At 43.2% G+C, this 143,511-nt stretch overlaps 7 protein-coding genes across 10 annotated transcripts in view; 5 read left to right on the plus strand and 2 right to left on the minus strand.

Moving 5' to 3' along the window:
- The first annotated feature begins 7,649 nt into the window (after window positions 1-7,649).
- On the plus strand, window positions 7,650-43,120 carry ctbp2a (C-terminal binding protein 2a). Of its 2 annotated transcripts, XM_047602373.1 has the most exons (10): window positions 7,650-10,624; window positions 30,205-30,359; window positions 34,528-34,672; window positions 35,237-35,443; window positions 36,554-36,768; window positions 38,750-38,880; window positions 38,995-39,122; window positions 39,209-39,332; window positions 39,586-39,663; window positions 41,281-41,427. In XM_047602373.1, the coding sequence occupies exons 1-9, from the start codon at window positions 8,305-8,307 to the stop codon at window positions 39,650-39,652; spliced, it is 3,492 nt and encodes a 1,163-aa protein (XP_047458329.1). In that variant the 5' UTR covers window positions 7,650-8,304; the 3' UTR covers window positions 39,653-39,663; window positions 41,281-41,427. The 2 variants fall into 2 exon arrangements, with proteins under 2 accessions (XP_047458329.1, XP_047458328.1); XM_047602372.1 differs by lacking the exon at window positions 39,586-39,663 and having other exon boundaries at window positions 7,652-10,624; window positions 41,281-43,120.
- A 2,046-nt stretch (window positions 43,121-45,166) lies between these two features.
- On the minus strand, window positions 45,167-66,291 carry zranb1b (zinc finger, RAN-binding domain containing 1b). Its single transcript, XM_047602376.1, has 10 exons — window positions 65,911-66,291; window positions 62,980-64,046; window positions 56,644-56,831; window positions 54,645-54,798; window positions 53,760-53,831; window positions 52,483-52,681; window positions 50,828-50,948; window positions 50,302-50,431; window positions 47,164-47,393; window positions 45,167-47,040 (listed from the first exon to the last, which is right to left on the minus strand). Exons 2-10 carry the CDS (start codon window positions 63,950-63,952, stop codon window positions 46,822-46,824), a joined length of 2,286 nt encoding a protein of 761 aa, XP_047458332.1. The 5' UTR covers window positions 63,953-64,046; window positions 65,911-66,291; the 3' UTR covers window positions 45,167-46,821.
- A 747-nt stretch (window positions 66,292-67,038) lies between these two features.
- Window positions 67,039-76,321, minus strand: abraxas2 (abraxas 2, BRISC complex subunit). 2 transcript variants are annotated; one of them, XM_047602381.1, is made up of 9 exons: window positions 76,118-76,321; window positions 74,781-74,871; window positions 73,241-73,277; window positions 72,733-72,799; window positions 72,154-72,344; window positions 71,604-71,723; window positions 70,869-70,953; window positions 70,638-70,755; window positions 67,039-70,363 (listed from the first exon to the last, which is right to left on the minus strand). In XM_047602381.1, exons 1-9 carry the CDS (start codon window positions 76,187-76,189, stop codon window positions 69,795-69,797), a joined length of 1,350 nt encoding a protein of 449 aa, XP_047458337.1. In that variant the 5' UTR covers window positions 76,190-76,321; the 3' UTR covers window positions 67,039-69,794. The 2 variants fall into 2 exon arrangements, with proteins under 2 accessions (XP_047458337.1, XP_047458336.1); XM_047602380.1 differs by having other exon boundaries at window positions 71,604-71,726; window positions 76,118-76,319.
- Window positions 76,256-81,417, plus strand: eef1akmt2 (EEF1A lysine methyltransferase 2). The gene is made up of 6 exons (XM_047602384.1): window positions 76,256-76,434; window positions 76,875-76,940; window positions 77,100-77,214; window positions 77,461-77,568; window positions 79,295-79,511; window positions 80,991-81,417. The coding sequence occupies exons 1-6, from the start codon at window positions 76,325-76,327 to the stop codon at window positions 81,086-81,088; spliced, it is 714 nt and encodes a 237-aa protein (XP_047458340.1). The 5' UTR covers window positions 76,256-76,324; the 3' UTR covers window positions 81,089-81,417.
- Window positions 81,418-83,395: 1,978 nt separating this feature from the next.
- LOC125018890 (protein FAM53B-like) lies at window positions 83,396-104,688 on the plus strand. Of its 2 annotated transcripts, XM_047603304.1 has the most exons (5): window positions 83,396-83,578; window positions 92,989-93,225; window positions 95,109-95,163; window positions 96,846-97,741; window positions 103,484-104,688. In XM_047603304.1, the coding sequence occupies exons 2-5, from the start codon at window positions 93,145-93,147 to the stop codon at window positions 103,832-103,834; spliced, it is 1,383 nt and encodes a 460-aa protein (XP_047459260.1). In that variant the 5' UTR covers window positions 83,396-83,578; window positions 92,989-93,144; the 3' UTR covers window positions 103,835-104,688. The 2 variants fall into 2 exon arrangements, with proteins under 2 accessions (XP_047459260.1, XP_047459261.1); XM_047603305.1 differs by lacking the exon at window positions 95,109-95,163.
- Window positions 104,689-133,263: 28,575 nt separating this feature from the next.
- nkx1.2la (NK1 transcription factor related 2-like,a) lies at window positions 133,264-136,071 on the plus strand. The gene is made up of 2 exons (XM_047603635.1): window positions 133,264-133,637; window positions 134,994-136,071. Exons 1-2 carry the CDS (start codon window positions 133,451-133,453, stop codon window positions 135,605-135,607), a joined length of 801 nt encoding a protein of 266 aa, XP_047459591.1. The 5' UTR covers window positions 133,264-133,450; the 3' UTR covers window positions 135,608-136,071.
- Window positions 136,072-138,956: 2,885 nt separating this feature from the next.
- The window catches only part of LOC125019352 (carbohydrate sulfotransferase 15-like), a 21,902-nt gene continuing 17,347 nt past the window's right edge, over window positions 138,957-143,511 (plus strand). The window contains exon 1 of the mRNA XM_047604104.1: window positions 138,957-138,975. The gene's annotated coding sequence lies outside the window, so the exon portion shown is untranslated. The remainder of the gene's footprint in view (window positions 138,976-143,511) is intronic.

Here is a 143,511-nt window from a genome sequence, read left to right on the forward strand (position 1 = left end):
CCTCCCTCTTTATTCATTTCTTGAAAAAAAAAATAAAAAATCCCTTTGAGATTGAGAAACACAATTTAACAGATTCCTAAATGAAGCAGCGATGCTTTCTGTTTCCACCCCCAGAATGAGAGCCACATGTGGCATCTCAAACCTCTCCAAACCACAAACCCGTCCATGCTTGGAAACACATTTCCCCGCGTTTTTATTTATTTATTTATTTTTTTAAATTTTTTTTTTTCCTTTTCTCACAGAAGAAGAATGACTGTACTTTCTAAAGAGGCGATATGTTGAACACGATCTAACAATATTTTCTGATGTGCCTCATTTGTTCCTCAGACATCTTCGGCGGTGTCACATGTCTCGCCTGCTTATCAACAACGGTTCTGCCAAAAGACGAATGGGGGATTTTTTTTTTTTTCTATAGCAATTAGTCACCACAGCTGCTCTTAAAAAAAAAAAAAAATGTGTAGACGAGGGTGATTCACATCGGGGAAGTTAAAAGATCAGAGGGTGGTGAATCACGCCATTTTCACGGTGGCATTAAATCTACTCAGCCGTTTTTAAAAGGGTATTTCAAAACCAGAGGCATGGGGTGTGCTGCGCCATAATGTCAAAGCCACCCACTATTATCTATAAACAGAGTGTTGGGACTGAGGCGTGAAATAGAAATCAAAGTTCATATCATGTGTATTGACGAAAACAAGAGCGTTGCGCAGTGATTGCGTCGCCGTCGCGGCTTCGACGGGGAGAGAGCGGCCTCCCTAATCTCCATTTATCTTCTGAGGATAACTGTGTCAATCCAATACTTGTTTCACAGCGGAGCGCATTGATTACATCTTTACTCATTGTGATGAGTGGCTAACTGAGCTGCGCCCGTGGCCTAAATCTAATTCGAAATGGCGGAATGACGGCGTCTGTTGACTCCCATCAGAAGCAGTCACGGTGCTGGAATGTGGATTTTACCGGAACGGTTACCAGATCTGAAGTGAATCACTGTCCCTGCCTTTCATGTCGGATTTCTGTGGGTTTGAAATTAGCGCAAAAACAAAAATATCCAAATTGCAGCTACATGTCCTGTGTCTGTTAATGTATTATTATTTTTTTTTTTTTGATTCATTCATTAATCATTTAGTCTGGGAGCTGTGAGAAACGAGCTCATCACATTTTCCCAGAGTCCAAGGTGACCTCCTGAAGTCCACAGATATTCAAATTACACGATGAAAAAACAAGAAAAGATATGTACGATACTGGGAATGGAATGCCTGGCTTCTTCTTTTGCTGGATCTCTCTGGAAATATTTTAAGCTGAGCCACCCAGAGCTGCACACAATAGTGTCTTCTGATTTATTTTTCTTTAGGTGACAGCCTGGACCATAGGTCTTCAACAGGGGGGGGTTGATATATGTTTTCCCACAAATTTACATTTCTTTAAATACACATTAACCTGAATCCAACATATTTCAGTAAAGGGATAAGGGATAGCTTAACATTGAATGCAAAATGATAATAATAATAATGTATATGTATAAATAGCACAACACATATATTAGGTAGGGGGTCCCTTCTTAATCTCTCCATCAGTTTGGGGTCCTTGGCCTGAAAAACGTTGAAGACCTCTGTCCCAGACAACTCATTAGAAATGTGGCATTTGTTGTGTGAAATTGCTCCTCTTCTCTTCTCTTCTCTTCTCTTCTCTTCTCTTCTCTTCTCTTCTCTTCTCTTCTCTTCTCTTCTCTTCTCTTCTCCCCTAATCTTCTACTTGTTAGCGGTGAGACAATTAATAGACCAGCAGTCACTCTTCAACTATCTAACAGCATCTAATAAAATAAACAGTGAGAATATTCTAGTGAGTAAATGATTGGCAGATTGAAACAGAAAGAAGGACAGTTAATAATGAAACTGCCCCGCCTCTGCTCAGAATACGATTCAAGAGAAAATGTTTTATAATTAATCAGGTAATTGTTAAATTGCTGCTAACCCGAATCCATCGTTCAAGTCGGTCTTAATTGCTTTTACAAATTACCGCACTTATTTCTCTATTAAGCCCAGCAGCATTGTTTAGTTTAGATATCGGCTTCCAAAACGTACACGAGACAAATGCTCCTTCTGCTGCAGGTTTGATAAAGAGCCAAGAAGAGTGTAACTGCAATAAGGGAACTGTGGCAAACATCTGTTGTGAGCATCAGTTCCCATCCTCTCCCGTTCCCCCTTGTTTTCTCCAACTCTTTCCCTCCCTCTCCCCCTCTCTCTCTCTCCCTGTGTCTCCTTCTGTCCGCTCCATCTGTGTACCCAGCATGCATTGGCTCGGGCGGCAGCAGCGCGAGTCGTTGCCATTGCCATTTAGCCAGAGCTAAGTGACTGATCCAGGCAGAGACGGGATGTGAGCGGCGCTGCGTCGTGAACTGGGTCGCTGCGACAGCATGTTCCCCGGTGTTGATTTACAAGTTGCGGATCTGTGCTTGGATGCAAACACCACAAGGTGGGGTAGTGGAATTTGCCATGGCCGTCGCACCAGTTCCCGAGTGCGGCCTTTTTAAATAAATCTGCTAATGGCCCATAATGCATCGTGTTTTGTCGTGTCCACGATAGGAGGGAACGTTTTAACGGTGGACAATGTGGCGAGTCCGGTTAAAATCTACCCTGTGAATTATTCATATTCTCACATTTAACTCGCTTTTTTTTTAAATAACAAAACTCTTCACATTAAAGCCAGAGGACATCCAGGAGGTAGAGCAGGGGCTGATGTCATCCTCCCTATGGAGGATGAGGGGGGGGGCGGGTGGGTTGTGTGGACTCTGCAGCTTTTTAGCACAGGTTCAGAGCTCTGTGTGCTTTACGTCTCTGCTTTTATTCCTCTCTCTCGCTCCCCCACATCTACCCTCCCCGCTCTGGCATCCAGCTCCGGTATGAAGTCATTGGAGTGGTGTCTGGGTCTCACCCCCACCCTCCTCCCCCCGGCCGCCTTCGGGCTCGTTCCAGGCTCCTCACCAAAAACCCGCGACCCCCTTTATGGGCTCCCTGGAAAGGAAGGGGAGGGGGAAACGAGAACAGCGGGGGAGCAGATAGAAAAAGTGTTATTTTTGGAGGGAAGAGAAATGACATGTGCGACTGTGTTATTATTATCACTGGAGTGGGACTTTTCTCGTTCCTTTTTCTCGTGTCTACTGTGTACGTTTGCTCTGGAGCTGGCATCCAGCTTAGCGGCGGTTGAAAATGAGATCCTGGAAAAAAAAAAAAAAAAAATCTCATTTCAACATGAACTGCGGAGCCGCGACACTAAGTGTAATAATGACCTGTGGCTTCTTTGGACCAGGGAAGAGAGTGGATGAGTGGACGCGCTGGAGAGGCGGGGGTGACGAGATGCGCCCGAAAGAGATGGATTATGGGTAGAGGAATCATAGCTGACATAGAGGAAATTCTGGTGCATTTGTGGGCGTCTGCTGCCGCGCGTTTTCTAGGGAAACACTTCAGAATGTTACACTAACCCAGTATCTGATCGTCATTTAGATAAGTACTAGCGCTGCGTTGCCTTCGACCTCCGTTTTACAGACCATTTAATCCCTATGGAGATGCTTTCACAGACAAATAATCCCACCGGAATCACACACGAGGCAGCCGTGTACATAATGTCTGTTAAGTGTGCATTACAATTCATCTGACACCATTATTCTTTGCAGCCGCACTGGCGCTGTAATCTCATTTCCAGTTAGTGCCTCCTGCCCCGCGCTCATGCATAAGTCAATCTGTGTTTAACATTCAAATCATGCCTTCGGTACGTGTCGTGTCACACTGCGGGAGACAGTTGTTTTTATTTCTGTTGTGGAGCAGCGTTGGCTTCGAGTTGGCGTGTGATTTTTATTCATGTATGCGCGGCGGGACGAGGCCAAGGCTTCAGCGGCCGTTCGCGTGCGTGAATGAAAGGGGACGTTAACGAAGCGCCGCGGCCGCTGCAGCCTCCGCCGCACGTCAGGGGACGAAGCGGAGCGGGGGGTCAAAAGACTGAGTGGGGGATCCAGGATTGCGAAATCCGAATGTGGGTGTGTGCTGTGAAAGCGTGCCTAAGTGGGTCGGGTTAAATAGCGGACATCTAAATTTCAAACTTTCTAAAACGTCTGTGAACCCCCGGCTTCTGACATTTGGTGAAGTGCATTTTACAAGGCACAAACATGCGCACACACACGTGATTACTCACTCACACACACACACACACACACACACACACACACACACACACACACACACACACTACTGGTTCAGCTGCAATATTAATGTAGGGACTGAGAGGGCGAAGTGACAGAGAGATGGTTATTAAATAATGACACGCGTATTGTGTGACAGATTGACTGTGGAACACCGTGTCAGTCTCGCTGGTTGCTGCTTTATGCAATTCTCTTTGAAAGTACGCCCACAACAAACCGAGGAACTACCAGAAACCGAGGGCGACTGTGAAGCTGCCCCCTGTTGCTGCTGTTGCCTGAACCAAAAAGTTGTAAGTGAACCACACCGCAAAGACTATACAGCTAACAGCCAGCTGGCATATATGTCCTGTGTTAAACATGTGTTTATGTTACTTATTTAAAAGGGAAAACTGGAAAAGCTATTTTTAACCTTTTAAGACCTGAACATCTCCCTACAGATAAAAACAAAACAAAAAGGTTGTGGTATTTGAATTACCGTAACTCACCAATGGACAAAATTCAAAATGTGGCTGAACACCAAGAAGTTGTGCTGTCTGCTAAAAAAACAAACCTGCCATTACGGTAATGATGACGCACCGTTGTTGACAGCAGGTCGGGGGGCGACGCAAGACTTGGGAGAATCAGGAAGAGACAGTTGCTTGGAGAAATTTGTTTGTAGTTGGCTATACTCTTAAGGAAGGTCTCCCAGACCAAAGCACAGCCAACTTCCCAGCTTTCAGCCACACTTTTGAATTTTGTCAATAGCGCAAACCAATGTGAGTTACGGTAATTCAAACACAAAAAAACACGGACCACGAAGCTTTTTGAATCACGTTCGGATCTAAATGGTTAGTGTTCAGATTAGCTCAAGGTGTAAATTGAGAAGAACCTCCTGTGTTTGGTCTTTTAACATCAGTTTTGCGTAGTTTCGTCACTTCCATCAGCCAATCACAGGGACTCTCTCATACCGACTCTTTGACGTGCCGTATTGGCTGAAAAGCCACCGACGGCAGTCCGACCAGTGGCAGCGACACATTCCACAAATTTGGGTCACAGATGTTCACAGACGGCCCGACACCAGCGAACGGCCAACTGCTGGCTTGGTGCGTCACAGCATTAATACCGAGCGTATCCTGAAATCTATTAGGCTCCACAAGAACCCAGAATTGCGTAACTGCACATGCACTCGAGATTCATTCACCAAAGGTTTCTATATGTATTTGAAATGTTTCAAGTCTTGTTCAGTCATAAGCTTCTGCTGGGGTGGTTTTATATTTGTTCTAAAATCCCCGGCTTAATTCTTAAATCCTTCTGTTACTGTGAAATCTGGCCTTGTGTGCACAGTCTGGCATGTACGGCAAATGGGGGGGTGGGGGGGAGGCATTAGAATTTGAAAGTCAAACATGGTTTAGTTTGAGACAAACAGCACTCTGTGATTTACTCCCCTGTCAGGATTAGATCTGCAAACCCTAAGTACACACCTCTGCCCTCGTCTCTCTGTTTGAAGTTGACTTCATGGGGGATGTGTGATCTGCTCTGCTGTACGGAGAGTTTCTCGTTCTTGAGAGAGAGGCCAGAAGAAATGACGAGGAGTGGATGAGGTGGTGAAAAGAATTCCAGCCTATAGGCTGCCGCTCTGGATGCGTTCAACAATATTCTCAAAAAAGCTAGAAGCGTCATCTCTAATCAATGACTTTCAACTGCACTCAATAAGATCTACCATTATTTTTATACAGAAATGATTACCATGCATTCTGACTTTTAGAAATGTGTGATCATTTTTAATATTGACGAATGGAAACTAGGTTATGTGCAGAATTAAGGGCAGAAAAGACTGAGTGCCCTCAGGTGATGAATGACGCCCATATATGAAATAACTGTAAAACTTTATTGATTTTATAGCAGCTGAACTTAATAAAATCAAAATGGGATTCACAAGTGTTTTTTTTTCCTCCTCATCTCTCAGCTTTGATTCAATAATTCATCAGCTTTAGGTCTTTTGCCTCCTCTCCTTCCCATTTCAATTTCCTTTCTTGACACGAAGTGGCCTAATCGTCCCTCGACCTCACCAAAAAAGTTCTGTCGTGTGCGCGATTGGTTTTCAGAGCCGCTGTCATCAGCTGTTTCCTGTCGTCTCGTGAAAGCAGCAGAGCACCGAGCTCCCTCTCTGATCTCTTCCTGCTCTAATAACCCAACAGTGATTAAACCCCTGACGTGGCTGCACACTCAGGCACCTTTTCTCAAAACGCTGATATTAGGGGACAATTTATTCACAGGATAAAAGCACGTATTACAACCGCTCGCTAGTCACCTCTGCATTTCGATTCGGTTGGAAACGCTTCCTCACCTTACACGTGTTTTCATGCATTAATGAACAGGGATCCAGGAGGGATCAGGTTTCAGCCATAATGACATGAAGTCAGAGATGCAGGAAGCTACGGAGACGTCCTTTGAACGTCGCCTTGAAATGATAAATGTATGCGTTTAGTTGCACCTTGATGTATTGCTTCTCACATGATAAAACTATAAGTTATAATATTGGAAACAGTGGAGTAAAGTGATGTGGAGGGGCATTGCTCATCCTTGTCAGTGAGCATAGTATTATTGTAAGGCAAACGTTGTAGGTGCTTCGGCTTAACTCTTGTTACAAAATGAACCCTCCCCCTACACACACACACACACACACACACACACACACACAGATGCACCCACACGATGCTCCCCCGGTGTTTTACTTTTCTCTGCAAAGGGGCAAATCCAGATTACGGAGCCTCTCTACGCGAAGGAGATCAGAGGAGATTTGCGAAAGAGGGGGGAAGGTGCTGTATTTTACTGATGTACACGCCTAGAATTCATGTAGTCATATAAATGGCTAACTGCAACAATATTAGGATTGTAAGTTTCTGTATAAGTGACGCATTTAACAGATTCATCTTTCCGCTCGACAGAACACACAGTAATATTGATGATTGAGTGTTCATTTCAAGCAGTGGAATGACAGTCACTGGGAGGGCAAACAGGACGAATGCTGAGCGTATTCATAATTCATTCTGAAACCTCCATGCATTGTAATTTTTAGTGTCCTGTGGTTGACATATGGTCCTGCAGGTCTGAGCGATCCCAAATCAATGAGAGTCAGGCAGAGACAGTGGGTGCCCCGGAGTCATCAAGGACGTTCCAGTGAGCGAGATGGCAGCAGTTGCGTGGTAGCTCTGCTGCAAGCATGGGGCCTGGAGGATTAGTGTCCAATCAGAGTGGATTTGATGTTTACTGACAGCACATGGGACTTAGCTGAGAGAACTGTATTTCATTTGTTCTCAATGACGCTGTACGCGTTGCTATTCCTGCCCTCCCTGCGCTGTGAATCTGGTAAACTAAGATCTGAAACCTGTTGACGACGGCACATCAACAACAACTCCAGGTAGGTGCCTCTGGCGGACTGGGGACAGGGGGTTTGTGGGTGGAATCAAAATCATCGCCATCGCCATCACGATCATCACCGTCACCAGATATGCTTGTATCTGGTTCACATGACGTCACAGTAGGAAGTGGAATTAAACAGGCTTTATTTGGATGTAATCCTTCGTTGCAATCGGCAGAGCGAGTAAAATGTCCCAGAGAAGGGAGAGAGATAAACCCTATTGGATTAGTACAAGCCCCTGCCCATCCCAACCTATAACCCAACCTATCCCCTTCTTTGCTTTTTATTTTTTTTAATGAATGTTTGGTGGCCGTCTCAAGCATGCACCCTGTTCCTGCGTCTTCCATGGAATAACTGTGTTACGTCTGCAGCCTTTGTGTGGTATGGTGTGATGTGGATGTGTTTGTGTGTGGTCTCCTTTTTCCTCGCACACAACAAGCCAGCGTGACCAGAGATTAATTATTCAAGGACTGCCAGCCAAAGGGGGAGTCACCTGATAGCACGGACATACAATACAACCTGATATCAGGTGAAACGATAGACCTTGCTTCATCTTCTTTTCAGCTCGCTCTCCTCCGCCGTCTGTTTATTCTTTGATGCTAATGTTCACGGAGTCTTGAAGGAGAACTTTGAAACACACAGAAGAACAATTTTTCTTTTTATTCTTGTGTTTTTCCACTCTCTACACTTTTCTTGAATTTTTCCTTTGTTGCCAATGCTGGTCCCTAACAAACAGTTGAGTCTTGGACGCTCCCACAGTTGGGACACTTTAGGAGGGAATGAGGGTCAGTGGGAGAGGGCTGACAGCGGGTACGACCAGCAGGCAAGAGTAGCAGGCCGGCGGAGCTCTCTGTCGTACGGGGAGGCTGGAGGGTGGTACGAGGCTCCACCAGGAGTGCGTCCCCCTGATCTGGATCTGAAACGTGACCCGTATTCCTACCAAGACTCTGCGTACGGACAGGTTTACGGAGAGCGACACGACCCGAGGGGGCTGCGGAAGGGCTCTGTGCCTGATCTGAACCACTACGAACGACCACCCATGGCCCACAGAGGATCCATTCCACATCAGGATTACTATTCCCATGACCCGGCCATGACTCCACGGCCGCCTGAGGGATTTTACCGGACAGAACACCAGCCTCCGCCGCCTCACCCTCATCCCCTCAGTAGGTCAGGCTCTCATTTTGGGCTGACACCTGCGGCTCGTGCTGCGTGGGAACAAGGTCAGGCAGGGAGGACGGGACCCCAAGCCCCCTCCTCTCCTCTGCCGCCTCCTCCCCCTCCTCCAACCGCTCATGAGTTGAATCGAGCTTATAGGGAACCTGGTGTAACAGTTGCAAAGATGATGCAAGATGGCCAGCAGCGGAGACCATCCAGAGATCCATCTCCTGCTCATTTTGGTATGGAGCAGCCATCTCCTCGGTACGCCAGTGAACCTCCACCTCTGACTGGACAGTCTGTCTATACTGACGTTAATGGCCGCCCGTTGGATCCACAGCAACAAGCTGCTACCTGTCTAGTAGTGGATCCTTCCAGTCAAGGCTTGATTATGAGGCAAGACACAGCCTCACCCTACACCATCCAGCAACAACAGCAGCTGCAACAGCAGCAACTGCAACAGCAGCAACAGTTACAACAGCAACAGCAGTTACAACAGCAACAATTACAACAGCAGCAAATCCAACAGCAGCAGTTGCAGCAACAGCAACTTCAACAACAGCAAATACAGCAGCAGCAGTTACAACAGCAACAGATTCAGCAACAGCAGTTACAGCAACAGCAACTTCAGCAGGAACAGCTGCAGCAGCAGCATCTGCAGATGCAACAGCCGCTGCCACCTCCACCTACCATGCCAGTTTCTGATCCTAACCTTCCTATGGGAGCTTCACTCCCTGCTCCACCTGCTCCTGTGCAGGCTGCAGCAGTTGCCCAAGCTCCACCTGCACCTGTACAGGCTGCACCACCTCCAGTTCCTCTTGCCCCAACTACTCCACTTGCTGCTCCTCTTCCTGCTCCTCTTCCATCCCTTCCCCAAACCGTCCCGCAGACACCTTTGCCTGTGGACCCCAAGAAGACGGTTCATCCTGAGTTCCTTTCTCTGCTGCGAAATGAGGGCCTCTCAGAGAGCACCATCTCCTCTCTCATCCAGCAGGGATTTGACACCACTAGCATGCTCGCTGTCATGGAGGACAACGATGTCCGCACAGTCGCGCCCAACCTTGGCCAGGCTCGTGTACTGTCCCGCGTGGTTCACAACTGCAAGCGTCCCGCCGAGGCTATGCCAACCCACTCCCAACCTCAGACGCCCATGCGAGGCCGGTCTAATAGCTTTAGCCATCGCTCAGACATCTACCACCAGCAGCAGCAGCACCACCACCATCCACCGCAAACCCCTCAGGCTTTAGCTATGGATCCCCAACTAATGCACCCACAGACACCAGGGGCCATGCAGACCATCTCCCCAAGGATGGGAGAAGTAATGGGCAGGAGACCTAACAGTGCCCCCTCCCAGCAGCTCCTGGAAGCCTCTGGAGGCTACCCAGGCCAACCACCTCGCTCCCCTGGGCCATACGCTGGAGCCATCGTGCCTGTTCAGTCAAGACCCATGTCAGCATACTCTGCTGGGGCTACAATGCCCATGCAGGGTATGCAGATAATGCCGCAACAGATGACTGGCTCAATGCCGACCATACCAGGATCTATTCACTCCATTTCAGGTATGCCACAGCAGATGCCCATATCCATGCCAGCTTTGCAGCAGCCACCACAACAAGTACCAAAAGCATACTCTACCAATTACACAGTGCCCATGGAGCTGATGAAGAGGGACAGGAACTTACTGCCATTGTCGCCTATGCATAGCCCTCACCCTAGTCCTCAGCTGATGCGTAAGGGTGGGGGACCTGTGTCAGACAATGCCCTCGTCCCCGTCGGAGCTCCCGTTCAAGGCCAAGGCGCCCTGGTTGCTAACCAGAAGCTAAGTCGACGCACTGGTCCACCGGTCATCGTGTCAACAATGGCTTCTCCAGATATAAGTAAATCCCTTTTTTTGTTCTTTCCATGATCATCTACTGTTTCTCTCTGATCTCTCGATAGATGTGGTTTTGCTTTCTCTTGACTGTCTCGCTTGTTTTTAATAGCTGAGTAAGTTCATCTGTACTAGAACTCTTCATGCCTTGTATGACTAATTTAAGACACCATCCCCATTCCTCTAATTGCTTTCGGTACCTCTATGATTATACATGTTTTCACAATTTAGTTGACATTTTCAAGCTAAACAGTTCACTGAAAACAGCAGCAACTTGAATCCGAAGTTGCAGTCATTTCCTTGAAATTTCCATCCTTTGTTGTGATGAATCATGTGTATGTGAACACCACCTCTGTTGAGTACGTGTTTTGTGTATTTCTTTCTACCACCATTCTGCTCAGTGGGTATGTGAAATCTGTTTAACTGAGCGTGGCTGCTGGTATGCAGAGCACGTTTATTGACCTTAAGAAAATCCAAACACAATGAAAATGTTAATAGAAGACTTTTTGAGTCGCTTGATCTTTCTGGTCAGTACCATCATTTGTTTTCTGCCCTGAGTTGGGTCTCATTACATCAACAGAAGATAAATGTTTTTCTTTTTTCTTATCTAGGCCAATGGAGCACAATCTAAATGTTGCTGCCTATCTCTTGCTCTCTAAACTGTTGTTCACATTATGAATTAATACCATAAAAGGACAGCTTTAAACCTCCTGGCAATCCATCCCCTGTCCTACTTTTGCTTTCTTCATTTGTTATGATCTCAAAATGATATGTGCATCCCGCTTTCCTGTCTTCCTATCTCTGTGAGAGCCAGATTTGTCAGAATTCTGTATTGTATGTGAATTTCTTTATTATTCCAGTAGTCTTATGCAGATCTTTTGTCAAAAATGAGATATTGTGCCATTGCGCACAGCAAAAAATAGCACTGACAAGGCGCAACGTTGAGGATTTGGGAGGAACAGCTGTCAGCACCCTATCCAATACGTTTAAAATTTTACCAACTGTGCACTGTCTTTATGTTACAGTCTGTCAGCCTCTGCATTCATGTGTGAACACTTGACGTTAAGATTTCTCTGACTAGAAAAGATGGATGCCGTGTGGACTAGTGTTAACTGTTTGGGAACAGGCGGTATCCAGGCATGCATCTGTGACTGCCACCGTCTACTTGTTCAGATATACTTACATTTGACTCCCATATGCTGTCTTTAATGCCCTTGCTAAGTGCAGGAGTCAGTGTGGAGCAAAAGCAAAATAGTAGGCCATTTTGTCAAAACATTTATTTGGCTGCAACTATATAGAGTTCATGAATAGCTATCGCTACATTAGCTTTCTTTTCTGCTCTGACTCACACCATCTCCCCACAGCCCCCAAGCCCATGTTGTAGTAAACACAAATGCCTTCTTTCATTATCATAATAAGGGTGGATAAGAGTTGCCTCAAAAAGCTTTATAGCCTCTCGGGCCACCCAACATTCCTTCAGTGCTGTTGTTGTCAAGGTGTATCACCGACCTGCATGGAATAGCAATTAGCTTTCCCTTATTCCTCTTGAACAGACCTGCTCACGGCCTTTAGTCGGGAAACTTTTCTTTTGATTTTTCAGATCAGTTTAATCCACGTCCTAAATTAATGTGTCAATTCCAGATTATAATGAAATGAAATCAGTCGGCGTATCCTTATTGTAGAGTCACGCAGATTTATTTGGACACACATATCAGATTAAAGCTTAAATTCAGCACAGTACGCTCTGCTACCTAAATTGTGTTCTTTTCAATCCCATTGCCTGATAAAAGTCGATTTCAGCCATTTTGGGCAATACGGGCATCAACATCAGCTCACTAGAGGCTGACTAGCGGCATCAGTGGTCAGATAAAATCAAATTACAGTGCTGATGGCCGACGTGTGATTGTGTCATTTTCTCTGTGCAGGTCGTAATGAGAAGAGAGAGGGAGGTTTAATCCTCCAGATCCTCCATTTCCACTGCTGCACTAATCCATAGATACTCTCATTCTGCTCAACCCCCTGGTTTCCTGTGAGATGAACTACTGTACACAGCCAGCAGGTTGAAGCCGACTTGAAATGTCCAAAAGCAGATTGGCTACAAACTATTTAACTGAGGCAGTTCCCTGCACTTTTATGCAGACTGCTCAGCTGTCAAAACATGCTGCTGTTCCTAGGATTTCACGGACACACGCTTTTGCTAGCAGATTTCCTCAAGTCTGCCGTGTACACACGCATCACATTGTTAGTACACACACACAGTCAGCAGAGTAGACCCTATTTGCATGTGGCTGACATTTGTTGCTTTGGTAATTTCATCTGTTAATGGACACGTCCGCAAAGCTGCTCTGAAAGCATATTCCTAAATTGTATGTTGCTAGGCAACGTTGGTTTTGGTGGGCAGATTTGCTGCTGGCTAAGGGGTCGGCTCATTGTCAGAAAACACTGCAAATTTATTGCTTAGTTTTTTTTTGTTTTTTTTTTTCCCTTTCAGAAAATGGCTGGCTGGGCTAATATACGTAGAAAGAAACTGTTAATTCATCATATTCGTTGACTTCTTTTATGTGGGGTACATATTAATGTCTTATTTATTTAGGTTTTGCGATATATAATTCAGCTTCTGAGTTCAAAAGGATGATGCGTTGTCAGATAAATAAATTTTACTGTTTATAATGCATTTTGCATTCTGTTAAATATAATCACTTTTGAGCTCATAATACCTCCTGATTAGATAATTCATTAGGCTTATGTTGAATCCACAACCAGCAAGTATTTCCCTTTGAATTAATAGCCCATGTGTAAATACAGATGGCATGCTCCCTCCTACTTCAGTGCAGGATGCTTCGTGGAATACCCTTGAGCAGGACCCTGCCTTTCGCATGACTAACTAGGACGACCCCTTCCCCCACACTGGCATAATCATCAGATACGACTCTTTGGGGCTTCACCTTCTTTACTTACCACCGCTGCGGAGTGTATTGGCTCTCATTGCGTGGACTCTGGCCAGCGACCTCGGGTCAGTTCCGCCGTGCGTGACACACTGGCCTTGCGTAGACCTAGCGTGATGTTAGGGGGAGGGGTCGCGCCATATTAGTTCTGGAGATGGCAGATTATGTATTAACCGGGTCCAGGTCAGAGCTGCATGCAGTTGTTGCACTCAGCGTGGGATTAAAGAGGGGAGAGGAAGAGACACAGTCCTGCAAAAAGATAGACGACGACCGCTGGCCGCGCCGTGGGGCGTAGACAGCTGTCAGTCAACCCTGGACTCTCTGCGGAGATGAAGCTAACCGTCAAATCTTGCATCTTGACTTTTGCGGGTCAAACGTTGGCCTTAATCTGGGCTGACAGTCAAAGTTGTTTGTGTTATGTTGCCGGTCACTCTGTCCCCTTTTTTCAGAGGCAACCTTGAGCAAAATAGCCGTTGGATTAACTTGGGACGCTGTCCCAAACAACCAGCGGTCGGCGTTATGTAAGTGGTGCCTCAGCAGTTTCAGTTTGGGAAATCCAGATTTGTCCTTGCTTCGTGCGAGTGAAAGTACAATTAATTCAGCGTTGTTTGCACGAAAGATGAGCAACAGTGTTCAAACATATCAGCTGTACGAGCTCGAGCATATCAACATTGATCACTGAGTCGCTTTGTCTTTGCCTCTGTCTCTTTTTTTTTTTTAGTGGAAAAGAAGCAGAGGTAATGGGAGAAATATGCGTCGAAACAAACGTCATACTCAGCTCAGCACATTCATTCATGACTGTGGTTGTGGGTTACAGAGCCTGTCTGCAGGAAAATGAGGGAAAGGAGTAAAGTGAAGATGGGAGGCGACTGAAGCCGAGCAAAGACGGCTGAACAGAAGAGACGTTTGAGCTAGATAGATTCAGGGAAGGCTGCTTTAGATTAGATAGAGAGACTACTTTATAGGCAGCGATATACAGTCTCAGAAATTGGTGGAGGAGTGCAAATAGGACATAACATAAAACTCTGTGGTGCCATCTTGGAGCAAGTGAGGGGAGGTCCTGTGCGCCTTCTCAACCACACAGATCCATGTAAGATTTCCGCATACTTGCAAATTACACTTGAAAATTGATGCAAGCAATATGTTATAAGTATATGTCATAAGCAGCGCCCTTCAAGGCTGGAAAAATGATGCAAATGGCACAAGTGTAAAAAGCTGCAATTCCTTAGGTGGCCACTTGAGGCTGGCTTCAAACTGGCCGTAGCATATCAAATGTTTTTTAATAATCTCTATAGCTAATGTCCCGGTTCATAACAACAGTACAAACGGTTGCATTTGTATTTAAAAAATGTGCAGATAATTTGAAATAGATCTTATAATCATAAGATATAATTATATCAAGGCTTAAGCGTAGGCTCAGTAAGGAGCATGGGTGCGTTAAGTGGCATGTGGGTGCATTTATATGTCGTTAGCTTTCTGCTTTGGTGTCTCTCCTTAGCTCCGCTCGTGCTCCATCTCTTGGCTCATTTTTGGATCAGTCAGGATTCACTACCACCCTGCTGAACTTCAAAACCTCAGGGCTATAGAGCACAGCGCGGTATTTTTACTTTTACTTTTCTCGTTTAGCCTAAGAGCCGTGACACACCGAGCCATTTTTCCGGTCTGCAGCTTTTCAGCAGATTCATCTTGAATCAAAAGTGTAATGAGACGTCCAGAGGTATTTGTGGGTGTAGTCAGTGCTTTGGCGTGTTTTTAAGTGCGGCTTGACACAGGTGATGCAAGGTGATGTCACAGTTCGCCTTCGTTGCTAGCTCTTTCATGTCTGGAAATTGCCATATTAACAGATTAAAAAAAAAGGAAAACATCTCACATTTGAGGAGGTGTAGAGTAAATGTTTTTATATAAATTATAATCACTACATTATCAGAATTGCTGCCTTAAAATTGTCTTGTTTCATATCCAGTGTTGTTGTCGTTGTGCTGTAACTCCTTTCTCCTTTCCTTGTAGTTTTGCTAAAATCCTTCCAAACCTTTTAAGGTAATTTAACGCCCTCGGTGTGTGTTTGGTCGAGGATGTAGTAACATGGAAGCTTACAAATTGGACCTTGAAAGGCAAAGTCTGACCTTTTCCGGCTTTTTTTTTTTTTTTTTTTGCTGCATCATTTCAGGGAGACATGAAGTGATTAACTGCTTGTTTTGGGAGCAGAGGCAAAGGAAGGACGGACAGGCAGGCAGAGGAGCTTAGCTGCTGAACCGTGTGCTGCTCAAAGAAAGAAGAAAAATGAAAGCATTGAAACGAGAAGGTGAAAACTACTGACTCAGTCTTCACCAAAAGACCTGCTTCTCTTTCCCTCTCCTCTCCTCTCCTCTCCTCTCCTCTCCTCTCCAGGCCGGGGAGTCACCCTGAATTATTAATTTTGAGAAAATGAAATCTTAATGGGTGTTAAGCCACGGCGAAGAGGACGATGGGCTCTGTTTTACCAAGAGCGGAGATATGTTTATAGGTGCAGATGAATCTCATTTGCACCCAAGGAAAATGTTCTGCATATCTCAGTGGGCATGTGAGTCGTGTTCAGGATCGCAAGGGGGAGCTGCAAATGGGTTTGTGTTTCAAGGTGTTTATAGTTCCACACAGGGAAGAGGATATGTGTTTGTGTGTCTATGTGCGTATAAACGGCATCGTTTTTCATCTTATGGGTTTTAAATATTTCACCAAAAGGCTCATTATTCAGGAAGTAGAAGTCAATGCAGACGCTTGATATGTGTGTGTATGTGTTTTTTTTTTTTTCTTGGACACCTGTTCACACTGTATATGTGTAAGCCAAACCTTCCATGAGGGGTTTAATAAGCGGCGCCTTCCCCCCCATTCGTCCCCCGTCGTCACACTCTCGCTCGCTCGCGGCCCCTTTACGTCTCCCGACTCAGGCCAGTTGGCTCAAGTCGCAGAGAAATAAAAAGGTGGAGGAGGAGAGCGTGGAAGCGGAGTGCGAATGGGACGGCAAGAATTTATGGATATGGAAAAGAGGATAAAAACACAAACATCAACATCTGTTGTCCACCTGCAGCTGTTTTTTCCCCGCTGCCCCTCTTCTTCTCCCCAGATCGTCATTTGCGCTCCAGTCATTTGGCAGCGGCAGGACACGCACATCACTGGAGGCAGATGGGACGGTGGATTTTAGAGGTCAAATTATACAGTAGGCCTTTCTCACTCCGCCGCTCCCTTTTCATGAATGAGGCTTTTTTACTCCGGGCCTGGTTTGGCGGCTCTGGTTACATGTCGTAACCAAACCTCCTCAATGAAGCCCTTCAAACTCCACTAAGCTTCAAAACACACGCATAAAACTACAGCATGTACAGTACAGCAGCGCGCTGCAATACGTGGAGAGTATCGTCTTTGTCTTGTAGCTGTGTGTGCAAGTGATGCAACACATAAACAGTCGTAACTCAGAGATAGAGTCTATAACAAAGGCGTGAAACAGAGAAAAATTGCAAATGTTGTTACTAGAATTCTGTTGAGTAAATCATTGTGAGTGATTACTAGATCAGACTGTACAATTACTGTTAAAACCAATAACTAACTAATTAATCTGCTCATATCAGTATTAGTTAACGCTGACTAAATCTAAATAATAAAGTGTAAATGGTGGTTTATTGAGTCATAAAAGAGCGCAAATACACAATATAGACTGCAAATCTAAATTTGAATTTCTCTAAATACACATTAACATGAATCTAATATATATTAGTAAAGGGATAAGGGATAGCTTAGTACTGAATGCAAAATGATGATAATAATAATTTATATTTATAAATAGCACTAGGCTGAGTCTAATATAGAACACATATAGTAGGTAGGGGTCTCTACTAGAATGGGGGTCCTTGGCCTGAAAAAGGTTGAAGACCCCTGAACTAAAGTCTCCCTCAACTTAGCAAAGCGTCTTGTTTATTAGTGTTTATCTTGGATGCGCGACCATGTGCAGAATGGTCAAGGTTTGACAGTAGAAGGTTGTTTTCATGTCTCGCAACGGAAGTGGGAACATCTTAAAATGTTTCCTAATTGCATTTTTTCTTTTAAACAGACTTTTTAAGCAGCTGTAATCTGATTTTCCGGGGGCAAAAAATGTTATTGCCGGTTTTGTTATATATATAATTCATAAAACATATCTGCAGGAAATACAAAGCATGTATGTGCCAGTGATATGATATTGTTCATTGATGAATTGATATACTGATTACATTCTTGATTAATTAACGTTTCATTAACAATCAAAACTTCAACTCATTTGCAAAGCTTCATTCCTGAATTTAGTTTTTGTTGTGTTGACTTGTTGGTTTCTGCTCTGAAGAAGAAAATCGAATGTTCCTTTTACTGTAGCAGTGTTGTGTCTGCGACTGGCGACCTGTAAGCAGGAGTCTTAACCTTCATTATAAAAATCCTTTTAAGGAACAGCGGCTCAGTGTGGCTGCCTTCTCAGTAGTAAACATGCTAATCTTTTTCTCTTGGGTTTAACCTCATGAGACCCAAGCATTTGTTCAGAATGCATCTTCATTTCTTTAAGATAAGATTAAGATCTTTAGGTATTTGGGATTTGTAGGACCTAAAAAGTACAAAAACAATAATCGTCATCTTTGAACTGGAAGTAGTTTTTGGAAAAAAAAAATGTGGACACAGATTATTTCACTGTGTATTACAATTTAAGTCACCAATGTTTACCAAAAAACAAAACTGTTTATTTTAATGCAAAAGCAGAATTGGAAATCCCAATGTCCTCAAACGTGTACTTGTGAATTTGTTACATTTGCATGTCACATCAAACTATAAAAGTTAATAAGCATAAACAAACAAGTGAATTGATCCTTCGTTCTCGGTACATGGCAGACAAACGTGTCCCCATATCAGGACACCGGGTCTCATCTCTGGTACCAGTTAGTATGTTTTAAGTCTTTCCTAAGTATTACCGTCCCACATCACCATTATGTTGCGAGAGAAGCAGACCTGAGCAGGTGTGTGCAAACTTGCAGATATTTTTATATGTAGGAATTAATTTTGACATACTAGTGTTCACCTCAACGTTGTCCTTGTACACATGTCTCACATCTTTGTTCAAGCTTGACAAGCATTGGTGCTAACGCGCACCAGCACTGCTGTGTCGAAGCCTTGAAATGACACTTAAAGGCTCGTTGAGAGGCAAAACCAATCGACTCACTCTTGCCCATTTTTAAACAGCCAGTGAGTAGAAGAAGGAGAAGGAGAAGGGAGAAGAAAAAAAAACGCAGAGTAAGATTGTGAAGGAGAGTTTGTGAAGGAGTGAGACTGAGAACTGGGGGGAAAGGGCTGGCACTCTTAAAGGACTGTGAAGGCCAGATCGCAAATAATAAAACAGAAAGGCAGCGAGGGAGGGAGGGAGGGAGGGAGGGAGGGAAGGAAGAAAAAGAGCGAAGGAAAATATGTTGAGCGAATGGGAAGGTCGGAGAGAATGGAAGAGGGAGTCGTACGTGTGCCAGGAGCGCCGCGCCGCTCGCTCTGACTGGTGCTCTTCAAGGATTTTTGTCTCCCCTCTCTTTCATCTCTCGTGCTCACCTCCCCTTTTGCTTTTCTCCTGCGTGGCCGTGGTGCCGGATTGTTTTCTCCGTCTTTTTTTTTCTTTTTTTTTTTCTATTTTTCTCCCCCCACCCCTTCCTCTCCCTCTCCCTCTCCCTCTCTCTCTCTCTCTCTCTCTCCCTCCGTCTTTCTGTGACTTGCAACAAAAGGCTGACGGAGTGAGCCTGACGTCTGAATGAATAGCCCAAACCTGCTGTGACGGGAGAGAAGAGGGAGACGGAGCGAGGGAAGAGGAGGCTGAGGCGAAAAGATACAAGTGATCTGGCTGAAGAGGCGGAAAAGAGGAGAGCGCCGAGAAGTGTTGATTGTGTTGATTGCTGGCTGAAGGCGAATAGAGATTCCATTTTTTTTATTTTTTTTTATTTTTTTTGAACTCCCCCCCCCTCTCTGGAGATTAAAGGAGTTGTAGGCGCCGTTTTAACTGCACGGGTGGGGGGAGTGACGATCGCAGTTCTCGCTCTTCTGTCCTCCCCCTCACCCGTTGCCCTCCCGTGCCACCATCCATTTTTTTTCTTCCTCCCAGAGTACCAGCCGTCTGAGAAGGGGGAAATGGAACTTCTGGGGGTGAGGTGACGAAGGAGGACAGATTTGGAAACAAGCGAGAGAAGACAGCGAAAGGAAGAGGGAGGTGCGGGGGGAGGTAAAGCGGGGAGGATAACCCCAGGGCATACTGTGTGAAAATACACCAACGCCCACTCCGTATTTTTTTTTTTTTTTTTTTTTTTGTCCCTCACCACTACATTTCTTCTGCCATGTGCAGCACCTGATTTGAAGAATGTGGAGACAGCATTTCCCAGGCAAGGAGCATGTTTCACTTGTGCATATCTGTGTGTGTGTGCATGTACTATTGAATGATAATGATAAAAAGCTGTGGTATGTGTGTGTGTGTGTGAGAGACGTTAAGAGGTTGGGGGGGGGGAGGGAGTCGGATTTGGCTTTAAGGCTAATGAGCCTCTTATGTTTTTGCAATGAAGTGTGTCATGAAAACAGTGTGTGTGCGCGTGAGGGCAAGCACCCATGTGAGCGTGTCAGTGTTTCCTTGGTTTGTAGCCGCAGAGCTCCGCGCAGAGGCGAGAGGAGGGTGAGACCGGACGGGCTGTCATCTGTAGGGTCAAAGGTCACAGAGGAACGCTCGTCCAAAGTGACGTCGTGTGAGGGGTGGTGGTTATTCCACGCTCACCTTGATTTTTAAATAATATGGATACATCAAACAATATTTCATGAAAAATCTAATAGATAGCGTAATGCTAGTTTTAATGTAGCAGGACTCTAGTTGATGGTTATAACACTTTAATCCCATTCTCCTCCTAACTGAAGACATAGTGACTGTTTAATTGAAAGTAACCATGTTTTATCTTGACATTGAACTGAGCACAACCTTTAGTCTCACAAAGACAAAGAAAACCCCCTGCTAAGGATTCGCGCAAACCGCCGCGCTTCTTTTTAACTTCCGAACTTCCCACTTCTAGATTTTGTGCTCCTGCGCGGACGGAACACGCCTCCCTTGTCTCCCGGCTCGGTGTACCTGGCCACGCTCGTTTGTGTGTGAGCGTGTGAAGTGAAGCCGGAGTGCGCTGTCCGCTGTTCATCAGCTCTGACAGCTGCTTTTGTGTTGGGACCCCGGGTTGTTTGGAGGCCTCGCCAGCGAAGCACAAAAGACAACGTTTAAAGTGGATGGATGCCCGTCTTCCCTCTCGCTGCTCTTTGTTGTCGGGATTTACCGCTGACACCACCTGTGATATCTTTATGTCAGCATATGTTCCTCCTTTCTTGCCCTAATCTCTCTTACACTTTTTTCGTGTAATTTCGCCCTGTGCTCTCCTCCCTCCCTCCCTCCCTCACCCCTCTGGCTGAGTATTTGGGTGGTGATAACTTTGGAGGGGAGGGGGGTTGCGGGCAGAGCAGAGGACAAACAATGTCTTTGTGTGTCCACATAGTGGAACAAGAGACAGGCCGGGGTGGTGGCGGTGTAGCCGGGTGCTGATAGGGTCCGGTGGGGGCCTAGAGGAGGCCGGTCTGCCAAAGAAAAGATTACACCTCCCCTCTTTTTTTTCTACAGATGCCAAGGGATCGTAAACACACTCGAGAAAGAGGACACTCCCAAGAATACGGGCGCCGCATTCTTGTTAACATGTATGCACGCGGCGTAACATTTCTTGTTTTATATCTGATGTACAAGTATACGAACAGCGGGGAAAAAAAAAAAAAAAGACAAGAAGTAGCAGCGAATGCCCCCGAACATTTCATTTAACAGGATCTGTGGCATCTTTGATAGTCACTGATCAGGAACGGTTATCGTCTGTGGGTGTGTGTGAAACGGAGTGCAGCCAAACTGTGTTTGTGTGCGCGCCGTTTGTATTCGTGATGTCTCCCTGGAAAATGCCGCAGAGAAACATTGATTGATGTATTTCAGCTCAGCTGCTGCTCTTCAAATCTCACGCTACATGTTTGGGTTGCCAGGTTGGGTTCCCTCCTGGGGAAAGATTTGATATCATGAAATCAAGCTTTTTTTTTTTTTCTTTTTCACTGTTGCCACAAAGAAATCCCATTGGGTTATCACCTCAGTACCCCCCCTCCCTCCTCTCACTATTGGACTATCCCATCACTGAGGCCCCCAGCTTGGGAGTTGCTAGGTAACCAGAACCAGCTGTTGGTCCTAAGCCCGTTGAGCCCGTTTTGGTCCTGCATCAACTGCAGAGTAGTTTTCTCTGAAAGCTCGCTGTGAACTCAGCGACCGCCGCTGCGTCCCTGACATCATCGTGCCATGGAAAATCTTCCTCACTTCCTTTTGTTTTCCCAATTTTATTGTTCCTCTGATACAGGGCCCAGTGTGGGAGCGTCGCTGGCATGTATCACACCAGTTTGAGTAACATAGAAGCATTTCATCACCTTTCACACAACCGTTAGGGAAGGAGATGGGAAATCGAGCCAGAAAGGGCCGGAGGAGGAAATAATGAGCTGGTGGGCGACAAAGTCACCTGTAATTTAGAGTCGGCTCAGAGTGACGTCAGGACATAAAAGGGGGCCTCTAAAGTGAGGACACTAACCCGTCTCGGTAGGCTATTACCAGAGATTCGAGACGGCTGAGTGCACAGTGAAATTATTGAGGGAAATCACAATAGTGCAGGTAAGTTAATCCAACTCTGCAGCCCCACAGTGAGTCATTTACATTTCAAAGTGTGTGACAATCTCAAACAACAAGCCACAAGTAATTCTAAGGGGAGGGAATTAACTTCCAAATTTGGAAACCAACCGAGGCATGTTGGAGATTCACGAAACCACGAAACCAGAGCGCACAATCCGTCTTAAAATAGACCTCAAATGATAAAGATATTGGTGATGTTATTAAACACCGATTGAGAGACTTGTTTCCAAACCCAAGGGGAGAGATACAGGTTTGAACGAGGATTTATTTTCATTGATTGTTTGCCCTCGATTTGGGAACTGATCCTTCTCCCTCCGAAAACTCTGACTCACCGCGCCTGGCTTTCCGAGCTGCCGCTCCAAGATCAGGCCTTCCAAACGAGCGAATTAGACACCAGATCGTATTCGCTAAGGAGAGACATATTTCTAGGAGTTGCGCTCTTTTTTTTTTTCTTTTTTTCTAATGTTCGAAAAGACGACTTCTATTTCTGTTGTCAGAATCAAAAAAGGCTTTTTAGTTTGGAACATCTGTAATCCATTTGTGGTGGGGTGTACGCTCATGCCAGCTCTGCCAAAAGTTTTCATACTTCCTGACGAAGCATCCAGTTTATGATTAGTGTTGGCAAAGGATGATATCAACTTTAGTCCGTTCGGGCGTCCCTCGAGGGATGTAACAACACATGACCTCCACTGGAGAGGACTATCCGCTGTCACACTCAACACAGTTTAGATTTAGTTAGTCAAGCTGTTGGCTTTGTTTCTTTATTACTTGTTGGCTTACACACAATGCTGGCCGTTATGCTATGATAAATACTCCGAGTACAATAACAGGAAATTGGCACAAACAATTTGCATTTTTATCCAAGGGACGACCAGCCAAAATATCTTACAGCCTATTGTAAACCGTCTCTGTTCTTTCTGCTGTTCACAGAAGTTTAGGCAAGAGCGAATTTTTGTGCTTCTTATGAAAGAGTCTGGAATTGGGTGGGACTCTGTGTGTTTGGAGAGGGAGAGGTCTGGCATTACTTTTGTGTTTCCTAGAGTCCAGGTTCTGGGTCTGACTGCCGGGTAGGACTCCTGGCAAGGGCATCTTTCCCCGGCAAGCGACTCCTGGAAACCCCGTCCCAACCAGGGAGGGAGGAAGAAATAAACAAACAGATAAATGGACGAAAAGAAAGAAAGTGGGCAGGGTTAAGGAAAAATAACTAGATCCAATTCCTTTTTTTCATTTTTTAGTAGCGGGACCACTAGCCTACAGGAAAACTCTCCGTTGCCAGTTAGATATCCTTTCCATCTGAATGCAAAGCAAGTCGTACGGTGTTTGTTTTCTTGAATAGAAAGAAAGAAATATTTCCTCCTCGTATCCCCATAATTACAGAAAAACAAATTAAAGATCTCGACATATTCATCATCTTGTATTTATTAGGAAAAAACCTGCTTCATTCTCCAAAAGGCAATCTCCCAAAATGAACAAGATATTTTACTGCTTACATTAATACAGATGACTGTTATTACAGACCTCTGTTATATTCCACAAGGACCAATAATGGCCCCATGGTAATCAACATGTGCATAGAGCAGCTTTACAACGTTGTGACCTTAATGGTTTAACATATAAAAGAGGTGTTTTAACCTGTTTACAACAAAACTTACAATACACGAAAAGTTTTACTGCTTAATGTTAATATTGTGTTTCTGATTAAAATAAATGTGACTATGTATGGTTTACATGTTGTGCTGTATGTCTGCAGCTCATTAGTGCAACAGTTTTAAGCTAGGAAAGATGAATCGTTTCCCATGACGCTTCGTTGCCGACAGTTGACCGCTGACGGACGGTCCAGCTTCTGGTTACCGAGGTGACCCTCGTGTGTATTTTCCACTTCAAATGTTTACAAGTAGAACAATTTCGCTAGTGTGTGCAGCTCTAAGCACAGTTGTAGGCGCAGAGGATATTATGGTAGGAACCAAAGTCTTTTTCCTTGTGGTGAATATTTGGGGAACCCTGTGTTTACGTGATATGTCAATGGATCGTCTTAATTGCATCCCTTCAAAATTGAGATTAGTTCAACCCCGAGCCTTTCTGTTGCCAATGTTTTGTCGCCACACTGGCGCTCGCCTCTTCCTGCGTGTACTTTAACATTAACAATTATCATCACTAAAATTTCATGATCGTGCTGTGTTGCTTTCTGACCGAGTATCTTCTCGTGATGGTTCTCCAACACAAAAGATATCTTGATCCTCCTCTCTCACTGCAGCTGGTCCTAAAACAAACCAGATGTTGACATGTGACAGGCTGAATGATTGGAAGGAGTGATTAAGTACATAACGACCAGAATAAAGAAAAGGAGGAATGAAGTACGTATAGAGTCCTGTGGGAGAGTTTAGGATGTGAGCGCCACGTCAGGAGTTCTGAAAGTATGCACGAAAAGACTCCGAGAGAAGCCTAAAAAATAAAAGTGATGGAAGGAAGAACTTTGTGTTTGGTTGAGGTCAAAGTGTTTGAAATAGACTCAGCAAAAATCTAATGCCATACATACAGAGTCAATCAATGTAGGAAGAAGACGGTAGCTCGTACCTTGGCTCCAGAAGCTTTAACAAACTGTGAAAACTTCGTCTTCTCTGTCACACAAATGGACGCCAAACTCCATAACTGTCTCTGGAGTTGTTGTTTCTGCGAATTTATTTATTTTCTTTGTCATCTTTTTGCTGGTGAATGAAGTTGGTAGTATTATTTAATAATGATCTCCTACTACCACCGTGTCGCAATGAATGACGTCAGTCAGAAATGTGTAAATTATGCAGAGTAAAGTTCTTCCACACAGCAGACGTGTTTAGTGACCTGATTTTGGCTCATCATCTTCTTCTTCGCAGTTTTTTCACCGGCCACCGTTAAAAAATTATGAGATAGACCGTTTGACAGGGAAGTGATTTGGTTTATGGCAGACCTAAATCAAATAACAGCTAAAGACGGGGCTCAGCTGAAGGCGCTTCAGTACGATCTGATCATTTTAAACATGCCTGTATTGCCTTTATCGATACGGAGCGGGAAGTCCCTAAAATGAGCACTCTTAGTCATATTTCTAATTGACATTTCCCTCCTGACACTGTTGATGCATTTATGTAGTGTATTGATTTATTTTTATTATTATTTTCGTTCTTTCATTCTGCTTGACCTGCTCTGACAGGATAAAGATACCGTAGTGTGAATTTCTGCAAGTCTGAGACTAAAGACTAAATCCCTGAAACTCATTAACCTCACAGTCCCTGCAGGGATGTATGACGAAAGGCCATTAGTCTAAGACCTTCCCAGCAGACTGTATTTGTCTCTTTACGAAGACAATCTGAGTCATCTGCTTGTTACCGTATGCAAAATATTAGATTGCACATGTAGCATAAATCCAAAGGAAGATTCACTGCTTTCACTCTGTGAAATGACTGGTCAGGTATCCGGGTCATTTAAACCCTCATTAACAGCTTTGTTAAGCATTAATTATCTGCTGATTCACCACGTGTTAAATGCGGTGCCACGTTCTGCCTTATTAGGCCAAAGAAAGGCTATTAACCACCAGGCAGTAATTAATCAGCGGCGTTTTGACCTGCCTCCATCAAGTGACTCTGCTTTCTACGCCAGCTGCTTCTTATTTATGTGTGTATACTGTAAAAGCAGCCCAATTATTTCCTTTCATCTCCGCGCTTCGGTGCGCGAGCGTTGGGTGTGTGCGGGGAAGCGGCGCGTTTCCTCGCGCGCGATTGTTTGATGGTGGAAGTATTTTCGAGGTTCAATAATGAACTCTGCAGGAGCGTGATGAGGGAGAGCTGTGGAGCCACAGGTGTGTTTGGCGAGCGGTAGTCTTCCCTCCAGACCCGACTCGCTGACACGCATCGAGCGCACATCACACACACACAAAATGAGTCCGGTCCAGTGAGAATAATGGTTTCAGCTAAGGAACAGAGAGGTTGAGGCCATTTCTGCTTTTATTAGGAAATGTGGTTGTTATCTGTCTGTGAACGTGCGCGAGAATCTGTAGATGTGCATTCGCATCCGCTGAGATCTGGAAATGTCTGCACGAAAAAAGAAATGGGATGTGAGTGAAAAGTGCTAGTATTTTACTTTAGGAGCTGAAAAAGAGCTGCTCCGCCTCAAATGTGACTCATTTAGCTGACTTTAAGGGGATGTTTCGCCTTTATTAGATAGCAACTGTGTAAATAGACTGGAAATGTGTGGGCAGGAGAATGAGCGCAAAGGTCCAGACTGCTGGGCATCGAACCAAGCACTCTGCTGCTGAGAGCACTTTTTTCTCGTGTGGTATGCATCCTAACCAGTCCCGCTATGTCTGATCTTTGAAAACGTGTGTGGAGATCAGTTTGTAGCTCAGGCCCGTGTTGCCATTGTTGCTGCGGCTAAGCTTTACCCACCAGTTCGCCAATGCCTTAATTAAAATCCCCTCCACCACCTGGTAGCGCAGAGGTCGCAAGGTCAGAAACCTGCAGTCTGGCGGTGGGAGACTTTAAGAGCTGAGGTCAGGGCGAAAGCAGCTTAATCCACACGGACGTCTGTGTTATACACCGATCAACCACAACATTATGACCACTGACAGGGGAAGTAAACAACATCGACCACCTTGTAGTAATCCAGTGTTCTGCTGGGAAACTTCTCGACCTGGTATTCAGGTGGATGTTACTTTAGACATGTAGCACCTAGACCAGACCAGGCCAGACCAGGCCAGACCAGACCAGGCACCCCGACTCCATAGCAATGGCAGCAGGATGTAGCCTGACACAGACACACACAATGTCTAAAATGGTTTAGGAAAACATGAAGAGCAGCACAAGGCAGAAAAGATGAGATTGTATATGTCACATGCACAGTTGTACATCGTACAGTGCGTACAACAAAATGGTAATAATTCCAGACAGTGAACAAGGTAAAAATATAAGTGTAAATGTATAACAGAGGAAGAAAAACAGCCTGCGACTGATAATAATGTGACACAAAATGATTATTGAAAGATATTTTATTTGTGTAAAACTGGCCTGTCCATTGCTAGTATGTTATGAGGTGTGTTCTGCGTATGTACGTTGGATGCTGTTGGTTGTCAGGAGCAGCGGTGGTATATTAAGAAATAAACCCCGCTGAATATTGGTGACGGACCAATCAGAATAGAGTATTCAAGACAGCCGTGTCCTAAATACATTTATTTGCAGCTGTGTCAATAAAATGCAGTGTTGACCTGGCCTCCAAATTCACTAGATCCCAAACTGATCAAGTGTCTGTGGGATGATCCACAGAGGCCCCTCCCCCTAACCCATCGGACCCAAAGGCCCCACTAACAACATCTTATTGCCAGATGCCACTGGACCCCCTCAGAAGACCCATGTCCATTCTCTGATGAGTCACAACAGATTTGGAGGCACAATCACACATCGCTTTAATTACACCCCCATTTCACTGCGCAATAATGACACGGTTAATGGCTGTTATATGACAGAATATAAATAAAAAATATTCCCTTTATCTCCAAAGTATTGTGTGAGTTGTAAAGGGGCTCGTATAATATCTGTTATAAAGCTCATAAAATCAACAGAGAGAAGTGAGGAGTAATCGGGGCAGGGCATAAAACCTAGAAGCAATAACATAAAATCAACAGCTAAACAAGTTCAGTAATAGCTAACAGACCATCATTCTATCTAAACAAGTCTATAAAAGTGAGTTTCAAGCCGCTATTAACAGATTATAATCAATCTGCTGGTGTAAGCCCCTTGAAAGAGGCTTTTCCGAAATCAAAGAGCTTTTATTTTCCTAAAGTTGGGAACTCACAAGAAACAGATTTGAGAAGAACGAGTAAAATCAAAGCAGCAGAGGGCAAATATTTCTCATGGTTCAGCTCTGCAGCCCTCAGCCTCCAGTTTGTTACTGGGCTTTCTGTTAAAAATGTTATAAACTGTTATCTCTTTCCAGAGTCCAGAGGTTTCAATTTCACTTTTGATGAGTGAAATAGATGTTAAGTTTTAAAGTTACGATGAAACAAAAACCTGCTCCTGTTTCTCACCACTCACAAGGCCAACTCTTCTCCTACACGTCTTCCTCTGCTTGTATAGATTTTGTGCTACACGCCTCAGTTGTCTCAGCGCGGTAGATATAGACATGGAAAGAAGTGGCTATTAAATGAATGTTGTGTGTCAGTTTGTCAGAGCTGTGGTAGTAACGACAACCTACTGAACTCCTTTTGGATTAATCCTGTTTCTGTTTCTCTCTGACGGGTCTGGAACAACACACTGTTTCTCATTTCTCGTGTGTGTGTGTGTGTGTTTGTATAACGGCACCAAACTCGAGAACCTGGTAAATGAGAATCAAGGGAATTTATGCTAGATATTTTACGAAAACGATTGCAGAAATTATATTCTGTTACACATTCACTTGACAAAACATTAGGAAAACGCTCTTTTTTGTTTTAACCCGTGTTCCTAATGAACTGGCAACATTATAAATCAAAATGAACGGACAAACTTCCTAGGCTCTAGCCAACAACCAAATTAACACTTGACATTCTGATTGGTGTATAGAGATTATGATGTCACCCCTATCCGGATAAGCCCCGCCCACTGGACAAACAAGTACACATGAACACAAATAAATCAATCTCTTGTCTGTTACAAATGGGGAAATATTTAAAACTTCAGTGATCAATAATAATCTCTCCAATTAATTGTCCAGAACAGAAACAAGTTTACTGTTATTGAACTGGAGCAGCAGAACACTGATACACGTTCCTGCTTTATAACACATAAAAGACATCTGATGTGTTTACAGTACATATGTTAGCGGTTCGTAAGTGGTGAAGGTCACACGCACTGTCCTTGCCTCCCGAAAACCGGAGGAGTTGGAGAGGCAGACGTGGAGCGAGCGGGCTTGGATGTCCTCTCCAGCAGCGCAGATGCCACTAAATAAAATATTTCATAATCCTGCCCAAATCCTCTAATCACCATGACAACAGGCAGCCAGAGAGTGGTGGTGTGTGGACCCCCACCCACCCCCTTCGTTTTTTTCCCTTTTCCCTCCTTCTCCCTCTTTATCTGAATTTGGGTCCAGGCTGTCAGATTTCTCTGCTCAGTAGTAGCGCGCTGTCTTCTTTTGCCGTCGTATTGATTTTAGGTGAAATCAAGTTTAACGACACACTTTAGCAAAATCAGCTGATTGGCCGTGTCATGAGAGACACGCGCCGCGCATCACACTTGTGATTCTTAGCAGTTTATTGCCACTTTTGTCCCTGATAGATAAGGAAAGCACAACTCTGTGACCAGGCAAGGACTGAGACAGAAAGGCCACACGCTCACTGCAAGAGAGCAAGAGTAGAGACTAAGTTTAAATTCAGTGTTGTTATGTATTTATTTTTGTCTGAATAACTGCCTAAAGGACATTCAGCATACAGAGCGTACAAAGACACACACTCTGAAGGCCTGCCGGCTTCTGTACGGTGATAGGATAATGGAGGTGATGACCTCATGGGGTGAAAGGACCTGTTGCCTGGTAACAGTGTGGATAACAGAGAGAGTGGGGGGGGTGGTGGGTGGTGGTCGTCTCACCAGAGTTGGTGTGTGGGTGATATCGACCAGCGTTGCCAGGTAAGGGAGATGATGACAGTGGTCGAAGTCGAGAGCGCCACAGTCGAGCTTAAGAGTATCAATCTCGCTCAAGTGTGTGCGTGTGTGTGCGCTGCTGATTTAGCCTATCCCACAACCAAAACACACTCACACACACAGACACACACACTCACACAGCCTGGGCTAACGCTTTCTGCTGCAGGATGCATTCCCCACATTTTACTTCGGCAAGCTCACTTGAGTGTGTGTGCCAGACATAAATAATTAACTCCCTCTTCTCTCCGTCTCCCTGCAGGTATTCGGCCCCAAATTATGAATGGGCCTATGCACCCGCGCCCCCTGGTGGCGCTGCTGGACGGGCGCGACTGCACTGTGGAGATGCCCATCCTCAAAGATCTGGCCACCGTGGCTTTCTGCGACGCCCAGTCCACACAGGAGATACATGAAAAGGTACAGAGTTACAGATTTCAGTTGATCTTTGAATGCAGCAGCTCTAATTCAATGCATTAGTTTCATATTTTTAAATTAATTAAACCGTCATCTGCGCAAAACCCCGACACTCACCTTTAAACTCGTTGTGACATGAACTTTTTTCTTTAGATGGTTCTTTGTTCCATGTATGTAATTAACTTTAATTAGTTCCTTTTTTACAGTAGATACTACGGTAGTCACTTGTCAGTCAAGAACCAAGAGAAATCTTTTTTATACCTGTTATATTATTGACCTAAGATCTGTGATGGAAATATTCTAATCTCAGTGTTAATTCATTTCCAAGTGTCTGGACATTTGTTCCTTCATTCCATTGCAATAACACAATTTATCATCCACCTACTTTATTTCTCAAAACATCAGCTGAACACTCGTAAACTCAAAAACGTCCACCTGCGAGGTTGCGAATACCACAAGGGGGCACTATTCGCACGGCCATGACCATTTGTCCGACGAAATCGCTCACAAGTCATTTGTTATTTGAAAAGCACAATGCTTTCTGACAGACAAATTAAAGAAACGATGATGAAACAAAACGTGTGCAAGAATACACAGAAATTTAAAATGTGATAAAAGCAAATAGAGCTATATGTATTTCCAGAAAGTAATTAATTCAAAGCCGTCAGATATGGTCAGAATGTAGACTTTTACATTAGCGCCGTATCTGACGTCTTTGGATGTGACAGTAGGAGACATTTTAATTTAGAAAACGTGTTTGGATCAAGTGCCGCTCCAACAGTACTTACAGCAGGAACTCCTACGCAGAAGCAGACACACACTGTGATACTGACATAGTAAGAACTTTATTTTTCTCAAATTACTTACACTCACTTCAGTGCGGAAGAATCATTCTCTTTCCTCCTCCTGTGTCTCCTCCTCTGTACTGTTTTAATAATATTTCAGCCCACTGGCTTGTTCCACTCTCCCAGTTCGGCTATAATGGCTTCATCACTGACTCTAATCCCACTGGGTGCTGAAGTGCTGCTTTGTTAAATAAGGAGGTTGAGGAGGAGGAGGAGGAGGAGGAGGAGGCTGGTAATAGAAATGCAGTATAATTGTTCTCACAGACTGTGTGAAACATTGGTCTTATTTTACTGTCTATACGCTGGAGCCGCCGAGCAGTGATTTTACAATCCGGGCTCGTGTTGTTGTGCAGACAAGATGCCGCCTCGCACTGAATCTTTCATATTGTTAATAAAAAAAAAGTAGTCCGCTTCACTTCCGTGCCAAACTCGCGATATGAATTTAGAGGTTAAATTGAAAAAAAATAAATAACAAAAAAAAAGTTGATATTTGGCCTATTGCTTCACATTACGCACACAAGCGAGCTCTGTCCGGCGAGATGTTGTGAACACATTTCACACACAGACGACCCATCTGGGAGTAAAGATGTTGGCAGCGATCCCACAACCGTAACTGCGCAGCAGAGGGTACAGATGGGGCGCGCACGCGCACACACACACACACACACACACACTCCCTGCAAGGCTCGCTGGTGTAGTACTGTTCACACACAAGTGCATAATCAAACTCACAGGGAGCAAACAAGAGCATGATCTGCCTGGGAGTGAGCAGCCATTAAGGAATCCATCACTAGAGGAATCTGTGCAAACTGCAGTTTGTTTGTGAAACATTTCCCCACTTCTGTTGAGCGCACGCTAATAGACAGTTGTCACTCCCGCTTTATTAACTAAAACACTGCCGACCTTGGAAAGACAAAGTGGACCCATTGAAATGCAGACAGAACCAAAGTGGCGTGCTTTTCAAGTGTCTTTGGCCTCACTATACTGGTAACCACAGTTTCTGATGAGAAAATGGTCTCACTCTTGCAGAACAATGTTAGTCAGAACAAAAGAACAATTCAGGAGAAACGGAGAACTTCTTTATTTCTTTATTGAATCTCAGTTTAGGATTTTTACATGCATGTGTTTACATGCACGTGAATAAAAACGGATTACTGCCTTAATCGGACTAGAACAGGAGAACTTAAATGCATGTAAACACATTACTTATTATTTTGATTATGATCCGATTAAGAACCCCTAGATAATGCGATTGGATTTTCCCCGGCATGTATATAGTGAATTGCATTTTTCAATCGGATAATGCGTGTGCGCATGCTCCACAACTGCTGCGCTGGCGTGTGAGGGATAGCGCATATCTTAGCCGCACCAGAATTAACGCGCACATAATGTACGAGATTAAAAAATGTAGTATTATCCGTCTGGTTGTTGTTTGAAATGCCGGCCTGCTGCATGAACAACTCTTGTTTATTATATGACGTAATAGGTCAACCGGAAAGTAAGCGGTGTTAACATGGTATTAACCTGCTGAAAAGATATGTATCGCCACCTAGTGTGGAGGAGGAGAATGGCTATTAGATTTTTTTCAGCTGCATGTCAACTGGGACAAGGACTTTAGTGAGAAAGTTGAATTTCAAGCACAGCTCGATTAAGCTCTGCATGTAAACGCACTGAGTGACATTGGAAAAGGGAGGTGCACAGGGATGATCGTGGACTTATTGTGTCCTACCTTTCTGCATAGTTTTCAGTATCTTGGTGATAACTCCACATGTCGACCTGACGTTTCTACTGCACTTAAAGACATAAATCCACAAAAAATCACAACCCCCGACTTCAAACGTTCTCTCTGAAGCCTGCTGGCCTGTGATCACGTAATGAGAGTTGCAAATTATACAGAAGAAAACAATCAAATGTATTGATTTCACTTGTTTCAGTGAGAACTTAAAAGCCAAGTGTGATATTTTGTGAAGTTGGCTTTTTTTTTTTTCCGCTGATGAGAAAGCTGCTGCTGCTGCTGCTTTCATGTCTTTCACTGTGACAGTGGAGCCAGCAGGTGATTAACTACGCTTAGCATCAAGTAATGTAGCCTTAAAAAAAAAAAAATACCCGTAGCAGCCTCAGAAGCTCAGTAATTAACACACTGTATCTCTGAGCCATAGCAGGGAAATTATTGGCTTTGCTTAGCTTAATATTAAGACCGAAATCCGGGTCGCGCGGCTAGCCTGGATCACTACAGAGCTCAGCCTTGTTCCTTTTAGCGCCTTTCAAACTCGTTTCATGTGTAATCTACCGTTACACACCTCTGCGCCCCCAACGGCCTCCCCTCCTAGGTGTGTATAAGGAGCCGCCGCTCTGTAGTTTGCTGTAGCTCGTCATTTATCAAAACAAACCCCAACAAATTCTGATGTCTGATCTCTAACATGATTGGGAGATTATTATTGCACATATCATCATAATGCTGAAAAACCAGGGCTCCGTGCTTTGCCGCGTACACGATTTCTTGCTGTAGGTAAACAAACCCCTTGCACAACTTCCAATTAAGGCAAAACAAAACCCATTTGCTCACTCTTTCCACTCCATGTAAACCTGCTCTCAGCTTTTATTCCCGTCGCTTAACAGCGCGCAGTGATTCAGTGTCATTTTCCAGCAGCATCGTCTCAGCCAAGCTCGGCCGCCCCTGGCCTCCTTCGCTCAAATAATGAGATTAATGCTAGAGGAGAGCTTTAACCTTCGGTTTAACACCCCGCTACGGCTTGGCGCTAATAAAACCTGTTGTATGGAAATTCATGGCCATGCAGATCTGGCTCGGTTAGCTTAATTCAGTTAGCAGGTTGTGAATTTTAAAACCGTTATTTACCCGTGGCCGTGGCAGCTACTTGTTTGCGCTCTCTGTTTTTGTCAGCAGCTGTCAGTTTACTTTATTGTCCTGCCTGCATCAACTCTCCAGCCTCGTTTGCATGCAGTCAAAAAAGCAGCTTTGGCAAGCACTCATTATACAGTAAACACACAGACATCCACTCGTATTATAGAGCACATATAAACAAGCCATTTGCATTTAGATGAAGAACAGCGGACGTAAACTCGGCTTCAGGAAAATGGGAGGTGGTGAAAGCACTCGTATTCATGAGTCACTTACACGGAAAAGCCATCTGAAAATATCAGCGCCGAAATGACAACGATTAAGATCAGTAATGATGTTGTTATCATAATATAAATGCAGATGGTCTGTTTTCGTCTGCCTCCAAATGAGCCGGTGATGAAATGCTGATGTAAAACGGGGATGATGATGATGAAGACGATGCCTCATCCTCTCTGATGTCCCTCAGGTGCTGAATGAGGCCGTGGGGGCCATGATGTACCACACCATCACCCTGACCAGGGAGGACCTGGAGAAGTTCAAGGCGCTGCGCATCATCATACGCATCGGCAGCGGCTACGACAACATCGACATCAAGGCCGCCGGCGAGCTCGGTGAGACCGGAGAGCAGACGCGAAACGGGGAGGTCATTCGGGAGCAGATGGAGATCAATAATAATGAAAGAGAACGCTTCGATCTGCCTTTATGGCTCATCTACGCACCGCGATGAGAAATAAATAAACAAACGAAAAGAGAAGTGATGCATTATGGTTAGAGCACATTGAGATAATGTTCCCTGGATTGACTCGACATAACAAACACGTGTCGCAGGAATTATTAGCCGCGAAGCGAAGATGTAATGGAGTGATTGCGCGCGCTGAGCAGATGCTCCGACTGATACAAAAGCTCTCCATCTGATTTCCATTCGGCCCCTTCGGCATATGTTTGCGCGAGAGCGGGATTTAGCGCGACGCGCTAATTGTCGTCATTTGTGCCACTACCTTTCAGTTTGCTGACATGCGAAGTTGTAACGATCCTCTTACCCTTCACGGCTCAGTTTCGTTTTGAAGGTTGTAAAGAAATAAATAAATGGGCAGCGACGGCGGTTATCATCCGGCGTTAAAGCAGTGGAGCGTAACGCTCGTTTTAATTGTCATGCGTTCGTTTACCTTTTCCAGGCATCGCAGTGTGTAACATCCCCTCGGCGGCTGTAGAAGAGACGGCCGACTCGACCCTATGTCACATCCTCAACCTGTACCGGCGGAACACCTGGCTCTACCAGGCTCTGCGGGAGGGCACGCGGGTCCAGAGCGTGGAGCAGATCCGGGAGGTGGCGTCGGGGGCGGCCAGGATCCGAGGAGAGACGCTGGGTCTCATCGGATTCGGTGAGAATCTTGAGATTTGAAGAGACTTGGGCAAGTCAGACTGGTGCTAGTGTGTGTGTGTAGTGTTCAGACTTAATGTCTTAGGATGCTGGGCTCAGCACAATGTGGCACTATTTCAGATTCAGATTTCAGGTTAATGCTTTATTATCCGTGGGGGAGGAAATTTGCTTTTACAGTCCGTGCGCATAGCGCATATAAGCACATATAACACAAATCACAATATCACAACGGTAACATGAGAGACATGACGACGGAAAAAGAAAACTCCTCTACCTCCTGCTGTGGTTGTTCAGGGAACATGTGGCTGTGGTGATGAAGCTCTTGGTGAACTGTGTCTTTTTGCATGTGATTTGTGAGTGGGGAGGCCGATTATTTTGGAATGTGTGTGGGTGATTTTAAGTAGCTTGTTTCTGTTGGTGATGGAGAGCACGGTGAAGTAACAGGTGGTACAGTAGAGTAGAGGATGGGGCTTGACAGAGAGAGACCTGAGTGTATTGACAGCATAGAGTCCAATTTATTTATTTATTTTTTCAGTTTTCATAAGTGAACCGCAGCTCTTTGATGCTGATCTCAGTCGGGAGTCCTGCACACTGTCACTTTGCTTAACCCTGTTTATTTAACCCATATAACAAAGCGTCTGCAGCCAGAGCTGTTAAAGTGACAGAAAACAGGTCTTGAGCTAGAAACGCTAATGCCAGTTGGCTAACAAAGTCACACTAGCTGCGTTTCCATCACAGTTTTTCACAAAATAGAGGCAATATTTCTGAAGTTGGGCTTTGTACGTGTTCCCATTTAAAGTTGTTTTGCTAATGAGCTGTGACTCACATAAAGTCTCATCTCACGATATCCCATAATTCTCTTAAATTCTCGTCACTCGAGACTTCACTTTGGGGAAGATGGACTTTAAATGAGGTGGTCACATGACCCCCTGAGTCGCCTCTGTGACGCCAGTACCGTTAAAATGTGGGGAAATGTGTTTCCATTGCACTTTTGCGATAAACTGTAAACTGGATATGTCTGGGGAAAAAAAATACCTCATGAGAATGTGAAAATTTAAATACTGCCAAAACTGGTACTGCCGCTTAGCCTGTCCCTTTGTCCCTCCCTCAGGTCGCTCAGGTCAGGCCGTGGCCATGCGGGCCAAGGCGTTCGGCTTCAACGTGATCTTCTACGACCCCTACCTCCAGGACGGCTTGGAGCGCTCGCTGGGAGTCCAGCGGGTCTACACGCTCCAGGACCTGCTGTACCAGAGCGACTGCGTCTCTCTGCACTGCAACCTGAACGAACACAACCACCACCTCATCAACGACTTCACCATCAAACAGGTGGGGGCGCCCTCAGTGCAGGCGAAAGCTCGGGAGGATCAGCCGTGTATCTTACACGAGCCTCTGCAGAAGGAAGATGAAGGATCGGCCGCCAGAGCCGGCTGATTAGCAGAACCTGACGTCTTTTGATTGGCAGCGGCGCTCTCTCTCTCATCAATATTGATTCCTTGAGGCTAGTAGGACGGCTGCCAGCGCTTCTTTGCCGGTTACGTGCAATCACAGACTGCTCAAACAGCCCCTTAATGAGCGGTAGCATGATGGAGACAACCGCATTCACAGATACGCAGGTGTTTGAAGAATGTCTCTGGATCAGGAATGAGGAGGAGAGACTCTGTAATCAGTGTGTTCTTCCTCATATTTCAGTTGTGTGTAGATATGAGAGCATATGAAGTCGAAGCGTGTTCTTGTGCGTGATCTTCATTTATATGAGTAGATTTTGTAAAAGAATCAGCCACAACATTATGACCACTGATGGGAGAAGTTAATAACATTGACAATCTTGTGACGATTCAGTGTTCTGCTGGGAAACTTTTTGACCTGGCATGTTGGTACTTAGACATGTGCCACCCACCTAGACCAGACCAGGCCCCCTCCCCACCCCCATAGCAGTGGCACTCCTTGATTGGCAGCAGCCTGACACAGACACACACACTAAAAACACTTTAGGAACAACTCAGATAACATGAAGAACAGGACAAGGTGTTGACCTGACCTCCAAGTTCACTAGAACTGATGAAGCGTGTGTGGGATGGTCCGTCCTCTCACCACTAACAGGACTCCCTCAGAAGGCCCATGTCCATTAGGGGTGGGAAAAAATATCAATATGGCAATATATATTTTTTCTTCACTATCAATTTTGAATGTCTTAATATCGATTTTAAGAGAAAAAGTGGGTCCACCATCACTTTTTCTCTGCAATAAAGTGCAATAAATTGGAATTTATTGGATTGGATCATTTGGATTAATAATGTTTTTTGACTCAATTTATCCAATGCAACATCGTTGTCATCTGATGTACATATGTACAATGCTGCGTTTAAAAATTCTTAGTGAACTATGTAGAAAATTGCAATATATCGCAATATCACAATATCGCAATAATGTATCGTATCGTGACTCAAGTATTGCGATACGATATCGTATCGCGAAGTCCTTGCCAACACCCGCCCCTAATGTCCGTTCTGTGATGCATCAAAACTGTTTTGGAGGCACAAGGGGAACCTACACAATATGAGGAAGGCGGTCATAATTTTATGTCTAATCGGTGTATTACAGAATTATTAAACGTAAGCCTTTCTCAGCAGCTGTAAACATTTCCCCCGACGCAGCATAATCCAACATGTGTTAAAGTCCATGATGTGTTGCACCACCACACCTATGGTGAGCTGCCAACAAAGCCGTCAGCGAGGAGCCAAGGAATGCTCCGACCGGCCAAGTCACAGCTGCCAGCCGAGCCGCCTGCTAGGCCGGGCGCGCAAGTTAACCAGTGTGAGTGAATCAGCAGCTAGGCTAAGCACGTCGTGCTCTTTAGCCTCAGATTTTAACGCTTAGAAGCGTTGTGGGACTCCTGTTTTTGTCTCTAAGTGACAGGTCATTCATCTCAATGTGTCTGAAAGGTTGTTGCAAATACAGTTGAATGTCCTCCAAGTCTTCATCTGGTCACTGCTGCCACCTGCAGGACTTAAACTGTACTGCAGTGTACATGAGTTCTGCAGCATGTCATTGTGGTTTTAAAATATTGTGAAGAAGAGCTCGTGTGACATAAACAGAAGGGATTAGTGTCTTTTTAAACGTCCCGTCTTTAAAAACCCTTTAGTAATCTTGTTCTTCTCTTGAAAAGCCTTGTTTTGACATTCCGCCCACGCAGCATTGAGCCGTTGACAGGACCTCTCTGGGTGTGGGCTTTTTGTCATCGTCTAATTTTCAAATGATTATCAGGAGAATAAAACCATTACGCTTGCATGTGCGTGTGTTTGTCCAGATGCGTCAAGGTGCTTTCCTGGTCAACTCTGCACGGGGAGGGCTGGTGGATGAGAAAGCTTTGGCTCAGGCCCTGAAAGAAGGCAGGATACGCGGCGCCGCCCTGGACGTCCACGAGTCGGAGCCCTTCAGGTGCCTTCAGCTTCTCTTTGATTCAACCAACAGATACAAAACTGCTCTTTTTTTCCCATAACTTCTCTTCTTCTTCTTCTCTCCCTTCTCCTCATTTTACACGCCGGCCGACAGCTTTTCCCAAGGTCCCCTCAAAGACGCCCCCAACCTGATCTGCACGCCCCACACCGCCTGGTACAGCGAGCAGGCGTCGCTGGAGATGAGAGAGGCGGCCGCCACGGAAATCCGCCGAGCCATCACTGGTACGGACACACCCTCTCCAACACACGCACCTGCACGCTCACACGTTCTGCCTTCTCACCAAAGTTCGTTCTCGCCCCCGACACAGGCCGCATTCCCGACAGCCTCCGAAACTGCGTCAACAAAGAGTTCTTTGTTACCTCGGCGCCCTGGGGAATGATGGAGCAGCAGCCGCCTCAAGTTCACCCAGAGATCAATGGTGCCGCCTACAGGTAGGAGGGGGATTTATTTAAAGACCGAGGTGTCAGCTTATAACACCTGCGGTAGCGAGGCTTGTCACGTGGGGGGTAGTCTAAGTATTCATGTGTATGTTTGTTGTGTTCTGTTCTAACTATCTTTTCCTGCTTGGGTCCTAGTTTGTGTGGCGTATTTATGCGTAGATGTTAGCCCACATGTTACGTTTAGGCTCTTCCTTTCTCAGTCTCTACATTGTCTCAACCAGACTGAACTGCTTCTCTCACACAGCCGAGTGAACCAAACCATGGTACAGGCCATAGCAACGGGGGGAATGCAGGACAAATTATATACCTAATTCTCAACCAGGTAAATGAAAACCTCCACAGCTGGCCAAGAGGCCAGGGCAAGTAAACAACATCATTAATAAAAAACCAGATCCCATTGAAATCTGTAGCTTCTTGTCTTCTTCTCTCTCTAACTGACCTGTTCTGTAACTGTACCTACTCTACCCAGCATCTCATCGATTCCCCAGCCCCCCCTCCTCTCCTCTCCCCACCCTTTTGTTAGTTTTCTAGTTTTTTTGTTTTTTAACAAAGGAGGAGGGGGGGCGTCGCACATTAACAAGTTTCCCTTTCATTATTAGCGTGCCACAGGTAAGAATGGAAAGCAGGAGGGTTTCAGCTGTTAAGGAGGAGGTGGAGACGTGCCACTGTGACACGGACGGGTGCCAGCGTTTGGTGGAAAACGGGATGAGGGTTTAACGACATAGTTTAGTGTGGAAAGTCTGATCCGTGTCAACATTTGTAAACTGCCAAACCACCTGGGATATTAAAAGCTTTATTTTCATTTTTATAAGAGTTTCCCCTCCACCCTGGACCTCTTTCAGCTCCCGTTAATGAAGGATCTGTTCACCCAAACCATTATAGCATTGTTATTATTATTATTTTTGCTTGTACTGAAATCACAGAGTAGCATTACATTTGAGCACACCTAATAGGTTAATTATTCTGATGTCTTTTGTTTGTAGTTTGGGTGGACGAGCCTTACATTCCTCACCTGTGCCAGATTAGGACGTCCTAACATCCTCATTCCTCGCCCCCGTGCTGCAGTGCTCCTTGTCACATGTGACCGTTCCCAAATATTTGGTTTCACGCTGGTGATGTTGCTCAATGGCTACGTTTACATGGATCATGTGTCATATCAAGTCATTCTGATCAGAGATTCCAGTTTATCTGGTTGTGTGGACATAAAACAGTCACATAATACACGTAAAAACAAGAACTTTTTTGTTTTTTATTCCCACAACTTTATTGACCAATAGAAAATGAGCATGTTTTTAACAGCTTTGCTCATCTGCTTCAGCACTTCTCTGAACGAACTGCCTGCAGTATTAGTTCAGGCCGGGCCACAGAGGACCTGATCAGACCCTGCACTGAGATCCGATCTGGGCAAAGGAACACAGGCCACCTCCAAATATGGTCAGAGACAGGATCTCTCACATCGGCCGGATCGAATCTTAATGCGAGGTCCGAACGGACCCAAAGCCAAGCTCAGCTACATCAGCTGATAGAAAAACAATCCGTGTCAGCTGACAGCTTCAGGACTTTCCACACAGTCACATAGAGGGGCAGAGGGGTCCCGGGACAGAACCAAACATGATGTACTAAAGTGGTCCTGACTGAACTCCACGTTTCTACCTCTCATCTACTTATTCCAACCCGAAAGAGGTGATTGGAGGAAGTGCTGAGCTGGTGATTGAGCTGGTGTCCATGTAAACGTAGCCCCGGATTCCACGTGTTTTCTTACTGCACTCCTTATTTGCAGTTACTTTAAAAAAAATAATGATCTGGAGCAACCACTGGTAGAAAGTTTGTGTAGCTGAGCAGCAGCAGACTCCAGAATTTGTTGCATTTTGCAAAAATGATCCCATTTAATCGTTTTTTTTTTTTTTTCTCTCTCTCTTTCTCCGCTCAACCTCCACAGGTTCCCTCCTGGCGTGGTGGGCGTCGCCCCCGGTGGGATTCCCGGACCTATGGAGGGGCTGGTGCCCGGGGGAGTGCCCATCGCCCACACCCTGCCCCCCGGTACCCACGCATCACAGGCCACGTCCCCCAACCAACCCTCCAAACACGGCGACCCCATGAGAGAGCACATGACTGAGCCGTAGGAGCGCCGCCGTGGCCGGGCAGACGCAGACTACGACTCAGCCAACCCAGCCGTACGCTTGACTTCAGCCATCCGAACCCACCAGCAGCCTGCCTGCCTGCCTGCCGGGTTTCACACTCTTTCTTTTTTTTGTATGAAACCACTAAGCTCGAGTGAGGACAGTGGACACGCGAGCTGCCACACACCGAGACGGGGCTGACGGTCGAACTCATGCGCCGAAGATCTGACAACCCCCCCCACCGCCCCCCACCCCCCCCCACTCCCTCCGCATCTGTTTCTGTTCATTGATTTGAGTGATCCTTTCGTTTTAATCTTCATTTTTCGAGTATATTTCAGGGAGATTCCTCCTGACTTCTGGGACACGTTGACAGTGACCGCGTGCAGGGTGGGAAATCTCACTGGACCCACCTGTTCTGGTTTAAAAGGACACATCCGCCTTCCTTTTCCCCCCTTTCAGCTCCAACCATTTCGGCACAAATGTTTGTTATTTAGTTAATTTTTTTTTTTGTTTTTTATCCTATATTCTGTGCTTCTGTTGCAAGTGAGTATCTGTTTTTCTGTTCTTCGTGTGTGAAAGTGGATTTACAGTCGTCTTTAGCGGGCGAGAAAAGTCGACGACAGCAGCGTCTGCCACCAAGAAATCTGGACTCCCACCTTTGCTCCTTTCTAATCATCGAGGCTGGAGGGCCCTGAATGTAGAAGACGAGTGATCGGTTAGAAGAGAGTGTTCAGCCTACCAGTTAAAAAATGACCCTTTTAAACCAAAAAAAAAAAAAAAAAAGGAAATTAAAAAAGGCTACCATTCGTGGTTAGATATTGTACGTCGAGTGTGTCACCTCAATTCCATATTGCTGTTGTAACTTCTCCAACTCTGCTGAGGTACCTGTGATATTTGGTTATTGTCCCAAATATTTTTTCATTCTAAGGACCTGCAAAAGAAATTAAAAAAAAAAAAAAAAAAAGCTAGTGAGGTATGAACGCGTTTGGAAAAACAAAAATGGTAAATCTCTTACTGACTCAGGAAAAAAAATAAAAATATTCAAATCTGTTAAAAATCTGAACAGAAAAAAAAAACAAAAAAAAAAACAGAAGCTCCGGATCACTGCTTTTCACGTCTCCAGCGTCTTTCTCCATTGTGGTATTTTTTTATATATCAAATGTACATTTTTTGATGTTCAAGGTTTTCACTCCTGTTAGATTTGTATTGCCTTGTTGAATGTTCATATAACCGTAGTCTTATGTGACCGACCCCGCCCCGGCCTCCTCTTCCAGTTTCTTCTTTGTTTTTCTGCTCTAACGAAAGCCAGCTGTGGCTCTCTCTGAGGAGCCACGTCCATCCCTTTAGCCCCCATGACGTTAGCAAGAGACAGCTGCTAGCAGGTTGTTTGATTTTTAGTGTGAGTATTTGTATTTGTTTCTTGTACAAGGTGAACATATAGCATACAGTGCAGCTGGAACCAATAAATAAAAACTTACTGTTCTGATTGATTATTGGCTCTGTGGGACGTTTTATTTATTTTTGTTCTCACGTAAAGCTACAGTGCAGAACATTCATCCTGCTCCTGGTATTTACAGTAAATATGCAAACTTCATCTGTGTGTGTAAGATGCAGGTCTGCAATAACATTTCTCTCCTTATAAATCTCATATTTGCCTCAGTCTTATATTTCTTCTTTTTTTTGACACTGGTCACTCTTATTGGCAGCCATACACACTCATAGAACCCTGGTTACATTTGTAACTTTTATTCCTCCACCATGTTTCTAGTGACTGTCTCTGACTTGCCCCCTTCAATTCTGGTAAACAGTAACTGCTGATTGATGTAAAACACTCCCCTCTACTGGTGCATCAGGGCAGAAATGTTGCCTCAGACTGACAGATTTTAAATTGCTGCTGAATATAGAGAGATCACCAGCGTTGAACTCTTTTGACCATGGGCTCAAGTGTAATACGCTTTAACTGCTATAAATAGTTTCTTGTTATTCTTTGACATGCAGTCTGCTTTGATGTAAAAAAGAAACAATCCCAGTATTGCTTGTAAACAGGTGGTTTCATACTGTAGGCTATAGGTCTTCAACAGGGGGTCCGTGACCCCTAGGAGGTCCGTGGAAGTACTGCAAAATCTTTGGTTAGACATTTTATATATATATATAATTATTTTATTTTACTTTCCCCCACAAATTTAAATGTCTTTAAATACACATTAACATGAACCCAACATATTTTAGACAGTACAGGAGCTGCCTCAACAGCACACCATTTCACATAGAGCACCACACTACCTGAGACCTGTCAATCTAAGCTTCCTGTACACAGTAGGCCCCGCCCCCATCGCTGCTGGTCCAGTCACGAGGCTGCGTATTACTCGCTGACTCTGTCAGGTTCCCCACAATTGGCCGAGAGCCTAGTCATTTCCAGAAGAAATTCCAAAAGCACTCTGTAATATTAGCAGAAGAGAAGTTAACAGTGGAGCTCCTTCCCATCATCCATTATCCAAGGTTAGATAAGTCGCCTGCTTCTCGTCAGAGTCAGACATCTCACTAAACATATCTCAAGTATGTTGAAACTTGAATCTGCCAATTTCTTTAGCTGGCAAGCACACACACACACACACACCAGTTAGGTATGTGTATGTTTACAGCAGGTGCACAGCCCCCCCTACTGTTGCACATGTTTGAATAAAAAAAAATTAATATTTGAACCTGTGTATTATTTGAATCACTTAATATTGAATGCAATGTAATAATAATGTATATTTATAAATAGCACTAGGCTGAGTTTAATAGAACTATATCCATAAATATTTAAATGTGAAGTTGAGTTTCTTCTATAAATTCTAACCAGATTTATTGACCTGATTTAACATGTGATGCGCATCAGATATAGCCTACTGCTATATATGCAAGTGAAATCACACTAAATGTTAAGTTAAATATTTTGCATTTACATTTATTTAACCATTCATCAGCATTTTATCAGTATTAGTCGTTAGTATCAGTATTTCAGCCATTCACCTCAGAGCTACCATTTTTTAGATTTTATGAAACGTTTCTGTTAATTCTCATACCTCTCCTGATGCAGCGATTAGCCGGTGAACAAAGTGTGTCGTCTATTTCAATAAATTCATCAATAATTTAGTTGAGAGGGAAAAAGAGATGAAATGAGGCTAGATGCTGAAATCTTTGACCAGATAGACACGCTAACATGACACGATTAATACTTCTGTTGCTAAAATAATAAGAATAATAAAGATTCTGCCAAAAACTGGTGCCATTTTCCACTATTTTTTATTTTATTATTTTTAACAAATAGCAGAAAAACTCATCAGTAGATTAATAATTGACAGGCATTGTTGGCCAGCCTGTATTTGAATAGTTTTTAATTCTTATTATGTGTGATGTATTGTAGAGCTTGTGTTTAACTGTGGATAATAAATCTGATTTATTGGTTCTAATTTTCGAGATGTACATTAAGGTCTGCTTACGGTCCCTTTACACTACATTATACACCATGTATACATTTTTAATCATCTGTTTACATTAATATTAAATAGGCAGTGTTCATGACCTCCATCTGAACTGTTTGCGCTTCACTGACTTTGAATCCACTAGAGGGCGCTGCAGACCTCTCCAGTCAGCGAGTTAGAGACACGCTCCAAAAACTTTCATCAATCTGACAAACACAGCACAGGAAACAGGAAACGGTTTAGTGGGACATTCAAAAAAAGGTTTTCCTTTATTTTTTTCTTTTTTTTTTTTTCCTTATTTTGCCTGTTTCTTTGCGTTACACTCTGCTTAGTGAAGTCAGGCCTAAATCCACAAACCATCATAGTCACAACTATTGCATAAATACAAAGCAACATACAGGTGATGCTCAAAAACGTGTATGACTCCAATGAAACACGAGGGAGGTTACAGTACGCAATGGCGAGGAAAAACGGAACAAAATGCAAACACAGCAAATAAAAAAAAAAAAGGAACAATAACAACTCAGTTTTTTCTTTTTTTTTTCTGTCAGCTTTGGTTTTAAATGTTGCAATCGCTCACCTCATTCAAAAAGATGGGGTCGCATGATGACAATAAGTTTACAGAGGAAGTGAACCGACGTGTACCATGAGGGCGACAAACGGGAAGTAGAAGACTAGACAAGGGTGACTCTGAGGGGGCTTTATGTCGACATTTAATCTCAATCTCCGCCTGCCCAGGAAAATAAAAGCACCAGATTTTAGGCATCCTGATGAGGTACGAAATAGCTCGCAACAACGCTAAGTAAACTTTTCACTGATGGTCATGATTGGTTCTTTCCTCGCAGCAACAGCGTTTCTGTGCAACACGTCTTCATCGAGATTGAGAGAATAATTAACAAAACCACAAAAAGGAGAAAAAAAAATATACATTAAGCTCTTATTAGCTCAAATATATTTCCAAACAATAAATATGTAGAATAAGTTCAGAGAAGAAAACACACGCGCACACACACAAATATTCTCAGTTCAATCAGTCTCAAAAACAAAAGTAAACCAAAGATCCAACATGAACGTTAGTGTGCTAAACCTTAGTGAGTGTAGATTTGACTTGTGAAAGGGAAAAACGTCCCTTTCACAAGAGCTTCATATATGACCTCAATTCAAGCAATGATACTGTATTTATATAGAAATGTTTTAATAAATGTGCAGTGCTTAGTAATAAGGAGTAAATTCATTTATTATTACACAATCTCTGGTTTTCTAAAGATAATGATATAATTGGCTTTGTCCCTGCCCATTCAAAAACAAAACGATAACTCTTATACAACTGGAAAAAATGTCAAAAAGATTCAATTTGGAAGTGTGCTTTTTGTCAGTGCCCATATGAACGGATAGAAAGTGTTCGCTCTGAATCAATGCTGGTATATTTCCTTATACTCTTATTTCTTTTTTAAACAACCACATGCATTTACATCTATGGATAAAGACTCTTTTTTTTTTTTTTTTTTCCTTTTACAATTGAAACTCAAAACTATTCGAAAGGTCGCTTGCATTTCGTAAACCTTTATTCTTTCCCAGAGTCTGTGTTTTGCAGCTGTGGAGTTTGTCAGTCTCAGGTTCGGTCTGTGTAAAGTGTTCTCGGTGGAGGTCCGCGTGCCCGTGTCGGCCAGAAGAGCAGACTCGTGTCAGAAGGTGGAGGGAGGGTGGGTCGGGGTGTGTGGTTCCCGGTCCTCTCCTGAAGGCGTTCACAGTTTGTCCGTGTCAGGAAAGGAAATTATAAAAAAAAAAAGAAAGAAGAAAAAAACACGAAAGAAAGAAAGAAAAGGTATAAGAGGAGAGGGGTGGGGGAGGAGTCCGGCCTCCCGCTGACCGCCGCCCTCCGCTTCAGTTTTGTCACTCGTCGTCGTCGTCTTCCTCCTCCTCGCCGTCGGACAGAGACGCGCAGGGGCGGATCTGCCGGTAGCCGTCCAGCCACTTCTCCACCATCTGGGTGACGAGCGGGTGGTTGCGGCGGCGGGAGCTCTTCTGCAGAGCCACCAGGACGCCGCCCTCCGTCACGCAGCAGTCCAACCACTCCCGCAGCAGCTTCTCCTGTTGCTCTTCATTACCCATCTGACAGGAGGAAACACAAGTGACCATCAGAGGGCGCCGCATCACAGTGCACTAAAACTCGAGGTTCCTGAGTCCCACGGAGAGGACAAAGGTTAACGACAAGCTAAACAAAAAGCTGCTTACTTCCTGCGCTGAGAGGAAGTGAATGTGAAGCAGCTTCCTCTCGCTGTCCACCAGCGGCAGGAACGTGACGGTCACGTCGTCGTCCGTGTTGAGGTTGGCGCCCGCGCCGCGATTGTCAAAGCCGTCGTTCTCCATGGCAACCAGTGCTGAGAAGTGGCCCCGGGTGTAGCCCAGAGCGATGGGGCTCTTCCAGCAGAAACTCTGCTCCCACAGAAGAGGCAAGTACACACCTGGAGGACAAGGAGGAGGAGGAGGAGGGACACAGGGAGGACAAGGTTAATAAAAAGTAAAATAAAAAGCAAAGGGAAGTGATGTCCTTTGGTGGTTTATGTTCAATTCATTATACCAGGGGTCTTCAACGTTTTTCAGGCCAAGGACTGATGGAGAGATTAAGTAGGGACCCTCTACCTACTATATGTGTTCTATTTTAAACTCATCCTAGTGCCATTTATAAATATACATTATTATCATTTGACATTCAATATTAAGCTATCCAAATAATACACAGGTTCAAATATTCATTTGTTCTAGTGAAAAGCTTTCCATTTGGGTCTCGGTAGTTGGCTGATGGGAGCGAGCTGCACTATTAGCTTCTCTTCTGCTAATGTTGCAGCATGCCTCTGGGATTTTACCGGGGCACTGAAAAGGCTCTCAGAGCCTGACAGTCAGAGTGGGATACGTGGCACCGTGATTGGCTCAGCAGATATGATAGGGGCGGGGCCTACTGTGTACAGGAGGCTTAGATTGACAGGTGCGATGCGCTGTTGATGCAGCTCCTGAATGAACCAAGTGTTGACTGAAAGCGAACATCTTCTGCCTCTATCTATTCCTTTATTAAAATATGTTGGATTCATGTTAATGTGTATAAAATTTGTGAAGGAAATTTTAAAAATATATATATAAAATACCCTGCAGTACACCTGCAGACCCCCTGTTCACTTCCTAAGCATGATACTGTATGTGATCCCTGGTGTTGCTTAAAAACATAACAGACTTTATGTAATGAAATGTGACAGCTCGCTGGTTAGAAATCATTGCTGTTAACTGTATTTTATTGTTCTGAGCAAAGTCTGCTTGGTCTATAGAGTGTAGAAGTGTAAAACTTTACACCGACAATATATTGGTCATTTTCTGGAGAGAACAAGCGACTAAGGAGGTCATACTGTTACTTTCTAGAAAAAGTGAAAGCTACACTAAAGCCTAGTAGCGTTTTATTTTGATACTTTGTTTCCGAGATGCTTTTTTCTGCCAGACCACAATGTAAAAAATCCACTGTTGTGTGCCAGCCATTGTGTATTGATTATGTTCTCATTTGGTAATGATGCATCACACAATAGGGAAAGAAATCCTGCTGGATATCTACACTGACATAGGCTGGGTAATCAGGAATGAAAGGATACCACGTCATTTAATGGAAATGAAAATGATCAACCTACAAAAGACACAATAAAAATCAAAGTGAAAAAATGATGCAGCAAATCAAAATGCTGCTCTGCAGTTTAAATGGCTCCAACGTGCTGGTGTGCAGCCTGACAGCGTCGGGTCCTGCTCCTAATGAGACCACAGTCTGAGGTGTAATCTAGAGGCGTCGGACGGACCGGAACATAACGTCCGAGAGGTGTTCTATTGGATTTAGGTCAGGCGAGCGTGAGGCCAGTGAGCGGTATCACCTTCATCTTCCAGTAACTGCCTGCATACTCTCACCACATGAGGCTGAGCACTGATGTGCACCAGGAGGAAACCAGGACCCGCTGGACAAGTGGAAGGTCTGACAATGGGTCGTCTGGCCTGTAGAGGCGTCGGAAGGCGAGCACAGCGCCCACTAGAGGACACTGGACTCTCAGGCCACCCTCATGAAGTCTGTCTCTGATCGTATTAACAACCCCGACTGCTACTTCACTGAACAGATCAATATCCAAGACGTTTAACTGACTTGATGCTGCACTCTGAAAAAAGATGTCCCTTTAATTTTACTGAGCAGTATGTTATATAATCACATGACAACAACTCTGTGCTTTTAAGACTGAAGACATGGGAAATGTCTGAAGGTGATTTAAGTGAATGAATGTGGCGTATGAGCTGAGATGAGATAGTTTCAGAAAATGATCATCTCTGAAAAACAGAAACTATGTGAATCTCTTTGGGATGTAGTGGCACTAGCAAGCTGTACATTGTGTGAGTATATTTTGTATGTAAAATCAGAACTATCTGCAGTGTGGTTAACTATAGCTCATGAATAAATTGATGGAAAAACAAGCAACGTAGCAAGAGACAAAGTTAAAAGGAAGGACTCAAACCATGTGCACAATGCTTGAGTAACTGTCCCAACGCAGCCTGTGCTCTGACCTGACAATATAACAAGTGGTCACACAAAACAATGCAGGAACCACCAGAGAGACAGTATATGTGGCTCAAATGTCTCCTCATGAATACCTCTGTAACCGACACCACACCTGAGCCGCCTCCGTGTAGCCGCTCTCCCAGTAACCGCCGTGTTTTACTGGGTTCACTTGGTCACTGCTTTGGCTGAAACAGACGCGCCCGCCCTCCCTCCTCCTGCTTTCTATAGGTGCCCATAAGCACGCCGTCCTTCGTGTGTTTTACACGGGCTCCTAGCAACAGTAAATCACCATCCATCAGGCGGGCTTTACCACAAGTAGTGGGCCCTTGCAGTGCACTTTCATCATCCCCTGCACAGCATCACTCAGCGGCCAAATTGAAACCAGACTGTTTTTACTGCCGGTCGTAAAGGTGGACCCTGCTCTCCGCGCTCACAGGATTATTTGACTCGGAGCTTCTGATGGTTTACATGTGTTCGACTGTATCTGGACGTGTGTGGAACATTTTCCCGTGGCACCATAACGTGCTCATCTGACAGAGTGACGCTTTTGTTGTGTCGTCCGGTCATTTTGACTCACAGCGCAAAAATAGCCCGTAAATGAAAGACATTATACTGATACGTGTCGTAAATAGCAATTACTGACAGATCGGAGGGGCAGTTATGTCAGCGATGTCAGTTATGCAGACACGTGTAGGCTGAGGCTACTTCACAATGGAAGTCTAGTCCTTCAGAGCCCGCTGGCGTGGGCCCGAACCGACCAAAACAAAGTGGATTAAAACTGCCGAGTGGCGGCTCACCTTGAAAACGGGTGTACCCGAGGGTTTCGCCACGGAAACTTTTGTAATACTTCACTCCGTAGACGATAATGGGCCTGCGAAGTATGTGTGCAAGGACGAAAATGTGGGTCTGCTCCAAGCTGGATCCCGGCTGTGAGAGAAAACACAACACAGAAAGAAACAGCGGTCATAAAACAGAGCGGAGTCAGTGGGACTACAAAGCGAGGGCTCCCGAACGCTGCCAAGTTAAGCCGGCGTAGCGTTAAAATGTGAAAAACACACACAATTACTCAGCTTTCACACCCAGATATAATAACACCCCACCCAAATACTTAGTCAGTGAGGTCAGGCGGAGCAGTGAGAAGCAGAGGAGTGCTTCTGACAGACAGGATGCACTCTCATAGGGCATTACGGATTAAGCACACTGTGGTAACGGCAGTAAAGGCCCTTACATAATTCATGCATCATTAGCGTGGCACATTTTAAGCACGTGGACGTCCGCGTCGATGCTGCTTGCGCTTGCTTTTTTGCTTTTATGTGCGCGTACCTGGCTGGCGAGTGACAGGATGAAAGCCCAGTCTTCCTGCCACTGTTCCTCTCGGAGGGAGAAGTGCAGGCCGAAGCTCTGAGAATACCACGACTCCCACTCCTTCCAGCGCGTGTAAAACCTGCACACAAACACACACACGTGCACCGTTTAGCCACAGCCAGTGGCATTATTTGACTTCTGTGCACAAAGGCGTGGGACTGCTGCTTTCCTCCATCTGGGATCCGAGTTAAGTTGGATGGCAATTTCTCATTATATGTGATTAACCCAGTTTCATATAAACAAAAGTGTGGTTTATACCTCTACGGGACATAGACGGCATAACCTACGAACGTAGCCAACGTCGAGATTTAAACTTCTCTAATCGGTCTTTGTTTGACAGTCGGGTTGATTTTGGTTTCCACTTCCTGCTTCACTTTCAAAAATGGCAACTGAAACTTTCCCTAGAGAGGACATACTATTGTTCGTATCTCCAAACCTCCTCAGTTAACATTTCCTCAATGTGTTCCATCTTTATTGATCCAAAATTATCACTTTGAAATTTGCAGAAATACTAAAGCGGAAACACGCTACTAGCGAGTGGAACACGATGACCTGTAGTTACATTTCTGGGGAGGTGCACGTCAGGCTACAGCGCTGGAGCCTGTGTAGGGTCGGTGGGAGGTCAGCAAAAGATTCAGTTTGTGCTTATCTGTGCAATTTATGTCCAATTTGACACTAGGAGGCTGTTTTTAATTTTCATCTGCCTTATGTGGAAAGTTTGTACCCACGAGCACGACTAGTCATCAACAACAACAATTTCGGAGCCAAATTGTGGTCCGTGCAGCTTACACAAGTGTGATGTGGAAAAGGAAATCCCCCAGTGCATATACACTGAGAACGTTCCACAAGATGAGCATTTCAGATGCATGGACCTTTCAATGGGGAGGATGAAGCGGGAATCCTGCTTTGGATTTCTTGAGGATCTAATTGAATGTTTTCGTGGAAAACCCATGTCACTGAGAACACAATCCTCAGTTTATATAGTATTTTTTTCCTGTGGCTTCCGAACCGTCTGGATCCTTAAATTGTTTTCTTGCTTCTGTATTTACTCTAGAGTTCACTCTGCTCTAAACTTTGTGCCTGAAGCTCTGGTTAAACCCTGTCGTTTTCAGATCAAAGTCTCAGATCTTTGTACGAGCCTGGCGAGCCAGACTTCGGTGCCTGGGTATATATCCCAACCTCTAAACCACACGTCCCCTTAGTCATGCAATGTTGAAGCAAAACAAAATGTAACTCGAGACTGTTAAATGTCAGACTTCAGCTGTTCTTTAGCAAGGCGCTCAAACCTCATCCATCTCACTTTGTGTAAACATTTCCGTGTAACATGGTCAACTAGTCTTTACTGGAACCAAACATACCTGTTTATTCAGTATGGTTTTCTGTGTTCATTAATTGAAGCTATTCTCAACAGCAACATGTGAGCACCTGCTCACCAGCACTGCCTCAAGTTTCCCTCTGTGCTCGTCTGGTGTCGATGTGTGGCGCATTACGTGACTCAGTCCGTCTAACACAGTTTGAATATGCCCCAAACTAGATGCAAATCAGCCATATTTTTTCATGGGTGGTGTTTTAAATGCTGTAACGCATTAATCTGCCTCTCTGCAGCCTCTCACCAGTGAGAGCAGTCGTGCAGGCTGTCGTGGAGCGTCTTGCGGAGCACCGAGTCCTTGTCGTAGATCCCCCACGTGGCCTGCAGCACCGAGTCCAGGAGGCAGTCCCCGGCCGTGCGGTTCCACAGGGCGTAGAGTCGACTATCCAGCCTCGTCCCCAGCTCCAGAGACCAGTTGATGATGGGAGACTCCTCTTCCAGTTCTGAGAAAGAAGAGAGGGAACGATGAGAGCTGCATGTCATTACCTTATCAAAAAGAGAACACATTGTACAAACGAGCACAAGGCGTAGTCGAGGGTTACCCAGAGGTCACGGTGTTTTTTTTCTCTGTGAAACAGGTGATGGTGTTTAGAAAAGACGGTTTTAGAGATTTTTAATGACTAATCAAGTCAAAGCAGATGTGTGATAAAAAAGGTCCGCATGCACAAAACCACACAAAGACTGATAATTACGAGGAGCGGCCGTACGCCAGGATGATGCATAAGATTATCAGAAGACAAACGCACATACAAGATGTCTCAGTGCACGCTAATATTTACTGATACGCAGAGATATCTTGCAGAGTGACAGTCATCACAGCGTCAAGTAGTTTTCAATGTGTGAAGTGTTTAAGTTTTCAGTTATTCTGGACGCAACTACGTGTAACTTACGGGAACGATTGTTCCCTGCTTTACGCTGCGGTCATATTTTCAAGTCGCAGTTTTGTTTGCACTCAGCATTTTGGTATCTGGTGAAGGGCTAAAACAACCAGGCGGCTATATCCTAATCCTTTAACCTGAAAAAGATTTTCTCTGCACATTTCTACCACAACTCGCAATTTACACGCAAACAAACACACCCATAAAGGTTCCTGAGGGTCAAATAAGGATTTTCACATGTACTTAACACATCAGAGTGAAATAAAGAAGAGTGGCGACTTTTAAACATGGGTATATTCGTATCTGTATGTGAAAGGACGTACAATCGTTCTATGGAGATCAGAGAAATCCTTAAAACCACAGATCACCTGGCAGAGTCACAGACAGAGAGGCAGGCAATTAAAAAAAAAATGTTGGCAAGGGGGGAAAAACAAGTAATATAAGAATGGCGGCACTCTGCAGACTTCCAGTTATAGTATACAGTTTGTGAGGGGGCTCCCTCTGTTTGCCAAAGCCGCCAGGCCATCGCTGGATCTGGTTTCCCTCTCACACGCTCAGAGCAACTGCATCGATACATAAGCACAGCGTGTGACAGGTGTTACGGGAACACTGACTCATGAGGTTGATGGAGTAAATATATCACCTTTTTGTACGTCTCGGTCCAACACCTCATCAAACAGCTTCTCCTGAACTGCTGGCGGCAAGTCTTCAATGTCTGCAACAGAAAGAAGAGCAGTGAATGAAAGAGAAGTCATTTTATACGCGTTTTATGTGATGAACGCGTGCGCACAAAGGACTCAAAAATCTTTCGTTCGTTCATCATTTCAGCTCGAGCCGCCATGTTTTGTCCTTTCCACAGCAGCAAATGGCTTTCACTGCACGAGCTCTGAGCTCTTGTCAACACAGTGGCTTATTCTTTAGCTAAAATAAATGGATGCATTGACTTTGTGGAACTGAACAGAACGCGTTTCTATAGTGGCTGGAAGCCAAGGTCGGCATTGTCCCCAACACTAGGCAAAACAAAAAATCCTTAGCTTAGCTACCAGCAACAGACTGAGCCATAATAGCTGTTCCACACAATGCAACTCAACAGAAATAACAGCAAATGCATTTTCACAGAAAGAAAAATACCAGATATGTTTTTTGTTATGAACCCGGGACATGCACAGTTGGCAGACTGGTTTATTCAGTGCGCAGGAACAATGCTCAAACAGCGAGCCAGAGGTAGCCTCTGTGTTCTGGCAGTTGGACACAGACAACCGTGGCATTATGTCCCCTCCGCATCTCAACAACGAGCAATTTCATACGCCACAAGTGCACAAAACAAGCGTGAAAATGCATACTTGGAAAGCCTGAAGGAATGGCAACACTGGGCTTTCTGCAGCTAAACAGTTTAGAATGTGCTTCTACCCTCTGACAGCTTCTAAAAATTCCTGGTATGGCATTTACGTGACGGCTGTTTTCGTCCAAGAGCTCGCTATTTTGAACCCGGCTGATTGATTTGTTTGTTTACAGATGAGCCGCTGACCTGCGGGCAGGGTGAAGGTCACCAGGTCGGTGAGGAAATAGCAGGTAAAGTCTCCCTTGCGCTGGTGAAGAGAGGCCGCGACCTCGCGCCTTATCTGTTCCGTTAGCTCGGGACACACCATGGCTGGGATACACTTGGCTGCCTGCTGGGACACCTGCAGAGGAGACGGCACGACGAGAGGGAAAAACAATCGACATATGGACAATATGAGACAGAGTTAAACGGTGCAAAACCAACATTCAAGGTAGCTTCGCTGCCAGCTGTTAACTAATTCGTCAAATGCTCCATTGAGGTCTAAAAAGAAACGTTCGCCGTTTCAGCTGCATGTGATTAGGCACCTGATCAAAGACACTTGGATTTGGAAGATCTGATTAAAGGTGTTAAGGGATCAGCCGGTGGAGTGAAGAAAGTGTTTGAGACAAAACAAAGAAATCCTTTTGTCTAAAAGAGTAAATAGTATTCATGAGGTTGCACTACTACACGTTTATTTCTGGAACAATGTGATAGAGAGCTGAGAAATTAGGAGGTAAGAATGCTAAGTTATGACCGGGTGACAAATGTGAGACAATCTGGTTTAGCCTCAAGTTTTGTACGAAACCTATTACTTTCCGTGTAAGCGTGACACTAAGAAGACTGTGTGAGCTAATTATACTTTCACTATTCACATCTAAATTGCCTCTAGACAAGAGGAGGAACAGAGCTGTTTCTGTTCACGCCGTCGTCAGCTTTGAAGCGTTTTACTGACATGATCCAGTGGTTTCTCACTAACCCCCTCAGAAAGGAAATCAGGACACTGACACTGTGGGAAGAGAGGTGCGTATCCATAATCTGCAATAAAAAGTGCTGATGGCCAGTGAGCTTTTTGGTGAGCTCTCTGGCCTTGTGATCCCTCCGGGCGGATCTGACTGGATGCTGAGATTAAGAGAATGTGTAAGAAAAAGCTGCGGCTAACCTCTGATGTGACAAACAGCACTGCTAAGTCAGAGCGTAACACAACTCATGGGTGCCCTCCTTTACCATCTGAGGTCAGACCATTTTATAATCCAGCTCCTAGTCGCATCATTTAACATGTGAACACTCGTATTCTTAGAGGTGCATTATGTGCATAATGCAGTGGAAGTCCTTAAAAAAACTATGTAAGTTTAGTCTCATTTAATTTATTTCTCAGTCTTTTGATTTCTTTTTTAAATTACAGACAGAAAAATGTTAAATTTACAATAGAGGGTGTGCACGTGCAGGTGGTTGCATGGTTGGAAAAAAGTGGTAGATGAGCATGGAGATTAGCTGCATTAGCCTGAATCATAGGCTTTAATAGGGTTTCAACTGTAAAGCTAAATGAAAAAAAAATGGGGAAGAGCTGCTTTGAAAAGCAGTTGGAGACGGGCAAGAAAAGAGAAGTAAAGAGAAGTAAATGAATTGTTGCATTAGGAAGAAACAACTGGAATCCAAACACCAAAAACTGGTGTTGTTGTTCACATTTTGTGTCGGGTAATATTAGCTTCTAGTGTTAGCGTCTTTTATTTAGCGATATTTATCATAACTGAAATGATCTAAAAATACAAAAATACTAAAAATAGGGAGAAAGCTCTAGTACAGAGTCGTTGGAGCTGTGGTATAAAGTACCAAACGGTCATACTTAAGTGCATTGTGTATTTTCCCGGCATTGAAATCAGCTCCACATAAATACCATGGTAACGGATTTTTGGCAACACATCAATGTTTGTGGACCATTTGTTAGTTTGTATGGGTCATTGTCAAGAACTATTGACCTGAATTTGATCTGATAATCCACATTTTTCCCGGTCTCGCTTATTCACTGTGACATTTCCCCACATTTTTTGCCACTCAGCAGGGGGGGAGGGGGGCGTGGCCTGGGAGGAAGTGACATCAGTGCACACACCCTCTATTCACTGCATTTAATACTACAGATTTGTGGTGTAAACAGAGTTTAAAGAGCCAGCAGCTGAGGGCAGGCGATGTCTCGGTCGCCTCCACTGACCTCCGTGAGTAACACCGCCAGCATGTCCTGCCTCTGAAAGCGTATGGCCAGGTGAACCAGCGTGAATCCGTCGTCAAACGCTGAGGGCCGATTCAATAGGTGCACCTCGTCTGACGTGAGCTGTCGCGCGATGTCACCTCCGCTCGACTTGTAGGCCTCCACAGCTGCCAGGTCGCCTTCTACAACACCTTTCAGACAAAGAGGAAGACAGAAAAAGGTCACGTTAATAAATAATGCGAATAAATGGCTACTGTAGCTTTCCTTTTAATTGAAGACGTACACACTGTTCGGTTTGCACAAGAACGTGTGTATTTAATTGGGAGTCGGGACGAATTCATGTTTTAAAAGGGTGTTACTTCAAAACACAAATACGCACAAACAAAAAATGTCTGCTAATCACTTTACTTGCATCACATAGGTTAAACGACTGAACTTTCTGAGCGTTGAAACTGGCAAACATGTTGACCAGTGTGGTTAAATTTACCCTGTGACTTGGCATCGCTGATAGACAGACTTGAGGACAACCTTGGATGGAGGACATTCTGTGCTCAACCACGGTGTATGAAATACTGGAGATGAGAAAAGTGCTTTATCTCCGTGGCAGCAGCAACAGCTTTGAGACATCACTGACTTTGAAGTCAAGGGGACAAGACAATGGAGAGGAGCACACTGTAATCCGTCAGTTGTTTTCTTTCTCCCTCCTCTTAATCTTCATTCTCTGATCTTGGCTGAAGGATGCGCATATGCATGTGTTTGCTTTACTGTACTTAAATATTTAGTGCAAACTGACTGAACTACTCTTTTTCTTTTTTTTTTTTTTTTTTTACCAGCTCATCGGTCAGCTGAACCATCACCAAACCTTCCACTATAAAAACACACACTCACTAGCCGGATGCTAAGTTGTAAACTGTTAAATGTTTTGTCCATTGACTCACGGACTTAAGGATCAACCTTGAACCATTTTTGGGCAATTGCGGAGTTTAAACGTTAAAAGGAGATGAGCTCTCGCTACAGAGAGGCTAGAAAACGGAGATATTTTAGTCCAACTGTTAAGACGAACCAATTCCAAGCTGATAAACGTTTACCCGGACTGGAAAGTGTATAGCTGTGTACAGCTTCACGTCGTCTGTCTCAAAACCAGTTACACAACGAGTTAATAGCCGTTAAAGCAGAATTAAATATTTGGACAAGTGTGTTATGACAAAAAAAATTTAAAGTGCAAATTAATTCCAGGGCTTTAAAAATATACAGTAAATGTCCGCGTAGCGCTCGCTATGTGGACATCTGACTGCATTAAACGCCGCCGAGCTTTTGTTCTCACGTCGAAAGGACCACACACAACGCTCAGCTGCATAATCTGTGCGCGAGCGAGGGAGACGTGGAGTGGGTGGAAGGACTCGCTGTGCCATGTGGAGCCGGCTAGCGCTGCGAGACGTGAGGGGAGAGACTACACAATAGCGGCGTGGCGCGATAGAGAGGGGAGATCACAACCACTTTCCACAAAAACACTCCATTAGTGTGGGTGTGCCTAAAGCCCCGCAGTCAGTACTGTACTCACAGATCCGCTGGTGAACACAAAAGACGGTAATATGCACACAGACACACACTTAAAGACGGACTGACGGGGGAGAACGGATCGGGCTAAGTGATTCTGGTCCCTTTCTGCCGCGCGGCGCATACTATTTTCATAATGTGGATGGTGGTCACTTCTATCACAGGAACATGAACAAGGGCCATTAGAGAGATGCTGGTGCTTTGAAGTCTTTTTGCGACGGACGTGTTTACCTGCTCAAAAGGCCACTTCTGGGAGAAACGCACGAGCGCTGCCAAGCCTGGCGGCTTCTGCGCATTACGTCCTCAGTTCGAAGCAGCCTAAACAAGTTTGACAAAGTAATCACATCCACCGCAAAATTAGCTCTGTTTTGTTTTTCACCAGTCTGGACTTTTTTTTTTTTTTTTTTAAAGAAATTACATGACAATGTTATTTCAGCAGTGCGAGTAGCGGCATGCCTTATTTGTGTGTCGCTCCGGACAAGTTAATATGTAAATGTTTAGCCAAGGCAGTTTAGTTTATAATAGTGTCGCATCCGCCTCATTTGATGATAGTTGCTGACATCTTTTTTTTTTAATTTTTGTTAAACTTACTGAAACCAGGAAACCTGCTCCAGAGAGAAGTGAGTATCTGGGAATCCGGGAATTTGCTCAAGAAATTGAGCACTCAGGGCTGAGTCTGACACTTCATTAGCCGTGAAGATGGATGCTGCAGTCAGTAAACTCCGTCCCAGACATTATGTGCCAGACGGCTTTTATAAAAGCTCTCGTAAGGCAAACAAATCACGAGGAATTTTCAGAAAGGGAGCACAAAATAATAAAGTTATAAGAACAGAGTGGCTCTCGGTCAGACATTTTGACGTGCGTCGTTAATAAATCTGAAACTAAATGCAGGTCGCTTGGTGCTGTGTTTGTCGGCTCGCTGACATTTCTGACCGAGACACCTAAATAGACCAGGGCCGCTATTAATGCTATTAGTTACACGGACGGGCTTTTCCTGCAATAACATCCCAGAATGGCTGCAGTGAAAGAACACTATGGTAGCCTAAGATTATGCTGGGCATCCTGCTGGTATTGGAAGTCTGAGGCTAGAGAGCTGCTATTAACAAACGCATCACAGAAGAAAAGCGTGTCTATTTACTTTCATTTTTTATCACTGCATGGATTCCTTTGTTTCTATTTTGTATTTGAGATCATATAACACTAAGTGTTTCACAGTTGTGGATTCATATTATTACCATTCTGGATTTAGCTAAGTTGTATGTCACTTGAATAAAACTATGCTAAAGATCTGGAACATTATTATCATGTTATTTATTAGGGTTGGTTTAAAAAGAATCAACTGGGACAGAAGCTACAAGTCTGAGAGCACCATCAGACCTGAAAGCTGATTTAAGAAGGATAATGAGAGAAGAGGGGGACAAAAGCAAAGATATATGCAAGACAGACTTAGATTATAACTGAGCAAATTGTTTCAAAAACTCAAACATGTTGAATTGAATCAGGAAAAAAGTAGCCCAATTATATAAAAGGACGATAAAAGTTCTTGTCTGATTTTCACATGATCCAGTTACCATTTGATGTCGGCTGATGCTTCTCTCTCTGTGATTTGCCAGCTGACTAAATTACTCTCCTCTCTTTGAACATCTTTTTCTTACAGCATATTCTAGTGTGTTTTTTGAGCTCATCATTTGCAACAGCAACAGCGCTCGGCTGTTTGACAAGTCTGTTTGGTTTAAGACGGTATAGTGAGGAATTCTATCTCCCCAATTAAACTGCCACAGTCGACAACAGTACATCACAATGTCTGGTGAACTCGACATAGTTGAGTCACAGCATACGGTGTTACACTGGGACAGACAATCCACGCTGACCCAAGACAGCAACGAAGAAAAATACATCAGTGCACTTGCACCAGCACACATCCCACAACTTCTTTCCCTGCCAGAGGTTATAAAATATAAAATATATCTATATGTATCTTTGTAAATATTAGACTGTAATATGGGGTTTCTTTATTATATGGAGGAACAGATATTTTTATTGGACTGTCACTAAACGCATCACTACTGGTGCACCAGAGCAGCATCACGCCACCGACTCCAGATTTAAAACTCAGGTGTAATGTAAAATACAGAGATTAACCGGGTGCTTTTATAAAAGTCATGCACTAAGACATTGATGCTGCTACAAACTCATCTTGAATTTAGTATCTTTGTGACAACGATACAAACTGAATAATTCTTGAAGATAATTTCCAGAAAAACAAAAGGCGCTGCCCTGTGTTCAAGCTGACGACTCATTGTGCTCGTTTCTTGTGTTCGTTAGGTGCTGTGTCATATAATGGTAGAGAACACCCAGCTGCTGCATTTAGTGTAATCTACTTAGCGGGAGTAACCTTTGTTACGCCATAATCTTTGTGTTCTGGGTTATTTAAAAAAAAAAAATATTTTTCCACTAATATACAACCTTGGTGAGAAATACTTCTGACTTATTTTTGTGTATCCATTTTAACACTGTGTATTTTGTGCGAACGCTTGCAGAAAATTAATTTTATATAGGCTTGTATCATTTATCATTTTCCAATGCTCATCCTAAAGCTTAAGTATAAATGGTTTTAAAATTATGGTTATGAGTGAACCATAACGAAAACCATATGAGATTTTGTGCTTTCGTCCTAGTTAGCGCCATCACCTTGCAGAAAATAGGACACAGGTTTTGTTTGGTGTTTGCCTTGTGTTCACATGGACTTCCTTTGTCCATGCTCCTGTTTCCTATCACATTCCTAAGGCACAAGTACTCGAGACTTTGAACTGAACGTACGTGTCCACAAGACCCAGGGTCTGTGAATCTATGTTATCGCTGTAACAAACTGAACAAAAATCCAGGAAATGTTATCGTCCACCATCCTCACACGATAAGTAAGGCTGCAGGAATAAGTGAAAAGGATACATATAATATCTGAATTCATGATAGAAACACTGGACCATTCCTTTTTTAAAGAAAATAAGGCTATTCTTCCTTACTCTGGTCATCATTTGAACTACTTTACAAGGGACAGTGGGCCAATAAACCCACACACACAAGCGGGTGCTTAAAGAGGACAGTTATTCTGGCTTAAAAGTAAAAGTCTTCAGGAGTGAAGACATAACAAAATCAATCCCTCCAAATTATTCACATTCTCTGATTCAGTGTTTTGCAGAAGAGGAGAAGATCAACATGCAGCATCTGTGTTTTATCATCAAAAGCAACAACATGAAAGCCATTCCTCTAAACCGTGAACAGTCATAAACGTGTTTATATCCTAATAATCAAGGTAATAATAGATGACTCACAATAATTGTAAATAAATGTACTGCAGGATCACTTGGGTGTAGGAAGCTGGTCGGGGTAATGTACACTGATGTTACCTCAGACGTTTTTATTTTTGATTCCGGTTACATGGGTCGTTCTATTTTTAGTTCAGGCAGGTCTGTTAGGAAACTGGAGCATCTATCAGAATTGAGGCCACTATTTACAAACACTGGACGTGTAGTGGTACGTGCGTTCGTTCTTAACTGTCCAGAACAGGCCACTTAGATTAGCATGTTCAGTATGCGATATGGTTACGTCACCACTAGCACTGGCTCCAGTTATTCAATATCAAGGAGTGCTAGTAAGAACTGGACATACACAGCGTTCGATGACGGGATGGAAGTAGAGGAAAGACGCGTTACGTTGCACAGCTCTAAACTTAAAACTGCATGAATGTTTTAAAGCTTCATTTCTCTATGAATACTGCATGTGTCTCAACAGACATTTTTCATTGTTTCTGTGTTTTATACTGCAATACAGAGGTCAGAGTCTTAAAATGGAGCATTACTATTTCTCCCCCCATTTTAATGTACCAGTAAGATATGTCTACTAGCATTCCGGTAAATTATTATAGACATTTCACTCTGACTAAATGACTAATAGGAGAAATAGTAAACGTCATATAAACCTGATGGCCAATAGGGAGCGACTTCATATATGGCTTGGATTTGCATTTGCAGACAAGGCGAGCTGGCACATTAATCAGCTACAAATAAATCACCCCCACTCAGGGGGCACATATTCAGACCAGATGAGAGCTGCCCCCACCAGGACAAGCTATGCCGATGTGAGGGAATTCAGTGTGGCACCACAAGCAAACTAACCGCAGTCATATTTCTCTGACATTCAGACACAAGGATTTCTTTGATTTGATGAATGCAGCAGCAGGCAAATCATTAATAATCACTAAAAGGCCTTCGCTGGGACACTAACTCCATGTGTGGCTGTCAAATTTCTGCTGTCGGTGAAACAGATAACCGTTTGTCAAACAGAAAAGTAAGGAAAACGAATGGAGCCGAGGAGCAGAATAAACACTACGCACCTACGGCATATGCAGGAGAAAGTGTGAGACAGAGAGAGAAATAAACAACTTGTGGCTCTTCGAATTCTCGTTCTCCCTCTCAGTCTGAATTCATCAGGATGTAGTGTGGGTGGCTGGACACTTGTGTTATGTGGGGAACTCTTACCAGCTGAATACAGAGGATTTCTGCACATACGCTGCATGTCAGCATCACTAGGATGCAATTCAGCATCACGTGAAGGTAATGGCAACTAATTACTTTACAGACTTTACAAGAGCATTAATCACTCACGCACATTCAGGGAAAGCGACTCCGCAGCGTTAGCTTGTCTTGCATGACTCACTTCCCACCTCAAAACAAAACACAAGTAGAACATGCTTCAGTAAAACCGTGTATCCTTTAAACTTACCAACACATGCATTGAGGAACAGCCAATCAGTCCTTCTCATCCTGTTCTTAATCTGCTTCAGTTTTTTGAAATCCACCTCGAGCTCCTCTTTACTCCCAATCCCAGCCCCCGACGCCAGCTCAATCCTTTGAAAGTCCATGTTCACCTCCGACTCCCGCTTCGACGTTGGGGGCGACCTCCTCTGGCTGCTGCTACAACCGCCGACACCGCCCACCACACCTCCAACACCCTGTCCAACCACGTGCCCGACAACGCCCCTCCTGTTGTCCCTCTCCTGCTCGTTAACCTTAGAGGACGGTTGCTGGCTCTCGGGCTCCGACGCCAGCTCGATGGGCTCGGCCAGTAGGCTGTTGGGCCTGGGATGATCGCACACCACACATTTGAGGGCCTTGGCCCAGTTCTCGTAAGTGCAGGCAGCGCAGGTCCAGTGCTGTGTGTGAGTGTTGAGCCTGTTGCGGTCGTTGTATTCCTCGCAAGGGTCTGTAGTGGCGGCGGGGGGAGCGGGGCGACATCCAGAGCCTGAGGTCTGGGGTGATTCCGTGGGGCTGCGCGGCTGCTGAGTATGATGTCCTTGATGGGTTGCATGCTGCCCAAGCTTTTGCTGCTGGGCCTGTTGTCTCTGGCACAGGCACTGGGTGCAACGGATAGCCCGAGGCCAGTTCAGGTAGGTGCACATGTGGCATGACCACTTGCTGCTGGTCTCGGGTACGTCGGCGATGCGAACCCGGGGTCGGGCGCTGGAGTCCGGACAAATGAGTAAGCTGGATCCCCCCTGAGATGGACTGTTGCTGAGGCCTGCAGGGTCCCACTGATGCAGACTGGCATCCAGGGCAGGGCTGCTCTTAAAGGGCTCCTCGGTAATGATGGCACCCCCACTAGGCCTCTGAGCACGACACATGGTGCACTTGATGGCTGACGGCCAATTCTCGTATGTGCAGTATTCACAGGCCCACTTGGCAACCAGCTCGGTCATCGTCGCGCCACCGCTGAGGTAGGCTTCCTGCCGTTCGGAGCGACTCTCGGCTCGGCAGATCCACCCTCAAGGAGATCACGCAGCAAGCAGTACACTAGGATACAAAGAAAAAAAAAAAAAAAGATATTAGCATCAAGTACCTTGATGTTATGCCAAATAAAAATGTTCAAGATGGTGATGTAAACACAAACCAAAATAGCACATATAGCAGACACTTAGGAGTTGTGAGTAGATTAACAATACGCTTCATTTCTACATTCAAACATGCAACATATGCTACTTCACTTCCCAGGTTTTTAGTGGCAAATCTGACAAGTGCACCCAGACACAGAGCCAGATTTATTAGAGCCATCTGGGCCGCTCAGCCACTGGGTCCCTCACTGTCAGACAATTTAAAAGTCTACTGCGCCGTGCATGCGCTTGGACTGGCACTAATTTGTAGCAGTAACCATTGTGAGCAATGTTTAAGCTGGGGACACACTACAAACCTTTCAGTCTTTACAGATTAAAAAAAAAAAAAGACTAGGAGTACACACTAAAAGACAGGCTTCAGCAGATTTTTGCGTGCTGACTGAAAGACTGGGAATCAGACACATAACAACTGTGTCTGATTAGGGATCACGGACTTGATGATTTGTCAAACCGACTAAAGCCAACTGAACACATCGACCTCACGAGAAAGGGCAACAGTTGCGGTACGCACCGCACCCAACATTATATAGGCACTCATTATCATGTACCAACTCGATTCATCTCCCCTCTATGTATGTGGTCCAGGTTCACTTTGTCACCACTCTCGCTGTTCACCATTGATATTTTGACAGTCCCGCTACTTCCCGTCGTCTTCTGACGCAATTTCCTGTGTCCCACCCTGTCTGTTTCCTTGGATGTTGGCAGCACATGTTTGCATTTGGACCGGTAATCAGTTCACACTGTCCGACTAGCATCCAGATTCTGCCCAAAAGTTGTCTGTTTGATTGCCTGTGGCTGACCTTGTTCCCCTTATACACTTGCAGATTTGCATCTTCGCTCCCCGACACACTAACAGCTTTTTGTGCCAACTGCCCATGCCAACTGTGCCCAACTAGTGCAGGCTGGTGCAGATGATGCCCAACTGGGAGCCATGGGTAAAATCTGGCAAAGCATCTTAGAGTGAGTCCCGCAGAGCGCTGCGAATGTGAGGGTGAAGCTACAGCCCTGATCCTCCTCACGCTGACTTTGAACACTTACAGTAAGTTACATGCACCAGGAAAATGTGCCCCAACCAGGCCGAGTAACAAGAGACAAGGACGGATGAAACCTGACACCCAGCAGGGAGCCGCGTGACTGGTTAAGACACTGATGCACTGAAATTGAATTCGGCCCAAAAGCCCGTTATTACCTACCTACACGTGAAACTGAGTGACCCTCCCTGTCTGCATGCGTCCTAGTTACACACTGGACGTTATTTATGACATACGTGCTTTTAAAAAAAACAATAACAAAGATAGGTCACCGGGGCGGCTCTGGCTCTGAGAGGAGTCGGTAGTAGCGTTGGTGTTTACACCACGCCTCCAAGTTTACCAACACAGTGAGGAATTCAACAAATTCACCTCCAGAGCAGCGTGTTTTGAAGGCAACGCTAACAAACACGTTCCACGCGACAGCTACGGTCCAGGTGTTTACGTACGACGAGCGAAAACGGCTGAAATAAACAATGGCACGAGTTTAATATCGACTAGTATGATATACGGCATTAACATTAGTTGGCGAGCAAAGTGGCTCCTAGCTCCCACTGTATCATGTGTTAACAGACGCGCGGAGGGACCTAGCGGTGAGTTATCTTACATGACAACCGAGAGGCAGCCAGAAATTACAGCCGAGCTACCGGGCTGTGCTCGGATTATGTTTTTGTCCGTCACCGCTTCAGAGGCCCTTAACAACTCCACAAGAAGGCGGCGTACGGCTGGATCCCTCACCTTTGCTTTGCCGTGTTTACACTCCTCAGTCCCCCGCTGCAGCCGAAACACACGGAGCTTCCCCCCCTGGACGGAGAAACCCACTCCAATCCGAACTCGGGCTTCTCTCACTTGCACGACACCAGCCGCATATTTACTTCTCTGGGGCGCCGTTTAGTTGGCGGTTGAAGGTCCATACATACCACGGAGCGAGAACCCCCCTCCCAGTCCCGTCCCTTCCCTTCGGCCGTCGGTTCCGATGCCTTAAAGCATTTTTATCCCTTTTCCCGATTTCCAAGCACAAGCTGACGGGCTTTAATGGCGGCACAGGGGAAGGGAAGCGGCCGAGGCAGGGCTGAAAAACAGACTACAGGGGAGAGCAGGGAGCTCTGGGCCGTGTTACAGTCAGAGGCAGGATCAGGATTTACCACCTGAATCTGCCGGCCGCTCTGATTGGTCGGTGTCAAGGGATACACAAAAATGGACCAATCAGATTCTACGTCTCTCATTCCGACTGTTAAAAGGCTCGGCGAAAGCAAAACATACTCAAATATTACAGAAATATTAAAACCAACAGAGTTCAAAACATATATGTAAGTATATTATATTACCATTATTATTATTTATAGCAAAACGTGTTTGTTTTTAATTTGTGCATCACCATTTGTTGCATCTTTGGCAAGTGACCACGTGGTATCTCCTCAAAGAGAATGATGTCATCGTAAAAATACTGCAGCAAGCAGTCTGCAGTAATACATGACAGCTTGTGCAACAGTTCCCGGCGCCGAATTATTATTATCACCGCTGGGAACCTACATTACCCGAGGCAGGAATTTAATCTGAATCATAACAAATAACTGAACCAAGCACAATGCATGCATGGGTAAAACTCTTGTTTACAAGAAAGCCCTTTTGACTCTCGTCATGTAATTGATAGAAGCAGCAGTAGGCTTTCCATAAACATAATACAGTGCTATAAGTGATTAATTTGTAGTTTTGCTCAAGTAATTGTGTGTAGTCCCACAATTTTATGCTAATGTGTAAAATGTATGTGCAAAAAAGTTCATACATGCAAGTGTATAAATTTTCAAAGCATGCAGTAATATCTTTCGGTACTTCACCTAAATAATAGAAATTAGGAACATCATATCACATATGCATGTCTCCTTTATTATCCCCCAGTTTAAGAACCATATTCTCTGTGCTCATCCAAGCAAGTCCTTGGTCAACTTTCGTCAAGTACACAAATCCAGATGAAAGCCCAGACGACCTAAGCGGTGCACTGGACTTTGTGCTTTGGGAGGTGTTGTTGTTGCGACGGCCCACGCTAGGGGGAGAAAGTGAAGGGAGACCCCATACAGTTAGAGTACATGAGTGTATATTTGTATCATGTTGGAACTTGAAAGATATAGGGTCTAACAATCTTAGTCCTCTCTGGCTTAATGCCAGTGGTCTTCTGCGCCAAAGTCCCGTTGGTTTTCATTCAGGCCATCAAGTCAAGGTTATGCCAGAAAGAAAGACTTAAAGAGCAACCATCTAGGGCCTTAGGAGAGAAGAGTGAGGACCAACACTGTAAACTGCTGCTCTATACCACCACAACACTCAACTGAGACAAGCTTATACAGTAAGTGCTGTTTAAATGCTACCCTGACCCCCCTTGTCTACTATACATTCATTGTTTATTTCCTTAAAATATTCCAGTACCCAAAGGAAATCACACTCCTAACAAACAGATTTTGTCACTTTTTTTTTCTTTTTTTTTTTAACATTGTGTGATTGTGTTATTCTGGTTGATTATAAAGTAACATTCTGAGTGCCAGATCCCGATCAGTGATGCATTGGCGTTACACATCAGGGCAAATTAAATGACCCCATGTCGAAAACAAAACATGACATACAAACATGTTGTGTAAATAAAGCAGAGCTTGTTCACAAGGCTAAGCATCTTCCACCAAAAAAAAAGTCTCCTTTCCGAACTGAGTGCAGCATCCTCACTACGTTAGACATCCTCCGTGTGCAGTGCAAACGTCCATGAATGTAACGGTGTCTAGAATGAACCAGTTCATGCAAGGAGGGCGTCTTCCATCCTTCTCGGTCTTCAAGTGGGCCAGATGTGCAGAAGCAGTCACCAGCATGTCGGCAATGTCGCCCTGCAGGCTCTCCAGTCACTTCACAGGTTCTCTGGGACTTTACAGTTATAATTCCAGTTTCAAACAATAAAGCAGGCAAAGTCACATCGCAACCACGAGACACAGGTCCACTTCAGAGCCATCATGTTTGTGAAACTAAAAAGGGGAAAACAGCTCTAGGGAGCAGTAAACGTTGTTTCAGGTAGACAAACATTACGGAAAAGGGAGGCATATTACCGATGGACTTAAAAATAAAAGAAGTTGGAAGGTGATTATTACAAACACAACAGTAAGTTACACTTTTACCCCTCAAAAGAGATATGTGAATGTGTTATGCATGCAGATTCAAACTGCCCTGAGTGGAAGGCACTGTATACTGAAGCAAGGTCATGATGTTTTCATCACATTATCCAGGTCCGTACACGTAACACTGACCCGAGCAGGTCAGAATACACAAGGTCTGCAGTCAACTATGCAAAGACAGGAAGGTGATCGCTAGGTCTCTGTTCCCAAGGTTACAATTCACACACTACAGGAGGCATCAGCCTTCCATTATGACTAGAATAAAGAACAAATCAGTGAGAAGTGAGCTTGAAGTGGTTATATGAACATGGTCAGTAGTATTGAGACAACCAGCACTGGAAGGTGGAAGTAGCAGCCAGGTTTCTACATGAAGAAGAACGGACAGATGCAGTTGTTTTAGTGGTAGCTCTCTGTGTTGCAGCAGCAGCAGAAGGGAACCATAAGCATCTGGTTAGTAAAGCTACAGTACACTGTTTGCCCTGTGAACCCCGTACAATGCACGAAAGCTGAGCCGGGTTTGGCTCAGGGTGGTCAAAGAGTGGCACAACAGCATTGGTACATCACAATAATAAAGAAATCTTAAATTTTGTTAAGTGCAGCAAAGCGCATACAGTGTTATTCAAGAAGAACAAGACATTGACATTACTGTCAAATTAGATTAAAAGGAAATCTGACAAAAAAAAATATATATATATGTGTAGGTATATATAAAGCACCCATAATAGAAGTGGCAGAGTTAATTTAGTTTGAAGTTGATTCTTTGCAATTTAAACAGCCACTATATGATTAATAAAAGATTGCAAAAGAAAATGTCCTAAATCAAATCAGAGAAATGTGCATGTAAAAAAAACTCCTCGTCACACAATTATATATCTTTCTTCAAATCAAAAAATTAAAACTTAATATCCATTTGCCTACTTCCTTTAAAACTGTTGAAGGCCGACAAATACTTTCCCTATGATTTCTTACGGTTTATTTAAAAGGACGCAGAAAAAAAAAAATAGTGCAAGAGGTAATGCAAGACCGGGTGCTTAAAGTTGTTGATCCAGATGCGAAACAAAAAGATACGGACACAGAACATAAAGAAAGCATGGAGCTGTGTTTTAGGGAGCTAGTTTGCCAACCAGTTGGCATGAATTACGTTGTAATAGCTACGTTTGACCCCGAAACCAGTCAGATCCACGCTTAAATACCAAGACAGGGCCCGTTCCAAAGAAAACATGACAAGAGAAACGTTTCCCCCAGTAAGAAGCACCCGTTGAGACTTTTAAACCCAACGAGGTTTCCCCTTAAAATGGAGATCAGACTAAGACGAGAAAAAATACAAACAGCGGGACACCACTTGCGCATGCCTTTCACTTTCAGGACTGGCACTTCTTTTGTCTATATTTGCCTATCTTTGATTGCTTCAGTTGCTCACCTCTCAAGGTGTGTCACCTATTTGTGTCTTTTTACGCATCCTGTGGCATGTTTCTATGTGGTCTGTGAACCACGAGCGTCCCCGTCAGGGCTGAGGGCGGCTGGTCGGCCTTGAGCTAAAACACTAGGGACTATTGGCGGATGAGCACTTTCGCTCACTAAGTTCTCATATTCACTACTGTCCTCATCTTCATCCTCCTCCTCGTCCTCGTCATCGTCTTCCTGACCTGCAGCTTGTCTGTCTAACGAGTCAGAGCTCGATCCATCACCATTGCCAAGGTACGGAGTGCTTGGAGTGGTAACAGGATTTGGACTGGCGCTGAGGCCCAGGCCCAGCCCGAGGCCCACGCCCATTCCCAGCGGGCCGGGGGTAGGGTGTCCCGGAGAGCCCACGGCTTGGGGCCGGGGCAACAGAGCAGCGCTGGTAGGTGGGGAAGATGAGGAGAGCAGAGAGTCATCTTGGGACAAGAGGTCAGTGTAAGACGGTGGGTTGGGTGAGGTACTGGGCCGCTCCGGGGCAGACGGTGTGTGGAAAGTTATCCTGGACAGAAGGGAAGCCTCAGAGGGTTCTGTGTTCTCCTCCGGAGTGGAATGGGAGTCTGCATTTTGGGCTTCACGGAGCCCTGTCAAACACAGAGAAAGACGAAACTGGTAAACAGATCGCTCCTATCAAGCGAAGTCAGTAATAAAACCCGCAGAAATCAAGTTTGACTGGTTGATTGATCAGATAAATTAGTCCAGAGGGAAAGTGAACACTCAAGATCTGAAATGCTAAGCATTCTTAGATCAATATTTCTTGATTTGAGGTTTGTGATTGGTCCTAAACAAATCAAACCTCCACACTTTTAAAACTTTAAGATACAATTCTAGCTTACAGACGCCAAAACAGATACGTACTTCTCTCCTCTTCTGCTGTCTTGCGTTTCCTGAGGGCAATCTGTTGTTTGAGTTTGTTCACATCTTCTTGAATTTTCTCTTTAACACGTTCGCTTTGTTCTACCTCTCCACACACGGCCTAAAAATAGAACAAAGGTGAAAACAAAATCAGGCACAGTGGACAAACGTCAACTGAACAGACTAATTTATTTCACATTTTAAGATCCACCAGAAATCCATAATCCAGCTCACCTGTAGTTTATCTTGTAGTGCACTGTAGACTTGGAATATTGTTCGGATATCCTTCATAACACCATCTTTGTCGAAGAACTCAGCCCTGCAGACACAGTTATTAATGCAGACTGGATGGTCATTCAAGCAATGATAACTACTAACACACAGTACAAGCTAACTCAGTTTGTTTAACAGGATTGCACATTTAGACGCATTAGAGCAGTAATGCTGTGTAGTTGCGAGATGTGATATCACGGCTAAATCAAACACATTTTATTGGCTGCGGAACAGAAATAACAGCTGAATGCACTAATGTGAAAAAACACTGATCTTATCAGGGGCTGGATAGACGGTGTGGCTAAACCTCATGCCTTCTAGAGGACGCGCATCTAGAACAGAAACAGTGGGTCTAAGTTTAGACATAAAGCCACAGAAATACAAGCAGGAGCATGTGGAGGCTGTCACATACCAGCCTTCAACTGCAGTCAGCCACCCGCCATAAGTGCCCCGATGCTACTTTCACACAGTGTCAAGTGCAGTTGACTAATTTTGGCTAAGCTGTATTGTTATTCTCCCGAGGGGAAGTTTTAGAATGTTGTTAGGTTAAAACAGGTGGCAGCTGCGACTCCGACATGTCAAAGAATTGTTTTCACGTCTGAACACTCCCTAGGCAAAAAAAAAAAAAAAAAAAAAAAGGAAGTCTGCTGTGATGTGGGAAAAGCACAACAACAAAGTTTAGAATGTCAACCTTACCCATGCTCTTTGATGACCTTGGCATAGTTGAGTGAGGTGTTGGGCACTGAGGAGACTTTGTATTCCTGCTGACTTGTGTTGCCAAGGTTTGGGATTGAGAGCGTAATCCTCTGGTTGTACCTACTGAGTGGACATGACCAGTTAGTACAGTTAAAACATGACCTACATTTCAGGACATATTACACCTCTGCTACTATACTGGTTGATAATATGATAATTCACTCCCTATAGTTACCATTTCTCTGTTGATGATGTGATATGTTTTCTCTATGTTTCTAACAATGTCATTAGCAGGGATGCACCATTCCAACTTTTTTTCTTTCTGCAATACATAAACTCGGGTCATCTTTCAACAATCCCCAATCCAGTATCAGTGCTCTCTATATCCCTGCATTTCCTCAGTAAATGGAAAGATCATTTTATGAATTCACTAATGACAGAAGACAAGTGTGTGGGTTTGTTATGGATGAGGAAAATGATGACAACAGAATAGTTTGACAAGACACAGTTGCGTGTGCTTGAGTCGTGACGCTGGTCAGTGAGTTGTTACCTGCGGTTAGGTCTGAAGAGCACATATTCCAGCGCGTGGGTGGAGCTGTTGGCGGTAGAGATGAAGCTAAAAAGAAGGAAGACGAGGTCGGGCACACCGAGCAACTGAGTCAGCTGTCTGTGGATGATCTGTTCCCTGAACGACATCTGCTGCTGCGAGTTTCTCCGGAACCGGTACCAACCAATGACATTCTACACGGAGGAAGGAACAATACATGTGAAATGTTTCATCTAAAAGTATCTGGAAAATAACTGTACGATCTTTATAGCACGTGTGTTTCAATCAGGGAGCGTAACAGCATCAGTACAGTGTAACAATTCCCATGCATTAGTGCATTTTTGTGTATGTTAATGTCAAGTCAAGCAGTTGAATCAAAGACTTTCCCAACATGAATTCAATTTTGATATACATCACCCAACTACACCTTCAGTTTTAAATTCATTTTAGGTCGGAAATAAAATGAAAAATCAAATCAACATGTTTCTCGAGATGACTTTTGGAACAACATTAACATAAACATTTTTCAGCACAAGTCACAACGTCAACTTATAACAGAATTACTTTTTAAAAATCACTCACTTTCCGTCTATCTTTAAGAATGCTGTTGAGATTTTCTTCACTGACTTTACCAGCGTAGTCATAAAAGCTGATGGAAGAGGGGAAAAAAGAAGTAAGTTCAAAGTGATTCATCATGTCCTTAACTCCTCCTCTACCTTAGCTTCCCACTATTACCCAATCTTGTCAGATGAGGCCATCTACTGTCCAATGTCGAATTAATTTCCTCTGTTAAAATCCATGTAAGGCGACTGCTGCATTTTGAGTGTCCGTATATTTAAAACTTTGAAAACATATTACAAGCTACTCTAGTTCCCTTTCTGAGGGGAAAAATAATAAATCTCATAAACTTTCAATAACAGTCTCTTTTTGTGCATTAGGTAGGAACTTTTAAAATCACACTTCTACTTAGGTTTTCCTCGTTTTCACCTCCCTAAGAAGTCTGCACTCTAACAGTACAACATTTGACACAATTTACACTCACAACAAATTATTATAATAGTTATTTGATAGTATATAGCTCATATCTTACCTAAACAACTGTGCACAAGGATCGTGGTTATGGATTTCTGTTGGGAATACATAGTGACACATTTCTCAGTTATATTACATTGCAGCGCATGCGCAGATCTTTGAAGGTGTGAAGCAATATAAGTCAAAGTAAAGATCAACATCTTCGATACACAACACAGGAATGTGCATTGCTGTTATTCACATACTTTATTACAATCCACACAACTGAATAAATGTTAATATTTAAAAAACTTGAACGCTGAACTTGCTGCTCTGCTGTAGCTCTACTTGCAGATGATTGTCCAACTTAAAATGGACTGCCAACATGAGTAAATGGCTTTTTAAAATCCCTTTAATTTTATATTGTTATAAAGAAATCTCTACTTTATGCTGCCATTATGATTTAATTGGAAGCAGTATTTCGAACAAGGAAAGGCAATCTACCCTTCATCTCACTTCAGGTTTTGCAATCCTACACAGGGATTATGTGCTAAACGTCTGCCCTGATAGATGCAACAAAGTTTACAGGGAGATGTTAATGACATCAGTCTGTAGACACACCCAAACGGTCTTGGCACCTTAACAAGCACAATAAGTGAAAACGCTGCTGTAGGCAGACAAAACATGGGTGTACATGGGCATTAATATAACTTACATAACTTATATTATTGCTAAAAAGCAACACTCCTTTGAGAGGATTAAATGGTAATGGAGCTTTTTGCTGCAGACATTTTGACTTGTCAACAGTCAAAAAAGTAAAACAACATTACTGTAACAATAGCTCTATTCTATTTAATAAGCCATGGCAGTCAGTACGTTTACATGAACATAAATGAAACAACATTCTTTTATATGGGTCATGTAAACAGTACAACCAACTCGGATATTCTGAACTGGGCTTTAATCCAAATGCAGCATTGTGTTATTAAGACATGGAGAACATGCTGATGTTATTATGGTTTTAGGAGTGCACTGCCTCTTGCTTATTAATGGTCAGTGATGTGTGTTGTATACAAACCAAGTAGTTAACACTTTGCAAGGCTGGCGTAGGGAAGCTTGCCCAAAAGAAAAACTCACTTTTCTGTTCAGAGGAAGAAGCCCGCCTACTTTTACTCATTATTTACGACCTGTATAGTTTAAAAAGGCCAAGCATTCCTCCGTGGGACAATAAAGTGATTTAAAGGGTGTAGCTGCATGAAGTACTTTGTAGAAGTTGTTTGTGTTAATTTAAGTAGGCACTAGTGTATGTCCATAGTAATATTAAAGAATTATACATTTTCATTATTCATGAACAACTCAGGTATATTTTATTTTTCGTAACAAGGGTATAAAACTGGATTTGCAGGATATTAGGTCCCTGACACTGAAGCTGTTAAACAGAAATGTGCAAACAACATACCTTTATTATTTACATGTATCCTTTTCCTACTGTGACAAGCCTAAATGTCCTACATGACAAAGACTGAACCTCATAATCAAGACGGCTGTCAGTCAGGTTCTATGTAACGTTACTGCTCTAACATGTGAGGAAGTTTAGTTGTGACTGTTTCAGAGCTTACCTACTACCTGGAGCAATTCTGCAGTGCTGATCTGTGTGTCACTGATGCTCACAGTCTCTTCTTGCCTTACATCTCCTAATAGGAAGCCCTCCTGTGTAAAGACACGTTTAATCAAGCTGTAGTTAAGGCACTGATGTGGAGCTGACACAATTAGCTGGCTCTGTTGCTCAAGTTACTCTTCAAGCACAAATGCAAAACATATTCTGGTTAGAACTTCTCACATGCAAGGATTTGTTCTACCTCTGTTTTAAAATGCTATAAATCAAATGTATTTGAGGTTGCTGTCATTTGTTGTCACACTGAACTCTGAAAATTATATGTTGAACTTTAACCAGAAACAGACAGACAAAAATATATGATATCAGAATTAAAACTGGGACATTCCATGCAACACATTAAATTACAAATCAACTTTTTGTTCCGGGACTAAATGAAGTCTTCTTCTCCTTGCAGCTCACGTAACTGAGAAGTGACAGCAGCTGGTAAACAACCGGCTCTTATGTCAGGAATGCAGGCAAACTCGTAGCTAGCCAAGTAACAACTATCCACCTGACCAGACCGATCTTTGCAGCCTTCAACTAGAGAGGAACACGGATGTAAACAGCGCCGTTAGCTTGGTTTGACTTGTTTCAAACGTTTCTTTCCAGCAAGATAACCACAAAGCATTCCTCCTCTTAGCGCATCTCCGATGATAAAGTTGAAGCCCCCTCCCTCCCAAAAAAAAACGAAATGTACTTCAATCCCCGTCAGTGATTTTGTTAAACAACTGACTCAACATCAACTTATAGCGAGGTGGCTAACAACCTCACCTAGCAATGCGGAAACAAGAAAGGAAAGGAGACAGTTTCCTGTCACCTAGTTAAGAAAACGTAATGCGTTAGCTCTTCTGTTCATTTAAGACTATTGGCCGAATAGACTGTAAATATTAACAGCAGCGACAGACGGAAGTCACTTGACTTGGTACCTTAGCTAACATGCTAAGTAGCCAACTACAGGGTATTTCCTGGAATTCAAACTTTCCCAACAGAATTGCTCATATTGATAAGACAGGTGTTCGCATGTACAGACATTTGTGGCTCGTGTTATATATAAATACTAAACACATGTGCGGCTGTAGTACATTAAATCGTCTTCATGTTACTGTAACTACACAGTTTGATTAAACCCTGCTAGCCGTTAAATAGACGCAGCCTATGCTAGCTAGCCAGCAACAGGATGATGACACTGGGAAACAACACAAACTAACGGCGTCACTAAACCACCAGACACAGCACCGAGCTACGTGCGCAACCGCAATCAATACGCAATAGTCTGTGTATATTATTTTGACTACTTACATGATCTGAGTTGCTGTTGGCGCTGTGATAACACACAGAACTAAAAGTATAACCTGAAATGGATGCCGCCATGATGGAAACATCCCCATCAATCCCGATGCCCCCTGCGGCTGCAAGCGCGTTCCGTAAGCGCAACGTCTTGTGGGAACTGTAGGCGACGACTTGTCAGACTGTCTTCCTCTCCTCCCCGGCAGCCAATGCTCCAGCATGGAGGTCGCTACAGAAAGAACACATGGCTTTGAAGGTACCTCGGACGCAGAGGACGACACATGTTCAGATGCTGATTTTGGAACTTCAAAACTCGGAACGAAAGAATAGTAAGTGTTGGAAACTATAACTTGTGATAGTGTGCTATTCTCGCCAGGCACCACGGCTAGAGAGGATAGCAAACAAAGCTAACGGATACCTCTCTTAAAATTTCCTTTGCTAACGCATTAATTTTGTCCACTATAAACTGCAATAATATGTTCACGGTTCGTGTTTATGGTGTGAGAGCAAGACGAAAGTTGGATTGTTATCAGCTGTTAACTCAACGTGCTGTTAACTCATGATAAACAAATGTTGTGAAAAATATACAAAAAGTGAAGTCACATTAGAATTCATATGTTCCACTTTGAATTGGAAATAAACTTTAGTTCCAGACTGCTTGTTCATTTTGATGTACATTTATTGCATTAAACATGTATTTTTAATACAGAAATGTGTTATATGTGCAGTAGTATTTACATAACTAATTGCCAGTGGTTGTTTTCTGCAGTTGGGAGGATACATACCAAAAAGAGCTGGAGACGTTCAAGGACATCGGAGATGTTGGTGAGATATGGTAATAATACCGACCAGTGCTTGGTCGTGATCAACCCACTGAAATCCACTTATTGGTGTAAACTTAAGTGTGATGATTCCTAATAAGAGACTTGTTAAAAAACAAGTCTCTCAAACCGGTCTTGCTATTACAGCCTGTGTGTTTTTGTCTCCTCGTAAGGTTTGGGGAGGAGAGCATGAGCCGTGTGCTGCGATGGATGGACAACGCAAAGATCCCAGAAAATGCAGCCATACTTGACATTGGCACCGGAAATGGAGCGTTTTTAGTTGAATTGGTACGAGTAATGAAAATAAATGAAGTAAAATTGTCATAATAATGGTTTCTGATTATGTAGGGGTGTTGTTGTTGTTGCTGTTTTGAAAACTTATAAAGGAAGTCATAGTCTAATACCTTACACCTCTGTTGTGTGAAAACCATGTTGCAACAACCTTGTCAACAAACACACTTTGTTTGAGTGACAGTTGATAAATTGTGTCCTTCATTTGGTGAGTTTTTGTTTTGTTTTGTTTTTTGTGTCCAGGTTAAACACGGATACAGGAATCTGACCGGTATAGATTATTCTCCAGCATCTGTGGAGTTGGCCAGAAACATTATCCAGGCGGAGGACATGAGTGATGTGACTGTAAAGGTGGGTTCAGTCATGTTTACCCTCTGAATTGCAGTTAATTTACACTATACCCTGTAACGTAACAGCTCTTTGGCATATTTTTGTATTTCTTTGCTACTTTTTATTCCTACACAATAACTTTGACTTTTCCACAGTTAATTATTTGCTAACTCCTTCCATTCTTTGTATCCATCATCAATCTCCCTTGTGTCATGCATCACCTAATATCATGTATTCTTGTTATATATATATATATACATATATATATATACTCCTCTCTCATCCCATCGCTTGGTGTCTCTTTCCACTACCACCTATCAAATGCAGCCACTGCCCCCTTATTTCTTGCCCTGGGTTCTAAAAAAAATTGTCTTAAGAAAATCAGAATTGTTATGGACGTTACTACAACAAAAACTGACAGACACCGCACAGGATGCAATATTTTCACACATTTGACCAACAGTTGTGAAACTGACAAAGCAACACCAAACTGAGGACGATGGCATTCACACTTTTAGCTTATTACTGTCTGTGCTACTAGAACACTTCTTTGTGGCGAGCGTATTCTGCACGTTTTTCCATGAACTTAATTTCACAGCGTAACATTTCTCTGTATCTTAAAACATGCAAAATCATCCAATGATAAAAAATAAATTCCCTTAACTACCTAGTGCCAGTAATTCAGTATAGTTTTCCGGATATGGTGAGCCAACCTTGGCCCTGGAAGGTTTGAGGAAACATTCCTGCCTTTACAATGTGGGAAATTTGGATAGGAAGACGGCCTTGAATGTGATGGAAGTCTGCCCGCCTCAAACCCAACATGAACTGGCAGTATTTAACCCACAGCTACTAGCATATACATGCAAGAAAAGCAGGTTTACAAATACTGGTTGTGATGAGTGAGTTTTCCCTCTCCTGTGTGCATAATACTGTTGCATATATGTTACAGGCATCACACGCTGGCGATGGTGTGTGTGTGTGTGTGTGTGTGTGTGTGTGTGTGTGTGTGTGTGTGTGTGTGTGTGTGTGTGTGTGTGTGTGTGTGTCTGTGTGTGTGTGTGCTTTGCCAGGGCAGAAAGGCTGCCATTGAAGTCAATATTGACCTTAGCTGGGCAGGGGGAGCACAGTGGTTCAATGTGTGTGTGTGTGTGTGTGTGTGTGTGTGTGTGTGTCTGTGTGAGAGAGAGAAAGGGTGAGCTGGCATCTCCCATCACTCCTACAGTGCTGTAATTTTCCAAAATAATTTCTATGAATGCGCTTGTCTGTCAAAGGTCATTCTTTATCTTAAATCCGTGTCAAGGCCCGCGTCCGTTTACCTTAGTTACTTCCTGCTGCTGCTCTGACACGTAACCTTCATACATTCCTTCAACATCTTCCCCATTTTACAGTACGTAGACGTTTCTTTCCCCAGTGAATCACTGCTGATCCTCTTTCATAAATCTCATATTTTGTGACCCGTGGTTATGTGGCTCTTGAGCTCACCCCAGAGATCTGTCCAGATAAAGGGGTCCTTTCACTGGTGGTACGGTAGCTCAGAAACCTCTGAAAGTGAACTGCTGTCATATCAGCAGTTGGAATTTAGTTTTAAAGTGAGCCAGTGAGGTATTTAATCTCGGTTGACGCTGAAAGATTTCTTCTTAGGTGGCTCTACAGTTTACATTACAGTTTGCATTTACAGGGTTAGATGCAGGATTATATATTTGCAGATCAACACACCTTAACTTCTAACCTTTTTTTTCTATTTTAGGAGGTGGATTTCCTAAGCTGTCAAGGGGAGCTAAAAGGTTTTGATGTCTGCATCGATAAAGGAACATTTGATGCAATAAGCTTAAACCCAGACAACAGCATAGAGGGTAAAAAACTGTACGTCCAAGCTCTAAAAGAGGCTCTTAATGACAGAGGATTCTTCGCTATCACTTCCTGTAACTGGACAAAAGAGCAGCTTCTAGAGAGATTCAGTGAAGGTGAGAGCAAACGGTGAAATTAATAGTTTTATTTCTTGTAGTGCTTTTTAGTTGATTTTTTTTAGTTTATTTTAGTTGATTGTGTCATTGTTTGTTCTTATGCCATGATCCGATTTAATTTAGTTTAGCGATCCATGTAATCCATGTAATCTTGTTTATGGTGTCAGTGTTATGTAACTTTTTTTTACTTATTTTAAACCCTTCTTGTAATGTAAATGTTCTGGTTGTTATATAGAAGAAGAGTGGGTTATTTTTGTCACAGATCTCGGAGATACCCACATTCATGAAAATGTGCAAAGAAAATATTATTTCTTGTATTTGACTAAATCACCATGTAACAATTAGGTTATTTCACCCACTTAGACGCATCTTATTTTTCACTGATGAATTAGCTTGGCAATTTTGTCAGACTACAAAATGAGTTGATGTATGTCTGCAGCGGAAAACATGAAGCACTAACATAAAAAATATATAAAACGTGTTTGCGACGGTTAGAGTCAAAGGTTATGACTTCGGTAAATGGTTTAAGCTGATGCAGTTCATAGTCCGTTCAGCAGTTTCACACTGGCCACAGGTAATATCAAGCACACCATATACACGCCTACTTCCTCTGCTGTTCCTACTCAGCTGTATAAAGTAGTGGGTGACTACCAAATGTCACATTTCCATCACTGCGCTGTCCACTGTATCTCTGCAATATGTTCATTGTAACAAAATTGACTGTGTATCTAAAGGCACTTAACTTCTAATAAGGTTCATAGACAACAAAATGCAGCCGAGAAACAAGCATTTAAACACATGTTCAGTTAGTAGATCATTTCTACTGCAATTAACTTACAACTAAAAAATCATTATTAAGCTCAGCTTAAACAAAGACCATGTGGAAACATGGATCTCAACAAAGCGGGATGAAGAATACTTACAGACACACACAACCTATTCCTTTGTGTTTAGAAGTCTCCACAGGGACCCGATAAGTGTGTAAATACTAATACTAAAAAGGTTTAGTCTTGTTGTGTGTGTCACTGTGATTTACACGTGTATCTGATGTGTAACAGCCATATATCTGGGTGCCTTATGGTCTGATCCTCAGTCAAAACAGACACCGTTTCATGGCGACGACAGTTACCTGGCAGGATGTTAGGCTGCGGGCAACAACAGCCTGTATAGTCAGAATTTCGGCAAGCTTCCATTAGCTGTCACTCGTCTCAGTGTAGTCCCGCTGGAGAGCCTGCAGGGGGCCAAAGGGCCTTGAGCTCTCATCTGTCACACTGACAGCCTGTCTTTACTAGCCACAGGAAGCATCACAGATGGCGGATGGTTAGCTCCATACTAGCAGTTCTTGTCCTGTAACCCCCCTCCCCATTAGCAACTAGCCACAGTTTACGAGCAAAGATTTAAAGCATCTGTGCTCATGTTCTACTAGTTTGCTTCATGCACATTTCTTAACTCTCACGCTTTCTCTGTGTTGCCTCACAGGATTTGAGTTTGTACAGGATTTGCCTACACCCAGTTTCCAGTTTGGAGGCAAGACAGGCAACAGTGTGACGGCACTCATCTTCAAAAGAGTACGCTGATTCACAAGCCGCAAGAGGATATTTGTCATCAGTTCTGCTCACAGGAACTTTGTGGACTTTTATACAATACATCCTTATATAGCTTTCATTTGTAAAGACTGTGTCATGAAGCAGATGAAACTGAGTGGGATTTTTTTGCATGGGAAAAAAAACACAATCAGTCTTTAGTTGTGATACTTTCACATTTCACCTACATTGTTTGCATTGTTCCAAATTATAAGGCACTACTGATTATGTTTAACTTTTTGTAATATTTCTACATAAAATTAGAAAGATTATTTCACTCTTTTTCAGTTTTGTTAACATTCATTAAAATGTTGCTTAATATATTTTGTTTTCTGTAAAATACTTATTCAAACACCCTGCTTTTGAAGGTTGTTTAAATGTATGATATAAACTAGTCTTAACATGTGAACAACACAGTCAGTACACAAATGGCATGATATTAAATGTCTTCCCTTCTGTTTAATGTAATGTGGGTTCCCAAGCTTTCGAAAGCCTTTAATTTTTGACCTAAGACTTTCCTGAGGCTTTTTGTGGCGGTGAGTCAGCCAAGCTCTGATTCCGTCTTTGTCTGATTTGATTATCACAATCCACGGGCAAAAATGCGCTCCATGATCCTGGACTTAAAAAAAGATCTCTGCAATCATTGTTCCTGAATATGTTTCACCTGTTCCATAAATCATTTTTAAAGCCCCTCAAATTACTTTGCAATGACCCTTTTAAGAGTTGTGACCCACAGAAAACCAGGGTAGTTAATTACATTCATCTCACATACATGCAGAGACTAGCTCCTACCTAATTGGTTTAACTGGAAACCAGCAGCGCTTGGGGTCCTGAGTGCCATGATTAAGAACTTCTGACATAATGAATAAACAAGGGGCCATGGCTTCTGTGGCAAAGAAACTTGTCTGCCATTTCCTTCCTCAATGGCATCATTAATAACTGCCAAACTCTGGATCCTAATTGCAAGCTGGGCCGGTGGCCCAATGGGAGCTGTCGACGTTGAGGCATGCTGTTGAGTAAACACATGCAAGCTTTACAAGAATTAGTGCCTGGAAATTTACAAGGCTCTGGATATCCTGTCTCGATGCGCATGTTGTACGTTCAGTACTCACACAGAGCTTTTCCCATGAAGCCAAACATCTACCACTGAGCTTGAGCTATTTTAATTGTCCCTTGCATTTACTTAAACATCTTGTTTGGCAGGTCCCAAATTGTTTTTTTTATTGTGGCACAGTGTCATAAGATGTTAATACTTGCCTTCAGTTCCCTTTTAGAGGTAGACTACACCCAATCATGTAAATTGTAGTAAAAGAAATTTCAGTCCGTTTCCTCCAAAAAAGTAGGATATACTAACAAAAGTGTGGTTAAAAGGGTTGGGTCATTACTTTGCCGCGTTTTAACATGATTTTAATCTCATTCACCATAAAGTAAAATAACACATAAAACTGGGGGGTCTTTCTGGGTTGAACTGGGTTGAACTGGGCTGTTCAGTGCGTTTACCACCGTCAGCACTTTCACAGCTTTTGGGTTGGCAACTTGTTCGACGCTACACTTTTATTCCACTCATAATGTTAACCTATAAGGTTTTAGACTTGATGCCATAGCCCACTGGCAGCCCTGCCGGCACGAATACCGAGCTTTCATTTTAACCTCTCAAGTGTGATACTGCAAATATTTATGTTTTTTCACTCCATCTCCCTGGAAACACTTTTGAAAGTCTTCCTAACAGGATTTTGTTGGGTTGATTGAATCACTCGAGCGTGTAGCAGTGAACTTTTCCATGGCAGGACGTGGTGGTGGCACCCTCAGACTTTGGAGTAAAAACTACACTCATTTCTTTTTAAACCAGTGTGACTTTTTTTTTAACATGTCTACATGTCACGTAAAATGTAGAAGTTAACGCACAACCAGGAAAGGAAAGGAGAGACGGCAAGTTTCAACCTAGTTGTTCTGCTTTCCGGGATGTCAACACCTATCTGGCCCTTTAATATCAATGAAACGCATAATAATAAAACGTAGCACGAGTGTTGTAAATGCCTGAGGGAGGGCCGCAGTGGAACATACCAACAATGAAAGTGTGGGGGTGTTAGTTGTAAATGAAACTTCGCTTTTGACCGCGTGTGTGGACAAATTGTTGAGTTATGTTATTTTCAACAAATGACCTCACCCTTGTTATTTAAAGGTACTATAAATATATACAACTGTTCCCACATAAATTTGCTAGCCTTTCGGTTTTCTCCCGCTCCACCCCTTCCCGTTGATCTGCTTTGCGTGAACGCGGATATTGTTACAATCAATGCTGAAGGCTGAAGGAAGGCAGCAGCGAGCTCTCAGCTGCTCGCAGTCCTGCTCTGTGCTGTGCAGGGGCCGCTGAATTGGCGGCCGCAACTGCGAGAAACTTTTTTTTTTTCATTATTTTTTTTATTCGCTCGCGTTCCCCTTTGTTGAAGATGACCTGACCTCGGAAGAGACTCTGCTGGCCAGGTAGTAGGACGTTTACCAAGATTTATAATGTCTATAACCGCGTCTTCTTCTTTCACTGCTCTGTAGTTTGTTCATGCTTCCCCTGAGACTGAAACATTGTAAGGTTACTTTGTGGCACAAGTCAGAAAACACTCATATCTTCTTTTATGTTGAGTTGCTTATTATAGAATCAGGCTCTGCTACCCTCAAGGCAGATTAGGAACAAACAAACGTTTGTTTGTGGATGCAACTTTACATATTAATTCCACATTTGAATGAATCAGCTGTTATTGAGCTTAAGTCTCAGCGTCTGAATGTGAGAAAATCTCCTCGATTAATCTGCTTTAAGGGTTTAGAGGGGGTACAGGCAGTTACCAAGACCTTTGATGCAGCAAACTCCCCTTCATCTGTCAGCCAATGTAATGAAGCCGTAGGTGTAGAGGCAGTGTGGTTACTTTGCAACATACACTGACACACAACACCTCACCACAACCTGTGCTGTGAGAAGAGATTGAGAGGGTGCTTTGACTCATAATGCTTGGTTGCATATCTCTCGCCCAATCTCCGCCACACACACACATTTCTTTCGTTCCCTCTTCAGAAAGTGATGTGTAGTTACTTATTATTGCATTCGTCAGAGAAGTTTGTTTTTTTAGACTGTAGAGCTATTAACCACCTTGTTCTTCCTCAATTTGGTGTTTGTTTTCATCAGCAAATACACAAATCATTGTTCACTGAGTCCAGTCAAGACTATACTATTTTGCACTGTTACTGTAAGAGCTGTTTAACATAGAAATGACATTTACGAAACTGAAATCACACTCATAAGGACTGATAAGAACATTTTATATTAATAAAATATCTACTGTCATACAGATGAGGTGCACCAAGCTCAATTTGACTATTTTATTGTCTTTTTAGGTAAAAAAAAAAATTGAGTTGAAGCCAAAATGCACCAAATGTAGGGCACACTGGCCGCAAAGCACTGAACTTATTATTTGTCGGTGCTGTTTCTTTTCCATTGTGGTTTAGGTGGCAAGTGTTGGTGCTTATGTTTTGCCCTTTTTAATATTGCACGGGAGATGGTTGATATATGTGGACACCGTAAACACAGTACCATGAAGAACAGGTTTGGTCCCCTAATTGAAAATACCTGGAAATGTTTCTTAATGCCACCACCGCTGCAGTTGTCCTTGACTCTCAGGAATTGTTGGCTCATTTGCTCAACTAAACAGGAAATATCACTAGAAAGTCCCCAGAATCCTGCTCAGAGTGAGCAAGTGTAGTTGAAGTTCAGGCTTGGAAGTGAAACAACTATTTTTTTTTTTTTTTTTTTTTTCACATGTCAGCTCCAGTGTCTTATTACAAAGGGAATGTTGATATGGGTGCCTCGCAAATACTGGTCAGGGAACCTTCTCTGAGAATTTCTTATCTGCCTTTTCAGTTTGGAGAAGATTATGATGACTACACTTTGCTTTGATATCCAGAATAAACTACTGCTGGTATGCCACAGCTTTGTGTGAACAAGCATTTTAGATCTATCAAATTCTGTGAACCGGCAAATGTGATGTTTGCTGTTGCAGATGATTTTATCTGACCAGGGCTTTGTTTAAAAAGCTCTGTACGGGTACCACTACCTGGGTTTCTGTGCAAAAACCCATATGACAAAGGTGTATATATAATTTATTTAAATACATTATTTTCTATAATTTTATCTAATAGCCTACAGAGAACTCCAGCTGCTTTTTGAGTTCAATGCAAACTAGACATACTTGGGCATTTTGAGTAACAGCAACCCAAATTTAGCACAGTTATCTTTTAATCCAGCTATATCTGCTTACTAAGTACTAAGAACAAGTCTGATAAACCATTTGCTCAAAAGTTGGTTGATACTCCGCTGAATATCGGACAAAGAGGAAGACGCTCATTTCATCGTGGTTTGTGGCAGTCACTTGTTGCTTTTAGTGCCGTTCATGAAGCACAACTTGATGTACTGCAATTGTGCTGGACAACAGCTCTGGCATTGTTAGGCTATAGGCTTGTTTTGGACATAAGACAGACATAATTTATGAAGGCAATTAAGGCCGGTGGGTTTTTAAAGGGGATCGCTCTGCACTCCAGTGTGTGCTTAAGACGCGCACATTTGCAATGTCTTTGTGTTGCAGGCGAAAGGCCTATTAGAGCTCCATTCTGTCAGTGGGCAGCTGTGTGCCTGTGTGCTGAGCAAGCCACTGGTCTATTCTCCGTCTGTGTGTACAACTCTAGCTCTATCCACACACTGACGCACATGCTGCCACTTTCGCCTCTCTCCGTTTCTTTCTTTTAGCCTCTGCGTATATTTCAATCTTACTCTTTTTTTTTTTTTTTGCCATGTTTTTCACTGTCTTTGTGTTCCACTTATACTCTCTCACTCTCCCTTGTCCTCTGCCCTGAGGCATTATGCAAAGCTACCAGAAAAGAATTGTTAGCCATGCCTGTCTGTGCCTCCATGGTACTCCCTATTCATTTCAGAACCGTCCCTTTCTTCTCTGTGACCTGCAGTCATAACTGCCGCTGCTTCAGACGAACTGAAACTCATGCCACTTGATTTGAAGTGGTTAAAAACAAATGCCATATTTCACTGTCAGTGTATTTGTTTCGCCACTGCTATTCCTCATTTTGTATATTCCTTCCTCATTAACATGATAGATTTGTAAGTCTGGCGTCTCGTCGCCCACAGAGCCAAAGACCTGCAGCTGAAAAGAAAAGAAAAGAGGCATTCTCACATACACCAGAGAAGCACTCCCCCAACCCCCCAAGACAGGCAGCAGACTCTACTTAGAGATGAAAAGCATTCTGGGATGCAATAGGAATGCTCCCATCAACACACCCCACTGGAGCGTTTCTGCGTGTTGATATTGAGGAATCACCCTCAGTTTAAAAAAAAAAAAAAAAAGTAGAAGTTGTCTCAAATGTTGCTTTTTGAGTCTCATATGAGTGAGCGCATACCCTCGGGGCTTCGTTTTTTAGTTTGTTTGCATGTTTGCATATCCGTTGTCTGATGGTTTTAGTGTGTTGTATCTGTGTGTGTGCGCGCGTCAGAATATGTTCCTGTGGAAAACCCCATAGTCCAGGTAACATTTAGTCTTTTATTTCCCTGTGTCCTCTTAACCGTCCTGTTATGAATGGCGGCCGATGGCATTTTTCTGTTTATTTTCCTCAGCTGCATTGGATTGACTTCCTCCCCAGAATGGAATTGCCTTTTCTCTAGATCCAGTTTAGTGAATCTCCAAATTGCATCCCTTGAAAAAAGGGAACTGAAAGCTCTTGTATAGCTCAGACAAACTAATTTGATGTATTTTTAGAACGCGTTTTCCACAATTGTGACATATTGTAAGCACTCAGCTTCCCCTCCAAGGTATAGAACTCACACAATCCCAGACACTTAATGAGTTACATCTTCCAAAAGTTGCATGCATAGGCTTGATAACTGAGCCAGAGTGACTTGACAATCCTGCTCGTGCAAAAGAGGGCTGATTTTGACAGAGGCGTGCCGTAATGCCCATCTGCAGGCGTCGGGTATATATGTGGTATTTGGGTTCATCTGCGTGTTTTACATACATATTTTACATACACCTGCATGTAACAACAGCACAACACAACACAGCGCAAGATTTGCAACCAATTGGCTTACGGACATGATGTGATGATAAGGTTATGCACTGTAGAGAGCCTAGAAGTAAATTTACGGTAGTGCAGATGACATCTAACTGCAGCATCACAGTAATGAAACTTTAAGACGGTCTTTGATTTGTGAGGAAAAACATTTACTCCTTTTAACGACCGACAGTGTAACTTTATTGTTGTCCAGAATATGGACACAGTTAAGGTAGAACACTTCATTCCAGCCACAGTTTGCCTTTCAGCAACAATTAGATTGAAGCACATTCTCCCCCGAAATTTGAGTTGATATGATTTAGTGAAATTAAGCAATTCTTGCAAACATAGCATCTTTTTAGATGTTAGAAACCGCAAAGCCAATTAGTCATTTGTGTTAAAACACTTCTCCAAGCAACGCTTTTCCTTCCTGTTCAGCCTGGCAGAATAGAGAGCTATGAAAATATTATTAATTTTACACAACTTCTTGCTTCATAAAGTGTAGTCCCGAGGCAACGTTTCAGCAAAAACACCCTGAAAAGACACACTTTTCAGTTGGATTTTAAATCTTGCCTGCTGCACACTATGCTGAGCGGTCAGAGGGACCATATGGTGAGCTGAGCCCCGTCATGAATGAATGAATGGGCCCATGGAATGCTGCTCATTGCTTTCTTTCTACCACCCATACACATCCACACACCTGCTCGATGTGAAAATGGCGTTATGTAACCGCATAAATATTACTGTATTGGTTGATTGGTAGTGACAATCTGTATAACATCACTTGCTTACACAATGTAGGAGTGGTGCCCCCGTATTGAGTCCCTTACCAGTCCTTGCGATTTCAAGGGATTGCTAGCAGCAGTGGAGGTTCCCATGTAATGTATCCCTGATGGATTAGTGCTCTGGCTAGTGTGCAGAGAACAGAACAGGCACTCATGGATAATGGAAGGAACCACAGGCAGAAATGGAAAGATTCAAAGGGGGGGAAGTGTAATTAGTGGGGTACCTGATGTATGGAGAGTCATGGCATGCAAGGGTTACTCCAGGGGGCAAGAGGCCCCATACCTTCCTCTACTCAAACTCAAACACCTGATCCTACGCCTGTCAAGCTTCTTAAGATTTTTGTTAACTAAGTCCCGGTCTGAGGCATAAAGGTCGACCCTGAATAAATTTCAGCCTGCAGAAATAGAAAAACTGTGCTGCGTTTGCAAAGTAAACTGGCCTTGCTCAATACTCCAGCTTCCTCTAACAAACATGCTCGCTGATAAAGAAATGATGAACTGTCCAGATATTATTCTTTATAAGGTGGATGACGTTGGCCTCTTTCAGATCACCAGTTGTCACTGTTGTCCTCTGTTTTGTGTTTGGTTGCCATGGCTACCCATTAACATCCTAGAAACAGTCTACTACTTAGCAACTGTTTTATGAAGTAAGTCGGAGAGAAACTGACCTTTAGTGATATCAGTCAAAGGAGTTCATTTGATATTGCATGCTGCGCATTATACGGCTAGTACAGTAGGAGTATGTCAACCGACATTCATAGTGGTGTAGCTTGTTGTGCAAATAAGGCAGGATGTGATATATGGTGTTCTGTGTTCTTCTTATTTTTTTTAAAAATAGGAGTGGTCAACGAGGCATGTGTGTCGATGTGTTAACTCAGTGTCACAATGCTTTGTGAATATCACTCTTTTTCTCTTTTCATGCATTTGGTAATGAAGGCAGTACGTTCCACACCCAATTCAACGGCGGCATGTGACCACAAGGGAAGTGGAACTCATATACTGCAACGAGAAGTGTGCTTTCATATATTAGTGCATCTTCATGCTAACTAAGCAGTGAGAAGAACACCAGTATTAACTATGCTTTCAGGTTGAGCAATTTCTGAGAAATTCTTTTAGCTATGATTTGACTTCTTTATTGTGCAGAGCTGCTCCTTTCTCAAATTAAAAACTCATTAAATGTGCTCATTACATTGGAACTTTAAGTGCTGTCGGTATATATGCAGACATTAAGCATTCAAAGAGGCCAGAACTTGACCACTGACAATGCGTAAAGTTTGACTGAAGGGGCATCTCATTGTTGATGTACTTCTGAAGATCTACTGGTGTCATGGTGTGCTGTGTCTGGCTTGTGTTCCTTTGCCAATGGGTACTAGGGTGATGGCCAAAGGATCCAGTGGTATGTCTTGACCTCCCTAGGACCATTTTTACAACTCCGACCGCATTATCTGGAAGAGGGGTGGCTGTGTGTTCACCCTGAATTAACAATCAACACCACAGACTTTAACAAAAGAATGGCTCTTACTTGTATTCACCCCCAAGCACGAAAAAAAATCTAGAAAAATCTCTTTGATGTTTGCATTTCATTCCTCATGACGACTGACTCTATAAAATGAATGTCAACATCCAGCTTCTTCCACTATAAAATACTCACTGTGCCACTCTGGTCAAAATAATAATAAAAATAAACCAGGAAAACTTGAATTTAACCATATCAACATAAGAATCTTGGATTTCCTGCAGTTTCACCCATGCAGTATTTATTTATTTTTTTTGTCTGGTCCTCATCATTCATGGTTCCTTTCAGCTGCAGCCACCGATCAAAGTCTTGACACCAGACGCACTCCGCACAAGTATGCAGTAACCAGAGCCAATTAGTGATGGACACCAAACACCCCGTCACAGAACTTTAGGGGGGCCCAAATAGGCTTCTATTCATCTGCCTGTACAAATCACTGCCTGGGCAAAGAGCCACATTATCTTAGCTGCCCTTTCTTGTGCCCTCCTGAGTCATTGACTATTGTGAGCCAAGAGCTGCTGTTTGCACCCCAGCATACACAAGAAGTCTGACTGGATGTACCATTATAAACCACTGTGGAGGTCAGATTTTAGTGTCACAAACTTAGTTATTTTGCAGGCCCAAATAATATCATAGTGGCAAGGATTCCCTTCATTTTAATTTGAATATGGTTGATTGTTATGCAATTTGACGAAACATTGACAAGACATTTCGTCTTGCCTGCTCATGTGTGATTGCAAGTTGGGTGTGTAATGGGACTTGTGACGACATGAGCCTGATTTTAGTTCTGTACACTAATCCATGCTGTTGATTTTTAAACTGGAAAAACATAACAGCTGTCCTGAGAATGTTTCCTAAGGTCTCATGGGAGAATATTCCCATTCATCTGTAATATCATGCATAATTTGATGCCTACCAACCATTTTGTAGTATTGAACGTGTGAATGGTGAGACAAATCCTAAATGACTTTAGCATGCTAGCAGTGGACAGGTTTGAGTAGCTACAGGGCATCCACTAGGCTTTATGGTTTCATAGATATTCTTAGTAAAACTAGTTCAAAGTGGAAGTCCTGCAAACTGATCACTTCTGGGATTTTTGTTATCCAGACAGCAAGTCGTACAATAGAGCCTTTTCAGACAGTGCGATATAGCCCACACGGAGACTTCCTTTGAGCACAGATAATCTGATATGATCAGCAAAGGCTCCGCACAAGCGCGCTACAGTTTTCTGTCCATTAAGCTCTGGTTTCCCCATCATGAGAGGTCGGTTCATTAAGTAAGCATGGCTCCGGGGTTGAATTCACACTCGGCCTGCCCTCTCCCATGACCCCACTTGCCAGTCACCACACACGCGCACGCACACAAGTGCAGGTTAGCATAAATAGTCATGCACACACATGCACGCTCTGATTCAAACTGCTGAGGTGCTGTTCCAGCCCCGATGTAGCACGTCACCCTTCCTAGCTGCATCGGCCTAGCAGCAAACTGTAACAACCTTTACACATGGCCTTTATGCTCCTCAGGACCCATTCTTGATTAGCGCACGCCTACACAAAAACTCCGTTGCATCGCCCCACCCATTACTCAGTGTCAGTTCTAATCAACGAAGTAATCTGCAAAACTGATCACTGAGAACATTCCCTTCTCCTCTAACTCCCACCACCAGTACCAGCTCCTCTTGCCTGTGGAGGCCCAGTTGTGCTCCACTGACTCTCTGGGATAAATGGAGATAATGGGAGTCATATGCTAGCAGTTGGTTTTGGGGCAGGCCTACATGAAACATTTATAGTCTTCATGTAGTCATGGGGTTGGGGAAGAGGAACGGGACAGAGATGACTTTGTGAAATAACAAGATATGACTAGACTGGTATAAAATTGTTTTATAAAAGTGTGAACGACCCCCCCATGTCTATTTATGTCCCTCTTGCAAGTTTTTAGCCCACAAAACTCCTTGAATGCTCAGTGCACACTTGCATCCCTCTCTCTAAAGCATGTAATGTAAGTGCAATGATCCCTTACTTAACATGAAACCACATGTTACACGGGTTGCACATAGGAGGCCTGGAAGATCCATTAGCCTCATGTGTTGCTCCACAGTCAACGGCTGTCATTAGCCAGCAGTTGATTGGGGGATCCAAACCATGCTGGTACTCTCTAATTGGACACTGACAGTATGTTTGGCGGTTAGTTAATGAAGGAGAGAAACTCAAGCCCACAGGCCTTGCAGCGAATCCAAGTAAAGAACTGAACCTGCCCATCATTTACCAAAATCTTTGCCGTGCATTAAGCAATATCACTTTAAAGCACTTTTAAGGCATGGCCAGGCAGGCATATGGTCATTTTGTGCTACATATAACTCCCTCCACAGGTTTTAAGAGTTTTGTTTACCACAGCAGCTACTGTTTGTTCTCTGCTGCGGGCACAGGCAGTCGATGAGCCGACCACAGCTCCCTATATGTGTTCCTTTTCTGTTCATGTTTCCTAGCCACATCTGTAGTCATGTGACGTGAGTGATGCCTTTTCCTGGATTAACTGAACTTTGCTTTCTGTTCCGGCACGTTTAGATTCCCATATGTTCGGCGCATTACGTTGACACGTCGAATGCTCCATTATTCTCAGGGATAAGGATGCAATTCATCATAAGCGAGCGTGTTTTGTTAACAAAGGCAGTGGCTTTATAGGCGTGTAGCTATATGGATAACTGATCGGTTATTTTACGTGTCAAGGTGTTAATGGTTGAATTGGAAAGCACAAATCTGCCCTCTTTTTATTATTATGTTTGTTTTTTATGTAGTTTTAGCTTATAAAAAAAAACCTTCTGAGAACCATTGCTGTAGGCCAGGGGTCATGTTTGGCTAGGGACAAGTTTTAACAACAGACTCCATTATCTGTATTATTTCTTTAAATTAGCTTCAAATAGTAATGATACATAGCGCAGTTTGTTTTATGATTTTTGCCAGTTTCAGTTTTCTCACTTATTATGTGTGTGTGTAATGATTCATACACATGAATATGTTCTGCATCGCACTACGAGACTAGACATGCAATGGATAAACAGTGGTCTGCTCCATTCATGGTGGAGTGAAACAACACCAACACTATTTGCTTAAATCATGTCATCTCTGTTGGACTGTTGCATTTGTAAGAAAAACCTTTTTGTCACTTTTGACATATAAAAATATCTGCTTTAATAAAACTTATTGTTGTCTTAAAAAACCTTAAAAAACCCTGTTTTGGCAGGAGTGTTTTACTTTAAGAAGATGGTGAATGTAAAACTCACGGTGGCGCTTGAACATCCAAATAAAGTAGCAAAAACAAAACATATGTTTGATTTCAGAAATGGCCCACTGGTCGCATTTGCCTACAACTGTTTATGCTCAGACCTGAGCTATGTTTAGGCCCATTTCTTTCCCCTCGTCTGCCAGTCAACCAGCGTGACGCTTTCACTAATGAAATGAGTATTTATGTTGTTTGTTCTCTTTCCATCAACACAGGGATCGGCAGAAGGCTGAGAGACTACTGCTCTTCAGATGGGAGGTCATCAAATGCATGTCCATTCTTCCCAAATGCCCTATCTGCCCCTCTTGTAAGATGGTCGCCCGTGGCCTTTTTCTGCACCTGATCAGACCGGAGCAGAGCTGCTTGTTACCATGGTGATCATTTTCTCGAAAACACTGGAAAAGAAGAAGGGTGTCAATGATGTAAGGTCCAAGAACATCGAGAGACGGCTGGTGAGAAGCACTTTTACCTTCGAGAGTTTCACACAAAACAAACCGGTTGCTAGCTATTCTCACAGGTTGTCATGCATGCTCACTTGCAGAATGCAAACTAGAATGTTAGACCATGACCCAGTAGCCTGTTCACGGCTTTAGATTGTAATTTAACCGTTGGTGGCTTGTTGATGTCACCAGGAAGTGAAGACTAAGCATTTTAAATTAGTCATGTTGTGCATTATACGTTTGTGAGTAGTACCTCAGAGGCCGAGTAAAGATGTCTGTCGGTGAAATTAATACAAGTGAACATGTGAATAATTTTTGGAAGTCAATTTTTTTCATTTATTACAGTAAATAACATATAGTGTTGTGTTCCATGACAGGCACACATAAAAATAAGTGGAGAAACATTTTAAAAGAAATAAATTTAAGGTGTGATAGCCTTTCCAAAACAAAATGTAGAAATGTAGTAGTCCTTCAACATTTTATTTAACCCTTCCCCCTTGTACCTTGTTTTGTCTTTAAACGGAATGAAGCAGTGTGCTGCATTTCTGGGAGGTCACTTTTTTTTTCTTTTTCTTTTTTTTTTTTTTTAACTTCGCATTAGTTTCACTTCTGAAAATAAAGGGCATTTACATGTTTTATCGAGATTCAGACTTCTCAGAAGATTAGCTTGCACTCTTCCCGCTCTTACTTGCCTCCATAAAATCTACACCATCAAATTGGGATGCACCAGAAACGTCCTTCAACACAGATTAACATCGAGATTGCTGTTGTTGTGCTGATTATTTCTCACCTGTCACCTACAACGTTGGGCTTTCTCTCCTGCGGACTTAAATCAGTCTGTACAGAGAGGCATTTGGACTGACATCATTGGTTATTTTGTCCCTCCTACCTTTACAGTCACAGATGAGTTAACCACATTTAACGCCTTAGGACTGTGTGTACTAATGCTGTCATTTATTGTCTGCTGCAACACAATAGACCTTTATTTTGGAATCGATGCCTTGTCTCTTAGAAAATATTTTTTTTGTGTGTTGTGGTAATAACCCCAAGGTGAGTCAGAGCAATGCATCGTGGCGTGTTCTTTCCGTCGTTTGTGAAGGCAGCCACCACCCCGTCGCAAGAGGTGAGCATAGGTGTCTGAGTAGAAGACAGGCATGTGGAGACAGCGCTGTTTCATGCGGCGCAAATTACCACTGGTCCTTATTAAAAAAAAAAAAGAAAACGGAGAATTAAACGGGTGTGGTGTGAATTTAGTTAATAACATCATGCACTTCTCCTTTCGAAGGAGAAGTGCATGATGTGCTTGTTGTCTTACACATAGAGTGTGTTTTTTGCTGAGCAGGGTTAAACACAGCAGCGAGCTTGAGGCAGGTGGCATGCCGTGGAATTATCTGAACTTGATCATCGAAGACAGCTCTCTAGCTCTGGAAATGATAAGAAACAGTAAGGCTGTATGATATAAATTTAGTTGAAAGGCAGGGCAAGGTGGTGGGGTGCACTCTGAACAGGATTAACACAACTCTCACATGCGCACCTATGACTAATTTAGCATTACCAATTAACCTGACCAGCATGCCTTCCCTCCCACTGTGGACTGTACCTGGAGTTGGTTGATGGTTTGAAGCCAGAACCTTGGAGTTGTAGCCTGTTATAGCTTTACAATAACAAGTCAGTAAAAGGCTAAAGTTTCTGAGCCTGTTCTGAAAATTCTCGCAACTTCACTAAACTTGATGCAACTTGACACAGGCATAAGGAATGGTTTTAGTCATGGTGGTACCAGGCAGGGTGCAGTGACCTGATCGTAGTACAGTGACCTCCAGGGTGAACAGGGTTGTTCTCCACTTTTTGGTTTATTTTGTATGCTGCTGACTGACTGATTGCATGTTCCCCCACAGCGTGAGCTCCACACTATGAGCAGAGGGACCACCCTCTTCTCCTGTGCAACAGTGGGTGAGTTATCTCCATCATCCCTCCTTATGTCTGTCCTCATGCCTGTGTCTTCTCCATTCACCCAGGATCATTAACACTGAGTGATGTGGGACACTTTCTTATAGCGTCATTTCACAAACGTAGCAGAATTATGGATTGTCTCTTTAATTCTAGTCGAACCACCAAGATCAGCAAACCCAGCTATAACTGTCTTGTTGTTTATCCCTTCCGTCTCTCACTTCTCCATTTCTCCGTCTGTCACTCATCCCCCTCTCATGATCAGGGTGCACCTGCCTCCACACAACGTTGAACATGGCCCTCATGGGAGTGCACTGTAATTGAATATTGCCTATGTCAACAATTTCCCCACGGCTCCGTTGCTGCAGTAATTATCCCCTGCGTTAAGAGACATGCCGTTGTAAATACAAGGCGCACTATCACTAACTATCCCCTTTTCTTTGTGAGACACACGTGGTGATGTCACAGGGAGAAGTGTGACATACTTTCTCTGCTGTTAATCTTTAACATTGCCGAGCGTGTCTCGTTAGCCAGCACTTGGTTACTTGCTTTCAAAGGGCTGGCCTTTTGAAGTTCATCCCTTTCTCCCTTTGTCAACTTGTTTTCCTGACATTCTTGTCGGGTCGTCAGTGTAGCCCCCGTACATTGTTTGTCCGCCCAAAACAATGATTTCCGTCCACCAGTCAGTGAGAGAGCATGCCAAAATTAGACGCAAGCTTCCCCAAGGATGGGATTTGGATCAGCAAAGGGCCCTTTTTTGCCAAACGCTTCAGTAGATTCGCAACTTTACTTACTTGTCTCAGTAGCTTAAGCCGACACGGCACCTTACTGTTGGTGCAATATTTCCCTCAACTGTCTGATAGACTCTGTTCTGATGGTAAGATAGCAGGCAAGTCACGCTGCTTTCTGAACCATATCGTGCTAACTACTTGAGTAATAGGGGCGACTTGCCAGCTGTTTTACTGGCTGATTGTTATCGTAGTGTGTAGTGTGTGTTTTCGAATTCTGCATTCTTGCAGGTCATTCTTGCAGGAATGTTGCTTGTTTGTCTGCAAGATACCTCAAAAACGGAGTCCATAACATTCAGTAGACTTGTTAGGACAGAGGAACAGTCAGATGTGAGTAGCAGTAATGGTTATTTGTATCATAGAAAATGTCTGTTTCTGTAACGGGGATAGAAAGTTGTTTCTGTTTCTGAGAGTGTGACACCACTGAAACCCACTGCTTAGGCCTGCCTACATGGCTTTGTGCTGTTTATGTGAAAAATAATCAGACATAACACGCGGTGATCTTTATCTTGATCTAGAGTCAAGCTGCCGGCTGCTAACATACACAGTATGTTACAAGGATCACTACCAAGTTCATCTTAACTGATAAAACACGGCTGCTTCTAAATCCACTGACGACTGAACATTAACATTATTTAATAGCCACTACACTTACTAGTTTTGTTTCATTTTTGTTTTTCAGTTACACATGAGAAGCACTAGTTTGAACAGTTTAACTGAACTGTTACTTCCTCCAGGCACAATTCTGTCATTCATCTTATGACAAATAACTGATAACATTTTTTCGGTGTGCCACAGCGAACAAAATGTGTGTTAATGCTTTTCTTTAAGCTAGAATTCATTCTAGATGTCATAAGCGGATGTGTGTAAGCCTGTATGTTTTTGCTCCTATTGCAGAGGCAGAAAGGTGGCTGGACATGGGGAGAAGCTGTGCCATACAACAGAGAGGTCCATGTCAGACTGGTGCCAGTCTGGGGGGCCTGTGGGATGTGATGCCTGAGTCGGAGAGCCCTCCCTGGGCCAAAGAACCAGGCAGCGCCACGGCAATCACCAGTCTGATAAGAGACCTCAGTCTCTGCAACAGCAGCATGACCAGTGCCCACGCCGCGTCCACTGCCGCACACTACACCACTACAGCTACCAGCCAAGCTCCTGCAGCGCCCCCGAGCAAACGTCAGTGCCGCTCACTGTCGTTCTCCGATGAATTCAGCGGGTCCCGCTCTTTTTGGAGGCCCCAAGGCTCCCGAGTGTGGACGGCAGTAGAGAAGCGAAGGTGCCACAGTGGAGGAAGTGTCAGAGGAGGAGGAGGAGGAGTAGGAGTAGGAGTAGGAGTTGGAGGAGGAGGAGGCCATTTTCCCACCATGCAGCGTAGCTCCAGCTTCAGCTTTCCCTCACGCTGCAGCATCCCCTCAGACGGAGCCCTCGACCTGCCATTCTTCAACCAGCGGCTGCCTCTCCACCCGCAGTTCACTGCCACTCCAGTCTCCCCTACCTCTCCTTCCTCACATCATCACCACTCCCACAATCATCTCTTCCTCAGGCCTCTCTCCCTTTCCCATGAGCAAATTAGCCTGCCAGAGCTTCAGAGGGAAGAGGCTTCAGAGACCAGCTCTCCAGACTCCACCCCAGAGTTAGGGAGGCGAGCTGGCCAGAGAGCTGCAGGAAACAGGTGTCTCTCTCGGAGCAGGTCCCAGCCCTGCGTGCTAAACGACAAAAAAATTGGTATGAAACGCAGGAGACCGGACGAAGCCCAGGAGCAGCGTCCCTCCCTGGACCTGGCAAAGATGACACAGGTTAGCTGAAACGTTGAACACATATTGACATGCACAGACAAGTCAGATTTCTTGTATGCAAATGAGTGTCAGTGTGTGCGTACTTGTTTCTGAGTTAACTATCACATTTGTTTCTTATTGAGCACAACTCGACATCAGCTTTAATCTGATCTCGCTTTAATTCCTTAAAATGTCTGCTATTGAATTTAGTTAAATCTTCAACTGAACGTATTTACCACCCACAAGTACCTTTTTTGTTCTTAGACCAAAGGGAAGTTCAAGAGATCCTCAAACACAATTAGGTTTCTCTCTCTGTGAATCTGATCAGGGACTGGATTAAATCAAGCTGAATTAGGTTTTCTGGGTTGTCAGTCCAAGGCTTCAGTCCTAAGTGATCTCAGACGTTCATGGAGTGGTGCTCACTAAAGAAGCATTCCTCATGTTCGGTCACGCTCCCTAGCGCCGCGCTCTAGCAGGCCCGGCTCCGGTTTATCATTTCATTAACTCTGTTGGGTAAACAGGCCATCCAAAGGTTGAACTTCTCACTGTTCATATGCTTCCTCTCTGGATCGCGTACCCATCCTTCATTGGCTGTTGTGCTTCATCCCCGCTCGTCCTCCAAACCAAAGGTGATTAATTGTGGGGGTGTTTGGATGCACCGGGACTCTTGACTGCTTTCCCCATGTCAAGAGTTTGTTTGTTCTTTTGTAAGTTCAGAGGAAGCAGTGGAACAGCCAGAAAGTATAAATGACCCCTGGGCAAACCCAAACCCAAAATAGAACCATAGAAGTATTTTAATGGCATGGACTGTTTTGGATGTGCTCTGATGTTTTCACCGAACCTAGAAAGATGCCAATTTTATTCGTGTATCGAATTCAGCTTGTCATTCATTTGGAAATTCTGTGTAGAAGGTGTAGCACTAACAGCACTAATACCAAAGCCAGCCGCAGGTCGGACCATAAACACCGTATCCGATTTACATCTGCTTTCCTGCACGTATCATTCGTGAGATACCCCTAAAGTCTTCCATCATTAAACATCCTGTCAGGGGAATATTGTCCTCTTCCTGTTCTCTTATTAGAAAATATCATCCCCCTATCCTCCCTTCCTCTTCCAAAAAAGTCACCCTGAGGACTTAGCCAGGGCTGGATCAACAGGGCTCGGGTAATGGAGCCTAGCAGGCATGTTTCCTCCAGTCATGCCAGCTCCTGAGAGAGGAAAATCAAGCACAGTGATTACATGCATACACACACACAGGCGCAGTTGACGTTACCTGAAGATTAACTTTTGGAGAATATTCTGTTCTCAGAGGTTGTTCCTTTTCAGATAACTTTTTCTTTCTCTCTTTCTTTCTTTCTTAGTCGACTTGTTTGATTGTGTGTACTCGGCATTGTTGAAAGGAGTCAGGTTGTGCAGGTTAGATGGGTGATTTCAGGTCCTCTGTGACCATGTTTACTTTGTCACCCTCATGCAGCACACACACTACAATTCAAAACAGATCTGCTTTAATCCCAGATGCTTGTTTTTGTCAATGACCACTCCAGGTCAAGTGGTGCATCTTGTTGGAATCTAAACAAGGGTGGTATTCTTATGTCAAAGTAAACATTTTAACTGAGAATTCCTAGGAGTAACTGCTGAAGATTTGCATAGGTGCTACAGGTTACCAGTGCAGTTTGTCTCAGTGAGAGTTGTTAGAAAGGGAACGGCTGTAGCTGGCAAACTGTATGGAAAAGGAAGCAGCAATGTGGAAATGCAGGGCTGGTTACAACCTGTGTCTGTTCTGAAGAAGACAGAGCACAAGAATTAATGTCAGGGCAGGGATTAGATGAGGTTTTGTTGTCGACTCCTCTTGGGAATTTTATGTTATTCTTCTATTAGAAATCCACCCATCAAGAACTTACTACAACATTCCCAGGTTGAAAAGCTGTCTTACGTGACCCTGCCTTAGGATATCATTTCATTTCTTCTTACTCTGGGAACACTTATTATTGTTATTTTCATATTCCAGGTAATGTAAAACAAAAGTGGATGCACTGGCATTTGGCTGCCAAGTGATATTTACTTGTTGTGCAGACGTTTGTTGCTTGGTTAACTCACTGGGTCATAAAAGAGGAAGGTGTGCTGGAGTTTCAAGCGGGCGAAGGATTGTGGTGGTCAACACATAACAAGTCCCCAGTGTGTGTTGTCAGTGGAACATGTTGTAATTTGGCCTCTAGATTCCTCGATCACGTCAATGAAGGCGGGTGTGAATTCTGTGGATGCATGTCATGCTAATCAGCTATAACTCGACTACCACGGGGATTTACGTGTGGCCACCCCCAAAATTCCACAAATACCCTCGCTGTCAGCCGTGCACATCCGTTCACTCCTCTGTCCGCTGGTTTGTTTTTATCTCTGGCTGCCCTTCCATCTTGGCCCGTCATTGTTTTTTCCTCGGAACAGTGGGTGTAGCGCGCTGTCGGACGGGGAATGTTATCTCTCGATTCTAGGTCATTTGCTGAATGATTGTTGGCGCAGCTCACGCTTTTCTTTTCAGGAAGTGGCCCGTGTTACATCACACTGGTCAGTTGATAACTTCAGTTGTGCATTTAGCTAAACAATTACGAGCTATCTCTGGCTAAGCTGCGTTCGCGGTGGAGGTGGTAAAAGGGGGCGTGTTGAGCAAATGCTTGCGTGGATGCCTGTGCATTCAGGAGAGGAACAGCAGAGCGAAGAAAGGGGGTATTATTTCTGCAGGACCTGGCAGACCAACTCCTCACTCCTCTCTATTAATATCTTCTCGCTGGCCCGAGCTCGAGCTGCTCTCCTCTTCCCCTCCTCTCCCCCTCTCCCTCCATTCCTGGGATGGCAGGCATGGTGATCATAGCTGAGTGTCAAGGCCCACAGGCTTGTGGGAACACCTAGGTGGGCGTCTTCAGGTGCCACGCTTACTGTGTATTTTGACATGTTGTGACTCGTCCCAAATGTGCATTGTAAAGCGTCACCAAACACTAGTTTGCAGTCCTACGTGCATACTCTCGACGGCCTTTCAAAACCTGCCAACGTATTTATCTGTTTATCTCACTTCCAGGCATTTGCACGTATGTGCCAGGCGCTCTGTCTGCTGTAAAGCAAATTCCAAAGCAAAGACATTCCCACACAGACAGAAACACAGATAATTGATGCGGAGGTGTGCCAGTATGTTGTTAGACAGTCGAGGATTAGTTAGATTCTCCTGTCGTCGCTTGCGCCTCTACCCCCTCTTTTGTTTTACAGTTGTTTGCTGTTGGAGGCCTTTCCTTTGCCCCAGAGCATTGTGACACTAGATGTTTTTCTGACCTCATTTTAGCATAGAGCTAATCCACACATACCCTTATTCAATTTTTTTTCCCCATAGAGTGCTTGGTAAGGTACCAACACCTCTCGATATGGGTGATGTTGCATGTTTGCCCAATTTATCGGGAGGATATTTGCCTAACCTCTTGGCATGTGCTTGTGTTTCTCCCACAGTTCAGATATGCCTTTAAATCTCATGCTGTAGATAAGGTCTTTTCAGATAACAGCATGTGGTGTTGTTTTGAAAAGCTTTGAAATCGTGTGTAAAGTTTGATATTTAAAATGTGTAACAATTTAAAAAAGTAGGCTAGCCGATGCACACTCCTGTGGGTAGAATACACTTTTTTTTTTACCAGCAAGAGTGGTGCACATGAGGCAGGTGGGTTGTGTAAAGAGTTTTGAGACAGCTTGGATTGTTAATACATAATATATGAATGAAATTGAATTGAACATTTAGTCACGAGTTCAGTTAACCACGTTAGATCAATCAGCATTTCGGTCTTTTTGTCATAGCTGTGCAAAATGAAGTCATGACGCTTCACAGGGTAGATCAAAATGAAGGAGGGGGTTTGGACATGGGGGTTGTCCACCTACACTGAGTATATGTTTACAGGTATCGTCTGGTCAGGGTGGTCTCCAGTTGCCCTTTTCGGTCTTCTCCATTCAAACAATCATCTCAGTCTTCTTGTTTTACGTTTCTGTTGAGTTTCTCGCCTGTAGTGTCAGTGGTGTCAGACCTGCGCTCTCTAAGTAGACTTGCCAAATAAACTCTAGCTGAAAAACCTGAACGGGGGCTGCAGTTTTCTCGTTATGAGGAGCGCCGCAAACCACGTGAAAATTGAGTTATATTGTCTTTTGTGACTCAAAAAAGTAACTCTGAGTAAGAAGAGGCAACATGCTTAATACCAGATCAAATGTTATTGGTAAAAATACCAGATGATATTTCTGATTCTGCTTTTATTGTTATATTATTCATCAATCAAAAAAATATATACTTCTTAACCTCCAGAGTCCTCCTCCTCTCAAAGTTGTCCATATGTGATTCTTGGCAATGCTAGTGGGTTACGTGAGACATGACATTATTAGTGTAAAGAGCCCACGTGTGTGGTAATAGTGATTTGTGTGTGCGCATGGATGTATTTCATCTGGCAAAGCTGGGTACACAGCAGAAATCTGACCCCAGCGCTCCCCCAACCTACCACCACACCCACCCAAATCCCCGTCAGCCTCAGTAGATTTTATAGAAAGCATATTGTGGAGAAGCTCTCCCCCCTCCTTTTTTCTCTTGCTTTCGTCTTCTCCTCTGCTGTGATAATTAGTAGGGGGGGTAATACCGGGGGTTGAACAGAGAGAGACAGAGAGAGAGAAAGAAAGAGAGAGAGAGAGGGCTCTGAAATCCCCTTTTCCACTCCGGTGGGGTAGCTGCAGTAAATACCCCCCACTCCTCACACGATCACCTCAAGCATTTGCAGATGATGTATCGAGTGTTTGGGCCGCGTACGCATAAAGTTAATCCAGCGAAGCTTTAACCGAGGCGGCCCAAATCTTTATAGTTTTCTTCTGGGCCATGCTAAATCAGGGCAGTCTGCTAAAATGTGACTCGAGCGTAGGGAGACTCCCAGCTCATTGTAACTGGGAAAGCAATGTCTCAACACATGCTAGGGAACATTAGAGGTGTCTATCATGTAAGCTGAGGCTTTATAGAGAAAACCTCATCTCTATTCACCTCCATGCCTCCAACATCTGCTGCTGGGGGCACACCAGAGATCATTAACCCCTTAGCTCCTCTGCTCGGCCGCCTTTCTTTGTTGCTGGGAGGAATTCGGGGTGGAAAGAAAGCATGAAAGCAAACTGGGAGACAACTTCTTAGTGAATTAAATATATTAAAGGTCAAGTTTTAAGAGTAGGAAATGCACACAATTGTTCACATTCAGAGTATCCCTGACACTCCCCAGAGTGCACTACAAAACATCCTAACTACTGGGAATAACAATGGCTTAAATAAGAAATGTTCTTTACCATACAGGGCTGGGTTAGGTATGCCTTTCAAAGTGGCTCCCAGTGAGAAGGAGAAAGAGCCCAGAGCAAAGCTTGACACTAGATATCATTTGTGGTTTTCAACTCATCTCAGTGTTTTTCTCAAGCGAGCAGAACGCTGGGAGTTCTGCACAAGTTCTTCTTGTGTGTGTGTGTGTGTGTACTAGTGTGCTTGCATGTTTACATGTTCACATGCCGTCAATGAAAGGGAAGACCTGCCTTTAGCCGCACAAACTGAAACCCAATCTCAAAGTGACATTCTGGAAAACCCTGAGCTCGAATTCCGCCTGACAAACTCTTCAACTTTTATAGCCCCATTAGAGCGAAGCCAGGATGTGAACATGTGCTAAGATGCACAAACCAACAATTATTTATTTTTTTTCTCCTCTCCTCTTTCTCCCTTCTGTTCAGAAACTTCAGACCTTTCAGAGCTTAAGCTGCCCTGGATTCTCTGCCACAGAGTGCTGCCAGTCGAGCCTGCCCCTGCCCTGCTTTGAGACCTCTGGCCAGCAAGATCCATTCGCCGCTGTGTCGGAGCTGGGGCTGGAGTCACGACAGGAAGCGAGAGGAGATGACGAGGAAGAGGACTCATCCTACGAGGAGCTGGATAGCGACTCTGCTTGTAGCGTGGACTCACGGCCCGGGTCTCCCGAAGACATTGTGGACGGTAAACGGGCCCTCTGGAAGGGTGACTGCGGGACACAGAGGGACATTTTCCAGCTGGGCGGAGAGCTGGATCTTGACCAGATTGAAAGAAACTGAACATTTTATTGGAGATTTAAAAAAAGACTGTGTCTGAACTGTTGCGGAAAGTTATGGCGGATGTAGCAAGAGGTGACTATTAAGATGGGCTTTAAGAAAAGTAATGGTCAATTTTGAAAGGGAACGATGGCAGAAAGACGAGGAAAGGGATAAAGACGATAAAGATTGAGTACGTTGTTGACAGCAAGCTTCTTAATGACACATTTGCCTTGAACATTCTTACTGTTTGCATCAAAAAGCAGTGACCTTAGATGTATTTTTTATTGGGTTTTCAGCTTAACTCAGGAGTGGGAAAGTGAGGGTTAGTCTTAAGAAAACCCCCCAGCCCCCACTCTTTTCAACCTGATGACCTTCCCAAAGTCCGCTAACTTTAGGTTTATAGTACTGTAGCAGTAGCTGGGCTCTCCTGTATTTAGCTCAAGTTTATTTTTCAAAGAAAAATTGGGTGAGACAGGGAGGCACAAACAGCAAGAAGAAGTATCTTCTCAGAGACTTGCCCCTGACCTTCCTCTTTGACTTTTGCGCACACATGAAAACTGATTTGTTTTGCTGAATGTAGGCTCAATAAGCTTTATGAGGAGCTCAGAAAATGAAAAGTGCCTTCTTTTGGATGCTTAGTCTGTCTGTCCTCTTCAGGAAACTTGCCTCAATCGAATACATCTTTTCTGACCTGTTTTGTAGTTTCTTAATATGCAAATTGTATATCTGAATCAAACACTGAATCTAGAGTTTTCAGTTCTAACATCAATGTATATTTTTCTAAGCAATTGTTTTTTATGAGCTGTTTGTGAAGGAGCAAGAATACGAGGCCTTTCTTCTAACAGAATGGACATGAAATAAATTCACCACATGCACTCATACGTCTGGTTTAATTTCAGTTTAGCCCTGCGGGTTTGCTGCTTTAAGCAAGCTTTCTGTGTCAGACTGATTTCACTTTGAAAGAAGTCTAAATAAACAGCAAAGTTTCCAGATAGTCTTTAGAAGCTGTACCCACTCCCCCACAGTCACTTCCTGCTTAGAAACGTCTTATTGAAGCTCACTCAGTCAGACTTCACTTTGAATATTCATAGATGCATGTTTGATGTACTTTGTTAACAGAGCAACTCATTTGGTGTTTTCTTGACCTAAATTAAACGCAGCTATCAACAAATGAAGGTACAAGAACCTCCGTCGAAACAGGTCAGGCATGTTTCAAACAACCTAAAAGTGTCTGATTAAAAAAAAAAAAAAGAAATCAAAAGAAAAAGTAGGTACAGTCCACGTTTTGCCCATGTGTCACCCACAAGCCCCCACAGAAAATGAGGAAGTCTAGCCATGGAATATTCCTGACCGGTAACCCTGCAGTGACCAGAGGAGGTGATGTCAGGAGTAAATGTCTTGGGACCTGTGAGGCAGGCAGACAGACAGACACGTTGACCGGGCAAGGCTGTTCCTCCCTGGGATTTCCTATCCTCTCTCTAATGTCTGTCCAAGCTGCTGACACAAACTCAAAGCACCTGCTGCCTTTGTAAGACTTACCTTCATAGGTTTCTCTCTCCTAAACCCCATCAGAGGATTATGTCATTATTATTATTATTAGCCACCAGGGAGGCAGATTGCTGAAATAAAGAGATAGGGCAGATTGTTTTTCCAACACAGGGAGGAAAGAACTGGCTGCAAAACAGTGTTTATGTTCAAAACAGGATGTTACAGCCACTTGCAGCTTTTCCTTAGATCATGGCCTTGAAGGAAGGTGAACTCCGACATCTCAGCTCTTAGGTGTTGGCTTACACAAACACACACCAAAACACGTACAACACACACACACTCAGTCAAAGACCCTGAAATAGATACTGAAGTGGAGTCTGCTTGCGTACACAGAAAACCTGTCACCTGGCCTGGAAAACTGTATCAACTGTCACATTTTCTGTTCATTCCCAGTGGGTCTTTAGGTATTACAAGAATAACAATGAGTTGATAAGAATGAAGGACGGAAGGCTCAAATTTAGAGGCATGTGAAAGGTTCACACCACACTTCTGTAACTTGTCAGAAACGACTGGCAAACTCCGGTTGCTATCAACAGTAGTCTGGTTACTTGTCGCTCCCATAGGTCAGTAAACCACACACACACACAAACATTTCCTCTCTGGCAGGAAGTGGCAGAAGCAGAGAGAGAGTTAATATCTGAGGTAAAAGCGCTATAAATAGGAGGCATTGTAGTTGAGGCTGGCAAATGTAGACATTTGAGAGGGGGAGACAGGAAAGGCCACGTTAGACACATTTACAGCGTCCTGGACTGTTTGGCCTCGATTACATGTGAGAAAACACTGGCTGCATTCTCAGAAAAAAACTAATTGCACCTTGCTCTGTCAGCAGAATTGACAGAGCAACAGTTCTCAAAAGAAAATGAATTTTCTTTTGAGAACTTCAGAGAAGGGCAGAACAGTGATTAGTTTTTCATCAGCTACCTGAGGTAGAATCTGGTGTTATGTCCTGATAGGTGGGAATCATGCTTCTGTCTTAGCTTGAGAAGAATGTCTCCCATGCTCATTTGACACCTTTGAGTCTTCTCTGGTTGTATATGTACATAACTGTGCAAACGTTTTAGGCACATCAGTATTTGGTATTACTACTACTCTTTGATGCCTTCACAACAGCATCAATCCTTTTAGGCACAAAGTCAGGGATTTTGTAGGATCGTAGACGGAGTGGTCGGCCAAAGAAACTTAGTGTAACAGATGAAAAACACATCAAGCTTCAAAATCAGAATATGCCCAGCAGAGCCATCAGCTCAGAACTGGCAGAAACCAGTGGGACCCAGGTACACCTACATCTACTGTCTGGAGAAGTCTGGCCAGAAGTGGTCTTCATGGAAAAGTTGCAGCCAAAAATCCATCCCTCTCACATGGAAACAAGGCCAAGAAACTTAGCTATGGATGAGAACATAGGAACTGCAGAAAAATGGCAGCAGGTGCTCTGGACTGATGAGTCGAAATTTGAAATGTTTGACTGTAGCAGAAGGCAGTTTGCTATAATATTGAGTGTCTTCAGGCAACATTAAAGCATGGAGAATTATCAATGCTGAGAATTACAGACAGATTCGTATCCACCATGCAGTACCATCAGGGAGTCATATGATTGGCCCCAATTTCATTCTGCAGTATGACAAAGACCCCAAACACACAGTCAAGGTCTTTAAGAACTATCTTCTTAAGAACAAGAACAAGAAGTCCTGGAAGTGATGGCATGGACCCCACAGAGCCCTGATCTCAACATCATGGAGTGTGTCTGGGATTACATGAAGAGACACAATGATTTGAGGAAGCCTGCATCCACAGAAGATCTGTGGTTAGTTCTCCAAGATGTTTGAAACAAATACATATTCCTTCAAAAACTGTGTTCAAGTGTGTGCAAGATGCTGTCCTGAAGGTAAAAAGGTGGTCGCACCAAATATTGATTTGGTTTAGATTTCTCTTCTGTTCATTCACTGGATTTTGTTAAGTGAAAATACACATAAAAGGTGTTTATCAAAAATAGCTACAGACTAATGGAGTGACCAATGGAAAACTGATCAAATAAAGTGGCAAAAAATAAACTAAGCACAAATGCATTATGATACAACCAACCATGACATATTTTGATAATAACAAGTTTTAGTATCAAGTAGTACTAGGTTTACACATTAGATCATGTTGATATTTTAATGCATGCTGCTTTGCTTACTATACTGTATGTATCATTGAAACATTTCTGTTCCAGCATACAATACGAGGAAGAAATGCATAAAGTTAAGACACCACAAATAACCAGATAGTAATATATGTAATTAGAGCTGCCGTTCATAAATCACTACGTGTGGCTTTCAAGGCATTGGCTCCTCGCTGTCCCGGATGACACGAATATTCTCGGGACTATGTTTGGTAAAGGTACATTTTGTGCTTAAGGTTGGGCAAATTGATCTTCGTGTCCAGAACAGCTGCGTTTATCTGTGTCTTCATGTGTGCTTGTGAGTGCGTACATGCGTTGGCGGACACTTAGTCAGACAGGTGGCCTGTAGTGTCACATGTCACTGATTGACGAGTTCCCCTCACAGAGGTGACAGGGTGCAACCCAACCCTTTGTCACCATGGTTCCCATGAATGCTGGGCCCTCCCCTCCACCTTGGTATCCCAGTGTGATTTACATCTTCATAATACCCTTTAATGAGTGGTTTTGTTATATGGCTACCACCCAAGAATACCTGGAAATCCCTGTAGTACAAGCTTTGCTTTTTTTTTGTTTGCATAATTCTGGCTACAAGGCCGGATGCACTTTGCACCCTCAATGTTCTGGAGAAGGAAAGCTCATGCAAGGAGTTTTTCTTGCGGGAATTAGACCTCTTAGAAATCCTAATATGAAATGTAAGCACGCAACAAGTTTCAGTTATCTTTATGGGATGAAAAATGATCCAAAAATCCAAAAGACAGTGAAAATGAACATGTTTATACGATAGAGAAAATAAAGTCTGATTTGTCTTCAACAGCAGCCAGTGACTGACAGCCTAATTAAATGTTATATTTAATGATGATGTTAGTTTGAAGTTGCCAGAAGGAGAGAGGGGTTGTGATGGACAGCTTGCAGGGTCACCTGAACAGTACACGTTGTTGACTCGACCAAGATAAACTCTGGAAAACCCAGACTTCAATGTGTAACGCTGCTCATAAATCTTGCTCGGTTTATGAGAAGCAGATGGTAACATTGTTTGGTGTTTATGTGCTATGTGGTTATTCACAGCAACTCATCAAATCAAGTGTTTCTCAAAGCACTAATGCTGCCAGCTCTCCTGTTACAAGAAAAGAGGAGTGCAATAGGGCCGCAGTCGGACGGACAGACTTGGACAACAGATACACTGCCAAGCATTTATTCCATTTTGGAAATATGTTGCCATGCCGCCCAAACACTTCCCATACTGCATGCACTGCAAAAGAGTATAGAATATGAGAAAGATGAAAGTGGGAGAAGGGAATTTTACTCAGTGGAAGGACACATGCTGAGAGAGAGGAAACACATGCTCTTTTTCTTTTTCTTTTTTTTTTGAGCAAAAGGGTTGTACAAACAGGAGACTGACTTGGTGCATACACAGTGATGACTGAATGCCAAACAATGGAGGACTGAAATAGACCTGTTTTTGCAGAGGCTGGTCCTCATCCATCCATCACACCAGTTACATCTGGGTCAACTAGTGCTGCCTGGATTGACTTTCCTGGTCTGAGTCCAGAGAGGAGAGGAGGATCAAGGCAAAAGTTCAAGTCGGAATATCTACAGAAAATAACAGTTCTTAAAGGGGAAAAAAAAATAAATAAATAAAAAAACAGGAATGAACGAAGCGACGCTGTGACACATATGGCATCGGCCTATCAACAAACAATAAACACTCAATTGCCCTTGCTCAACAGCTTTGTTTGTATGCGACGACTTAAATTAACCCCTTCCATAATAAAACAGCAATAAACACAGGGCACAGTGTTATATCCCAGGATGCACATTAAGATTAGGTCTTGATTTATAAGCTGCCTTCAGGTACTCAGAGGCCACTGCCCGCCCGTTTGAATCGCTGGTGTTTTTTTTCCAGCCCCACCATTGACACTTGAGCCATAATCAAACTGAAATCAGTGATTACTCAGAGGCGAGTACCAGAAACAGCCCCACGAGTGAGAAAACAGCAAACAGCCAACACAGCTGCAGTTTGCCTGCTGAACGTTGACCTTAAGTGTGTGTGTGTGTGTGTGTGTGTGTGTGTGTCTGTATGTGTGGTGGTGGCGGGGGCTGAATTGATGTGACTAATAACATCATTCAGTTTAACATGAATTGTTTGCATGCCTTTGTAAGACAATACTTCAGTTTATTGTAGTTTATTGTAATAGGTTTAAGCTCTGGCTACCAATGCATAAACACAAACATCCGCATTAGTGACTTTAGAGGAACAGACATCAGCTATCATTTACAGGGGTCTGCTTTCGGTTTTTAATTGAAACAGCATAAGGCATGTGTAACTTGATAATCAGATTTTTTTTTTTTGTCACTTTCATACAGTCTGGCATTGTGTTCATGATACATGTCTTCTTTTTGGAGGGGTGGGTGACGGGTGTTTGCCTAGTCTTGCCAACATATTTTTATGTTTAAGAGATACATAAATCAGGAATAACATTTACAATTGTAAACAGTTGTGACTCATCAGAGAATGCATATGGGTCTTCTGAGGGTGTCCTGTGGTGTCTGGCAACAGAACATTGGTAGTGGGAGGCCTTTAGGTCCTATGGGTTGATGGGAGGGGGCTCTGTGGATCAGGCTTGTTCCAGTGCATCTCACAGATACTTGATCAATTTGGGATCTAGTGAATTTGGAGGCCAGGTCAACACCTTGTGCTGTTTTTCATGTTTGTTTTGTTTTTTTTTAGTTATTCCTGAACTGTTTTTTTGTGTGTGTCTGTGTCAGGCTGCATCCTGCTGGAGATGGCTGCTGACATCAAGGAGTGTCATTGCAATGGGGTGGGGGTGCCTGGATTGGTCTAGGTGGATGGGACATGTCTAAGTCACAGCTACGTTAATGCCAGGTCCAAAAGTTTCCCAGCAGAACACTGAATTGTGTTGATGATCAATGTTATTCACGTCACTGGTCAGTGGTCATAATGTTATGCCAATTTTCAAGTTTAGTCCTTTAACACTGACCCAGTGCGTGACGACAACTAGTACAGCCTGTGGTTTTATGGGTCCTGCTAGTAAAAATGATGAGGTGAAAACTGAAAATGATGCCTCTCTTCTTACAGTCACACAAAGCTACTATTGATCACTTATTTCTCTGACCAACTTTATGTCAACAGAACCCGGGAAAGTGTTGAACAAATCAGGGAGGTGGACCCAGGTTAATCGTCCTTGTCCCAGTTCATGTTCTGCTGTCTTAAATCTTTCTAATAAAAATGATTGTCGTACCGTGACTCCATGTACAGGACAAATGCTCTCCGACCACAGAAGATCATGGACAATGTTTTGTCCACATAACCTAAATCATTCTCATAAGAGTGTTTGCCAGTTTACCAAATGAGAGCCAGAGTGAAATGCCCAAACTAGGAAGATCAAGCTGGAGAACATTTCTGACTTTCCTTATCTTTTCCTTATCTTTTCAGAACAAAACACCCAGAAATTTGTCCCTTCGCCTTGTTCCAAAAGGATTAATTTTGCCAAATTTCCTTCTGATTGGTCCGCACCGATCCAGCCTGTTCCATGAAGAATTTTTGATTGTGTTATTTTTCAGATTGTTAGTGAAATACTAAAAGTTAAAAATACCTTAACACCTACATAAACGTAAATGGATAATCTGGTAATCTGGCATATAGAAGGCCGACTCAAAGAGCACATGACTTGAAATCAGGTAACCTGCGGCCTACAGCTCTACAGAAGTGTGTAGTGTAGATTACACAGTCAGAGTGAGAATAATAAGCCTGATATCCATCAGATCTCCTCTACCACCCTACAGCTGGGTCCTGTGGGTGTGTCCAGGAAAGGCGCCTGCCACGGACTCACATCTGTAAACATGGGCAGACGAGTAGGCAGCAGTCGTGATGTTATCAGTGCAGACATTAGCTGCTGGGCGGACAACAAATGAACATGAAAATGCTAATTAGGTTCAAATTAAGTCCCTGGATAATCTGACTCGTAGGTTTCTGGCAGATCAACGGCAGATTGCGCCGCTGTGGAAACAACATATGTTGGAATACATGTTTTATAGAGAGATACTCTGAGTTTGATCTTAGTTAGGACTTAGTTATTTCACTCCGGCTGTCAAAGGCCACACACATACTAGGGGTTTTCAGTCAAAAAGATATTCATTGAGATTATCTTGGCACCCACATGTTTTGAAACTCCTCATATTTTAGATTTAATGCAGTTTTAAGCCTTACTATACTCTACCCCTGATAAGACAGGGTTTTAGCATATTTTAATAATGCACGGGAACTGTACGTTTGGCTCAGGATGAAGCATTACTTAGAACACAAAGCATTAAAGCTGCACGACATCGTTCGCTGCATTAGATGTTCGGTATTACTCTTTGATTTGAACCACCTCTTTCGTTTCTCCTGTGAGACAATTATAACGCCCGTATTGGGCAAAGTGCTCATTAAGCAACTGCAGCCGCGCGACGAATGGATTCAGTTTGATAAATGTTTTAATTCCGTTCCACAGAATCTGAAGGGAGGAGGAACAAACCAGGCTTTGGAACGCCAGCGTATCATGTGGGAGAAGATATTCTTGATGCGGCCGGTTGGAGTGTTTCAGGTTCCCACCGAGCACTGACAGATTTCTAATCTGCGTGAGCCAGTGTTGCTGCTTTGGTGTGGGTCCCTGTCAAGGATAGACACAGATAGTTCTGTTTGATCTAGCTGGGAAGAGAGAAAATTAGAGTGCTTGGAAAATCCTTGGTAAAGTATCAGCAGCTTGCCATTATCTCAGTATAGACAGAACATCATGTGCCACGCTCATTGTGCCTCTTGGGTTTACTCGAATCAATGACCTCAAGGTAAAATGAATACGTTTTTTGATGTGCAGTTTAAATAAAGGGAAAGGTTAACTGTAACTGAAACACACAGCCTGTCAAAGGGAGGCTTACTGTATGTATGCATTCATCTGTCAGCTGCAGCTCTTTTTCCTGTTGCATGAACTTTCTTTGTAAAAGAGTTGGTCTTCTCATGTTTTGACTTCCTTTCTTCAGTCTCAGCGTTGCCCACAGAAACGCAGTTGTGTCAGAACTCTGCTGGCTGAACGGGTGCAAGCTGTGCATGTCTTTATAATGCACAATGTGGCATCGCCGAGGGTAAATTGGGAGGACAGAGAAGACAATGGGGCTCTATGGGTAAGCACAGACAGGGCTGGTGTCTGTTATTTCTGTCTCCCTATAGGTTTGCATGTCCGTGACAACAGAGAAAGGCCTCTTCCCATGTTTGCACAGCGAGTGCCGTCCAAGTGTGCGCCCTGTGTGTGTACTGTCTGCGTATGCCTTTCAACGATTAAAGAATGCGGCCGCCTGTGTAGGAGTCACTGTTTGTGTACCATATTGAGCCTGTCGATACACTTCATGCCTCGCAGAGATTTGGACGTTTCCTCTTGTTCTGGCTCTTTTTTGACTCACTCCTCCCTTCCTTTGACACATACACATAATCAGGAAGATGAAGGCATGGGAGGAGTGTTTGAGGAAGGAGTGGAGATTGGGGGGAGGGAAGTGGGGTCCCTTCTTCTTTTTTCCTCTTATTCTGCTCTCCATCATCGAGCGGTGCGATCCTTCTTCTCTGGAGCACGTGGCAGTTTTTTCCCAAGGTCAGGGAGCAGAGACCATTCGGAGGGGAGGAAGTCAAACTGTCACTGGTGCTCCAGTTTATCAGCTTCCCGTAAGATTTACGGTGCTATCACGGCCTACTCCTTCGCACAAGAAATCCACAGGCAGCTATGAAGAGCGGAGCACACACTCACGCAGACATTCATGGACGTACAGTATGCGCACGCTTGCATGGGCAGGGACAAGCAGGCATACCACAGGGAATCCATCATAACGTCATATATATACTGCATGTCCAAGTGCACGCTTCTCCCTCTGAGAAAAGGGGAAACAGGGAGAGGAGAGAGCGGGTTGTGAAATTCAGGGCAGAGTTGTGTGAACGACTGAACCAAGAATGCAGCAATAATACAAACAGCCAAGTTTAAACAGCTTCTCTTCTGCAAATTTACAGTGTTACAAACTGGACTGCTATTTTACACCGAGCATGAAGTGTGAGAAAACCGCTCCGACCACAAAACATTTCTCAACTTTTGTCCTTCATCAAATGCTGGCTGGTTTGTCAGCTGAGGTAAATACGGGCAAAATTCTGCACAATGTAGTCTACAAAGGCCTTGTAAGGAGTTTGGGTTTGGAAAGCCCCATAGCATGCTATTCATTTTCTCTCCCCTGCGCTCGCCAGCCCCACTCCACCCGGCTATTATGGCGGGGTTACTCTCCAGGGACCCCCAACACAGACGCTAGTTTGGAAACCCCAAGCATGCCGACCGCCTGCATGTTAGCGAGTAAAAAAAAAAGGGGGGGGTGGAGGAAAGGACAAAGAAAAGGAGAGAACAGTCTTGTTCCTCTCTGCGTCCTCGTCACTCTGTGATTTTCATCCTGCCTGAATGTAAACAAACAAAGACATGAAAGAAGGAAAACATTGGACGGAGCAAAGAGAAGGAATACTTTGGAAAGAGAAGGCAAAAGCAGGGGGAGACAAAACAGTCCAGAGGAAAAACATATCTTGGCAACAGGCGTGAGATACAAGTCACCAGCTCATTTAATGGTGCCACTGCCAGACACTGAGACAAAAAACACATGCAGGCAACAAAAGCTGGCGTCCAGACACACTGGCACTGACGTTTCTATGAAGAGCATTTGACACAGTTTTAAACTTGCATGTCCACTGGCACCGTATCTGTATTTGCATCATATTTTATGATGAAGTGCCATTTGTCAGAAGTCATCCCTGGCTTTATGCTTTTGGTCATATTAACTTACGTCTCTGTGAATAATCAAAAGTGAGCGGATGATATAATTCTGGGATAAATTATTGCAGCATGGATGTCTGACATATAATTCAATAGCGGTCGATCACACTGACATCAGTACATGCATACACTGTTAACAATGAAAGTTCTTTGTCAGTCAATGACAGGTAACGCCATCTGGGCCCAGTGTCATAATAAGCTGTTATGTAACATGTGCAGAATGAACTGGTACCATGTGAAAAAGGTCTGTGTTCATGTGCAGAGACCAGGACGTCAGGGGCAGATTGATTGGGTGTCAGGAGAGTAGGAGGAAAGAGCTTTATGAGCTTTGAGCTCCAGTTTCTGTTTTCAGCATTAGCAAGTAGCGACTCCTTCCCTTCCTTTCTGTCTCCCACTAACATTTCTTTTTTCTCTGATCGTTAAGTCTAATTCTTGGAGATAAATCTCGCGCGTAAAGTGCCAACTAAAGTGGGTTCAATGTGACTTTTTTTTCTTGACAATCGCAGCCTTGACCCATGACCCACTGGGGCCGACTGGCAAACATACCTTAAATTTACCAAGCCCATATGGAGCCATCTGCAGCTCCGGGCAGACTTGGAACGCCTCCTTTCAGAAGAGGGAGGTTTCCCTTTAAGCAATTACCTTCTTTTCTTTCACTCTATTTTATCTTCCCCCGGTGCATACCATAGAAACTATAGTGGCGTTTCCAGCTGCCAAAAGCGGCCACAAAGTGCTTTTAAATCTGTGTCATATGTCCCGTCTCTGCTCTGCTCTCCCCGCGGCCTCACCACTTTCAAAACAGTGTCCGCATTGACATGAAGGCGGAATGTACTCTATGTTTGACAACACCGTGTACTCTCTGTACGCTGATTAACAAGTTGATAGAGTTTTAGATCTGTAGATTTCTGTAATTTAGCTGTACCTAAATATTTACTGAGAGCTTCCTCTGATTCAGAAGATGTCATATTCAGGATGTGATGTGAAAACCCTTCCGATGCATCATATTTTGGAGGGAGGCCAATCATTGAAACTGTTGTTGTGGCAGGTGATTGTGTAAGGGTATGAACTGTGTGTTCTGTAGGTTAATGCACATGTGCAGGCCGCTAGAATAACTACAGCACCTTCTGGTGTTCTGGTGTGTAGCTCACCTCTGAGTATACAATTTAAGGGAGGACTGCAAGAATCTTTAAACTCTCATTAGCTGATTTTTGGAAGCTTCAAACAAGTTGGTACACAATCACCTTTTTAATATATATTTATGGTGAACGTATAGCATACAGTTGTCCATTTACTTAGGAACATTGGCATTTATTTAGAGGAGACATCTGGCATATACCTTTCTTTACATGTGGTCCAATCAACTCCTAATTTAATTTTCCACCTATTCAGCTGCCAAATGCTCCTCTATGTTCAGGCATGGACAGTTGAGATGGATTTCTTCATAGCTTTAATGAAAGAAGTTTCTGTTTGAGTTTCTATCTCTGATTCCTTGATTGCACGGACTCCGAGCTTGTGACACGGCTTATTTTAGATTACTGTATCTGTTATTTTCCACATAAGCCTGACGCAAACACTGCACTCTATGTTTTGATTGGAATTACCTGAACACCATCTTGTTACTGGCACAAAGTCTTTCGGATTACCAAAGATCTCTGTCCAACAGGGAATGTCAGCTCTCATGGAAATTGTGGGTTTATGTGAGAGGGAGTGATCTGCAAAACAAACATCACTCTTCTTTCTTTGGTGAAACCGTGAGGGGAGCGTTCTCTGCGCGGTGCTCGCTTTCGAAGAAATTCTAATATTTCTGATAATAACAGTGCCAGGGATGAGGGATTGAAAGCAAACAGGTTGCACATCATCACACTAGTTCTTCTACTTTTGAACATTTCAGACGAGTCTTCCCCTCCTCATCCACACTCTGGTGTAAGGTTTCTGCCTACCATCTGTCTGCTGCATGCCTTCCCCGCCCCCTGTCTTTTTTTCTGCACTAATGGTTGTGTTCAATAAAAGTCAACCAGAGCAGAAAACGTCTTTCTACTCGGTTTGAAACGTCAGGTCCAAGTTCTCAAGTTGTTTGCAGATGCTTCCAGAAATGTAATGTAGTGGTAAGTCAATATAGCATTTGAAGAAAATGCTGATGTTCCTGACAGCCTGATCCTTTCAATTTACCCTTACATTTCTTACATTAAATTACCCGGTCATTAAGATGCTAAACCGTCTCTGTGGCCAGCAATGACCTTGTAATGGTATTTTCATGTAGATGGGTGTGAATAGTAGCCCCGTGTTTGTTGACATTTCCAAAAATGCTGAAGGTTGATGGTAAATCAGTCTACTGTAATTTATCTGTTCAGTAGTGACATGCGGTGAGGTTCGTGGCTGGTGAGGCACAGATCTACAATTATGAACCCAATTGGATTTGCTTAAATTTGCCATTCCACACTAACTGGGTAAGTTAGTCTCAAATGAGCATTCCTTGTGCACACACTCTATGTGAAAGGAACATATTTGACCTTTGAGGGACGTGTTAAATCTTTAGCAGTTAAGAGAGAGAATAAGAGTGAGTGAGCACGTTCGCCGTCACAATTTCACAGTTCATTCATACTCATTCAACATGAGAGTATTTGGTGTGAAAAACAAACAACACACATGGAAGCATTTGAATTTAAAATCAAATCGTAGCCTATGGTAATATTGATAAGTTAAATCTTTAGTTCTGAGCATTGACTGTATATGCTTGGTTTTGAGATTGTAGATACACAACTTCGCTTGATTTAGCACAGAAGTTGAGCAACGCCGTGAACCCTCGGCTCACTAGCGCCCTCTTCCATGGGGTCGAAATACTGGCTGCCTCATCTCGTGCTTTTTCAGTGCTGTTTAATGTCAGATCAGATCAAGACCAAATGCATACTAGAAATAGATTAACTAGACTGTGAAAAATTAGGGCCCATGATAAAAGTGTGCACATTATATTGGTGACATGCAGAGAGTAACACAGCCACAGGCACGTGCCAACGACACGAGCCTAACCCTAGTTTGTGAGACATTGTGCAATTTGAGGTGAGAACCCAATTCGATCAATTCACATCTTTCCCAGTGGTCTCTCCCTGTATTTACACAAGAAATACAATGGTGTGAAAAAGTGTTGGCCCCTTCCTGAAATTACATTTGTATCACAGACCAATGGACAAATAGTACATTTTATATTTATACTATTTTATCAATAGTGTAATTTATTTTATCTATTTTATGCATATTTCTGCATAAAATATTAATATTCCCAAGGACCCTCTCATTTCACCTTTGAATTTTGTAGATTAAGTCACACGACTGCTTGCTTTCTAAACGGTGTTCAAATGTCCTCATAACTTTCAGTTGATGTTAGCGCTTGGACCCTAAGGATTCTGTATACAACGCCTCACATCATAAACGCAGCCTCACAAGTTTCCTTTGAACGCACCAAGTGTTTGCTGTGTTCACAAGAAGTGAGAGGTTTTTGCTAACGTCTGAGTTCACAACTTGCTATGTGTTTGCTGACGTTTCCAGAAATGGATATAGACAATAACTTAATAGTCAATAATATGTCGTATCGTCTTCCTGATATTCTGAATAAAATGTTGATATTCCTGTTGGTCCATATCCTTTGTAAAATTCAGATGTGCTGTGGAGTGAGGAAGCTAACTAGCCAAGCTACGCTAAGCTGCAGCTGCCTGTGACGGAAAGAAAGGAATCTATACCTCTGTTAGAAAACAAATATTTCGCAGAAACCATTCCTTTCAGTTTTTGCAAGCAAGGACATATTTAAAAGACACGTGCGTTTCCATGCACAAATAGGGCAATGTTTACTTCAGTCCAAGGGGTTATCTATAATGCAGGAAGTGCGTGTGTAATGAAGGAAGCCTAACTAAAAGATAAACACACCACACCTCATACTGTCTTGTCCTGTTAGATCCTGCCATACTTTGCTGCTGCCTCTGGGTCAACAGAACCAGCAGCTGCAAGTGTCCCACTTTTTAAGTGGCTACAAGAAAACACTTTTAACACTTAAAAGACATCAACAAAAAAAAAACATCAAATCAGTTGCTCTCGGAGGGGACTGTTATGTCCATACGCAAAGTAAAGAAAAGGACAAACATGAAACTAGGTGTGTTCAATACACGCAATTATCTCAGTTTCAAAGGAACAACCTGTGCTCACAGGTGAAAGATGCACCAACTGACACTCCTTAAGCACACTCATACCTACGAGCACAGGACTCCTCTTTCATTGAATCGAGCAGTAGGTCAGCTTTATATTTTACTCTAAAACATGTGCAACACAGGGTGATGACTCATACAAGGAACACACAAAAATGAAGTGAGAAAGACAGAGCACGGTGTGTTTGCTTTATCAGCACGTCGAGGCACGGTCTGAACAAAAGGCCCTGTTTTTGGGACACAATACTCCTCGCAGGTTATTTCTGGTGCTTTGGCGAAGGAGAAGGATGAAAGACTGACCACAAAGGAAAGAATGTGGTTCCTGTTGTGGTCTTAGGGGGTCATGGGCAAGTAGATGTGGGGGCGGGGTGTCTGCCTTTTCACATTGGGTGGCCCCTGGGGTGCATGAGTCAAGGTCTGATGTGGGAAGAGGGGTGATGGGGGGGGGGGGGGGGGTGTTTATAGGCCGGAGTCGGAGGGGTCAAAGGTATGAGTTACGCCATGAGAACACGACGGCACAATTGGTGCCATCGCGGTTTAACCCTGCCAGAAATAATAGTGTTTTCAGGAATGAAGACAGTCGAGCTTGGCACTGATGTAATCTTTAAAACAGCAAACTGGTGATAGAAGTTTCTAAAGAATATTTTTCATGCTTTGACAGGCACAGTCATTGAACTCAAGTCCAGGCCAATTCCCTGTAGGGATGTCTCAGACTTTGCTAGTACGGCAAAGCAAATACTGACATAGAAGACGCATGACATACAAATCCATGTGGCAGCGCTTTGTTCACCGCTCGTATTTATGTGCAGAAGAAGAGTTTGCATGCAAGTGCGTGAGAAAATGATGTCCTTTATCTGTGAACGTTTACTGCCACAAGGTCACGTGCAGCGACAGTAAAAGTAGCGTTTCTGAGATCCTGTTTGATCTCAGGAGTTTGTGTGCAAACGCTCCAATTTTAGCAGACTCCTGTAACTGCCATCGAATAACGCCACCACAGAATCTAGTTCTGCCACTGTCTGTCTGTGTGTCTGTGTTTACTATAGCCACAGGGCACACACAAAACCTCTGTCATAATAGACGGCTGATGACAGAAAGCCTGGGCAGGCCATTTTTCTTTTTATGAAAAGAAAGTATATGATCAGGTAGCTGCGTAAGGAGGGAGATTGTTTCCAAGCACAACAAATAAAAAAAATAGTCAGACAAAATAGAGTCCCTCTCAAATGGTACAACCTAACCCATTCACTCAACAAGGCAGGCCATCTGTATGTGTTGTCTTTAGTTTTTTACCTATTCATTGTTTGGGGATGATGATGACAGAGAAGTTTCACCTTTGTTTCTCAGTCATCCGGGTTAAAAACTTGTTTCATCCATGTGGCTTCTTCAGGCCTAAATGACTGGTGGGGAGTGTAGGTGTCCCCCCCACTACACATGTCCTGACATAAAAACTCCGTTAGAAGTGAAGAAGCCCCTCAGGTGAATTTTCAAACAGCTTGAAGACACCTCAAACTGGTCCAGTTGGCTTGTCTTAACCTTTAGTTTTAGGTTTACCTTTGTTTGGTTGCGTGTGTGCAGTCTAATTATCAGTGTGGTCTGGGACCCTGTGGCTGCTTGTGTGCTTGAACAATACAGGAAATCAGCACTTATCTGGAAGGAATGGGGAGGAGGTCGTGGCAAACAAGTCAGGAACTATGCAGGGTTTCTCATGAAATACATCTGAGTTAAATGTGTCTGTGCTCCTATCTGTTTTCAGGCTATAAATCAAAAGCATTAGAGCTATATAGCATTAGCATTAGAAGACAGCATGTGGGTAACAGAGAGTCGGGGCAGCATGAGCATGAGGGTGCAACAGTGTGAACTTAAAATACCCAAAACACACTTTTTGATACAATTTCCCTTTTTATCTGCAGCAAAAACAGTAATTTTAATCAGCATATTGTCTAATCAACACCAGTTTCAAACTGTACAATGTTTTGCATTGTTTATACGTTTTCTGGTATTTTATTTGGTGTTATTTATTTGGTTAATTACTTGCCACATGATCAGCTCCAGGTGATGTTGAGAGGCAATTGAGCAAAAGTTAAGCAATCATTACTGAAAACAATTCATAACACAGTAAATCACACACCTCTGCTCTTTAATTGTTGGAACAACCTGCCATGCATGTAATTCCGGTAGCATGCAACTCTGCTTAAAATGTCAGTGGCAGGTTTTATGAGACCGTTGCTAACCTTTGCAGCTGTATGTGTGTGTGTGTGTGTGTGTGTGTGTGTGTGTGTGTGTGTTAGTGGAATGCTAATATTGTCTATCCTGTTCAGCTCTCCCACTCGAGATAAGTCTGAACACCATGTAAGATAAAGCAAAAACGAAGAAGAAAAAAAAAGAAATAAAAACCCGATGAATTGCTTTGTCTTGTGCAACGTCTTGTGCACGAGGCTGGGAAACATTCACAGACAGACAATTTGATGTGAGTGTGAACAATGAAATGCAGATATGTTTGGGAGTGGGAGCACGGTTTTACCCTTTAATCCACGCACAAGATCAGTTTAACTATTATTATTTATTTATTTATTTTTTCAAATCAAAAATAGGGATGCAGTAAATTTGACATACAGAATAGGCCCAAATCAGGATGACAGTTATAGATTGGAGAAAAAAAACTGTTATTGACAGTGTGTGACGCTGTAGTTTTTGCTTAAGGAATGTGATTTTAAGTTTATCAGTTGGTCCCCTGCAGGCTTTTTTACAGACAGAGCAGTGACAGAAAACACAGGATTACTTAAAACAGGTTTGGGTAGGGCCACTTGTAACTATTAAAGCATCTGGGCTTAAACAAATGACACATGTACAAATTGTGTTCATGTGCACAGTTACTGTACACAAAAACACAATATGTGTGCAGATGAAGTAAATGCCCCGCGGTGAAATGCCATTCTGTTAAACTGTGTTGCAAGAAAAATAAAACATCTAGATGCCTATCTGGCAGACGGTCAGGAAATTTGAGAAGCCATAACCAAACCAATAAGCCCAGCGATGATTATTCAACACCATGGCCAAGAGGCAGCTGTCAGGGATATGTAGTCAAAGACTCCCCATGGCTTTGAACCTGAGCAGAGCCCAGATAGATAAAACATTGACTTCTATGTGTGTGTTTATACAGTTTTGGCTACAGTATAGCAGTTAACCTTCCATCAACTATCGACTGAAATGACCCAGAATAACACTTTGAATGTTTAACAAACAGATATGACAGCACTTGTGTGTGTGTGTGCGGCCATGTTTATATCTTTTGATAACCTCATTTTGACCTGTCTCGTTTTCTAATAGTCCTTCTTGGGGACACTGATCATTTCACAGGCGGCTGCACAGCACCTTTCATCCTTTCCAAGGAACACGCTGTGCTGCCAATGACGCTCATATTTAAAAAAGACATCCAGCAGCCTCCCTGTGCCACACACACACGCACGCACACACGCACACACCCACACACTTGCATATAAGACGCCCAGTGTTACGTGAGCTCGCAAAGGGTTTCACATCCGCAAGCATGTAAAGACTAAATCCAGAAACCAAAATAATAAAGTCCATCTTAAAAATCATGTAATTTGCAGGGAAACACTGCAGCCAACACAACACACAGCACCATCATTACAGTGCAGATCCAGCAGATGGCACCAGTTCCTCTTTATATGTGCAAATATTTGGGCTTTAGTGACCACTATCATTTGAATGCACATTTATGCCCAAAACCTAAATCAATTGTTTAATGACTTTTTGATGTTGTTATTATAAAAATATTTCAGGATTTTATGGGAAAAAAAACAAAAAAGAAAAGAAAATATTAATAACTTAATAAATCCCTTTATTTTGTCATAAAACACATACATGACTCTTGGGAGATGGGGGAAATATACTGTAGCTGATAAACATATAAACTAATATTTAGTTTGAATTAAATATAGAACAAAATTATTAATGTTTTTATATATATATATATATACATACATACTTTTGGAAGTGGTAATTTAAAAACTCTTCTGGGCACTTCCTCTTCTTCCCGCATATCAACATAATGTTATATGACATTTCTTTTTCTTTTTTTAATAAATAAATAAATAGGCAGATGAATAAACTCTCAGCTCCTCAAGGAACATTCACAGGGAGATATTTTAGGTCACAGCTCCCTCTTCTGACACAGAAAATATCACAAACAGCAGCTCATTCCACTGTGTGAGAGGTAAACAGCCTTACACATAGATATGTGTATACGACAGGGGAGAGATGTGGTGAAAGAATGATTTAGACTTCAGAAAATAATCACATGATGAGCGATTAAGCACAGACTTAACATACTGGCCCTAATGGGTCAAGAATATCTGAGTGACTCAAAATCTTCTCCGAATGCAAGTGTAACGTGCAGTGCCGATGCTGATGTTTATGAGCAGAGCCATAATGAGTAATTATTTAATTTCAGATTAAATAACACATAGGATGGGTCTACACAGCACAGCCCTCCTTACTGATCAAACCACATCCGTCCACACTGTCAAAACTGATGGATTTGCGATCAGTGCATTTTACAATTTTACTTTTTACAAAGTCCTGGGTAAGAAGATGAACAAGATGTCTGCTCTGCACCGAGAAAAAGCAGTTCTGTTAAAACAGATGGAGCAAATGAAAGACCTGCTCACTGCTCAAGAAGACAAGGCCGAGGAAGAAATAATTACACATCATCGGAAGTGCCACAAAAAAAGGTACATGCAGATGCTTCTCTGTGTATTAAAGAACTGGAAGAAGCTCTCAGAGCAGAGGAAATGAATTCATTCTGCTGATAAGTTGTTTAGGACTAAATGTAAAACTTGTTCTGCTACCTGAGCCCATCCCTTATTACTACAGGTACCAGTTACTTTGTACCTCGACACTTAATAGTCAGTCGTGACTTCGGTTGGACCATGGAGGCCTCCTCCGCCCCTGATACGACTGCGCAGCCTGTGAAGTGGACGTCAGCGGGAGATCTCAGAGCAAAGACGCACTTCCATGTACACCCATCACACAGAAATGAATGTTTTTATCTTAATCAGAACAGAAATCATTCACCCAACCAGGTATCTGAAGGTACAGTAGTCTTTTTTTTGCTTTGGGAGATTTATTCTTTTGGCTCAGTCACTAGCCCCAAAAATATTATTTGGACATAGACATATTTTTTTTGGATGTCACAAAAACTGTTTAATTGCAATCCTCAAAAAACTTAAAGTTGTAGCATTTTTCTTTTCTAGGTTTTATTAAAACAAGTCACTTTAATGAATGAAGATTAGTATATCTTGAATAATGTAGCCATGGAAGAGAATATTTTTACATTTTGAACACGGCTGAAACATCACAATTTGTTTGGGCTACATTATAAAACTGCACTGATCTTTGTGTAAATTTTAATGTTTTTATATATGTTAAATAATATAATTCATCACACCAAATGTGAAATATGTGTGTTCTCCTGCCACACTAAGACGACTGATCTGGGTAACATTCACCTTCGTTGAATTTATTTGGGGCATGCATTCACGTACAAAAGGAAAAAAATAAATAAAAATACATTTAAAGCATCTGGACTGAATTGTGTCCATGTGTAGGTTTATAAATGTTTTTAAATTTCCCTTTCACGCTGCGCTGATTTTAACGGGCTTGAATGAAATCAACAAAAAATCGCACCATATGCGCCCAGAAGTATGATTCAGCATACTGTTGTCTGTTAACTGAGACAAACCGCAGGGATTAAACTTTTTGTTTTTGCTCAGTACAAACCAAAATAAAACGGAACAGGAAACTGCTGCTGAAATCTGTTTATAATGACCAGCTCAGTCATGCTAAACCAACTTTTTTAAAATTTTCTTTTACAGTAATTGACCAATAACTTAACGTATTTGCCATAAATGGATTAATAGCCAGAGTGGGGTTGGGAGGAAAATTGAGCTACTCTCCCACGAGAGTTCTCTCAGAGTCCCGGAGGTCTTATCAGTTGCCCTCCTTGTCCCTTATACCGCCCTATTTGCTGCTGACTGTCACCCAGCCAGATGGATCGAGGCCTAATAGAGAGGCCTGCTCTGTTAAGTGATTGAGCTGTAAATACAGACTGACCCGAACTGAGGCTCTCATCATCTGTAAACTCATTCAACACACTGCGCCCTCCTCCCTTGACGTCTGGGAGAGTCTGAATCATCTCCATCACTTTGCAAGGGGGCCATCTCTGATCCCGAGGCAGACAGAGGGAAGGGGGCGGGACACGCGGCTCGCAGTATATACGCTCTATAGGGCGAGGGGTCGCTGAAGCGTCAAACTGCCGCCCCGAGATGATCATTCCATCAGCCCCCACAGAGAGCAGACATTGTGCCAGGCAGAATTTATGGAAATGGCCGTAAAAATGAGAAGACTTCAGAAATGGGATATGTCGATAAAACCCACAGCGGCACAATCTACGGCCGTTTACTGAGGAGATGAGTGGTGCGGCTGTTAGACAACTCGAATCTAATTTTCTCAATAAAGCCGTGTAAGTCAACAACCCTAAAGCTTCCATAAATCTCAATATAAGACATATTCATCAAGAACGTATTTATTGTTATGGCAGTGTGCCACTGCCGCATTCATCCTGCTGCTGCTGCTGCTGCTGCTGCTCTAATGGAGAAATTAGCTGTTTGATTTCAAGGAGGAACATTAACGTCACTCTGTGCAGATGCTCAAAACTTTATACGATGTCATTTCTGCAAACAGAGTCACAATTAATTCCTTACTTTCATAGTGTGGTTTTCATTATATTTATGTGAGTTTTTTTTTTTTTTGTCTTTTCATAGGAATTTAAGGGGTGATATAAGTCAATATCCAACAAGAAAATAATCAATACGCACTGACCTCAAAAAGAAGTTTGGCAAGTGACTCTTCCCCATTCTGTGTCGCAGTTGGGAAATCAATAAGGTTAAATTGGTGGCAGTTCTTTTTAATTTCAGGAATTGTGTAGTCACACCTTATTAAGAGCAGTTAATGACCCACAGCACATCTGGCAGATAATCTTCAGTCCAAGTTACCGGATTTATCGGTGATTCATGAGATAATTCAGAGTATTTAGTGAAGAATCCTAATGTGCATTGATTCTGAAAATCCATCCACTATTTGACGCCTTTTGACCTCTGAGCTGCATGTATTATTTCAACCTTCAAAACTGGAAAATAAAGAAAATGAAAAAGAAAAAAAAATGGTTTTGAACTTCAAGAAATTCCTTTTTTAAATCTGAAAATACCCCCGACTTCTTTCTCCTTCTACGTCCGAGTCTGTTCTTTGACTGCTGGACGCTCCACATGGGCAGTGGTGCCTGCAGAGCCAGACGACCGGGGAGGAACACCTCATGAAAGCCAGCGACTCCTCCCCCTGGGGGAGGAAGGAGAGGACCCAAACCGTTTTACTAGCACAGAAGGGCAATAAGTGCTAAAGGAAAACAATTATACTGCAATCATTTCCGATTCTTTGGCAGTCATGGGCCAAAACGGTCTGAGGATGAAGGTTACGGGGCAGTAGAGGGGAGCTATGAAAGGTGGTCACTCTCTTCAAGAGGTGTAAGGCTTAAAAAACGCTATTTAACAACAGAAATGATGAAGAAGGTAATGAAATATTAAATGAGTGTTTTTAAGGCAGCTCAATTGGAAACTTTACTTTGTTTATTTCTTAAGGGTGTTGTTTATTTAGTTTAAGGGTTAATTCACGTATATAAGAAACACAGAAAGTCCCTATTACTCAGGATAACTCAGGATTACAAACTTTGCAAATATATGTAATATCAAAATGGTTGAAAATGACTTTATTTCTGGAGTTCCACATCAAAATTAAATTAAACAATCATACTTTCCTATATATAGTATAATCTAGGTGTTTGCATGCATTAAGATGGTTAACAGGGATAAAATGCAGAATATCTACTATCAGTGCTTATTCGCCTGTTCAAAACGCATTTATTTAAATCTGTGGTTGCAGTTTATTGCTATTTATCAGGCGTCGGGCCTTCTAAAACGTGTGTTGGATGTCAGTCATTACTCTACCCTCCGCTACCTTCCTTCCTACAACACAGCATGTCTTATTTGAGTCAGTGGTCATGCCTAGAGAGAGAAGCTGCTCTGGGGAAGCCTGAGCTCGGATCAACAATAATCCTCCTCCCATGGAGGTCACAGTCTAGTTACAGAGGGCGAAGGTTCCCGCTCGCTGTTTGGGGCCCAACTTCCATTAGCAATCTGTTAGCTGCAGTTCACTGAGAGGGAGGACCGGGGCGCGAGCTCCTGGGAGCGCACAAACATACGAAAGGCGCACGGCCGCGCTCACGGCACAGACCTTGTTTGATGAAAAAGAACAATTAAGGGAGAAATGAGGGAGAATCATCAGGGGAAATGGTTGATGAAGACTTTATTGATTAGAGCAGCTCCACTGATCCTGCTCTCACTGTAGCAATTACTGCCGCCTGTGTGCGAGAGCAGGGGCCTCGCGCTCCTTTTTGAGCGCTTAAAGGAAACATTTTTTTTGTCAGCGCCTAATGTGAAATAAAACACTCCCACATAACGAACTTTTTTATTTGTTACCATGAAGCGCAATTGGATAATTTTGGAACACACAATCAAAGATTCGGTCTAAAATGACAAAATGCTCCGGAAATAAAATGATCCCAGATCAGACTGTTGTGTTGATTCCTGTTGTCCTACGGCCTAGGATGGGCTTTTTCATTATCATAAATAATTCATTTATTTTACCGTATTTACTTTTTCCTCATATAGGCTTCAGCTGGGCTGTGATCTGCAAATGACAGGGCGAGAAAAAAAGCAACGTCTTCCCCTTTGTTTCTCTCTCTTCTACACACACACACACACACACATACAAACACCAATGATTAATTCAAATCCCTAGTGAATAAAGCAATAAAGTCTAATGGGGGCACATCTGAGTCAACATGCCAACATACCTACCGGAGAGGCCAGTCGCTATTCGTTTGTTTGCACAGCTAAGACATCCAGGTATTTGTATTTAAATCAGGCCGTTTGTGTCCTCTTAGACCAAAGACAAAGGCAAAGTGTACGTTGACTTATCAGTGCAGGTGTTTAGATTGCAGACACATGCATCCATGGGCGGATTGTGTTAGCATGGTAAAGACGAATTGTAATGTAGTTCAATCCTACCGCTGCACAATGAGAAGACAGCGGACATGGGAGGGAATGGGTTGTCGCTGTAAAGACAGTGAATGTGTCAGATTAGAAGAAGCATCTACATCCCTGTGGCTGAGATACCAAGTTCAAAGGTCACATGAGGTAACCTTGAGAAGCTTCTTTTAATTAGAGGGGCCAAGATTTAATCTGAAATGTGACCTGAGAGTGTGTCGAGAGCCTTTTGTGCTGGCTGTAAAACTGACTTTAACAAATTCACTGAGCTCCAAAACGAGCTGCATAAAGTCTAAACATAATACACTTACCATTAAAATTAAAACAAACTAAATTACAGTTTATAAGTCCAAAACGAAGAATTAAACAATATGTTCTGTTTTCTGTACTTCAGCAATGGTGCCATTTTAAATGGATAAAAGATAAAAAATGGATGGATAAAAAGACCCTCCAGTCCTCCCAGTGACATCCACCATTACAGAACTCACTCTGCAGTTCACTCACTGAATCCCACCAGTTCCACGAGCCCATGAACTATTTAGCAAGGGCACAGAAACAAAACAGAGATAACGGTCAATGGAGAAATATAAAGGGACAAACACAATCTGTTTCTGCACTAGATGGAGATGAATGGAGCGTAATCCATTGCCTCCCATCACACCTACCCAGCCCGCGCTGTGGCTGCTCCCTGCTTAACCGCAATGATGATTAATCCTACACCCACTATTTATATTTCCTAATTGTAATTAGCGTGAATTATCAATTACGGTTAGTGCCTAATTGCCCTTCATAAAGACAGCTCCCCAGGTTTAAACGGGTCCATTTAAATAATGTAACTAATAGCTCTTGCCTTTACGTTGCGGATACATCTTCATTGTTCCACGCGTGAACCGTGATGGTTGCTCGTAATTTAACAGGGCAGCCGAGGGAAGGAGTGCAGGTGGCACTGGACTAATTATTGTTAATGAATTATGATGTGACCTTCTCAGAACAATGGCTAATCAATGCTCACGTTGACTGACAGTGCGCTCTGTGCAGATGCCAGAGCCATTACTAGAAGGCCTCAGTGCTGTGGAAAAATGGCAGCTGCAGCTCTTTCTGCAAGAATCCTCTCAGTTTTTCTAATTGTGCACAGGCCCCTCCACTCACCCACACTTTCCAGCTTGTAATTGGAACCCTGTGTAATTGCACTTTTTGTTTGGACAAGATACGCAGGCCAAAATACCAAAGCACCCCAGTTCAGATACTAAACCATCCACTCCAGCCAGAATGTCAGACTAAGGTATCCAAGCTTTGTGCGAAGACACTGCTGTATCTCCAAATGGGTTTGTAGTCTTTCACAGGGAGTATTCTTCCCTGCACTATTAGTATTTAATGTCCGTGTTATTTTAACTTGGTTCACATCACTGTTGTCTGATGTAATATGATCAAAGACGACTTGAGCTTAAGGAATGAAAATGAGATCAAGTGCTTGGATCTTTGGTCGCTCACCCGCAGCTCATCTCATAACAGAGGATCAGGATTTTTTTTTTTTTTTATTGATTTCTGAATTCATGTATACCTGAAAAACCATGTAAATAGCAGAGGTAATTAGTTTCTTGTTGGTTGTTGTTTAACAAGGCTGGGAAAAACACAGTTTAACTTTTTTTTCCGGTTTAGTTTGATGCATCTAAAAGCATCTGATAAGTATCATGTGCAAAATGCATGCAATCAAACAGTAGACATTTAACCCTTTCAAATAAAGTCATCCGTGAGTATGTGGTAGAAAGTTTGCACACTACAACAACCACGCTATTCTGGATGGTAGTTGACAACGGCGGTGTTTGAACTGACCTTTACCTTGTTGTGACAGGGGTGCGGTATGACTGACAGTGTCCCTCAGCATAATTTACCCCCGCGCCACATCATCCTCCATCTCCTCTGCGATGCAGTTGACCCCTTTACAAATCACCCCCAACTTTACACATCTGCTGCCTGTCAGCATCTGCCAGGCGCACTCACCCGTCCCGCCTGTAATGAAAAACTCTCATTACTCGCCTCCACCCAACAGGTATACAGGCCGTTAGGACAATTACTGGGCAATGCCACTGACCTTGTTGGCGGAGAGAGTCAAACAAACACAGAGGTCTAACTAAAAGGAGGCCTGGATGAGGGTAACGCCCGTAGACCTGCCAAAGAAGAGGGGAGCTTCATGCCAGTTAAAGATAATTGCATTGTGTTGATCCACGCTGGCACACATCAGTGCCAACTGAGCATGAGTGGAGATAAAGAAGAGAGGTAGGGCGTTCTTTAATAATCTGAGATGTCTGTTACTGTGATCAGATTAAAATAGAAATGTACATATTAGCATTAGATGGTTTTGCATGTTATATTAACCAGTTCAAATGAACCTAAATTCAACACAGAATTCTACAAACAGTTCATGCACTCTAGAAGATCTCACGAGCAGGTGGTTAGATCATGAACAGACTATGAAAGGACCAAAAATTATTTTGCACTCAGATCACAGGATGGATTTATCGGAATGATGCAAAGTGAGCACAAAAGACCGTGGGTGTGAATGTTATTGATCCTTTCAGAGTCAGCACAGAATGCAGACCACATGGAAGCTGTGTGAGATTTTTTAATTGAGCTGTTATCTTTTGGAGGTCTTTATTTATTTATTTTTAATCAACCGTTCCAAAGATCAGATGCCAAAAAAAATGTTATATCATCAGAAATGTTAACTTAATACTACTAAACACAACTGGTGAAAAAAGTATAATGCAGATTTACTAGTTTTGTGCAGCATTAATGGAGAGTTGTCAAATAACTTCCTGTAGCCATGCAAGCTGTTATGTTGTTAATGTTCTTAATGGAACAAAATGGATTTTTGCAAAATACCAAAATGTGAATGGCAACACAGGCACGGTGACACCTCTAACTTTGTGATTAGGAGAAGTGAAGTGACAGTATATGTTCGCTCTTGAAGCAGTGCATGTTAACATGCTAATATTAGCTAATTATGACAAAACATAAGGAATAGTTGTGAATGAAGGGAATACCTACAGATATTTGTTCATAAAACAATAGTGGCCAAATTAAAGTAAAAACTTATAGAGAAACGTCACCAATATCATTTAGACTCAGACAGTTTGTCACATCATTCCCTGGCTGTATCTGACACTGGATTCCTCTCATCACTCTACGTCTACTGTTCTACAAAGCAAAGGAAAAACTAGGACAAACTTGGATGGAATTTATAGGTCAACCTGTGCCAAATCACAGATCTTTTTGTGAAGTTTCTGTGTCCTTTTACACTGTAGCAACTTCAAAGTCTAGGAATCTGAGAGGGAGGATATAAAAGCCCCCCTTAATGGCTCACCAGACACTAGCTGGTCCTTTGTTTGAGTCCCACTTTAGAGGAGAGTCGGGAAGACAGTGGTGAAGTTTGGAGAAAACAATAGACAGAACAGTCTGCGAGTGCAACTGCAGCTCATAATACCCACTCCTGCCATTAGACAAATTATCTGACGTTTAGCAGACTGGGGGCAGCCTCCCTGCGAAGTGATGACTTTATTGACCCTGGAGGGGGGTCTTGGATGGAAGTGTGTCTCCTTGGCTCCCTGTGGTGTTTGACAGGGAACACTCCTTCTCCGTGAACCATCACTCCGGCCTGTACAAACTCAGAGCCGAGCCAGCTGCAGTTCCCGCTCTCTGAAGACTACCTGAGGGCCTCTTTGTCCTCGGGGCCCGTCCCTTTGTCCCACTGACCCACACAAACAGATGTCCAGCCACTGGGCTTTCTCGTAGGAAGTTGTAAACCTCCAGCGTGCAGTGGGCTCTATTCATATGGAGGGGCGACAGTAATGGCCGTGCAAGTGGCTTTCACATGCAAAATGTTGACATGCAGACACCCTGTAGTGGCAGCTTTAACAAATGTTTGACTATGTAACTACTGGCCACGCTAGTCAGCCAGATTATGACTGTGTAGCAATGAAACCTGCATGTAGCAGACTAACCACCTTGAACTGTGTAACTCACACAGGAAGTTGTGTAGGGAGGAATTTGACAGTGTGTAAACACACTTAGATCTCTCATGTCAGCAGAAGCGGAGAGAACCGCTCACAGAAAAGGCCTTCTGGCTCATCTGGACCTCACAGGCTTGGATGGTAAAATATGCTAATAACTACAACAAAGGAAAAAAATATTCTCAATATGCACAAAAGCACAAGTGACTAATCTGAAGGAAATAACACAATTAGGATTTACTGAAAATAAATAGGATACTTTAAGTCATTCAAGGACTAAAGGAAGACTAAAACAAGCCCTTCTGTGCAGTTTCAGTAACTGGTTTAGCCTCCCGCTTTCCAAAAAGACTGTCTGCAGCCATCAGGTTTTATCTGTATTGGACACCTGCTGAGAATATCGATCCTGTGCTGGTTTCACCACTTTAGCCATCACCCGGCATCAAGCCTTAAACAAGCCTATGTCACTTTATATTGAATACTAATCGCAACGACCATAGGGAGACGATTGATTGTGTTTATAAATCTATCACATTAGGCCAGAAAACAATCAGCTGCATTCACGCCATCCATTATCGTCTGGCAGCGAATACTTTGAAGAAGACATGGATAAGTGAGTCATCGTGGATGCTTTTAGTCTGCACACTCATCCTCATTTAGTTTTCACTAACAAGCTAGGAGCTGTTGCGCTACAGGACAGGCATAAAGGTCATTTTCTACTGATGAAATGCAGTGAAAGCTGATATTTCAAGCGTGATTTTATGTCACTGAACTGTCCGGTAGGTGCAGTGCAATGTGGAGTAGCACAAACGATTCAGGAAATAGTATTATCAATAGTTTCATAGAAGAGAATCTACAAAAATAAAAGGGAAAAGGCTGCAATCATGAGTTAACTTCAGATGACGCTCATTTTAATACATTTTCTTTTATATCAGCGTAGTTGTAAGTGTTAAAAATCTTTCCATCCGTGAATAGCTATTGTCTCTTTTCTCTTTAATATTAATATAAACACGTAAATATGACAAATCACTGGGGTTTTACCAACTGGTAAGTGAGTAAGTGTGTAACTGAGTGGCATTTAAAACATATTTCAAGTTTTCAACACACAAAAAAAGTTATTGTGCTTAATAACTGAATAACAGAATTGTGATGCTGCACCATTTCTATAAATAGTGTGCAGAAACTGAAAACAGTTCGGTTTCTATTAAGTTTTTCTGTGGCTCAGGGGGCACAAAAATCCCCTGCACAACAACGCCAGTGAAAGAGTCCAGTTTGGGGCGACAGGGGATCTCTCATATGGATCAAGTGCCATCTGTGCTCAATTTACTTTTAGGTTGCGAATTATTGAATTTAATGATATGGGTCATTATTGGCGAATGCTTTGAGCCCATTAGGTGGTCATGAGAAACACTAATAGTGTTTGTGTCACGTGGCTGGTTGAGAGACCGGGGGGGACAGACGCTTTAAAGACCGCGCTCCGGTCATCTCATTTACGCTCAGAGACTGGCAGACAGAAGCAGAGGAGCGAAGCCAGCACTCAGAGACATCATCACCACTACTCCGGTCTGATGAACCTCGATGAAAAGACGCAGGCTGAACTATGACAAGTTCTTCTCCACACGCGTAATTACGCACATCGGCCGCGTTTTCTATCTTTAACGGTCTTTCTGTGTAAAGGATGCTGGAACCCGAGGAGTGACAATGACGTCCAGTCATAAGATTTCCTTCTCTATAATTGACATATTGGATCCGAACAAATTCAACAGCAAAAGGGCAAATGAACTTTCAGTCGCGAAGGATAAGTCGCCTGTGCCAGATGCAGAAAGAACAAGTTTGGAGTTGGACACCACTGAAGCCGGAGACTTCAGAGTGGAGCACACAGAAGCAGGTACAGAGAGAACATCATTTACATCACTGTAAATATTTTTTTGTTTAAAATTAATGTGCAATACACTGCCTTGTGTTTTAGTTTGCATTTCAGTTATGAAATGTTACAAACCTTTATCCAGACTTATCAACAAATGCCCATCTTTACATATAAATGTCAAAATTAAAATTCGAACCCCGTAAAATTGCATCAATTAAAATTGCTTTAAAATCCTCCAATAAAAACTTTTTGTATCTTAATCTGTGGAAATAGACTAAACGCCACAAAACGATGCGCTATCTGTCAAATTTATTGTCATCTCTGTATGACCTTCCCTTAATTTCCAAGGCTGAGTTTCCTTTCAGGGAAGCCACAAAGGCTTGCTCCCAGAGCCCCGGCGTGTGATTGGCATTGGGACAGGCAGGCTAGATAATTGTTTAAATCGTCCCATTGAGGATGCCTCCGCGCGCTTTGATCGATATCCCATTACTGCATCCTGCATATCTCCCTCCAGCACCTTGCAGGTACAAACTTCACACCCCATCCATGTCTGATCCTAAATATCGTTCGATTAAAACTTCCCTTTAAATAGATGACATTTATCGATCTACCCGCAAATATGAAACTCCATTAGCACGTCACGGCTGAGTTGGCGGGGCTGGATTTAGACGGGATTTCTTTCCGCAACATGACATTTGAGGCGCTTTGTGGTTTATAAATTATTTAAGGATTAGTGACCAAGTCTTCCCCCTCCTCTGAATCTATGCTTCGTTTTGCTCCAACGACCTGAGGATCCTAATCAAACACTTTACAGATGTCAACGTTAGGCCTTCTGTGTTTGGTATTTAAAAGGCAGTCTAAACTGAACAAAGAGGTCTAAAGCTGCACAATGATTGTGCATTTACTAATCAAGTGTGTCTTCAAATCTGGGATTTGACGCACATCCCTCAGCTTTGTCAAGAACTGTCCTTCAGCACCACGGCCAATTGAATTCCGAGGCCTTTTAGGCTTTTGTTACCTTCACGACTCAAATCACAGACTCGTCAAAATCATAAATGTTATGAAACTAATAAAACATTATTTGCTAGGTCCTCAAAATGTACAGCCTTTAAAAAATTGTCAACTCAGAACCACCAGAGAAACAAATATTACAAATATTATCCACCAAATGAGAAACTGTATATTTGCATTTAAATATTATTTCCCGTGGAACACGAACAAAAAACAATTAACAAGTAAAGTTCCCTAAACATTAGGCCATAACTGATAATGAAGCGTCTCAAGTCGAGTGGCCTAATTCCTTTCTGGATCATTTAGATGCAGAACTGGCTGCAGAGATTTTCAGGATGCGAGTGAACTCTCCTGTTTTATTTACAGGAGAAGAAGCAAGAGATGTACAATCTCCTCTCTCCAGGCATCGAGCTGTTATTGCTGACCCTCTTCTGCTCCCCCCACCCGCCGACACAGAGCCCAGTCTCACCGGGGAGCAGGAGGATTCGGACAGGGAGTCAGCGGTCATCCTACAGGACCCCTCACCACACAAGCGGCGGCGCCACGACCAGGCCTGCGCCAAACCACGGCGCGCCAGAACAGCGTTCACTTACGAACAGCTCGTGGCTCTGGAAAACAAGTTCCGCGCCACTCGTTACCTGTCCGTGTGCGAGAGACTAAACCTGGCCCTGTCATTAAGTCTTACCGAGACCCAGGTGAAAATCTGGTTCCAAAACAGGAGGACCAAATGGAAAAAGCAGAACCCTGGGGCGGACAGCACCTTGCAGCCAGGCTCCAACTCCCTGGTGAACGTCAGTCCAAACCCGGGCACCTGCGGGTCAAGCTCCGCCAACTTCCACCAAACTTTCTCCAACTTCAGCTCTGGGAACGTGATCTTCCACACCGCCGGTGGAGTTCCGCTCTCATCCACTGGGGGGCTCCTGCATCCGTTCATGTCCAGTGGATTCGTCCAGCCGACTTATTTTAACCCACACCTATAAATTACACAGAGACTGATACGTCGCAGCTGGCTATACTTTGGGGAAATATGTGTTCTTTTTACACTGGGGGACAAAATAACAGCGTTACTGCCCAAATATAATTGTACCTGTTTTATTTCGTGTTCCAAATTACCAAACAGGTTTACATTGAAGGCAGTTTAAACAAGTTCAAGAAGGTTATTGACTGTCTGTAATATTTATCCATCTGAACAGAATGATTGCAAAGTGCCATTAAGTGAGCGAGCTCAACAGTTATTTAAACATTTAAAGTGGTCTAAAGTTTTGTCTGTCTGTCTGTCCTTGTATTTGCCGGCACACCTCCTCACAGCATCTTTGGCAGCAAACAGCGAGATTTCTGCATCAGTGTACATCTGAAACTGTGACATAATGCAACATCGTTTCTACCTCTCAAAGGCTTGCACATGTTGCCGTTTATACAACACTGTCCATGTAACTTAATTAAAAAACAAAAACAAACATAACATCATCTGTGTGTGTCTGCGTATTACAAAGTCACATCAAATGGGAATGTGTTGCAAACCACTCAACATTAATATGACATAATGTGATCGTGACTCATGTCTTTGTTGACACGCTCAGTAGAAATTGGAGTCATAAGCTGCAAACTCCTGGACAACATGGCCGGTATAAAAGAAAAAGTGAATTCAAAAGTTAATTCATGAAGATTACTGATTGACAACATAGACATCAGAGCAAAAGTGATATTTAAATTTTAGGAAAAAGCAAATTACTTTTTACACACTTTTTGTTTGAAATTAACAATTACAATTGTCCTTATTAATAGGTATTGTTTAATTTAAATAAATGTCTACTCTGCAGTAGCTATAGATTTAAGCTATAGTTTAATTTGCAAATAAAGATACCAACAAAATGGGTTATTTTATACAATATGTGATGGCATCCAAAAGTATAGAAATGTTTATAAATGTATCAATGTTAATAATGGCAGATAAACAATATTAAAGTGTATTTAAGCTGTAGATACTGGTATAATAAATCACTTACTAGTTCTTCTTAGATCAGTAATAAGGAACTGAATCATTGGATGTGACCTGTTATCGTTTTTGGGATAAAAGTATGTTTCATCAATGATTTATAAATTATTATTAACTTACTGCAACAATAACAGCAGATTTGTGTTTCAGTGTAAGAAAATTAAAAGAGTGGTGGTGTCATGCAGGGCTTTTCATAATGGACTCAAAGGTTGTTCATATCGGTGCTATACCCGATAAATATCGTAGTTATCAGACATGAATAAATATATTGGCGCTTATAAATTTACCAATAAAGGTATCATGAAACTTATGAATATTTCATAAAACCGTTTCTGAAGGGGGTCCATGTTATTGATGGGCTGCTTGGTTTTGCTGCTAATGCTGCAGTTTATCTTAACTAAACTCTCTTGACCTTAACCTTGAAGGATTTGCTGTTAACTAGTTAGTCTGCACTTACATTCTACAACCACACAGTGTCACTGTTTCATTTTGTTTGATCATGTCAGTTTAAATGCACAAACTACTGTTCAGTAACTGCATTCATTAAACGTTTGTTTTCAGATTATTTAATTTTCTGTTAATTTTACGTTGTTCTTATAATCATCTGCGTTTGTGTAACTTTAATTTGCCCCACTTTGTCCCTTTTTTCTTACCAGAGAGGCATTTCCCTGGGGAAATAGTTATCAGTCAAAGACATGCCGTGTGAATTTTCATAAATATACATACATCTTGTTCTGAGAGGAGTTACAATCATTTAACAACAGATTCAGTTTAGAACCTCCTGCTAATTCAGCACAGTAAGTAAGGCTGGTGCATGATTCTGGTGAATACACTACTCTCTTTTTTCCTCTTCCTTTGTTTTGTTCTTCATGCATGAGTGATGTATCACCCAGTGAGCTGAGAGAAGACAGCAACAAAAGAGACAAAAAAAAATATTTGGAACAACAGCTTTTGGTTGCCAGGCTGATTATCGTAGTCCCTCGGGAGACGACAGGAAGTCTGAATCCCACTGTCAAGCCAGTGTCATTAGTTGACGTCTTTCAAGAGAGTGTTGGGCTTTCACTTCTTTTATCTGCGATATACTGGCGGAATAAGAGTCCTCTGCCTGTATCCGCAGCCAGTGACTGTGCTGCTGGCGGAAGACTGGCCGGTATGCAATTTTCCCGTGACATCAGTTTGATGGTTAGAGGGCTGACAAGCATCCTTCAATTAGATGGGATTTTCTCTCTTCTGTCAAAAAGCTGGACAATGTCATCCTGTCCCTGAGGTGGTGGTGTGAGTTTTTCCGCCTCTTGGTTTTCACCCGCGTTTTATTTGCATACTTTTGTACGCGCATGCATTGATATGTGTTTCTGACTCTGACCGCTGAATGTGAATGTCCCCCCCTTTGGTTCGGTGATATTTTTCATTCCAACAGTGCCTGGCATGCAGCTGAGGAATTTGACAGTAGTGATCAATACTCTAGGAAATCCAACATAAGTAGCCCATCCCATATTTTGGCTTGAGGCAACTGGTATATGACAATGTGATGAATAATTTTGCGAGATATGTGAGGGGGTTCGTTTAAGGGGTGAAGAGGGCGCGTGTTTAAAATTCATGTTGGAAAATGTGCTGGGACAAGGTCAGATGTTAATAGTAGCAGTGCTTTAATATATGTATGTGTGTGGTGGTGGGGAGAAAAAAATTCCACGCGCAGCCCCTGCTCATGTTCCTTATCTTCTGCAGAGAAATGAGTAGGAGGCTTGAATAAACAAAATGAAGCTGAGGATTTCCTGGTATGCGTGTGTGTGTGTGTGTGTGTGTGTGTGTGTGTGTGTCCTACTGGACCTGTGTCCTTTCCACAGAGGCGTACAGGTCAGAAGGCGAGAACGTGTGGGGCCATATAAAAAAAAAAAGTGATATAAAAACAACGTTTTCAGGCATTTGCATGTACTACGACCAGTTTCTGATTCTCCCTCGTATAACGTACGTTGACTCAGCTACAAGACAAAAATACTTTTTTCCTCTTAAAGATTAATTAAACACATAAAACCGCTCAGACTTAGTAATATTAACATTTGTCAGCATATAGTTTTTTGCTAAATGCCCCACTTTATTCAAAACCTGACCATCTTTATTACAATTAAAATACAACTTGACTCGCCGATCAATTCGTTGTTCCTATAAAAAAGAAATATGAATAAAGAAATAAATATCTCTACTTTTCAGCCTTATCCAAGGATTTCAACACCAACTCTTCCGCAACTGATGGATTTTGCTTGGTCGCCATGGAAACAGCTCCTTTGTTGTTCCGACCTTGACGATGACAACCGACCCAACTCCATACTGCCGGAGCACGCACCGTAGATGACGGTTTGTACATATGTATTACGAAAATATGTTTATATCCGTCTTTTGCAACACGTTGGTTTATATGTCATTTGTTAAAAGGCAACAGTTTAGATCTTTGTTTGCACCCACACACTTCTTCTAAGGAAAAATGTGTGGGCTGTGCAGTCAGGCCGTGTAAATCTTGGTCATTTTTAGAAAACACTGATCTCAGTGTGGACAAGCCAAGTTCAACAGACACACAGTGAAAGCTAAACAGCTCTGAGTGCTTTCTCTTAAATATCTGAACTGCCTAATTGGAAAATAAAGTTAATCCACTCAATGTAAAAGTGCACTTCCAAACTCTGGCGGGTACACGTCGGGCCTACAAAAACACTTGCTCGAGTTTTGCATGACGTCCATCTTTCCTGGATGTTTTGTATTTCAACTGCATTCACCAGCGCAGCAGGGGCCGAGGAAGGGAGGAGATAAAACTGATTTCTTCAGTACCAAGTGGCGGCCAGTTGGCAGAAGGAGCAAACTTGTTATAGTATTTTAATCAGCGATAGAAAGTGAAAGTCAGGTTGAGGTCTGGAGCGGATGGGCCCTCTCAGGAGGGCTTAACTGCTTGGAAATTCAGACGTGAGCTGTACTATATCGCTCGATCTCTGGGTCGACCTCAAGTTCAGTGATAAAAACCTAAGCGGCACCATTATCCCGAACAAGAGCTGCACATTTCTTTTATATTGCATACAGAATATTGGCATTGCGAGTGTGACGCCAGCTGTTAAATTCCGAATCTTTGAAGTTGAAACAATAACTACCTGGACTTCTGACAGCTAGACGTACCCTCGAGAAGTAGGAGAAAGCCAAATGCTTGACAATCCAGTCACTGCAGTCTGGCCTTCTGCAGCTGTTACCAGTCATTAGGAAAAAATGTGATGAAACCGAATCTTCCCAAAAAAGTAAGTAAGTAGTAAAAAATATCCTGCTCTCTGTGTTCATAATTTAATAGGAGTTTCCATTTGGCGTAATATATTCTGTTTTGACTGGATCTTGCCTTTGTATTTGCCCGAGGGAGTACAGTGTGTGAGAAAGATCAATATTTTGTCTCATTTAGGTCCATCTTTACCCTCCCTTATTGACGTGCTCCTTCTATGATGAACAATGGGGTTTTGATAAAGCAATTTGCCTACACAAGTGGAACAGTTTCCAGTGCGAGAGATGGAAAGCTCAAAGTGGCAAAACAATGAAATGAGACCTAATGAGCTGATAGGAATTCTGATTTAGAGTCAGCCTTCAGGACCAATCTTGGCTGAGGGGAAATATTTGAACAACTTCCCAGTCAGGGGTTTTGTTCAAGACAGTCCGGAAATGGCATGCCAGTGTTTGAGCGATGCCTTCGATAAATCCCTGGCAGGCGACGCTGTTCAGGCTCGTCTGCTCCGTCTTTTCCCTTCACTATTTTGACTTTATGTGTGCTAATCTTTGCGCGCCTGCCAATGCAGACACGTTGATGTGATTACAAGACCACTGGCACGCGAGTCAGGCCATGGATAAAAACAGATTTTCCAAGGAAACGGCTTGTGATTCAACCAAGAGTAAAATGAGGGGGATTCCACCCGCAGCTGACATAACTGCACTTCCCTAAGAGGAGGCTGTCAACTAGTCGTGTACAAGTGGGCTTTCAGTATCAGATCGTTCTACTGTCTGGTATCTGTTTAGACCGTCTGGGTATTGATGTCCTCCCCGGTCAAAACAAACCAGGGCAAAAAAAAAAATCTGTCATCAACTTGGGGAAACCTCACTGTCAGTGTCTGTTTAATATTCTTCTCACCTCTCTTGTTCCCAAATACTGCGGCTTTACCAGATGTGTTGCCTCACTGGTCTGATGCATTCAAAGGTCAGCTGTACTAATAACACAGAAGAGGACAGAGTGCCGTTAATTACTGTCTGTCTCAAAGTCAAAGACCACGGTGCTGGAAGAGAGCTCGTCCTCCGTTGCACGCGCACACACATTCATACACACAACTAGTGCAGGATCATTAGGGGACATTATCTTGCAACGGCTGCTGAGGGAACTAATGGCATTCTCATGAAATCTGCTGCGGCTGATCTGGAAAAGAGAAACAAGAGTCTGTCTTCCTCTCGGAGAAAAAAAAAAAAGATTCAGCACAGCGTAGCTTCTCAAGCTGAGGCCTCTGTTTATGAACTGAGATCTGAATGTCTCTGAAGTGGATGGTAAACACTCAGCCCGCAAGGTGAGCTGATTTGGCACATAGACCTAAGACAGGGTGGAGGCAGTGTGCAGAAAAGAAGATTTCATCTTTAATGAGCCGTGCTTCCCTTCACCAAGCTCCAGTAACAATTATAAAAAAAGAGAAAACTTTCTTACCTTGTCAAATACTTCTACGATCCTTTCAAGAAAGAATCAGTGGCACAGGAATATTGCAGGTTTGAGTTGTGTGCTTGTGGTGTAATTTGGTACAATACACAACGCATGTGTATGTGAGTCTCCAAGTGCATTTTTTTGCATGTGTTTTTTCATACGGTAGAATGAGAAGTCAAATTTATATAGAGATATATAGCTCTAATTTTTGTGAACCGCTGTGTTGTGGTGCAAAGCTGATGCACGGTTTGAGAAATAAAAAGTCATTTCACATACCATAAAGTCTGATTACCTGAGAAGTATACCAATAGTAATATAAATGCGTAACATTGCGAAAGCAAGAAGCAACCTCCAGGGAGAAAATACTGAGATAACATGGAAAAGTCTAAAGTTGTCACTTCTATTTACCTCCGTGTTAAAATGTTAGTACAGAAAACAGTTCTGGTCTCAATAGCTAATTCCCACATTCATTATACAGCTGGCGAATATTTATATAACTCAATAATTTAATTTATATCAAATTACACATAGTCTAGGGCATGGCTGCTTAAATTGACTGGTGGGTGGCTTCACAGGTTGCTAGATGTCTGTCCAGCTGTCATTTTCCTGCCTCAGCACAGCTCCATTTTTGAATAAGTCTGGAGTTACGGGCAGTCGGCCAAGGCCAAGACGGAAACAGCTGCAGCCAGTGCACCAAGATTCAAGTATAACCCAAAGGTACACACCTAAAAGCAAAGGAGGGCAAGGGCATGATTTCTAGGTCAAAAGACTGGATTAGGATGTTGAACTAATGTGCACGTGTTAAATGTATGGAACAACATGATCGGGTATGTTTGCATCGCTCATATAGTTGCTGTATATTAGCTCCAGCTCTGGTCTCTACCAGCTCCTATAGATGGGTTATCAAACTCAGTTCACACACAACACAAGCAGGCCGGGCCAGTAACATAATAAAATATTTAACTTCTAAAAAACAACAACTCAAAATGTTTCACTTTGTTTCAGTGAAAAGAAGAACAAGGACATTATGTCAATGTTTATATGTAAACAAGAATTTTTTTTTTTTTTTTTACAAAATGTGATATGAACAACCTGAAATTTCCTAAGAAAAGTAAGTGTGATTGCTGCCATCTGTTGTTTAGCTCCGGTCTCAGTGTTGTGGTTTGTCAGCAATTCTCACTGAGAGAGTGTAGCACTTAGTGGACAAATTAAGAACAGCAGTTTATTTCACTGAAAATCTGTAGTTAATATGTAATGTTCACACTTCAGAGTCAGTCTGGACAATAAGCTGGACTGATTTTGGCTGACTGTATATTTGACACCCCCGTTCTGTAGTATCTGGCTTCATCAGTGCTTATTGATAAACTGTGATTTCCATCTAGCCGCTAACTGAGTCTGTCATTTGCTACTGAGCAGTTGTGTGGATCTTGCTGTGGGGGAAAAAAAATTGTGCCGTGTGAAAGGTGAGAGTGAACCAGAGCGAACACTGAACTGAAAACTAATTATAAAGCAGAGTTTCTAAACTATCATGGCAGTCTATTTGTTAGTTTGGGTATTTTGCTTAGGAACATAGGAGCCTACACTGCTGTGCCAAGATAGTGCGTTTGACTGTAACAACCAACACCGATCACATACGATCCATTCAAAACTGATCTAAATTGATTCTCTGACTGCAGGAGAACTAATTGCTGAACTCCATTCATACCGGCAGCTTGTGCATCTCCAGGAGATGTGAATAAATCACAATCAATTTAACAGGAATTATCAGCAATTAGACTTTCACTCTCATGCATATGGATGTTCCCGGAGGGGGAGAGAGTTTATTCAAATGGGACTTTATCTTCCTATAGCAGCGTCAGTTTTCCAGGGCAAGCTCTTTCACTTGTCAGAAATGAGCCATCTTACCTCTTTAAAGTTGCAACCAGTGGGAGCTCTAAAGATGAACACCGCGGCAGCCCCGAACATTTCTCTCGTTCTTTTTTTTTTTTTTTTCAGTTTATGCCTGCAAGAAACAGATGTCATAGCGAATGGCGAGGGAGCCGGCTCTTGACAAGAGAATTAATTTCCTTCCTGTAAAGAGGAGGAACTGCGTCAATGACTTGTGTGATGTAACTGAAAGGATTTAATTTATCACGATAGTTTCTTCTGGGCTGATAAAACTGAATATGGGATTTTTGCATACATCTTTTATT

Source organism: Mugil cephalus, chromosome 13 (genome assembly GCF_022458985.1).
Source record: "Mugil cephalus isolate CIBA_MC_2020 chromosome 13, CIBA_Mcephalus_1.1, whole genome shotgun sequence".
Taxonomy (NCBI): domain Eukaryota; kingdom Metazoa; phylum Chordata; class Actinopteri; order Mugiliformes; family Mugilidae; genus Mugil; species Mugil cephalus.

Bases quoted from the DNA above. Each gene is read 5' to 3' on its own strand.
- ctbp2a (XM_047602372.1), top strand. From the start codon at position 8,305: ATGCTGGTCCCTAACAAACAGTTGAGTCTTGGACGCTCCCACAGTTGG. The intron at 10,625-30,204 runs GTAAATCCCTTT...GTCTCCCTGCAG, and splicing joins AATGGCTTCTCCAGATATAA to GTATTCGGCCCCAAATTATG. The intron at 36,769-38,749 runs GTGGGGGCGCCC...GTGTTTGTCCAG, and splicing joins ACGACTTCACCATCAAACAG to ATGCGTCAAGGTGCTTTCCT.
- zranb1b (XM_047602376.1), bottom strand. From the start codon at position 63,952: ATGACCGAGCTGGTTGCCAAGTGGGCCTGTGAATACTGCACATACGAG. The intron at 52,682-53,759 runs GTGATATATTTA...CTTCTTTCTCAG, and splicing joins GGACCGAGACGTACAAAAAG to AACTGGAAGAGGAGTCTCCC. The intron at 50,432-50,827 runs GTACGCGCACAT...TTTCTCTCACAG, and splicing joins TCCTGTCACTCGCCAGCCAG to CCGGGATCCAGCTTGGAGCA.
- abraxas2 (XM_047602380.1), bottom strand. From the start codon at position 76,189: ATGGCGGCATCCATTTCAGGTTATACTTTTAGTTCTGTGTGTTATCAC. The intron at 74,872-76,117 runs GTAAGTAGTCAA...GTCTTTACACAG, and splicing joins CCAACAGCAACTCAGATCAT to GAGGGCTTCCTATTAGGAGA. The intron at 72,800-73,240 runs GTAAGATATGAG...CTCTTCCATCAG, and splicing joins CCTTGTGCACAGTTGTTTAG to CTTTTATGACTACGCTGGTA.
- eef1akmt2 (XM_047602384.1), top strand. From the start codon at position 76,325: ATGGAGGTCGCTACAGAAAGAACACATGGCTTTGAAGGTACCTCGGAC. The intron at 77,215-77,460 runs GTACGAGTAATG...TTTTGTGTCCAG, and splicing joins GAGCGTTTTTAGTTGAATTG to GTTAAACACGGATACAGGAA. The intron at 79,512-80,990 runs GTGAGAGCAAAC...GTTGCCTCACAG, and splicing joins TCTAGAGAGATTCAGTGAAG to GATTTGAGTTTGTACAGGAT.
- LOC125018890 (XM_047603304.1), top strand. From the start codon at position 93,145: ATGGTGATCATTTTCTCGAAAACACTGGAAAAGAAGAAGGGTGTCAAT. The intron at 93,226-95,108 runs GTGAGAAGCACT...GTTCCCCCACAG, and splicing joins AGAACATCGAGAGACGGCTG to CGTGAGCTCCACACTATGAG. The intron at 95,164-96,845 runs GTGAGTTATCTC...CTCCTATTGCAG, and splicing joins CTTCTCCTGTGCAACAGTGG to AGGCAGAAAGGTGGCTGGAC.
- nkx1.2la (XM_047603635.1), top strand. From the start codon at position 133,451: ATGACGTCCAGTCATAAGATTTCCTTCTCTATAATTGACATATTGGAT. The intron at 133,638-134,993 runs GTACAGAGAGAA...TTTTATTTACAG, and splicing joins AGTGGAGCACACAGAAGCAG to GAGAAGAAGCAAGAGATGTA.